The sequence below is a fragment of the Anabas testudineus genome, chromosome 24 (genome assembly GCF_900324465.2).
Source record: "Anabas testudineus chromosome 24, fAnaTes1.2, whole genome shotgun sequence".
Taxonomy (NCBI): domain Eukaryota; kingdom Metazoa; phylum Chordata; class Actinopteri; order Anabantiformes; family Anabantidae; genus Anabas; species Anabas testudineus.
In genome coordinates this window covers 16,191,624-16,335,802 of record NC_046632.1, presented here as the reverse complement: position 1 = coordinate 16,335,802, position 144,179 = coordinate 16,191,624, and the positions used below count along the sequence as shown (strand labels likewise).

The window sequence follows — 144,179 nt, the reverse complement described above, 5'->3', positions numbered from 1 at the left end:
CTGAAACAAATTCACACACACGCCTCAGAGCTTCTGAGAACCAGGACACATGGTTGAAAGTGAGAGTCTTGTTTGGCTGATTTTTTTTTAGGTTTATCTTTTCATTCTGGGGCTCGACTGAAATACTGTGGATGATTTACAGTTTCCTCATTATGAGCCTTTGTGCAGTGCCCTTATGTGTTTAACACATTTTATTTCTATCTAGTTAAATTTCACCAAATGACATTTATGAACACCATTGTAAACAGAACTCGTGTATGAATGCAGCTCTGTGCATCACCCCGAGTCTGCCCGGTGTGCATCTGCAATTTGATATACATATACAGCGCTGGCACACTTGATGCTTGGAGTGGTGCTCGTTAATGCTGAGTGCCATTTACTCCACCTATGTATTTAAAGGCCTCATTGGCTTACATTTAAACTTTCACACAACTCAAATGGAACCTTTTTTATGTGATGTCTTCTACAGCAGTGTTGTTTCTATGTAAGTGATGATGGACAAAATCCACAGTTCTCAAGTTATCTACGTAAATGAGGATTCAACCATTCAAGTTAGACAAGTGGAACAATGAATTGTTCTCTTTTTCTCTTTTGTAAAGCGTCTTGAGGTGTTTTATGTTGCAATTTGGCAGAGGTGGGAAGGAAAACACCGTCTCAGTAATACTGTCTTTGTGAGTATTTAGTATGCATTTAATGAAAAGGGAATTCTCACTGCAGCAACATAAATATAGGACTCCAATTAAAGTTAACATCTCTGTTTAAAGCATTTCACCTGGTCCAGTGAGTGCAAAGTTTTATGCATGCTTTCAATTTAAAGAAAGCATTGCTCCCAGCTCAGGGGTTTCCAAACTTGGTCTTAGGTGGAAAATGAGCAGGAAAATGGGCCTTGAGGACCAGGTTAGGCAACCGCTGTCCTGCATGTAGCTAAAGATGTCCTCATTATAGTTTCAGCACCTTCTGTTGGTAACTTAAAATATGTTTTTTTCAGTCAAACGTCGTAAATGATCAAATTTTATTTACTGCTGCAAAAAAGGTTTTTTTTATAATCAACTATTGTTTAAAGCTTTTAACCTCAAACCCTCAAAGTAATAACCAAAGTGTCATGACCGAGTAGCAGAGAGCTGAAGAGTAACAAGAGTTTCATGAAGAAACAAAAGTATCTGGGACCTCAGTTCTCGCTGAATGGTTTTTATCAATGAGGTCAAGAGTTGTCAAATTTTCTGATTCTGATGCTTCTGCCATTCAACATATGTAATGTTAGCTTTCTCCTTAAAGTCCTCACACACAGTCACAGGTGTTTTTGAGTTAGTCCTTTGTTCCGGTGGAGTTCAGGAGTTTGGGCACTAAACTCAATAAAGCAATTTAAGTTGTGTCACTGTATAAACTCTGCAAATGTCTAGAAAGAATGTTAATCAGTCAAAATAAGTGAAAACACATCTATAACTTTTTACCAAGTCTGTGAAGTCTGCATATCTTTGTTCTGACATTCATGGTCCCCAGAAGATGAATCTGAAGTGATCCCCTGACTTTTCCATTTAGTACCACCATGAGGATTTTATAATTTTATAGATTGTTACTACAAATGCTTCTGTAGCTACAGGCTCCCAGATTACTGGTCTTACTGCATTAAAAAAACCTTAGCATGTAGCACTAAACAGGCCTTTTAAACAGACATTTGTTTAACTACATATGGTTTTAATTGCACGTTAAAAGGTATTTTGGATAAAACCTATGTCTTTTGTAGCATTTTAGCGTCATGAAGTTAGCATTTAGTCCCTTCACAACATGAGCATAAAAAACAACTTTCTAAAGTGCTAATATGACATCACATTATACAATTTGAATTTTTTTTCAATCTTGGTTTGTGTAAATCCATCAGTATGAGCCCACTAAGGTAAATATTTGGGAAACTTAACGCATGCTATATATTTAGATGAGCTGTAACAGTGCAGCTAGATTTTAAAATGTGAATACATAGTATTTTGTGGAAAATTCGTCCAGGTGAGGTTGTCAAGTTAAGTCATGACAGCTGGTCATGTTTCCTCCGCTCTAACACACCTGGGTGAGTAATGAAATGCTTCAAACTAACAAGAAACAAGTTCAGCTGCTATGACTCCACTTCCATGCTAACATCCCACAGTGTTTTACTTACTCAATAAAGTCCTTTTTGGCATTTCATGCACTCGGACTTCCATCTTTGCAGCCGCTGCTTCCAGAAAATGGCACAACAACCAGTGAGGAGAGAGTCAAGTCACCTTCTGAGCGCGACAGTGCTGTTCCTTTATATTTACTGGCATAAAGCAAATACAAACAAAGACTTTACACTGAAGCGAGGTCAACAGAAACAATACTTTAGACAATATATTAATATATTCACAGAGAACACCGCCGCATGCTGTGACTGATTTACAGTATGTGCTGTAGCTGGAAGAAATGAAATGACAAAATAGTTCAAGTCCTGTTCACAAGGCTGCAGCATGAGTCAGGTGGAGAGCTGGTTAACATTCACATGATTATATTACTATACTTAAAACAACCTGCACTGCCTAGATTCATTTCCTTATTCCCCTTATTTGTCTAGAGCTCATCACAGCATGAGCCACATTGTTCTACAGTTATGTTTGAGGAAAAGGCTCTTTGAAGGGGCCCTTAGGAGGTGTTGTAACTTGTTTTACTTGGATGCACAAATCGGTGCCACTGACTGATTTGGCAATCAGTTTTGGCATTGACTGGATGGTATGTAATCCATTTCGACAGTGCTAAACAGAGCACTGAGGTTGCGTTTCTATTTTGCTAACTGGCATCAGGTGTTTGCAATTACAACTGTGGAGCCACCATCATTCAATCATATTCACACAGGTGTACAATACTGACATTATAACCTAATCTTATGTGGTATAGCAGCATCCTCTTTGCTGCTCAGATCCACTCACAGAGCCTCTTCTACTAAGTTGTGAAGTAGTGCATCATACTGTGTAGCCCATTTAGCTTCAGAAAACTAAATCAGGATGTAGTTTTTACCTAAGTGCTATAAAATTACCACTTTAAGTACAATAAAATGATCTGTGCTGGTTGGACTTTGGTCTTTGTAAGTATAGTAATAACCACATGGCTGCACACATATGTTCACAAATTACTATTTGACGTGTGCTCGTCCTCTGCTCACTTCACTTATATCACACCAGTTGTCCCAGCAGAGCAGGATCCGGCTCACACTAAAAGCTCCCTTTATTAAGTCCGTAGGCCTGGTGCGAACACTGCACAGTGGGTCTGTGTGAGTATTTCTGTGGGTGTTCACCGAGTTGAAGAGCAGTTGTCGTTGACAGCTGCATGGGAGCAGGGGAGCGAGTCAAGTGGCTTCAAATAGCCGTCGTTCTCCTCACGGATCAGAGGAAGCTTCTCCTCTCTCTCCGGTTCTCAGCAGCCACTGGGTTGAAGTTTTCAGAGTTTCTCAGTCTCTGCTTTCACCATCAAATGTTTCATAAAGTGTTCGACACCCAGCGGCTGCTCAGCTGGGTGCTCTCATCCAAATATCCCAACTCATAGTCTCAGCTGCAGGTTAGACGTTGAAGCACGGACACGACACTGTTCCTTTAATGTTCTGCAGCTTTGATGGGCTGGTTTTAATTCAAACCAAAGCGTGATGTATCTGTATTGCATGAGAAGTTGTCTTCATATCCTGGTTGTTTGCAGTGTGAAACAGGTGATGGAACAGTATTTCACACCAATCCTTCAATCTGGAGTTTTACAGTTATAAAAATATCTGGTGGTCTCCGTCCCCTTGCTGTTGGTTGAATTAAGACCAGCACTGATGGTTGTGTTCAGTATTGATTTCCACTTTTTTCACTCATTCATTTTTTTTTTATCCTAATTTTTTTAGATGGCAAAACACAGTGAAAACGCACTTGTCCCTAAACTCCAAGGCAACATGTTCATGCAACAATGACAGTCCAAACCCCCAATGTGCTCACACTTAAGAAGAAATTCGTAAATTCATCTTTAAACTCCAAAAATTATTTTGAATTTCTATCATTTTAATTTCTGATAGGTTTTGTATTGATCAACAAATTTTTTTCTGTAATAATGTCAGTGACTATTACAACATGCCATCCTGTTGAAAGTTTTTTTATTTTAAATGAAATTAAATTTATCAAGTTTTCAGCCAAGCTACTAGTCCCGTAATGAAAAAATGTTAAAGTGTGTTCTACGTCTTACTACACGACTGTATGAAGTCTGTTCTCTACACCAACTACTAGAGTACGTTACAGTCTAGTAGTTGGTATAGAACATATTAATGCACTTTTCTGTTATACATCAACAGAAATTATTGTAATATGACCTCAAATTAATTATGATATTGCAGCATAATTTCCACAAACATGGCACTAACTGTTTTCAACAAAAGGTTTTTCCACAGTCCCCCTGTAGCTGTGTCACATCATGTATTAATTTTACAGCTGTCAGTAGCTTCTTTGTTCCCTTTGTGCAATATATTGTCGGACAAAAGTGTAAAATTGTACACTTAAAAGTAAAGAGGGCTTAGTGGCATGCACTTAAAGCTACAATATGCAACTTAACTAGTCGCTCTCTCCGTTCTGCTACACTCGGCCACGCTGAGCCCAGTGCTTCAGGTAGTTATCAAGTTAAAATCTAACGTGAACCCACTAAACTTAATAATCAAGTAGAAATAACTGACGCTTTCTGATTGATTAGAAGAACAAGCCCCATTCAAGAACCTTTACAAGTGAGCATCTTTGCACGGCTGCCACAAGTCACATACTATAGCTTTAATGTTGTTTCGCCCCGGCGTTGTCAAACACTGCTTACAATGAGTATGAAGTGTAAAAATAGGACACATACGATTTGGATCTGTTTACTGAAGCTGTTACACTATGTGAAATTAGTGAAATTCTTTCATAATCAGTTGAAAACCAAACCAAAGTGGTTATTTAAATCTCTTACATCGAGTTTGTACTGTGTACGTTTTGTTTCCAGTTGTCACTGAACCAGTACTCCATGTAAACCAAAGTATTTGGACTCCTCCTGCCTTCGCCGTCTGCCAAACTCCTTAACACCAACACAGCCTTTCCTCCAGCCATAACACACTCCCAGTGTTTGCAGCCCAGTTGTCCCAGTGAGGCAAGTCCTGCCAAGTCCTTCAAGCGCGTGTCTTTGGAGTTTGACACACACATGTGTCTCTGTCCGTCTGTCCCCAGACTTTTTCCAGTTTAGGAATGTTGTCCCTGCCTGTTGCAGAAGCACAAAGAGTCTTCTCTTTGTTCACATCCGTCAAGATCAGATTCTCTCCTCTCTCTGCGAGTCCACTTTTGTTTCCACGCTTGCCTTGAATCTGCACCGTCGGCGTTCAGCTCAGCTCAGCAGGGCTGCGCTGCTGCTGCTGCACAGTCCGCCATAACACAGGGCTGCAAGTAGACCAGAAGCCGTTACAGCACAAAACTGACATCAGTTTTTTTTGTTGTTGTTGTTGTTGTTTTGTTTTTGCTTTTTTATGCCAGTTATCCCAGAACAGCAGCAGAGCAAAATAGTAGAGCAGTAGCAGAGGAAAGAGCCAACAGCCGAAGTAGTAGAGAAGGGGAGGAAGAGCCTCAGCAGTCTCTAAAACCAATACAAATCCTTGCTCTTATCCTGCGTCTGCAGACCTGAGGGGAAAGAGTGAAAAGAAAGGAAAAGGCAGAGAAAGAAGGGAGATTAGAAAAAAGAGGTGCAAATGTCCTGTTGATAAAAGCAGGAACTGCCCGAGGCAGAGGAGGGATGAAAGCAAGACGGCAACAGAAAAGGAAGCTGACAGCTGGCGTTAAGGTGCTGATTGACAGACAGTTTGTTGGTTCAAACCACTTGTGGTAAGTTGAGCTGAGGCAGGAAAATCAATCTCCCTTCAATTCTGCTTTTCACACTGAAGTTACTTCTGTTACGTGGCCACGCTAAATGAATAAAAGCGTTTTTATTTCATCTGGAACTTACAGAAAGAAGAAGAAACGCAGCGGCAGCAGCTCATTTATTAATTAGCTCTCCGAATGGCTGTGCTTTTTTAAGGTAGTGGCCAAGTTCAATGTCAACACAAACAAGAGAGTTTCGCTGTGACAACATGGAACAAAGAAAATCCATCAAAACCCACCAATTTAACAGCCCCGCTGGTGACAAATGTTAACTTGATTTTAATTTTGGTATTTGCAATCCTTTTGACCATTGTCACAGGTGCTTTTCATCTATTCAAATCCAATTGTATGATCACATCTGTCACTGAAATTGCATTTTCAAATAACACAGCCCTATTTCTAGTTACACTTGTACCTTGTTGACCTTGTAAACATAGGAAATCAAACATTTTCATGATTTTCATCCTACTTGATCACAATGTTTTTCAGCTGATAGCTGAAGTAAATTCAGCTCCAGCTCCTAAGACTTAGCAGCTAGGATCATTTCTATGTGTTTTAATTTATCACCGTCAGTAGCCAGCATTGACCAGTCCCGATGAGAAACAACTAAATAAATACAGACTGTTATTTCAAGGTGAATAAAACTGCCACATATCAAAAACTGGGACTTGATTTTAGAGATTTTCTTTTTATAAAATCGACTGCACCTGAAAAACTGTCAATACCTGTGTCCATGTTGAGTCCGATCTCTGTTCCTGCTCCAGCGAAGGCACCACTCCAGGCCGACCCTGTCCCCGACTCCCCCTTACCGCCGAGGTCACAGGGTGAGGCGCTGGGCCCTGGTACCGAGCTCCCAGACGTAAGACGGTGATGAGACCTCACTGACGGCACTAACAGAGAACCGTAACGCGGGTCAAACGCCGTGCCGTACATCTCATGAACCCCTGGACGTGGATATGCTGAGCTCTGACTGCCTATAGCGCCGCCTAGCGAGTAAGGGTGATGGTGGTGATGATGGTGGTGGTGGGAAGGGTGCCACGGATCTGGACTAGGCTGGTGGAGGTGGCTGTGCAGGGAGGCAGAGGAGTAGGGATCCCCAGAGAAGGCGAGCTCTGTGTGGGGAGCGGACAGAGTGCCGCCCAGCGTGGAGGAGACCGATGGCTGGTAGGAGCTGTTCCAGAAAGACGGAGGGAAACTTCTCTGGCTCATGGGAAATGATCCGTCTGCAAAGACAGAAATCTGCAGTGCTGCTTTATCTTGGTAAAGAAAATGAACTTTCTACAGCCTCTCTCGTTATCTAGTTAACCCAAAGTGCCTCATCATTAGAGCACAATTTAAGATGCAATCATGAGGCCGAAGGTCCATTCTAGAAACAGCAGTCTGACATTCAAGGTTCTCTTATTTCCAGCCGTTAATTCCACCCACAATACTTTATTTTAAAGCAGTTTTAATGTCATCCTTAGGTTTTATTCATTGCTTTTTTGGTACAACTGAGAAAAGCTGATTGGATCAAATTGAACAAAAATATTCTGCATACTAGCTGCAACATTTTGACAATAAGCTCATTGTCACTTTCAAGCACAAACACCAAATATTTGCTTTTAACTGCTTCCTGGACTATTTGCAGTATCTCGTTCCATTGTAAATTTTGTATCTTTGAGTTTTGGGCTGCGAATTAAAAAAAAAAAAAAAATCAATTTAAAGATGTCACCTTGAGGATTTTGGAAATGACAAGGAGCACTTCTCACAATTTTATGTTGCCAAAAAGAAAATGAAAATCAGATAAATTCCTGACAAATACTTTTTTCACTGTGCTTTAAAAAAATATGCTGCACTCCAAATAATGACAAATAAAATTAACCAAAATAACCCAAAAAATTCTGACACCATATAACATAAGGAACATTAAAGTAATTGTAGTTGTAGTAATAAGTTGTGTGTGTTATTTGCACGTACTTCTCTATCTACATATTAACATGATGGATCTTCTAATGTGATCTAATTCTGATATTTGAACATTTTGCAGTTTGACTTAATAGTTTCTCCAAATGATCTAAACGCCGTTTCAAATGTGTTTCTTTCCTTCATCGTTACTGATATGAAAATGTTCAAAGACACTGAAAATAAGCAGCTTCAGCTCCAACATGCACTTGACACCAAAAACTGACAATGAAAAGCTCCAAAAAAAACAAACAAGAAACCATTACAGGCTACTGAAATGTAAAAGTTAACCTATTATGTTATGTCTCAGTTCCACAATATCAAGCCACACACATAACGACAGGATGCAGACGACAGCACACCAACATACAGACCTCTTCCAGTCTTGTGGATGCTTGATCCAGGATACGCAGTCGTCTGGCTGAGAGCTCGGCTGAAGTGTTCGTCCACCACAGCGCTGATGTCGCCCTGGAAGTAGGTGAAGAGGACGCAGCGGGAGCTCAGGTACTCGGCTCCCGGTGGCAGCTCCTTGTCCTCCTCTTTGATCGTCGGGGGACCTGGGGGGCCGAGCCGGCTACCGCTGTCTTGGGGGTCTTGCATTTTAGAATACAAAGCCAGTTTCTATGAAAGAGGACACAAAAGCTTTTACTGCATATAAATATTAGTTGTTTAGACTTTTCAGGGTGCTGCAGGTTTCTAGTGGGGAGTGAATGAACCTAAACTGCTTCTGTTTGTTACTTTACACACATGATAAAATGAAAAGCTCAATAAACATGAGCTTCATTTAATACTGGATCGATTCGATTTGCTCACATTCATTCTAATAATCACTGACGTAGTGTCATTAAATGATCAGGAACTATATGTAACAGCAATAAAGACATATTCAAATATCGTACTGTGGTTTTCTGCACACAGTGTGGAGCTGCTTTTGTTTTAATCACTTTTGTACTATAAACTGTTTATAAATTAAGTTTTTAAAATCTATCATATATTGCAAGTATATTAATTAAGTCATTTATGATAAAAAGCTAATAAGCTATAAAGTGCTACAGAGTTATATTATATATATTCTACCTTTTTATTATGAAGAGTACACTCATGTTTGGGGGACACAGTGAGTTTTGGCACTATGTGAAATATGCCTGGATGTTGACTGAGAGGTTTTAAGAGAGTGAAAAAAGCCTTTTAACAAGTCTCAGAGCAGAGGCCTCAGGAACCTGCTGCACTCACACACATCACACCACTGCTGTCTTAATTACTGAGAAAAGATTATGTTGTATAACTCCAATTTAAAATCACAAACTTTAGGTTTAGTTGTAAATTTGATTGAATTAAATAGATGTTGAACTAAAAATAGTCAGAATACATAGAAATCAGCTACAAAACCTTAACACAAATCTTAACTTAGTGAACTTCAGGGGTTTTGACTTGAATAAAGCTGAAACACGAAGGGTGTAAAAATAAACATTTCCCCTTCTCTGACTGACTAAAATTAGACATGAGACAAACAGCCTGTTGACACTAAATCCGGGGAAAATAGATTTTTTTTTATCGCTATAAGAAGAAACAAAATGAACCAGTCACCCTGAAGAAAGCTGAACAGTCGCTTTGGATGCGAAGGTTTACGCACAGAATACGTAAATCTCTGTCATTAGTGCACAAACAATCCATGCTTTGCGTTTTTTGGAGTCTTAACTAATGATTAACTGGAGGTGTTGCGGTGTTTTATTTATTTTTTATATTATTAAGAGGTGTTAAATTTAAGTGAGCTTTGTAAACATTTTATCCACAGCTGCTCCTAAAGTTGCAGCGGCCTGATCTTCTATATTTGCATGTAATTAAGTTTTACTGGTCGGTCCCACAAACTTTACAACCCACACACTGAAGTTTTCTGTTCATTCAAATGTCTCCAGTGTAGACAGAAGTGTCCTATAACTGCGTAAAACTGTTCCTGCTTACCTGGTGGTGATAGGGGCTGTAGGAGCTGAAATAAGGCTGAGGACCAAACACTTGGTACATCACATCCAAGCAGCTCATGGCGAAGAAATCACGAAGAAGAACCAAGCTTCATTGAGAGGGGAGGTCTGTTGAGACGGAGAGGAAGCTGTAATCCTGACCGTGGAGGACGTCTCTGCTGCGCTCTGCGCTCTTTACGCACTGGACTGCGGCGGGGCGCACGGACGGGAACCCCCTCCAACCTCCACCCTCGTCCCTTCACGCCCCCCCTACACACCCAGCCTGACGCCTGGCTCCCACCAATCAGAGGCTGAGCTCCACCTCTACCTTAATGGGCTTTTGAATTACTGGAAATGTTGTAATAACAGAAGCTATAAAGTCTCATATCTGCTCCGGTTCGTTTTAACTAATGATACGTCACATTTTTACAGCTATTTTTGGTGAATTTGATGAGTTCATATTTCACATTTCTTGTTTTATTCTGCACCCTAGCAAAGCTGTAACCCATTAAATTGTCATTATCTTCATATTCCTATGATTTTCAGCCAAATAGGTTCTGTATGAAACATATTTTTTATTTAAGATGTTAATGTGCTTCTGCACTGACTGACTCTCACCGAGCTTCAGGCTTTATCTAGAATATTCTTGACCTTGCAGCAGTGTGGAAAAATCATTTTAACTTAAAGGTCCATTTATCGTCTTTTCATGTGGCTCCAACTGTGATTTTGAAAAAGTTGATTAAGTAAATCAGACACGCTCATTACATTTCATGATGTCTTCTTTCTTTTTAAAGATCGTTTTAAGATTTTACAGCAGTAAATGTTTTTACTTTTGCTTTTAAACGTGACAGTATCAACGACCTGATGCACTTTATACCAGTGAGCATCAGGAGTTTGAACTATTAGTGCTTAAACCCAATCTTAACGACAAAGCAGCAGCCGCTTGCTGTTAATTGAGTAAATAAACAAACCAAACTGACCAATGAGTGGAATGCAACGCTACGGACCTCCACAAGCCTTCAGAGGTCAAAGGTCAAATAGTTTGCAGCCTGTTTGGTGCTATTATAGGTCAGGAGCCGCTTCCAATTTACCCAACATCAGATTTCAAGACCAGAACAAATTAAGGAGAAACTAATTAAAAGATTTACTTTTACTTTTATTAATATTCTCACACACTACTGCTTTAAAATGAATTTTAATTTAACATTTATATTACAAAATCTATGACCTCCTACATGAGTTTTTCAAATACACTGCTGATGTATAGTTGTTTTCAGTGACTTCCTCACAAAACTATTTCTATAACTAGTTTGTCATGGAAATAATATTAGGTTTTTAATAAAAGGTTCAAATGAAACTGAACAGTATAAGACGTTAGCAGAGTCTTCTGACTTTGGGGAGTCCCAGCTCTAACGACATGTTTGATTACATGCTGTATGACATTTTTAGGAAACACTGCTGGGGAAGTTTGTGTTTGTGGTTAGTTTCACCAATTTATCTCAGTGGAGCTGTTTACATGAACCTCTGCTCCCTTATGTTCAAGTCTCCAGCTGACAGATCATTATAACGTTTGACTGCGATGGAGCAGAAGCAGCTTATTCCTCACACAAAACGATCCTTCCAATGATCTATGGCTCATCTTCATTACATCAGAAAAGTCCTATTTTAAAGAAAAACTTGAAAACGTTAAATTTTCAATGCCACCCTGATCCTTTTGTGGTGATGGTCTCTCTCTTTTTGCAGCCTTATGAGCTCATACATGTTACTTTAATTAACTCAAATACACCGTTTGCCTGCACTGACCCAAATGTAGGCAACATTAAAAACTTTTAATGAGCAATAAGTTTAGTAACCGCTTGAGTAGCTCCTGTAAAAGAGCATGCACGCGTAGTCAACCTGTGCTATAACTAAGTATAAAACCTGAAAGGCGTGTTTAAACGTTACAGTATTAAAACCATCCCCTTCTACAAACAACCTGCTGCACTGATTCTTGTCATTCTGACACTCTGGTGTCCTTTAGGCTGACCTGCACAACAACCAGCACACCTGTTCCCACACCACAAGTGGAGCAGAGACGCTATTAAAACTCAAAATATCTCCGAGTGAAGTGCAGCTCAGCTCACATCACAAGCACTACTCAACAATCGGACTGTGCGTATTTTGCAACTGTGACCGCCAAGTTTTAAAGACACATTTTCAATCAGGAATGTTTGGCATCCCGTCCGCCGTCACTCACAGGTTTGATAAATTTTTTAGAAGCTTAAAATAAAAATGATTTTCTGACAACAGAAAAAAAAAATACAGAAAAAAAATACAGAAAAGACAAGTGCTGCTCCTGGAACAGGAAATCATGTCACAAGGCTTGAAGCAAATAGCAAAGTAATTTTTAGGTATTTCGTTTGCAATTTCTTACTATTAACATGAACAGGAGTGTAGCCATTTGCTCTCTAAGCCAAATTAACAGTACTTCTATAAAGCTCAGGCTAAGTAGGCGGCTATGAAACACTCAGTTACAAAATGTGCTGTTAGCTTCCCTGTTTACTGTTGTAGTAATCGTCTCTACATACATAACAAACCCTGGTGTTAGGTCTTTAAATAAAAGGGGGCAGGAGGATGTGGCTGAAGGAAACTTTGAAATCTGAACAGACAAAAACTGATCAGTTTGACCACAAACAACAACAGTAAGAATTTAGTTGGATGAATCACCTGCACGGATGTCACACATTACATACAATTTTACTATTTGGCTGGTATTGCTGTGTTAATTTGTGAAGTGAAGTGATTAACACCTGTACTTTAAGAACACATACTGCTTTAGAGGGTTATAAATCAAAAAAAGATTCTATAAGACAAAATGATTTTGCTTGATAAACGTGCATGTAGCTCAGCAGGTGTGTGTGTGTGTGTGTGTGTGTGTGTGTGTGTTCAACATGACTCATCCTTCACCACTTGCTTTTCCTTGATGGTGGAGGAGCGTACTGGTTTTGTTCAGCCCCACATGATGAGGGGGACCTGACCATGACCCTCCATTACCACTAGGCTACCAGAGCCCCACCAAGGACGGCGCTTGTGTGTTTGCGAGCGAGAGAGATCGGGTCCAATTAAAGTGCAGCTTGAATCGAAGTACAGCGGATGTACATGTGGCGTGTACAAAAACACAGCAGCACAATGTAAACTCAGTACTGTTACGTTGAGGGAGGCGAACACAAAACTGAACCGTCTTAGACTGTGTATTTAAATGCATCTAGGAGCTGTGTGGCCACTAAATAAGTTTCAGTAGTCTGAAGTTGTGCACATATGTAATGTTGACTCAAGCGCTGGGTTAATAACATAATATACTGTACTTATCTCTGTCTAAACCTAACCAAGTGCTTCTTGTGCACCTTTAACAGTGACAGAGAGAAGTAGTCTTCAGAGCAGTAGCCTGCAGATCACATCCAGCCTGTGGAAGGATGCTTTATGCTGCTATCTTTACCTCTTCTACATCACAAAGCATTATTTTAACCCAAAGCAGGATCTGTAACTCTGACCATCACGGTTTCAGAATTAAAAATGGATATTTACAGTGTTTCATGAGGGGAAAAATACAACAGCAATTTTAAGAGACGTCTATTTGAGGGTTGTATGAGATAGAAACAAAGAAGTGATATGAGTGTTTAGATTGAAGACTGTATAATCAGTAAACTCCACATTAACAGTCCTGTAAACAGTCTTTTATGCAGATGTTATTTGGAATCAACAGAAACAGATAATTACACCTACAATTCTAAATACAGTAGAAAATAACTTCATTTTTAAACAATCCTGTTTTATCTGTGGATTCAGTTGCTGCCTTTGCCTCAAATATATATTCAGCTCGACGATTTTTAATCCCCATAGACGTCTGATCCCGCCAACAGGCAGTCCCTGAACCTTCAAGGTTTTCTGCTGGAAAGCCATCGCAGAAGTTATTCTATTAAAACCACCCCATAATGAATGAAAAATAAAATAAATGGATATTCAGACACTCTTTCAAAACACTGCCCTTGCTATATCTGGTCTAATAATACATTTTAATAAATTCAAAATTAAATGCTTATGAAATTGTGAAAAGGTGAGAATAAAAAAAAAAAAAAAAACATTGATTTTGGAGAGTCTTTTGTGTGCTCCTAAAATTAAAAATAGACTCTTCGTAGGATGTTTTAAGTCAACGTTTTGTTTCCGTGTCGAAATAAAGGAAATCAGCCATTTTAATCAGCGTAACATTTGATTTTGTTTTCATGACTTAAATGTGAATTTCTTTGTGAGTATATTAAAAGGTTTCTGGATCTTTGTGTGCAGACTTTCTTTGAAATAGAGTGAAATGACATTTTCCACAGATTAAATACCAGAAGTGGAAAAAGAGAAACAGAGGAGCAGTAGGAATAAAGCAAAACTATCGTTTATTAAAAAGGACTTGATTCATATTCCTCAGTCATTTTTTTTTTTGATTGTTTGTTCATCTTTGCTCTTTTCTGCTCCGTTCTTGTTCCTATGCTAATTTTACTCAAGTAAGGAACCTAAACACTGCCTGTTAAGAAGCTAGTACCTGCAGCTTGAGTGTTGTTGTTTTAACTCACTGAATACGCTGAAGGGATGAAACAAGTTGCAAACATTTGCAAGTAAAAAAATAGATTCAACACATAAACTATAAGCAAATGAAAAATGAGTGAATTAAAGGTGATGTTGCTAATATAATGCACATTAAAACAGAGTCTCATCTGAATATGTGTAAGAAAATAATTGAAACATGTGCCATCACACTTACTATATAGACTATATTCTTTGCAAAGCCAGAAACTGACATATCCCAGTGGTCTGAAGAGCATCTTTCTTTCCTTCTCTGCCTAATTCTCCCCAATTCTTCCTTCTGTCTTTGTTCCTACTTGTCCTTTTAGCATTCACACCGGCTCCTCACTCTCCTCTTTATGTCTTTACAAATCAGTGCAGTTAACATTCAGTAAAACCTTTCAAAAACACTTACTGTGCCATAAGGAGGAAAACAGTTTTTCTGTGCGAATGCCTTCATGGAAACCATTACCGCCCCATGAAAAAGAGCGCTCTCTGACACAAGGCTATGAGGACAATCGCATGAAAGTACATGAGTTTTAGATGATTGCACATGGCTGCACTGCAAACAGGGATGGTTCAGGTGCAGGATGCAGCATGGCAGACAAAATGCATACAAGTCTTCTTTAATCTAAATATGTAAATCATGGAGGTTTTATGTCAGAGAGGCGTGCGAATGTTGAGCAAACACAGCTTTGATTCTTCTGCTTTTCCTGTTTGAACGATGAACACAGACTAACGCCACCTGCTGGTACGAAGAGTCATCACAGTTATTAGCACGCTGCTGGTTGTCGTCTTTACGATGCGTTTGAGTGCCACTTTTTAGCCAAGAATATTCTCCAATTTCTAAGCAATGTACTCTTCTACTGTCCCACTTTTCTAGCACCACAGAGTTTTAGGTTCATTTTGAGACGTGCAGCATCTTTGAGATTCCAACCCACAAGTTAAGAGGTGAACAGAACTAAATCACATTTGGTAAATGTGTCTGGTTGTATTTTGGGAGAACCAACCGAATTTAGTTTTCTACGTTTTCAGGTGTTAATATTGCAGTAGCTGGTGCACTTCACAGCATGTCAATATTCGTCATAGTTCACCTTAAGCTAAACTGATTCCCCACTTACCTCATGCTGAGGGTCCTCTCTCCTCACACTCTGCTCCCTTGCCTCCTTGGCGGGCTCCTGGGTGCTGTAGCTCCTGTTCTGGGTGCTGACAGGCCCAGCTGTCTCCTTTTTTTTCCTTTGCCCTTGGCTGTCACTCATTAATTTCCACCAAAGGCCCCTAAGCGACAGCTCTGCCTCATAGTGACCATACTTGGAGAAGAGGGAACACACACAATCAGGGTATATGTAAGACTGTAGGCAAGAATAGACACAATGTGCTTGTACATGAAAATAGTTAGTTAATAATAAAAAATTAAATAATACCAGTAAAGTGTAAATTTAAAATGGTTAAACTATGAATAGGGTTCTGTGCTTGCAATCATAACCTTGAACAAACTTAACAATTCTACATCGTCTCAAACTAATGTGCACTTGTATTATTCATGTTGTGAGGACTCACCTTCCTTTTGGAGAATAGGTGAAGATTTAAGTTAATGTTAGGGTAAATCTCCAGCACATTAAAGTAAGTTAGTGTCCTCTAAAGTGACAGAAACACGACTGTGTGTGTGTGTGTGTTGGTGTTAATCACAACCACCCTCCACGCGCTGCCTCTCCGAGCAATGTAAATTAGATCTGTTAATGAATATTTTCTTTCATCACATACAAGTGCAAAGTAACTATGCCATCTATGCCCACCTTGCCTCTCTGTTTACCGCCACTGTGTGCCAGGCCTTCGTACTAAATGAAAATATACACGGGCTGAACCATGCCTGGCATCCTCTCTTAACAAGCTGCAGAAACACTGTGAAGCACGGCTGCTATGCCGCAGGGAATCTTGAGAATCTTCATGCTTAGACTGACGAGCTCTTCCAGCTTTCACTGTTATGAGACAGATAACAGGGTTGGAGAGTCGTGTTTCTATCCAAGAGCAATTTAACTAAAATGTCATAAAAAATAAATCTGAAAAATGAGGTGCATTTCTTATTCTATTAGCTTCATAAACATAAAACAACTCGTAAAGTGTAAAACTGAAAAAAAATGCAAATTCATTAATGAATAAGACTAATTTTCAACTAGTGGTGACTGTAAGTCATCTTTCCTGAAACTAAAAAGGTAGTGTTGGTCGTACAAAGGCCACGGAAATGTTCCAGACCTGTTGGATGGTCAGTGTGGTAAAGACCGGCTTGAGGGTTCTTGAAGTTTGAGTGGATTTCCAGGTAAGTAGAGCCAATGACGGAGACCCACAGGTGAGTGTGGGAATACTTCATAGTCCACATCAAATCCACCACTCATGATCCTAAAGTCGATAATAAACAAATGAGAATTAAGAAGAGTGGAGCAAAACAAGTGACAAATCAATCAGCAAGTCAGGAGTGGGATCATGACCCTGTGCAATCGGAGGTGAAAGACCAAACTCTGATTAAGACTTTAAAAATTAGACTAGATCGTTACAATAAAACTCCAGATGGACGAACTAAATGAGTAAAAAGCTCGTTAAGGTGCCATGTTCTGTATGACAGACCCAATAAAACACAGTGTAGTGAATTACTCACTGGTGTGTTACTGTACAGATCCATATAACTGACAGGAGCTTAACGTTGACTTAACAGCAGTTGGTGTAAACTGTATGTACCAGGATGCAGACAGGCGTGGAGACGGCTGGACGTTTACCCCAGAAACCTTAGCAGCAGCTCCTGTATGAGGTTACCGGTGTTAAAACTGTGCCACATTCATTGGATTGCGTCCTGCGTGACACAGATTCCTGACACAAATCCTCCATTGGTGTCTCAATAAAAAGTGAACAGGACCGTAAATGAGGAATCCTGGTCAAGTAGCAAGAGGAGGAATTCACAGCTTGTCACAGTTCATTTCAGCATGAGAATATGAGACAGTGAAGCCTCAAAACTCAGTCGTTCCAGATCATGTCGAAATATTCCCGTTATAAATCTTTTCAGTTCCTGCAGATACCGATACTCAGCGTGCATTAAAGATTCCCATATCCTCACGGTAGGTAGGATATTCGTATTTTATCTGATAATGGATCATGGTTATTTTAGTAACTACATTTATCCTCATTCCTTTTTTGTTGACGCTACAGTCAGATTGTATAACAGCAAAGTCTTAGCAGTCATATCCTTTATCAGCTTCTTTATTTGGACTTCATTCAAGTCCAAAGTTTGTTCTGCAGTTAGACCTGTGCGATCATCAACTAAGGTACTGGGAAGGAGTGGACTAACTGCTATTTACCATCGAAAGAGTTGCTAATCAGCACAAAGTACAGCTGAGGGAGACGTCTTTAATTTTACTAGTGCATAAAATTAATGGACAAATTGTGTGGAACAATCCAGAGATGAATGCCAGTAGGACGCATCTTCTGGGGATCAACATTTAACATTTCTTTTATAATTATCCAGACATTTCAATGGGAGTTGCCACTCAACATAAGACAACTTTATGGTATATTATTATAGTAAACTGATCTATTAACTATTAACATGTCTTGTTTTTTCCCCCCTTACGATCATTTGTTTCCTGATTAAGAACTGCAGGATCTCCACTTCATCTATTCTTACCAGCAGCCTTGCTTCTTTATGCCCCCCCACCTCCAGTGCTTCAACTCCAACAGCTTATAAATCTCCTCAACCGCATAACGGTCTTAACTGAATAGAAACATGACCCGTCTGATGCTAAACTACTTGCAGAAAAACAATGAAATTAACATTTTAGGTTTGTCCATGTACTTTATTGCTGTTGATGTTTGAGGAGTGATTTTCCCTCAGGTCTTTTGCTTGTTTCATCTTGTTGACATACAACTGGTGCACGTGCCAGCAGAAAACAGTTTGCCACTAAACTGTGAAAGAGTGTTCTTGCATGTAATGAAGCTCAAATCACTATTATTTTATCTGGAAGTTGGCTAACAGTGATGTAAGATAACACACTTATGGGTGGTACAAAGGTACCAGTGAGGAAACTGCAGCAAATGAGGAGAATGGGCCAGCAGAGAGGAACCATCTATCAGGACAAGCCATGACTTCGCCAACTTGATCAGGTTTCAGCTCACTATTTAGAGTTTTATGCATGTGTGTACGCTTAGGTCCTGTGACTGGCAACAAGACTCCTCTGCCAGCCATCTTGCAGTGTTTAGGGATGAGGTCAGACTCCCATTTTCTCTGCTGACTGTGTGTGTGTGAGGGTGAGAGAGACCTGCCTGCAGTGTAACAGCTCTACGAGTGTCCTCATGAATCACGAGTCATGTGGCTTCCTCTCATCTTGTGTACCCAAGTTAGAAATGGCCCTGAAATCCGTCCCCGTGTGTGAGAGCGAGAATAACGAGCACCAAGTTAGATGCAGGACTGAAACCTTAGTAGGGCAGCAAAGGAACAGTGTGGAACAAGGAAGTGGAAGAGAGCTTGTGTGCATTTGTGTGTCTTCATATTCTGAGGTCATGCAAAGGTTCACTCGTGGTTTTCTTGCTTCCCCAATGAAGAACATGATGTTGCATGAGTGATGAAAATATATATATTAACAATGTACGTTTTTGCAAAGCTTATGACTTTACAGTGGCCACATTAGGCTTAATTTAGGGTTTTAATGTTAGTCTGGGGCTCCACCGATACAAGATATGATTGAAATGAAGTTAAAGCCAGATACAGCTGGAAAAGTACTGAGCTGCAGCAACCTGTACAGGGTGAGAGAAAATACCAAACCCATAGATAAAACTTAACAGAACTGGCAAACATGGAACAGGCAAGAACTAAACTTAATAACCAGAGATGTGAGACTGAGAGAATGACCAAAGAGGACAGGGAACGAAACAGGAGGCAAAAGAAAATCCAGAATCCAAAAGCTAATAGAAGTTGTGATGACGTGACAGGATTCGATTGGCTGTCGAAGGGGTGTGACAAGAGAAGTGGAAACAACAATCTGGCAGGGAAATGTTGTCCCTGGTGGGATAAATATAGTCAGAGAACAGGTGAGAGCAATGAACCTGATTAGACAGAGACAGGCCTGAGCTTTCCAGAAAACAGGAAGTGAGAGAGGGAAACACCGAGGTGGTTGATGAGCGGCAGCAGCTCACAGCAGCGTGGTCAGGTGGATGTCAGAAAGAATAGGTGGGGGAGAGGACAGGACAAACAATTTAACAAAACAGAGCTTCAGCATGAAGCAAAACAAAAGAGTCTGTCTGCAAAATATCCTGCAACACGTTCTCGTCTGTTTGACACGTGTACTCACCTAAATCACGTTTCTCATCAAGACACAAAACAAAACACAACAGGTTCACAGAGAGAGTCCAAGGAGCTTCGCCTTTTGTAGAGGTGATTGGTTTCTTGCATTCAAGGCGACCAACCAGTGTGGACCAATTTGAATTGACCAATCGCTGGAGGGTCAGCACCTGGAGGAGAAAACAAGGGGCAGAGGAACAACAGTGCCAAATGTCCTGGGACGTAACAAACGCCTTGATTTTGACGCTGATTTTTAAAATAAGATAAAGCTTTATTGTCATTGCACTTAGTCACACTTAGTACAACAGTACAGTGACATTGCGATGTATTAGTAGGCAACCACCAAATCACTGTGAACCAACATCTGGTCCAGAGGTTTCACCTGAGTTATTGTTGCTTCAAGGCTTCAATCTGCTGTTAATCTCAGTTCATCTAATTGAACTGAAAATACAAATGACAAACCTGCACCTTTTGTCATATTAAAGATAAAGGTTGTGAAAGCTGAATATGAGTTTGTTCAAATGAAGGTGGACAATAAATCTGTTTACTTTATGAATTAAAACACACATTTTGTTACTATAATGAGGATATCTCAATTGGCAATATGACAATTAACATATAAATAAAATGAACCCAGACACTATTTTATTTTTTACACCAAAATTTCCAATTTTGCAGTACAACAGCAATTTTTATGGTTGGGTTTAACTACTCACAGAAAGTAGTTATGGCTCAGGGAAAGATAACCCAAGCCAGTTGAGGCAGATGGCCACCCAACCTGAGTTTGGTTCTTCTGGAGGTTTCTTCCATTGTTGTTATAATTGTATTGTATTAAAAACGTAAATTCTAAGAAGTACAGTTGGAGACAAAAACAACCGCAAGAGATTAAAATAAAAGCCAATACGGGCTAAATGGACGTTAAATTTAAAAACACTTGAAGATGAACATAAAAACACTAATGTAAAGTGCTTCCTTCATTTTTTTTTAAGTATTGTTGTGATTCTTGTATGTTAATTTTACTGTTTCAGCTTCCTTTTAATACTTTGTTTTCACCTGTTGTGAACTGAAACACTTTATATTAACTGTTGGAACTATCTAATTAGGCCGTCCAATAAGAATACATTAACCACACTGGCTAATTAAGATGCTCTTTTGTAGATTTCTGATTACAGTACACATATTTTTAATTACCCGCTCTGCTCTACATCTACTGAGTTGGCCCCTATGTTTTCCTGCTTTCATACCTCTCCATCTGACCCGTCGTTGATTAGCTGAATGAGTCTCGAGGATAAAAGCAGAAGGGGCACTACCTACATACTTGTTACCAGGTGTCATGTTCTGGGGCTAGGCCAGAAAAGAATCAGCTCAACACTTGTTGGGGAAATATATTCCATCACCTGGGAGTTCGGCTCTGGAAGCCGGAGCTAAGAAGTCATCCAGCCCATTCAGACAACACAAAACCGATAATTACGCGAGGCAAAAGCAACGCATTTGATGAACATTTCTTGCATTGCAGCTTTGCTCCTTTTTGTACTTGGGGATGCTAAACTGACCACATTTTTGTTCTGTATCCCTCCTGAGTTTCGCTTCTTAGCATCACCTTGTCACCTTGCAGGATGCTCTTAATTAAAACCGTGTTGTTTGCTGTATCTTCCCTTCTCATTAATTAAGAAGAATCATTTCCAGTCTTTTAATTGTCCAGCTCTGAAGAAAAGGAGTGCTGCCTTTTTATCCTTTATACCGTTTTTTCTTTGTGATAAGGTTTTTTTTTTAGTTTTTCTGTTGAAGGTTTTCTTTGAATTAAGAGAGGAAGGGAAATGAAGGAGAGGCCGTGTAATGAAAAGACCCACATTCACCAAGGACCTAGGAGCCACCTGATAAATTGGCTTGTTAAGAGGAGAAAGATCACTATGTGACATATTCCTCCTATTCATTCCCCGCAACGCAGGTGCAAAACACAAATAGGAATCAATCAAATCACAGTATAGCTGGTGTTTGTATTGGTATCCAAATGCTGATGGCCACTCAGCGACCGGGTTGATCAATTCAACTTTTAGTTTCACAAATTCAACGTGAGCAATTATTGCTGTATATACATAAACATGTTGTCCCACATGGCACAAGGGCAGACAGAAATCAAATGTTTTACACAGCAAGGAGGGTTGAACACACGTCTGTCCCAAGGACAGTGTCTCATAGCGTGTGAATGAGAGCGTGAGGACAAAAAAGAGCTGTGAATAAAGGGTGTGTGTGCACGTGTCTGTGTGCACCCTATTACCCAGACACCACCGTCATTGTATAGGAGGATGACTTGATGCTGTGAATACTACAAGACGGCGTGAGAGTGTTTGATATCTGAAGAGAGACAGAAACAAAGACAGGCAGACGTGAGGGGGGAAAGGGGCTGAGAAATGGAGGGAGACATAGAGATGGATAGATGCATGGAGGAGGGGAGAGAGGGAAATACATAAAGGGTTGGACAGTGCTTCTTTTCTGTCAGTCTCCAAGCAACTCACAATAGAAGGTCATAGAAGGAGAGGAGAGAGACGACAATACTGAAATACAGAATACTCCTTTATACAGCCACGGACAGACAGGTGAGCAGGAAGACGCACAGGCATCCACAACACACACAGTGAACAGGCAGAACAGGCCTGGTATTAAACAAAATATTGAAGTACAGTAGGTGTACACGTTCAGGATGTGTAATTAGAGACTAGTTTTAGCATCGCGACTGGAAAAATACAAAATCATTTTAGTGGTCGAAGAAAAACTGTGTCAAATAATACGAAACACAAATGTGTCAACATTTATCTAATCACTTTTGATGATGTAGGCCTTGGTTAGATCAATCTATCTTTACTAACAGGCTAAGAGGTCCCAATTTAATAATAAAAGAAATTAAGGTTTTAGTAATAAAATAGTAATTGTGAGTGTTGGTACTCCATCAAAGATAGAAAAACCCACAATGATCACTAAGATAACTTGAAACTGACAAAAGTAATAATAAATAAAAATGTACTAAATATTACCTTTATGAAAATCCGACATTGCTTTTGAGTTGTGGTTTAGCAGAAGTTTAAAAAAACAAACTAACTAATGAAACTGGACAAAAATGATGGAACAGCTAAAAAAGATGAATGCCAGCCCTTATTTAACCACCACCCTGTTCACTCTGCTTGCCGTGTTACCTTGTATGTCTTCCCTGACTTTGTCTTATCCTGGACCCTGCCCTTCCATGAATTCTGCCTGCCCTGTGTTTTGGACCTATGGCTCCCTCTCTGCCCAGCCCTTGGATAACGGACCATGTAAATTTTGCATTTTGTGTTCCCCCCTCTTGGTTCTTGTTCTTTTGTGTCTTGATCTTGTTTATTCCCTTTTGTATTTGCTCCGTTGTTGTTACTTTAGACAGTAAACTCCTTTCCCTTTTAATTGGTGGGGCTCTTATAATTGGATCCTCAAAAACTGAATCCTTTCAATAAGACCCTCTCCAAGCAGCTCTATGTTCCTGTGACTACAGCGGCACATATTCAGAAATTTAAGGTCCACGTAACAGTTGCCAACCTCCCTGGATGTCCCTGCAAGAGAAACATTGATGACAAATTGAAGAGGCAGATAATCCGAATGGTAAGGTCTTAAACCTTACACTGTAAACTGCCTTAACATGACTCATGTTGTGATTTGGCGCTATATGGATAAAGCTGAAGGAGCCTTAACAACTTCCGAAGAGGTTAAAGGTGAACTCCAAGATCAAGATTCTACCGTTGAAAGTAAGTTAAAGAAAAACGAGAAAATACATATTGACAAGCCACAAAGCTCCTGGGAGAATGTCCTTTGGACATAAGACAAAACGGGAACTAATTAGTCACATTAGCTGTGTGTGTATCATTGAAACAACAATAATCCTGAGATTGATCCTTGGGGAACACCACCATACCTTTGTGAAGGGGTGGAGGTGCCCAAACCTAACTTTAATCTATATTTATCTTTACATCAAAACATGATTTTAAAAAAATGTAAAGGTTTTTACAAATCTATCTTCGCTCCAACTGTGCTCCATCGCTGAAGCTGTGGTCAGTGGTGACAAGGAGCATGATGGTTTTACATAAATAAAGATGAAGCCGTCCCATCAGTGAACTGCAATCAGGACATCATTAGTCACCTCGAGTGAACCAGTCTCAGTACTGTGGTGAGCTTTGATTTATTTTAATCCCCCCCCCCCCACTGTAACTTTCATTAAAATGTAAAACTGAACTCTCAGAACTCGGACAAGAAGAGCAATTTGTTAAAATGGGACGAAATTGTGCAGATTAAGGAAACCTAATCTAGGTAACTATGGTAGTTGTAGGAATCTGGACGTTTAAGGAGTGAGTATATTGCACTGTGTGATAAAAATATACTTTAATGTATTTGAAATGGGTTATGTACTAACACGGATGGACTATTTATTACAATTATGAATGCAAGTAAACAAACAACATAAGTGATTTTTAAAAACATTAACTCTTCCAAATGCTGATTGGACCATATTTCCTTTAATTAATTATGAATTTTTGTAAATGGTAAAAGGTCTGCACTTACAACAAATAGTCCTCAACGTTCAACAAGCTGGTGGCTGTTAAATGTCCTCTACTCCCCTGAGAGACTGGGAAAACACGGTTATCTGCTCAAGGACGAATAATAATTCAAACATTATTTTTCCTTTTGATGACCAAGTTGTGCAAAAGAGAATCATTTCTATGGGGTAAAGATTTGTGTACATGACGACTTCTGGTTCAATGTCCATTATCAGGAAAGGTGTTTGTGATGCATTAAGTTGCATTAAGAAATAGACACAATTTGCTCAAGGCTAAATCGAGAAGGTTTCACAAAAAAGATTGTCTGCCATTCATGTGAAAGCCCAGGAAACAACAGGACTCTCTCTGCCCTTGGACTGAATATTCACTTAAGCGAATACTCGCACTCTTCAATTCATATGATCATAACACTGTTCAGACGTGTCACACCAATCCTGCAGTTACTTGTAACTTTTATGATGCATCACCTTTAAAGGAATACTGAGTATTTTCAGAGACGCTTGGTCAACGCACCTGTTAGGTTATGAACAAAAACGACCCCAGTGTTATCCACATAGCTCTACAGCATAATGCATAGTTTTGTATACCAGTCACTCTACTTGACTCACTTTTGGTAACAGTGCTTTGTTTTCCACGTCACCTCCCTCAATGTAGCCGGTTGTCACAGCAATGCTGCATGATGCTGCAGACACACAGCTATAGAGGATATCGACAGAATGCTGTTCCTGCTCCACACTTTGTGGCTTTTTGTCACAGCAAGGAGGGAAATTTGATTTCAGAAGAGGCTGAAGGCAGCAAGACAAAAGACTGCTGAAAAAAAAAAATGCGGTGCTAACGCTGCTCTCTGACCAGATCAGTAGTTTTCAAATGATTTTTGGTTTTGCTTGGACTGCAAAAAAGTACCAGGTACCACATATTAGCAAAAAAGCTGAGAAGAGAGCTGGTACCATCACCACCACCAAAAAATAAATAAAATAAAAAATCAGAAAAAAAAAATCATTCATTGTAGGACGGAAGAGCAGGAAGTTTATAAGGAGTTTCAAACAAATTTAAACTGCAAAAATAAACAAATGCATGTACATGTACCCATTTTACAGAATCCCAAAATTTATACTGTGATTGTACATAACATAGCTTTTACGAAACAATATCACGCATGATAAAGTAAAGTGACCGTATAGGAAACAAGCTCAGAGGATCTACAGACCAATCATCAGATAAAATTCAGTGCATGCTACACCTGCAAGATGCTGTAACAGTGTTTCTGTAGGTTGTTGTTTGGTGGTTATTTTTGCACTACAGACATTTTTTGACCAATAACTAAACAAAGCTATGACACATATGTGAAAGACGTCTCCGTGTCATTCATGTGACCAAATAAAAGATGCAATTAAGTAAAAAAACGAATGGGCAGAATTTTTACCTTGGGTATTTTAATGGCTGTATACACAGTGTGTGAATGCAACATTGAATAAAGACAGAATAGTTCTTTTTTCTTTAACTTTTATTTCTTGACTTGTTTACCTCAAAGTGGCATTCATGTCCTTCTATTCACATGAGAAGCTGCATTATTGTATTGCCAGTTTTCCTTTACTGTCTGGCATGATGCCTACACTATTTTGAGTTTACAAGACCACTTATAAATGAAAAAGACAAAGCACCTCTCTTTAATTCACTATCGCACGTCTTATTCAGTATTTATATGCACAGTTTCATTCGCAGCAGTTCAGGTTCATGTCTTAAAGACTTCATTCATACACACTTGAGAATATTGAAGATGCTTTCTTAAAAGAAAAAGAATAATAATTACAAGGTCACAAAATGTAAAAAGAGGACTGAGAGTGGGCCGTTAAAGAGCAGAAAGCTTTGATTGATGATTTGAGTTTAACCCAGAAATTAAACATCACAGTGCTAGTTCAAGAGGTGCAACAAAAAGAAATCGCAAGTAAATATTATAAATGGTGTCAAAATTATAGAGCACAAAACAAAAAACATTAAAAATGACTTAACAGGGGATACAGAAAATATATATTCTACAGTGCATATATACTTTTTAATTTGTCTTAAATAACAGAAATACATATTTAACTCAAAAACAACAACAAAAAAAAAAACAGATTAGAATTTAGCTTCGTGTATATGAACTTTGATCATCAAAAGTACAAAGAACACTCACTGATTGGTTGTTTACCGTTTGATTTGTTGATTGTTGTACTCATTTTAACCTTGATTCGGACATGTTCAGTTTGATTTGAAATAAAACTCTCTACATCTTTACTAAAAAAACAAAAGCAGTACAGAGTCTGGCTCAGTTAAGCAAAACATACACTTCTCATCTAAGTCCATGATACCCTTGCATTAAATGGGTAAATGTAATATAAGATCTAAGGTGCAATTCTCCTACCTCAAATTTAATGCATCACATTTAAACTGAGTCATCAAATAAGACAAAACAAAACACCTGCTTATCACTGTATAACAGTAGAAAAAAGAAAGATACGTATAACAGTGAATCTCAACTGTATGTACCATATTGTACATTCACTGTTGGACCTGATAAGACTCACTTTGAACACCACTGTGTGAGCTCGATGAGAGCTCAAAGTCTGGTTACCGTTTTTTATGAATGATATCCTGCACCCTTTCCTTCTGCTTCCACCATTGGCCAAAGCTTTTTTCTTTTCATCTTGTCCAAGTGCGTCTTCTTTTATGTGCATCTTCTTCTCTTTCAGAAAGCTGCTGTGTGGAGATAATTTGAGATAATTTCTAGATCTTGTAAACTGCATGATGACAGGTCGATCACGGGGTGTACCTGCTCTGTGGACCGTATCCACAAGCATCCATCTTTTCCTTGTCTTCAGGTGACGACTCATTCATACAAACATAGGTTCCATCTTCTACTGTAACGTATCATTTGTTCCATCTTATCATTGATTTCCACAGTTTTCAGTTGTTCACATCCACAGCGGCGAGCGACAGGCCAAACTATGCTGAATAGTTTTAATACTGAATGTTTATCAGTAAGTGTGTGTGCGCGCGTGTGTGTGAATAATACTTCTGCACATAAGCTAATTGAACGTACATGTTACGTTCTGTGTCCACCAGACGCTGCATCATGCTAACAAACCACAATTTACTGACTAATAAATCCAGAAAGTGAAATCAGCATGATTGCAAAGTTTCTTTTTCTCTTTATCGTCTTTTCCATTTTGTTTCAAACTCATCTTCTGACTTAATAACATGACTCAACCAGCTGCATTTGACCACAAAGGTTTTCTGGTGTAAATGCTAAAACTTGATTTATGCTTTTCCAGAAAAGATAACTATAGCTCACACTGGTAATTATTTTTTACTTTCTCTAAGTTGGCATGGTTTATCTTCCATAGAATTTTAAATTCTCCTGTTTATCCCGTGTCTTAAATGAGGATTTCAGTAGAGGTTCACCCGGGTCGTATTTTAATGGCTGAGTACTTTATTAAGTATTGTAGAATGACTAATACAAGTGCCATCTTCTGAGTGGCTCTCAAACAACATTCATTCATGTTGTCTAGTGCTGACAACTATGAAACAATTACAGGAACAAGTGCTGCACTCCATTAAAATACAGTGTGAGCTGCAGTTTGTCTAATAATCCTCAATCAATGCTCATTTCTAGGAGATTATTCCATTGTGCCAAACTGCTGTGGCTCGTTTTAGGAAATTGAAAAGCTGTGTTGAATATAACATTGATCTCTGGCCTAAAATTCCAGTTGCCTGATTGTGAAATCAGCAGCTTGATGAACGGGACAAACGTAAGGAAAACTCGCTAACGTACACATGGAGGCTGTGGTGACGAGTTTAGCAGCACTTTAGTAAACAGTACTGCAACTAATGGGAGTGACTGCAAAGAAACCAGAGCACTGTCACAAAAATGATGCAAATAAACATGAATTTGCAGTATTTTAGTTAAAACAAACCAACTTGTCTTAGAAGAAAGATCACCAGTGGGTATTTACAGTGCATCACCTTTAAATGCATTAAACAAAGTGTCCTAATGTATTTGACTTGTCAGTAAAAACCAGTGTCCCTGTGTAAAATTGTCTAAAACTAAAGTGTCAACATGGGTAAAGACGTGAGTATCATAACTCTTGGTGTAGTATTATATTGAAGTGACTTCTGGTGACGTCCATATAATTAATCTATATCAATTTATCCGACTTCACTTGCCTTTGCAGTGAAAAACTCAATGTGATAAAAACCAATAAAGCAGTAAATCATTAAATTTCAGTTCATGTTTTGAGTGGAGACCTTGGCTCTGCTGCACTAGACGACATTTTCTGAGACTTTTCTTAAAGCCAAACCATTCAACTTTTGTTTGAATGTGCGCTCTCTCTCCTTCCTGAGCACATAGACACGTTCAGCACTGGGAAAAAGGTAACATACAAGTTTGTTGCCCTCTGATGGGCATTTGAAGTACTGTACCGTCTTTCTAGTACTTCTAGTATTCAGATCCTTTACTTAAGTAAAGATAAGATACATAATTATGCATTTAAAATATAAGTGAATGCATAAGAGTTTAAATATGTGAGTAACTAAGGAAATGCACTTGAAATATTTTGTAATAAAATACTATTTCTCTAAAATGAGCACTCTCACTATGCTAAATGATCCCTCCAGGATTCCTACTAGTATATATTATTTAATTGGCCTAGTTGAATTTCTAATAAAGCATCATATTTTATAACTAATTATTGCAAAATTATCTTATTTGTACAGGTGTCAAAAACAACATTTCTATCTCAATCAGGTGCAGTAGTAAAGCAAAGAATTTAAATACTGGGGGAAAAAAAATACAGTACAAGTACCTCATGTTGTTATTTAAGTACAGTACTTGAGTAGATGTACTTCGATTCCAGCACTGGCAGGGTCTAAACCCTCTCACTGGGACTCTAAACTACCACAACTGGATCTGCTTCTACTGTTTCCTGTTTTATTATCCTTCATTTAACCGATTCAGAGATTCAAGTTAATGCAAATTAGACAAAAAAGCCACAGAGATATTTACCAACACAGCACAGTAGGAAAAACCTGAGTAGTAAATAGTAAAATGATTCAGGTTCTATGCACGTTGGCTCAGTGTCACTTCTTACTGGGCCACTTTTAGTGAATCCTGCTCATTTTCCACTATGACATGTCAACATCAAAGCATCTGAGCGATTGTCCTGCATGAACAAACAGTCCGTGACTGAAAACAGGTGAAACGACTCCACTGAACAGTTGAATTAGTTCATGAATAGTAGAATGTGTCAAAGCTTTAGTGACACCTCGTGGTGAAATAGATGGAGTGAGGTGGTTTGTTGTAACGTGGACGTCTGTGAGAGGAGAGCAGTTTTAAATGTATATTAACGGAAGCAAAACAATAAATATATCCTCCAATATTATTAATAAATAGTTATAAACATGAAAGACACTGCAGAGTTTGGTAAACCCACCGGTTTCTTTTCCTTTCAGTCTTCTTCCACGGAACCCTTTTGTTATGACGTTTTCTGCTTGCAGCTACATCCAGAGAGGTCGACTATAAACTCTTAGCACCTTTAATTTTAACTCAACAAGTCTATAAACTATATTTTCGATTACAGTCACAGGAACATCAAGGTGAACGGAGACGCTCTCGTCTTCACGCTGCCTGTTTTCAACTCAAACAACTCTTTTCTTCTTTCTCTCGTGATTCACGCAGCGATTTCAAGCGGCTCATTGAAGACTCGTCTCCATTCAAACAGACTGAATCACTGATTGATGAAGATTGATGACACCTGTCACACTGCAGACAACAGCCTGCTTGAAAGGTCACTGGTAAAACTATTCACCACTGCTTCAAAAAGGGAACCAAGCATTTTTCAGTAATTTTTAAGTTATAGTATCTTTATTCTCTAGAGGCTGAGCTGTGCATAACAAAAGAGCTTTTAACTAACTAGTGTCTGATTCAAGGTAAAACATCTTGTTTGTTTTCATCATTCTTTCCTCTTTAAAGACAAACTCGATATAAAATCTAATAAACATAACTTAATTTCTCGCAGCAGATACAATTTTACCTGCTGCACAGTCTGTGAGACACTAAATCTACCTGCACACACACACACACACACACACACACACACACACACACACACACACACACACGGTGGCTGTCCTGATCTGCTCTAATGCAAAGTTCTGGTTAAACATTGGCCCAAAGTTTGCCTTCCGCCTTCTGTTGTTTTTACACTAAAGGTCCAGCAATTGTTGCAGGCATTATTGACTTAGTAATTAAAGTATTTTAACGTGGGGATTCTGTAATCATTACATATGCCACCATCTGTCACTGCGCTGCTGCTTGAGCACCTGAAATGGATTTTTCCCCCTGAGTAGACAACGTATAAAAACCAATAAAGGAGCGGAGAAGGGGGGCGGCCACGTCACCGCCATTCATCCACAACAGGGTGGCTGTGTTTGTACTTATGGAGGTTTGATTTTAATATTCACAGCAGTCTGTCAATTTTAACCATTCGATATATATTAGCGTTAAAACTTAACTAATTTCCAAAGGTACAGTAATATAAAGGGATTCGTGAACAGAAGTGTGTCAGTTTTGGCATCGAGCAACTGAGGATGAATTTAATTTGCTATTTCATCGTCTCCTACATAAGACTACATGGAATAAACTAATTTTAAAGAGGCATGGTGTCCTTGCATCTTTGCTTGACGAACATTTGTGTTGTGTTAATTGAATACTTTGGGATTATCTGTTTTCTATTTTTGTCAATTGTACTTTGTCGTTATCGTTTACCCCTAAAAAAATAAGCTGTTCGATAAAATATATATAATATAAATTTAAACAGAAATATATTTTTACTATAAAAAAAAGTGTCACAACAGTGACAGAGTTTGGTAAAATAAGCATTAAAAAGACTGAAATCCCTTTTCAGGACCGATAACTTCGAGAAGAGGAGTTTTATCATTTCCTCACAGATATCATCCCCCCTCCCTGCAGCTCTCCTTGTTGATTACATGTTGGTAAAACCCGTTTATCTCCATCCTATCTCGCTCCATTGTTCCACAAAGAAAACCAAATAATTACAAATGGAAAAACAAAACTCCCAACTTTGATCAGTGGAGCTTCCGCCGTGTAATCGCCGAGTTCAGCTATTAAACAGTCGTGTGTTGAGCGGTTTGACACAGGGTGTCTGAATCAGAGCAGATAAGGATTCTATTGGGTTCAGTTATTGAATGAAAGTCAATCTGCTGCAGAGGCAGACAAAAGCAAGAACACAAACTGCATCCGCTGCAACTACACTTAATGTTTAGAGCCAATTGGAAAATGATAACACGGTAAACATTAGACCGTACCCGCTGCACACCAGCATGTTAGCATTGTCATTGTGAGAATGTTAGTGCGCTGATTTTTACATGTTGACTGACATTAGTGCAGCCATTCGTGGTTATTTTCATTATCAGTTAACGTGTAGTGAATATGTCGTTTGGTTAATAGGTTATTTTATGAAAAGAAAATGTCAGAGCAGTAACTACAGCAAAACAACAGTGTTAACCAAAACAAAAAGGAGTCAAGCTACTTTATCTCCATTGACTCCTATTTAATTTAAATGCCCGCATGTTGCTCCAGCTGATTGTGCATCTGCAGCTGTAAGTTGTTGTGCAGTCAGTGAGCAGCTGTAGCAGCTTTATAGAATTTGCAAACAGAAGAAATGGAAGTCTTCAGACATGATTTAGGAACAAAAGCATTTATCTCCAAATTGGGAAAAAACAGTAGTGAATTTGAAATAAATATCTGTATCAGAGGGCATTTTTTAAATAATAATCCACATTTCCATACAAGTAAATACCTTTATTTTAGCTCTTTATCTATAATATTACATTAGCTATTAAACTGTGGCCTTGACATAAACATTTTTTCTGTCTCATTAAAACAGTCTTGCATTAATCTGGTGTTACACAGGAGCGTCCTCCTGGTGGTTTAGCTGAAGCTCTTATAGTATTTGAATTCAGCCAAGTGGCTCTGTGAGATTTTCCTCCCCTCACTCGCTCCACTGTGCCGGTTTTAACCCAAACTATTCAGTCGTATTGCTGCATACATACATTCAGAATCCGAGTTGTTCTGGAGGAAACTGGGCTGCAAAGGTCACAGCAGAACATCCTGCAGGAGAAGTTTGTGCTTCAGCGTCACTGTACACCTCCGGTGCCCATGAAGACGGTGTTAATAGGAGGCAGCGAGGACACCAGGTCCTGCACGTCTGAAGACGACGCCACTCTCTGCTGAGGCAACAGCGTTTCCTGAGAGGCGAAAGGAGAAGGAACTCCGAACATGCAGGGAGCAGATCCTGACGAGGGGAGGGAATGATCTGAGGAGGAAAACGTATCTGTAACTATATGAACATGCTGACAGAGCTCCATTTTCTAAAATGGTATTTTACAGTAAAACTTTATTGTAGCGTTTATACAGTACAGAGCATCTGTACACACCTTTCAAACCGTTCAGATCAGACAGAACTTCATTTGAAAAGTTGCATTTATATATAAATATTTCCTGGTTTAACACCATTTTATTTAGTTTGCACTTGTTTTGTATAATGTCCTAATGTCCCATTCTTTTTATGCCAAACAGGTGAAATGTGTGGCTGAATTGAAAACAGCTTTCCTGAGTGTTTTGTGTTGAAAACCACAGAATCCTGCATGTATAGAAATTAAAGCATGTAGCTGCCTTGTAAAAAAAAAACAACAAACAAAAAAAAAACAGCATCTGCACAATTTGCAGCTGAGAAAATCACTAGAGTAATAAAACAACTTTAAAGTGTTATTTCATTCACTCCGCTTCTCACTTCTGGTTTATGTTTTACTCACCTGCTCCAGTTTCCTCCGTGAAATAGGCTCCTGTTGTTTTCCTCCCTGGTTCGTCCAGGATGTTGAGCGGGTCGTGGACTTCAGAGTATGCTGAGGTGAAGGGGCGCAGGCTGCCGACGCTGCTGATGACGGACACGTGCTGGTCGACCAACGATGTCATCCGCTGGCCGTCCAGGTAACTGCTGTTGCTGTAGTAACCTGCAACAGGAAGGAAAGTTTTTCAAGAACTATGTTAATAATCTGGTGCAATTCAGTTTGTGCACATACGAGGGGTCAACAGAGGATTAAAGGAAAATATACATATATACATTTATATTTGAAGGATATATTTTATGTTTGCGTTTTCCTTATAAGGCTTTTTGACCTCACCAGGTTTCCAAAGATCCCTCATATTAAATAATCAGAGCAAAAACATAAAATACATTTTTGGCTGAACTGTTCTCAACTCATATCTCTTGTTTATCAGTGTTGTTTGGCTCCTGTTTAAAGACAGTTTACAGTAAATCTGAGTTTTGCTTCAAGACAAACAACATTATTGAGTAGTCCATCATGAAATATAATAAAATATATTAAACTGTTACCAGGTTAAGTAGTCACAGAATGTGATGTTTTAAATGAAACATGCCAGCTAAAATTTAAAATTCACGTTTTAAATAAAAAGTACAGTTAATATAATATAAGTAACTTCTAGAAAAGTCAGTTTGTGTCAGCTGTTTGATAGTTTGTAGGGGAAATGCCTCAGAAAACTGTCTACATGCAGAGAAAAGCATTAAATAAAAATATTCAAGACGCTGTTCATCATTTTAAATTATTGTTCTGTAATTGATGTTTAAGTTCTGTGGATCTGAAACAGGTAATATCCACAGTGCCTCACCGGTGTTTGCTGTGGCAGAGTACGTCTGCCCCTGACATCCACCACCTGTAGGGTTCAGCCCAGCCCCCACAAAGCCAAACCCCTCTGCCGAGTCCAGAATCTGAGCAGTCGTCTGAGCGTCCAGCCCCTGTTCAGGCTGAACTGGATCTGAACTGGAGCTGTAGTTGGTTGTGGGTCGGACTGCAGAACCGTAAGGTGTCAGGGGGCAGTTGGTGCTGCTGGATGAGTGGTGGACTGAGGGAGGGTGGTGATTGTAGAACACGTCTTTAGTGAGGTGCTGCTCATTATAGGAGGGGTACCGAGCGAGGTGATAGGCCAACGATGAGGTCTGACACTGAACTGAAGCCAGACACTGACTCTGAGACTGAGGCCTGAAACGCAGAATTAAATATATTTAATAACAACAAGAAAATATGTCGATAAAACAATGAAGAATGAATAGAATTAAAAACAAAGGCTCCTAAAAGCTTTTAGCAGTAAAATAAAATCATTTATGAAATAAACCATTTTAATCACAATGATTTTAATAATAAAATATTTTAAATGGATATGTTTTTTTAATTTTAGGGTTTTTTAAATTGTGTACTGTAATTAAATAATTACAGATTAAAAAATGGAACTGATTTAATAGGAGTCACAATCACCTTCTAGTTATTTAACATAAAATCAAATCAAATTGTCATTAGAATTAAAGCTGCTTCATCGGTTTATTAATCAATAATTATATTTAACAACATTTCACAGAGAGTTTGTTCCCTCATATTCATCGTATCACAGGTAGATGGCACCAACAGCATCTGTTCGAAAATATTATTAAAACAGTGGAGCTCATCCCTGACGGTGACCTGACCTGAGCGGAGGCTGGTAGCTCGGGGTCGAGGAGCTGCTGGCTGCAGGAAAGTAACTAGAACTGGTCTGAGGTAAGCAGTGGTACAAGGTGTCCGGGTAGGAAGAGCAGGGGCTGGGCTGGGTCATTGCACTGAGAGAGGAGAGGCAGGAGGACGAGGAGGAGGAGCAGGTGGACGAAGAAGAGGAAGACATCAGGGGTCTTCCTGCCATGGGTCCCTGATTGATGACGGAGCCTCTGTGCACCAACGCTGCTGGAGAGATAGGGGGCGTCATGAGGGGGGCGCTGACTTGAGAAAAGTCCATCTGACCCCCTGAGTGTGAAGAAGAAAAAGAGGGAATAAACACACAGAGCTACAGTCACTGCAGGGACTTAACCTATAGTACAGGACCAAGTTAAGACTCAAACGTGCTAAAGACAGAATCATCCACTATTTGACAACAGCTAAGTTCTTAACTTAACATTTTAAATGTATTGAGCTGCATTTATCTCCCTCAGGAGGCAGCATAATAATCACTGTAATGTTGTTCTAGTGCCACAAGGAGGTTGGATCATCAGTTTTTTAACAATAGTTAGCAATGGGTTCCTAAAACCATTTTCACAATTATCAACTTTTTTTGCCCAAACCTAACCCGACCTCGACAAGGTGGTAGAACATTTCAGTTCAGTAGCTCTGAAGAGCAGATCAGAAAATGCTTATATGGGAAATTTTTAATTGCAAAATCAAATACTTTAGAAATATCGAGCTGGATTTTTATGCATTTTGTACAGAAGAAGAAATAAAATGTGACGTAAGATGTGCTAGTAGCCTTTATAGGAAATGGATGAATAAGATATTAGAGACTCTAAGTGTTTACATGGATTATCAGTGCTACGTCTTCTTCATCAAACTAAATGCTGCTGTGTTCCTGTCACGTTCTTGTACCTGAGACTGTGAACCCAGAGGAATCCGGCCCCAGGTGAACGACCGTGTTGGTTTCCAGACTGTGCTGCTGATGGATGGACAGAGACATGTAGGCGTGTTCTCCCAGAGATTCGTTCTTCACCGACTGGTCACCCGCAGCTGCGGCCTTGTTGCGATTGGCAAGGAAGCAGGAACTAGGTGAGGCCATGAACGTAGCTTTACTGGCATCTGAAAGTGACACAGTCACATCTGTTTCCACTCACTCACTAACCAGGGGCTGTTTGAGGCAGGTTGGAAGTGTTGCAGTAGGGACTTCTACATGGTGCTTGGGTGCTACAGTTCCTTATTATGATAATACATTTATAGGCCTCCTGTACAGGTGTTAACCCTTTCTGTGTCACTCTGTCTTATCTGATTTAAATAGTAGCTTAATCAACCACTAACTGGATAATACCTGCATTTTTCATGTATTTGTCCAGCAGGTTCTGCAGGTCCTGCTCCTTGTCGTTGTTAAACTGAGTCTCCAGAGCCAACAGGATGTATTCATCTAACAGCATCCTGATCAGGTGGAAGGAACCTGGAGACACAAAAACACAGAAGGTCGTCAATCAAACTGCAGAAGCTCGGATGTCAGCCGAGCTCTCACCTGACATTTTCTCTGTCTCTACCGTTTGACCTTTAGGATTCAGCTGCTCTTTGTTTGACCTGCAGGGTCACAGGTTTGCACTAGCCTCGGTGCGACTTCACAGCAAGGGACGCACCAAATGGTCCGTGTTTATTCACGTACATGTCGCTTGTGTGCGTGTGTTTGAACAGAGAGCACGCGACCCGCAGATAACACTGTTTGATCAAGGCGAGTCTGGCCATTACAATTTATGGTGCTATCAGAGCAATCTGCTCTGAGCTGGCTTGTATTAGCTCTGTGTGTGTGAGCTGAATCAGTTCTTCTTCTACCCCTGACTTACAGATTTACAGAAGATCTATTGGACTTTGTAGAAATGATTCACATCTGAAGAAAAAAGTAACTGTTCGTGCTTTGTGCTGTAAAGTAACAGCAGATTCCATCAAATCTTAGTTTGCACTGCTTTTATTTGACTGTAGATAATGTGATTATACCAAATATCTTCTTATGCAAAGTTTTGCATGAGCTTTCGTTTTTTGCACATTTTACAGTTTTGTAAATACGATTTTAAAATTGAAGGACTGCACTCTTTTGTGTGGAAGGATATTATTTATTCATGTTTATTTATCCCAGTTTCAGTCACCTGGATTTGAAAAGTACAATATTACCACCTTCAGTACAACTAAGTACAGTATTTATCAAAGTAGCTGCTGATTCTGTTGACGAATTAATTGATTGATCAACTAAAGGCTTCAGTAACTGCTTTATCGGGGCAGAGAAATGAGTTCACTGTTGTCTGAGAAACAGCTGTAAGATCATATTGGTGCAGATTTTCCTACCGAAGCTGGAGGCGTTGTTGAGCGTGAGGTTGTGCATCACTCTGGCACCAAAGAAACTCCACCTGAGCAGGAAGTCCTGCGCTCGCTTCTTCAGCGACCGACTGCTCTGCTTCCCGGGCTTAGCAGAGACAGAAAAGACAACTGCTTGGTTCCATCCATGTAACAGGGAGTTTATAAGGCCATTCACACAAGAAGACACAGATGAACTGCTGTTACCTTGATGACTTTATGCTCCACGACAGAGTCCAACCACTCAATGAAGGACTCCACTGTGGCATTCTTCCTGAGCAGCTCCTTCAGCTCCCGAAAAACAGTGATGGAGTCATCTGGAAAAAGGAAAGTAGCTCCAGTATTATGATTAGAGATTCTGAGTATATAAACAATAGGGACAGTAGTTATCTTACACTCAGAGTAGATGTCTGGGTCCTGGTCTCCAGTAGTGCTCACACTAAGCAGAGGTTGTGAGCTGATGCTGCTGAGCTCCACGTTATCGATATCCAACACCATGCTGGTCACTACAGCCTGGTCAAACAGTGCTGGACGAGCTATCTACAGTCGTGTTAGGGCAAAAGGAGAGGAGAGGAAAGGAAATAGGAAAGGAGATTAGTCCATCTCTTTCTTATTCCGTATGATTCTGCTCTACAGTCTATGTTGTACCTGAGCCAGGTGTAAGAATGAGGTCTGTCTTTTCAGGGAGGACACAAAGCGGCGTGCAATGGGGAGCTTCTTCTCTGCAAGACCTTCGGGGAGGTTCTCCAAGGAGGAGGCCAGCCAGTGCTCCCAGTGTTTGGCAAAGTTTCGTATATCTGCCAACAGACTGATGAAACAATCACAAACATCAGACGTTTCCTAAAATCATACTGTTGCAGGTACAAATAACTAATCTCAGATTAATTTGACAGTAAACATTGATGTGAATCTGAAGTAAAGTTTTAGTTACAAACCTTTCAGGCATCTCCTGCATCGTAGCAGGAATCAAAACATCTGTTAAAACCTAAGAAAATACAGTAGTCATTAGAAAAAGAGAGCAACATACTGCTAACTCACATTGGATTATGATACAACTCAAAAAGTATGTGCAAATACATTTACACTGTGGCATTTTAATTCTGCAGGGTGCAAGGTTTCCAGTCTATTGCATCTGAATGTACGTGTGTTGAATGTGTTGCATTCTGGAAGATACAGTGGCATTGAGCACACAAACTTTCTCATGCTAATAAGGCACAATACTGGCCAACAATTTCTTGTGTTTTTTGAATGAAGTTTGGTTAGAAGCATGGATGAATATGATGTACAGTATGCTGATTCAGACTCTTTGTTCTGTTTTCTTTTGACTCTTCACTGCTGCAGTAGAAATACAAACAAAGAAGCTGTAATTCCTGACAACCTTATAGAGAATGGAGTCACAGACACAGAAGATGTCGACTATAACAGGGTTCTCCAGCAGCGGCAGCAGGTGGTCGGGCATTCCCTGCCAGAAGTGGAGCAGAAAGTTTTGGATCTGAAACAAAATATTTGAAGAGTTGTATCAGTTTGAGTGGATGGTAAACCTTTCACTTCATTATGATTTGAGACTCCGTTGTAATAAAATGCTCCCATGTGACACTAATCATCACCTCCTGAAAGTTGACATTAATGGCGTTGTCCAGGACGCACTGGCAGTGTGTTTTATACATCATGATCAGAGTGTCCACCTGAGAAAGGACAAAGAAAATCTGATGTGAAATTAATTCAAAAACTAAACGTCATGTGAGGTTAGGTCTGTTTTCTGCTGTACAACAGTGTGAAAGTGTGTTTCCGGTTGTGTAATTATACAATATATCAGTCAAAATTAACATTACTGTGATTCCTAACCAACCTTTTCTCTGGAGATGTTTCCCTGCAGCAGAAGATGTTGAGCACTGGGAAAGTCTGGGAGTAAAGTTCCAGTTTTAGAGCTTAGAGAATATTTTCTGGTGAAACCTCCCTGGAAAGAAAAATAAATGTAATTTTTGTTTAGCGGATTTTATTTTTTTTTTTTTGTTCGAGTTAAACTTGTATTTTACCTCATTCTTCAGCTTGCTCCCTGAGAATCTGTAATGAAGTGAAAACAGGTTTGATATTAGATTTAAAATCATATTTGTTTTTAAAATATAATATGTCTATGTCATATTTGAACATTTCAATCTTAAAATGATAAACATATTATTATAGTACATGTTAAATGTGAAGATACCAATGTAATGTTAATTATCTTTAAGAAATATTAGTTAGACATGGACTGGGTATTATTTAGCATATGTAGTTAAACCTTAAAATTTATGGCCTTAAACATCACTATCATCTGCAAACATGCAGAAGAAAAATATAAAATACATAATGATCAACAAGAAAACCAGATGGAGACAGTATGTTTTGCAAAGAAGACGATGAACATGAGGAGAAGGACGAGGAAACTGGACAAAATGAAGATGTTACCTTGTCAAACCTTTTCCAGAATACACAGAGTGATAGTAAGCGCTGCTCTCTTTGATTCCAATTCCATAGTAATGATATCTGTGACATGTCAAAACAATAGCGTGAGCAGAAAATACACTGATTAGAAATTAAGCCTTTCATTCACATTAAACTACGCCACATTTACTCTGTGCGTTGAATTTTTGCATTTACTTGGAGTGACCTCTGGTGCCCAGTCTTCTTGTTGTTAGAAGAGGAAACTTCTGTCGGATCGTCTGATGAGAACAGATGATGTAAGGTTTAACACAAGCTGCTAATGTCACAAAGGAGAATATTATATTAATGCCAGATGTTAATGTTTTGAGTTATCAGCTTTTAGGCACTGAATCAATATTAGGATAGCACAGTACCTTCATGTACAGTGTGCAGTGTTTGCTTATATACTGGGATTTGTTTTAAGGGTATAGGTTCTAGAAAGTTTAGAGCTTTCTGGAACATTACCTGGAAGAAACCTTCTCTTATACAACTACTAAAAGCACTTTGGGCCTTTCAGATCAGATCAGATCACATCAGATAGCGGTTGGTTTTCTGATTTTGTAGAAAACATTTTGTATGCAGAAACACACACCTTTCCAAAAGTCGCAGCACAGGCTGGCTCTAGTTTCTCCTTCCTGCAGAAGTCCAGATAGTGGGCATAGAGGATGCATCGAGGCAGACACACTCCTTCACACACTATGTAATTATCCTCGAGCCTGTTGAGACACCGTGAGAAAATCCATGACGACGACTGACAGGTTATAAAACAAAAACAAGCACCAACTACTATAAAGGGGAGGCCTGCGAGATGTTTAGTGTGGTGTGATTTTGTAAAATCTGTTTCGTTTTTGTTTTCCATGTTCCAGCAACTCACTGACAGACAGTTCTGGATTACTGCGATTACTTTAGATCCCCGTGTTTGTGTGGGAACTTCCAGTGACCGTGTGCGGAAGTCACACATTACCATGGATCCAGCATTGTTTACACACGCCACCGGCCATTAGCCCTGCAAAACACAGCCCTGCTATGAGGAGAGAGAGCTGAAATCCTCCAGGAGGTGCAGAGCCGAGAAAAGCTCTGAGAAAACCAGACGTTATAAACCCTGTCTGCCTTCCATCATTATGATTCATCATCGAGCAGGTTATCGTGCTGACGGAGGACCGGAGAGTGTACCAAGACATGGTTGAATGAATTGTTCTTGACAAATCAAAAGAACAAATTGTCCTTAGCTGTACTGAACAGATACATTTAGCTTTACAGGGAAAGCTTTATAACTACAGCAACCCACAGCACTTTTTTGTGATGTGTAGAAAGACAAATGGGACGTGGAAATGTCTTAGAACGGCGTGTTAACACATGACCTGCATGTTATTTTTAAGTTGATTCATGAATACAGAAGTGATTTCACAAGTTGCTCTAGCAGTCAGTAACTAGCTGCAGTAATTTTACCATTGCAAAGTGAGCTGTGTCTGTTTCTTCTTGTCTTTGATGATCTGACTGATCGTCTTCCTAGAGGAGGAGAGGCTCTGTTTGATCGGCAGGTCTGGGTTGAAGTCCACCACGTCCTGGTCTTCTTCAGAGGACGGCGTCTCGTTGCTGTCCTCTGCTTCTATGGGAAACATACAAATAGATACTGTAGTTCATAGATTTGGGTGCAAAAATATTTACAATATAAAATATGGAGTTGAATCAAGATGTAGTGTAAATATTTGTCACTGTTTCCTGTGAATGCTTCTTAGTTTTTGTCAAATTAGTAAGATTACATCGTTAAAATACTTAAAATCTGTGTGTATACATGTATCTGTCTGTCTTCACTGATGCCTCAAATGCTTCAAGCTCATGCTTTTTTAAATCCAAACATTTGCTCTAATGGGAATAAAGAAGAAACTAGTTGGACGTCTTTGTTTTCTCCACTCTAAGACACTCTGCAAAATAGTTGTTTTTATGCTTTTCTGACCTTGAGAAAGTGATTTGTGCTTTCATAGATCGCTTCACTTAAATTGCTACTGGTGTGCCTGCACAGTTAACAATGAGTTGTGTGAGAAAAGTTAAAAAGAATCAAATAAAGGGCCATTATTTTGTAAAGAGCGCAGAACAGCTATTCAATGACATGCAGTGTAACTCAATTTTGACTTGTTATTGTGCTCTGTAAAAATGTTTTAATTGCTTTTTAGTCACAAAGAGTTTGCGTTTTTCTACAGAATGTCTCTCTGTGCAACAAAGAACCGTCCATATAACTACACTATACTGATGATAAAAAGAAAATTGGTTGGTAGCACAGTAAATACACCGACAGTAGATAAACTGATTCAATTAGAATTAAAAACCAATTTAGGAATGGCACAAAAAAATAAAGGTTATTCTTGATATAGTACAAAAATATCCAAATGGTATTTAAGTATAATATCACTAATGATTAAATGGTGTAAAAACACCATTACACTGCGCTACTTTAATGACAGTTTGTTAATAATTAACACACCTACAAGCAGACATGAGAGAAGCGTTTGGAACAAATGAGGTGTCGATTGAAAGAGTTTCTCATCTCACAGTTGTAACATTTCAGTAAAATGCTGCCTGATATTGACATTAAACTGCTGCTCATTTGTTATCATCTATTATTTATTCTTTTGAGTTCAACCTAAATAAAGAATATGTGAGATATTCCACAGCTCCAATAGAAATATGGTGCGTGCAATGCAAGGGAATTGTTTTGTGCACAATTAAAATAGGTGAAAACTGATTAAATTAAACAGCAAATCAACATCTGCAAAAGATTTAAGTTGAGAAAAACGGTGTGTGGCTGCTGATTTATCGTCTTTGGCTGACCGATCTTACTTTAACAAGATGCTTAAACCCTTTACATCCATCATCATCATCCTGTCCAAATGTTTAATCCATAAAGTCAAGATAATAAATCTCTGGTCATGTTATTAAAGTCCGTTGTTGTTGCACCACCATGTGGCCAATGAGTGTCACATCTTTATCTGACAATACTTGAAACTGAACCCATTCACAGAAAAATGTACATGTTTACAGGCTTTAACTGAAAACACTGAGAGAAAACAGGTAAAGACAAAGTAGAGAATACATTCCAGATCTTACTGTTACAAAACAATCTCTACAAAATCTTAATGTTAATGATACAAGATTTACTGAGCGTGGTGGCTGCATTACCTGATTTAACCCCAGAATCATCTTCCTGATGAAAATGTGTCTGTCCGTTAAAATCTGTGTGTATTTCCTCTGGAGAGCTGCACAAAGTCTTGGTTAAAGAGTGAATAAGAAACACACCATCTCCGCCTGAACTCTCAATGCTGCGTTTCATCGGCATAGTGTCGTGATGGGTGCTCAATTTTAAATACATAAAAAAATAAAGAAAACTGAAGAAGACAGTCCACTGCTGATCATCTGTCCTTAAAGAAATCAAATCTGCACACAAACAAATCGTTAAACACCGTTTGTCAATCCCTCCTTCACACAAGTCCAGGAAAAAATGAAAATCACCATCAGGTCCAGCATTTTGCTCAGTTTTTACCACCCAGAAACAAAAGTCAAATATGTCCTGGTGCTGTTGAGAGACCTGGCACAGCCACCTCAGACTAATAAAGGTGCACTGGGAAGGCAGAGCTAATGAAGCCATGGATGTGTTCATCATATTTACAGAAGACCGGGGTCAATCCAGGTTATTAATGATTAACAGAAAAACCCTCATCCATCCATCTGTCCATCCATCCATCCCGGCTCTCTCAGTCAGCTGGGCCTTTATACAAACGTATGCACACAAAAAGGGTGAAGGCAGCAGTCTTCACTTTATTTAGATAGATTTAAAGACGGTACCTGTGTACACACCTTGGATATTTCACTATAAGACTTTTCTTTATTTAAGCCACTAAACGTGTTAATTTTCAGCTGCATGTGACATTTATTTCCTATTTTTCCACCAATACTTGATAATTGTTTGGTCTAAAATGCATGTTAAAGTTATATCTGTTTATATATATATACACATATACAGTCATTCATTTACAAATGTTTCCATCCAAAACATTTTCTGATACCGAGAAGGTGATTTGTGCTTTAATTGATAACTCAGTTTACACAAATCACTTGCAAACAAAACAACAACATTAATATGCAAAATCTAAAACTTCTGTTTAAATATGTAGAATTAAACGCTGTAGATCAGTGTGATGCAGCATCGTTTTCATATTTTTATAATCATAAATAAAACCTGTATTTTGTTTATTAGACTGTTCAAATATCATGTAAATTAAAATGTGCTGTAAATGTAATGTTTCACTCATTTTTTTTTAATGACTGCACAGAATCATTTGTGCATTTTGAATTACTTTAATGTAGATAAAGAAAGATTTTACCTGGAGCTCACCTGAACCCAGACTGTGCAGGTGAGGAGCTCGGACACGTGGTGCACACAGCAGCTGACCTGAGGTAGAACAGGTAGGAAACAGGTAGGAAACAGGTAGGAAACAGGTAGAACAGGTAGGAAACAGGTAGGAAACAGGTCGGAAACAGGTAGGAAACAGGTAGGAAACAGGTAGAACAGGTAGGAAACAGGTAGAACAGGTAGGAAACAGGTAGAACAGGTAGGAAACAGGTCGGAAAGCCGTCGTTAGTGTGGGTCAGGGAGCTGTGCTTAGAAACATGTCAGGTAGCAGGTGTTTCCACTTACTGAGGGAAATCCGACGGTGATGGAGGCTCAGTTACAAAGTGTTAGCATAGATAAGCTAACGGTAGCTTAGCTTGTTGCTACTTTCTACTTTCAAATAACACCACGATAGAAACGTCTGCTGATCACCATTAATTCTTCCGTGGATTTTATTGTTATCCGTGGATTAAAAGCAACGATAATTTGCCAAATTTCTACATTTAATTACTTTAGCGAAGTTAAAGAGTTCAACCTAGCCTAGCCAACGTTAGCTTGATAGCTAAAAGTGAAAACGTTAGCGGTAGTTAGCTTCGGTTCGTTCTGTGTTTAGTTAAATTTAGATAAAAAAACATCAGTTTACTTTTGTTAAACATTTACATTTTTATGAGAAATAATTAACCTAGTGGAGACTTGACCATGTATAAGTATGATGCTGCATTAAATTACATTAAAGAGTAAAACTGACACATGTTCACCTTCTAAAAACCCAAAACACATTTGTGCAAATGATTAAGTCAAAAACACAGATGTTTAAAGTTATTAGTAAGTTTGTTGCAGTAAATATATAAGTTTTAAAATGCTGATTTCCTTGATTTTATAATTATTTAGCTGCTACATTGATGGATTACAGATTAGTTATTGACATAAAACTTAGTTATTGGAAGTTTTGTGATTTCTGTATCTCAACTCTGATCAAAATGATTAAAAATGGTTGTTTTTTTGGTCTAATTTTTTATTTAATCACTGTTCAAAACCACAAATTTGTATAAGAAACACATTTTCTAGTCTTTTCATGTCTTTTATTTGCAGGAACTGTGGGTGTGTGTTTCCACTGAACTTTTACCTTTGGTCCGAGGTAAATTGTGTTTTGACCTGAATAAACCAATATTAATCTTTATATTGTCCTAGCCTGTCTCTGATCATGTTTTAATGCAGCTTCAGTTGCACCGGTAAATGTATTTATTATTAATACACCGGTCAAATTGTTTAACTTTGACTCTATTTAGTGATGTGTAATTGTGTCTGATTCTGTCTGTGATTTTATTATGTCAGGTATAGGGATGTCAGTGACTAGTAATTAAATAAGTTAAAATATAGCCGATGATGCAGAGGATGTAGTCGTGTTTGCAAACCACCCATGAGGGATGCACAAATTATAAAATGCATCCGTAACACTAAGATATTCATATTTATTTGATAATGTTACACCCCTGCAGTAAATACAGCCCATTTAGTCTGAGCTAATGTTTGTTTTCCCGTGAGACTTGAGGCTTGTTATGTACTGAAAATGTTTGATTTTGACTAGACAGTCACTAATTTGCGACAGATGGGAGCAGAAACTCTGTCACTTCAAATAACATTAGTTTATGTTGTAAAGGTTTAAGGCTTGAGTGTGTGTGTTTGGTACGTTATGCTAACTTGACCATCCTTTTCTCAGGTTCATTTTGGGATAGGATAGTTACTGATGCTGCCACCATGCAGTCAGTGCTGGACTCTGCACATCAAAAGTAAGTGAAACAATATGATAATGACATGTTTTTTTACTGTTTCATAATAGCCATTTAGCCATTTTATATAGTGACTAGTATAGCCATACTCTTAATACTTTTTGAAGGTTAATAATATAAGGCTCTTTGATTTAGCAGGTCTCAGAATTCAGGTCCATCAGCAGCTTGTGCCCTTTGGCCAGTGGACCTCAAATTAACCCACTTGGACTGGAACCCAGAGGCAACACTGATCCACTTCCAGGGCCAGTACCTTACTATATGTGAACTGGACTATAATATCTTGCAGGGAGAAATACAGAACATACAAAAGACCAAATCTGCAGTGGATATCGGAGAGTTTTGCCTTGTAGAAGATTTGAGTTCAGCCCGCTGGTACAGAGGAAGAGTCCAGAACAGAAAGGAGGACTTGTTTGATGTTTTTCTGATAGATCATGGTAATGTCTTGAGTGTTGGCATCGACCACATATCTTCCTGTTCAAATGACCTGTTCATCCTGCCTCCAAAAATAGTTTGTGGCTTTCTTGCAAACATGCTGGTGTTTCCAGATTCTTCTCATTCTGTCGTGGAGAACTACTTCTCAAGCCTGATTGGCAAGAATTTCACAGGTTACATTCAAGCCCTCCTTCCCCACAAAATCCTCTTACTGGAAGCCCCCGACATTAACAATGATTTTGTTAGACATGGGTTTGGGAGGTATGTGGACACAGATACCTTCCTCTTCCTGGTTGAGATGCTCACAGAGGTACCACTTAAACAAAACATAGAACCAGCTCCTGACTTACTCATTGATAAGCCAAGGAGTCAATGGTTTTGTTTCCAGCCTTCTGGTTTGCGGGGATATGAAGACATTCTGTCATTTTCTGGGCCTAGATTGACTTGTGGGATGCATGTTAAGGTGCGAGTAACTGCTGCTGTCAATTCTGGGCTGTTTTACTGTCAGATGGCCAGTGCAGAAACAGATCTTTTGGAGATGTCAAGGAAGCTTGGCGCAGTTTGTGAGTACAGAACCAAAGAACACAGTCAGAAAGAAACAGAAAACCTGGGTTTACTGTGCTCGGTTCAAGGCAAAGATGGGAAATGGTACAGAGGCTTTGTACAGTTTCTCCCAGTCAACTCTCAAGTTAGAGTTTTGTTCATTGACTATGGGTACTTTGAATCTGTCAGTGTTGACAATGTCCACAGGTTGCCACCAGATTTCTATTCAGCACCCATCATGGCATTCCCATGCTCCCTTTCCTGCCTGAGTGGTCAGGATGAGGCTGTCAGAACTCAGCAGTTGAGTTTCTTAAAGTCAGGATTGCTTGGAGGAGTGTTAGTTGTGGAGATCAGTAGTTTTGATGAAGCACAACATCTGTACTCCGTCACAGTATTTGGTGCTGAAGATAATCCTATAAAAGAAACTGAACCAATTGAGGAACATCCCAGAATGAAGCTTGGGTCCATTATTGAGACAGAAGTGTCACCTCAAGGTGGCTATTCATGCTATGAGACAATCATGGGCAAAGAACTGAATAAAACATTGGAAGTAGAAGAGGTGCAGGCAGGCTCTGTCTTTGTCGGGTACGTTGAGTATGTCCAGAATCCCAACCATTTCTGGATCAGGACACAAAAACGCAATGATGAATTTGAAGAAATGATGACAAAGATAGCAGATCACTTTAGTCAAGTGAAGCCGGATGAAGATGTACTGTTGAATCCTGAGCTCGGGACACTGTGTTGTGCAGTCTACGAGGAAGACATGCATTTCTACAGGGGTGTTATAACCGACATTCTTACTCACGGAGCTGAAGTTCTTTTTATCGATTTTGGAAACATTGAGAAAGTGCCACACATGGTGATTAAGAAGATACCAGAGGAATTTGCCAGCAAATCAGCGTTTGCCTTTTGTTGTTCCCTTGTTAATGTTTTTCCTTCAGATGAGGACTGGACCAGCACCGCCGCAGACTTTTTTAGGCAAGCTGTGTCTAATAAAGCCTTCCTAGTCCGTGTCGTCCAAAAAAGAAAAAAAACATTTGTTGTTGATCTCTATGAGATGGAAAGTGAGAACAGTCAGAGTATCAGTGAACTCCTCATCTCTTCCAAACAAGCAGAATACTGGAACAGTCCCATTGGGTCTGTGGTGCAAAGTAACACACATATGTCAGAAAGAACAAGCATTTGTGTGACATCAGACATCAGTGGGAATGCAGAGCAATTGGAAGAAGAGAATGTGTGCAAAAATGAAACTGAGAAGGCTCAAGCGTCTAGCTTAAAAGCTTTAAGCATCAGACCTGGCTGTGAGTTTGCAGTGCGCTGCTCATATATCAGTTCTCCATCAGATTTCTGGTGCCAGCCACTAGATAAGGGTCCAGCTTTGGAGGAACTGATGAATAAAGTTCAACAGTATTACTCAACTCACACAGTCCCACTCAAATCAGGAGATTTGTGCTGCATCACCAAGTCACCTGTAGATGGGAAATGGTATAGGGCCTTCATTATAGAACAACAGAAGGATCATGCCAGAGTGGTCTTAGTAGACTATGGCTTCACCATTCAAATCAGAAAGCAGAGTCTTCAGGCAATCATGCCTGAATATGTTGATTTGGAAGCACAAGCTTTCAGGTGCAGTCTTTCCAAGACCTGTCGGGAGTGGAGTTTGAAAGCATGTAACATACTGAAGGATTTTGTCGTCAAAAGCACCTGTGGTCTGAAATGTAAAGTTATTTCACAGTTGAGTGTGAAAAACAAAGGACTGTGCAATGTTGTGGACCTCTACGACACCCAAACCCAGCAGAGAATAACAGATATGCTTGTGGAACATGGTTTGGCAAGAAAAGCAACAGCCCCAACAACGCTGTCAACAGTGTTTCCTGAGTCTTTTGTCTACTCTTCATATGATCTAAGTCCTGGAAAAGAAGAAATCGTCTACGTCACTCATGTCAGCAGCCAATGGGAGGTCTACTGCCACCTCGACAGAAACACTGAAATCATTGAAGAGCTCGAGAAGAAAATCTCAGAGGAAAGTGAAAAAATTATGCAAGCCAGTACGAGAGCTGTTGTGAGGAAACTGTGCCTGGCAAAATATTTTGATGGCAGATGGTACAGGGGCTTGGCCCACCCTGTTCAGTCACCTCTACATCTAAGTGTGTTTTTTGTGGATTATGGAAACACAAACATATCTGAGAAAACCCATGTCATGTTCATTCCCAGAGACTCAGTAGATTTATTGTATACACCCATGCAGGCTGTGAGATGCAGCCTCGCTTCAGTTTCTAAAGAAGAGCTCTATGCGGATGCCAAGGAATGTCTTGATGGAGCAGTCCTCAACAAGCAAGTGAGAGTCGTCATAGTTGGAAAGAACAAAGATGGTTCATTTGATGTTCAGTTGTTTGATGGAGATGTTAACATCAATGAGAAGGTGAATGACTTCATCCTCAGTCTTTCACCAAAGCCAAACACAGGTATGAGTTGTAGCACAAGCGGCACAGAAGCAAAACATAGAAACACTTCAGTCAAGTGCAAGAGCCAGCCTAAAGGGCGGCCTTCAAATCCCCTGTATGTTAGGGGAACACCCCCAAGGATGAGAGAAAACGAGAGAAATACAAATGTTCATGGAAACAGAAATGTACGAGTAACACAACAAAACAGGAATAGAACAAAGAGCTGTGTCTCTGCAACACTACAGAAAAGCTGTGATGTAAAAGAACAAAGAGAAACTCAACACCCCAAAGAACCGGGGACCCCTCAGCTCACCTGTTTGCCTGACAGGAAGTTGAAAGCAGGTTTCAGAGCCAAGTGTTTCACCTCCCACATTGACTCAATCAAAAGCTTTTTCCTTCAGCTTTCAGAGGATGAACCCTCCATCTTGAAAATGGGAGAAGACCTCAACTCAGATGTCGTCATAGATAGCTTGAAGACTCCCACACTTTTAAGAATGGGTGACCTTGTTCTGGCTGAGTATGAGGAGGACGGTGCTCTGTATCGTTCTGCCATGAAGGACTACCACGATAGATCCAGTTTAAGAGTTGAGTTCATTGACTATGGAAACTGTGCAGCTGTGGGGAAGAAGAAGATCTACTCCATACCAAAGGATTATCTCTCTCAGCCAAGACTCAGCATATCATGCTCCTTGTTGGAGAGCGCCTATGAAAATGATGCTGCTTTCACTGATGCTGTAATGGAGAAGCCTCTCATGGTTGAATTTGTCCATCAAAATGGAAATCATTGGGAAGTCAAGGTTGAGATTCAGGATGAAGTTGTTCTTCCAGCAGCACTTGAAGAATCAGTTGAAAGTAGCCCTGTAAATGAAAATAAAGAGGAGTGTCTTCCAAGTTCCACTGAAATAGAAAAGAAAGTGAAGTCCTGCGACCAGAGAATAGAAGTGTGTGAGAACGAGGCAGCTAAATGTGGAAGAATGATGCCTGCTGCTGAAGGTGAAAACATAAAGCTGGAACCACAACACACTGTAACACTGTCGACTACAATGAAAGCAAAAACCTGTAGGTACCGTAAAAGAACATCCATGAGGAACAAGATTCATTTAAAGAATCAGAAGAAAACTTCAGTCAGAGTGAGAAGAGACCTTACTGACACATTTCTAGCTGCGCTTATTCATGCTAAAGACTCGGAGAATGCTACAGTTCTGTCAGTCGAGACGAACGGCAGGTTTTACATCAGACTTACTAAGACCAGTGATTTCTTAGCTGCTTTGCAAAGCCGCATAGCTGACAACTTATACAGGTGCGAGACGGTGGGTAAACAGGATGTCAAACAAGGCCTCAGGTGCTTAGCTGAGGTGGACAACAAGTGGCACAGGGCCGTCATTCAGAAGGTGGGCCGGGACAAATGTCACGTCTTCCTTGTGGATCATGGGATAACAATAGAAACCTCAAGCAGCTCTGTGCGAAGACAGTGTTGCAGCACGAAGGAAATTCCCAACCTTGCAGTGTTGTGCAAGGTGACATTCAGCGAGGGAGAGGATGCTCAGAGGTTATGGGATGAAACCCTCAAACTAATGATAGGCAAAGAAGTCAAACTGGTGTTTGTGCGTTACTCAGAAACTAAAAACCTTTGGATGGTTGAAATAGTCATGAATGGACGGTTCCTTGTTCATCAGATCTCAGACTCGCTACAGCAGAATCAAGAGATAATCCAACACTCAGCTGAAACTCAAAGTGAAGCTGCAGAAGAAGATACAAGTCCTCCTCAGCAACTTGTCTGTGCTCCTGTTGACATAGACAAATCTTATTTTGGCTTTGCTGCTGCTGTGACGACTCCCTTTGAGTTTTGTGTTGTTCTTGAGGATTTGCTTCTAATCATGAACAAAGTGTCAGTGATGCTGGACGACCTTCCTGTGTTGATGCCTCCTCTTCCTGAAGCTCATCTCACCCCTGGCTCCTGCTGTCTGTTGGAGTCAGACACTCAGGAGAAGTGGTGCCGGGCTGAAGTCGTAGGCGCTGATGCCTCTCTGGTCCTAAACCTGGTGGATTACGGCCATTGCGAGTATCTGCCGTACAAAGACCACTCCAAGTTAAAGAGGCTTCCAGAGGCGCTAATCAACCTCCCAAAAGTGACGTACCCCTGCACCCTGAGAGGGGTGAAGCCGGTGGGAGTGGACGGACAGTGGACTGATGAGGCAGTGATTTTCTTCCAGCAGCGTTTGTGCCAGAAAAACCTTCAGATATTCTTCAGAGAGTTTGAGTCAGACTCGCGTTGGAAGGTGGACGTTCTGGCAGATGGAGGCCATGTCGCCAAGGATCTGGTGGATGCTGGACATGCCAGTTATGCAGATGTAATGCTGGAACTACGGTACGCTCTTATCTGTTACATTTTCACCTACGTGATTTCCTGTTTAGGAAATGAAAAAATATTTTTATGGGAAAAGAGGTTAAAATCACAATTAACAAAGTTCAGTGGAAAAAATGAATCCTGCTAAACTGAGCAAGTAGTTCTTATATATAGTTCTTGTGCATCTTTGTTTTTTTCTGTATTATGAGCAGAATGTAACCTACTTCTAGTGTGTAGATAAGGGGAAAAGGTCAGAGGTCAAAAGTGCATTTCAGACATGGAAATGTGTTGTATGTACATTTTGAGGCTAAATGCATAAAATCTTACCTTATTTCTGGAAACAGGTTCAAGGAGGAGAGCCCCCAGAAACCCTGTTCTCAAGACCCTGAGAGGGGTGAGGAAGAGTTTGACCAGGAAGATGAAGACTCTGGTTGGAAGTCGGATCTTGCACCTGAGGTGACCGAGGAAGCTGAAGGGAAGCTGCTGCTGAGTTCTATGTCTGGATCTAGTTCTTGTAAGAAGAGTTTATCTTTAAATAAGCATCTATCGAATCAGTAGGTATCGACAAATGTGCATGAAATTACTGTGCCTGAAGGAAATACCTTGTCCAGTGATGTCTTTTGACTTATTTCTGTGGCAGGTCTCCTGATGTGAAGACGGTCTGGGCTCTTAAATGAGCAGTGAGTCTTGGATGCAGCGTTTCAGTTGGCGTCACATTACTGTGGTCGTTTCGGGTGTTAAGTCTCAACCGGAAATGACCCAAACTAACTTTAATTAGCCCTCAAATGTTCTGTAAGTGTATTTACCTGAGCTGAAAGTGGTGTTTCGTTTGTTAGGTTTGGTTAATTAGATGTTTTCCTCCTGTAGGATTATGCTGTTAGGTATTTGATGGACATTTAAGTTTAGACATTTCAAACTGTGATTTGTGTTGAAGAGTATTACGTTGGATGATGAGAACTGCTGTTAATCACAGACAGGGTGAAATACTTATATATTAGTAGCCGGCAGATAATTTGCTTAAAGTTTCACATTTGTAAATATATAAAAAAAAAACAAAAGGCTGACAGTTTTGTTTTCTTTAATTATTGCGTTGTGTTTTCAGAGCAGAATCAAATCCTTATTGTCACGTTGTCTCAGCTAGTGGTGGTACAGATGTGTTTATCTACATTTATTCCTATTATTATTATTATTAATTATTATAAAGATTGTAGGATTGACTGAAGCAACATAAGTCACAGCTGATGTTACACCGTCAGATGGCGCCATTGAGCCAGAGAATGACTTAAACTAATGTCTGGGACCGAGTTTGAACATGAACACATGAAGTGAAGAACAGTTCAGAGCAGAACCCTCTTACACCACAGGTAGAACAGCTGATCAGACCACAGTGTGTTTACTGCGTGGGTCTGGACGCTAAAACGAATACGGCCCAACAAAGATGTAAACGTGTTTGTTTGTCAATGAAGGATTGAAGTTATTGTTCATCAAGTGTCAGAATAAAAAGAAGAAATGACTTAAAAAGTGAAAGACTTTAATAAAATGTTGTTGTCAGAAGTGGGATTCGAACCCACGCCTCCAGAGGAGACTGCGACCTGAACGCAGCGCCTTAGACCGCTCGGCCATCCTGACACCTGCCGGCAGCGTCCTCCACGGTCCTCGGGGGTTCGTTGTCGTGTTTCTAGTTATGACGTGTTTATTTTATTTGATTCTATTTTTAACCTTATTCTGAGTAAGACGCCAGGACCGCTGACGTAATGATCGCTACGTGACGTTCTACGCTTCGAGGAGGACGTTACGTAACGATACGTAGCGCAAGCGCACTTTAACATCAAGAATAATTAATAACAAACAAATGAACCTTAGAATTAAGTTTAATTTAGCTTTAATGTTATTAATTCATCTTTTTTAATTTTCTTAAACAGCATTTAAACTTACTGGTAACTAACAGTTTCAGTTCGATGACATTAAAAAGCAACATTGAAGAAGCTAAAACAGAAAAAATGATGAATTAACTATTGTAGCTCTATTTTCAGTCACAGTAAAATGTTAAAATACTTCAGTAGAAGCGTTTGAAGTTTTTAAATCCATGAGCACTATGAATAAAATAAGTACAAATGCCATCTGTGTGTTTTTAAAAAGATTATAATTATACCTTTATACAAAGTGGCACCGGTGATTAAAGTTGTGTTTACTAAATTTAATACTTGACTCTTGTATTGAAATCATGAATACGCCACCAACAAAAGAGCACACGTGCAGCCTGCACTGTTGAAAAATCTGTATTTATTAATGATTTACAAAAGGCTAAACATGAAACCATTTAAATGATTCAGTTCATTTGGAAACCTAAAAAGGAGGGTAGCTGCGGGGCATTGGAGAGAGGAGACACGGCTGTAGTGTTTTTACAGGTCAGTAATTAGAACAGCGTCTTATCTCATCTTGTAGAATCTGTTTTTAGTGGAGGCTCCTGGAGAGAGAAATAAAATGAATCCACACACGAGTCGGAGTCACTCAAAATACAGCTGAAATATCACTATTTCGTTTTTTTTGTTGGTTTTTTCTTAACTGGGAGACACACTGAGGGATTGAAGTGCGTTCCTTTTCTACATCAGCAGAGCAGCAGTGGTGGAGAATGAGATTAAGTAAATTGTGTGTGTATATATATTTGTACAATCACACGTTTGTCACCTTAACTCCAGTCCTTTAAACTACACCTGGTGCAAAAAAACTAAACTTCTCTTCTTTTGAACGCAGAAAAACAGATTACCACAGTACGAGAGGTCCCAAATAGTATCCACTTCTCAAAACAGTTTGTTTGATACATATTTAATATTAAAACACATGTTTTTTGTGCAAGTATGTTTTTTTTTTCCACAAGGTTTGAAATAAATATTTGTAAAGAACAGGACTTAAAGAGTAGTGTTTAGTTTTTTAAATCATGAAAACCATCAATCACATCGAGTGAATGGAGTTCCTTATTCTGGTTTGAATTTAGGTTTTAATAACTGTGAAAACTGACTATTTGATTTAAAAGAGAGTAAAATTAAAGTTTCCTCAGGTTGGGGTGAAACCTTAAACAAACAAACAAAAAAAGTCCCGTTAAGTCACATTAGTTCTGCAGTTTTTCGAAGCCTGACATGTTTCTACAGTAGTAAATAAGTGAGACAGTTGTGGACCTGAATATTTACAGTAACGTTGTGCACTTGAAGATCCTTTTCTGGACTGTTCGATCCCCCTCCGGAGAATCTTTCAGAGTTAATCTAAAACAAAACAAAAAAAAATGTTTTCTTGCTATGGAATGAAATAACAGTGTTTCCACTCACTGAGAATTTAATTTAAAAATAAACAAAAAATAAAAATAAAAACTGGTCTGGAGCTCAACTCAGAGCAAGAAGATGTGAAAAGAACATGATGCAGAGAAGTAGCATAAAATAACACCTTAAAATCCATGTTCACGTTTCAGCGAGCTATTAAAAAAAACATAACATGAAAATAAACCTCTCTCCATCCCTCGGCCCCCCAAGAACCATTTTACAAACAAAAATATACCCCCCTTCATTGTGTGATTCTCAAATTCTCACTAGATATAATTAAACGTTTTTACAGTGCTTTATCATTATATATCTTTGACAGACTTTAATGAGGGGAACAGATTTTTAAATGTCTCTCCTACGTCCAAAAGGTGAATGGTCCAGTTATCTGAGGATTAAAATAAAAAAATAAAAGAGGGGGAAAGAAAAACAAAAACACACAAACAGGAGGACAGTCAGTGGCAGGGAAAGCGAGCGCCAGCTCTCTTGACCCATTTTCTTCCCTGGGACACCTTAACGTCGCCGTGGCGGCGCTGACGTTAAGGTGGCGCTGGGAGGTGAGAAGGCTCGGGTCTACTGCTTGGTGTTGAGTTCGTTCTCCAGCTCCATGAGTTTGCGTGAAGCTTTGACCTTGTTGGAAACCTCCTTCCCCTGAGAGAAGAGACGCTGGCGCTCCTTGAAGGTCAGACTCTCTGGAGCGCCGGGGATCGAGTTCTCCTGCTCCTGACTGCAAAACACAGACACACAGCATCAGACCTGAACCGGCAGCGTCTGCGGACCTGGTCCAGTCTGGGATCATTCGCAGTGAACGAGCATCTGCATGTTTCAATACGACAGTTTTTGTTTTGGGTACATGATTTATAATAAAAGTTAGCATTTTTAGCTTTAAACTAGAACTCAGCTCTTAACAAATTACAATTATTAGTAACTCATAATAGGACACATTGCAGTGAGCACATGTACAGTTGAATGGCTGTTTATCAGGTAAACCCGCTTAGTCCTGCTATAAATCCATGTTAATGAAGGTAATGATGTTCAGTCAGCTCAGCAGTTTAAAGATGTAGTTGCTGCTGCATCATGTATGTGATTACCTGTGTATCTAGTAAGTGCTGCTTTTATACTGTGGTGGAATTTGATTCAAAATTATTTTAATTTTAGGATAAAAAGTCGTTTTTAAAGATTAGAAGTATCGGAAGAATAGCAAACTATGTCAAAGAGACATATGCTAAAGGAGACTACTGGGATTTCTCTTCTAGATGCTGATTGGATCAACTTATTACCAACTTACTTCTTTGTCCATTTGTCTCGTGGGTCCTTGTAGAGTTCTCCTGATCCTACAACTCCTGCTGAGTTTCCAGTGTACGAATTAAATCCTGTCCGGGGTTCAGGGAGTCACACGGCAGACAGACAGAGCAGCAAAACACAGTCAGCATCGGTCAGACACAGTTTGTAACATATGAGAACATCGGAGACTGAAGCTGCTGGGAGACGGCGGACGAGGCCTCTGGTCCTGTGACTAAATCAGAAGAGCTACTTCTACAGAATCCACTGTTACTGCACTTTAAAGACTAAAAGAAAAGTTACACAATAGTCTCTCAAACGGTATCGACTTTTGTACAGAGACCATGTCGCCAGCACACAGCAGCTTCTTAAGTCACTTCATTTCCCACAGACCAGCAGAAGGAAGAAAAGGGAACGAGTTCCGAAGGAGCGTTAGGCAGAAACAATCAGAGTCATTAAACTAGAGCGACGAGCCCAGAAAAGAGAGAGAGAGCGATATAAAAGCTGGTAAATGGCCATTCAGAAGCAGCAAGATGGTCTGTGGAAGTGTGGGTGGGTCCGAGGCCGAGTTCATCATCAAACATGTCGGATCGTCACTGCTGATGACCTGTGGCGTTAAGACCGAGTTTAAAGTATAGAGGTGTATCGTCGGTAAAGAAAAACACACTGAGTTTAAACTGGGCTCAATCAGTCAGTGGTACCAACATGCAGAGGGTGATCCCGACCTTTGACCCCAAATAAGTTGTTAATCAGTTGGCTCATTTGTCCCTGTGTCTTTCCAAACGACAGCAACATCCAGGTTTAATACGAGACACCGTCTGAACCTAAACTTGTCACATGAGACCAGATTTGTCAAAGTGGTTTTTAAAAACTGGACCCAAGAGTCTGCAGGTTTTTATCTCTGAATAAATATCACAGCAACAAAAGATATAGGAGTTCCTTTATGCTGGCCGAAAACATGTTAATCAGTAAAATAGGAATACAAACCCCTGAATCCACAGTCAAGATTTATTCAAATGTGTTTCTGCACATTATATCTTAGGTGTCAAGCCGAATGTGAGGCGACTAGAAATTGTCACCCTCCATACCAGCAGGGGGCGGTAGTCTGTACTCTTCATTCTCACATTATAGCTACTTCTAATTCTACTTCTAAGGAATATGTCTGATAAGAGGTAAATGGTAACTTCGATAAGCTGAACAACCAATCAGAGAATAAAACCCTGCAGACTGAGTGGAAACACTTCTCTTATTTTTCTAATGATTAAAAACAACACAAGTCGTAGAGATTCAACATCCTATGTCTTAACTCTACTTGGTTGTCTTTAACAGAAACACAACTGTGGTCCAAATGCATGTTGCTGCTGTGTTTCAGATTAAATGAAAGCGGGTGTTGGTGGAGTTCAGATGAAGACACAGCGACAGGGTGTGAACCCAGATGGATTCATCCAGCTGGCAGCTCCGTGGCTTTTCTCTCAGGGTTTTATAGAACGAGATCTGAAGCGTCGTCCCACTTCAGCTCTAAAACCACGAACACAAACTGGCAGAGAACAAAGTAACCACAGAGAAACAACCCTCATCCGAGGCCACTTACATTCCTCTGTGGAGCCAAGAAAAATGGAAAATGATACTTCTGGCAATGCGACTGAAAATTCTTCAGATTCACAAAAAACTCTCCAGATTCTCCGATTGCTAAAGTTTTCTTTTACTCTGGCTCAGTTATCTCAGAGGCTTTAGTTTGTCTATCAATACAGATCCACCCATCTCTGGATGTAAATGACTGTTGTTCCTTTGTAGCTTCCTCCAGTTTGTGCACCTTCTAAATCAAACCTGTGGTTTTACAATAACAAAACACATCTGTGTCGAGAAGAGGTCACATTTCGATTAAAGTCCGACTTCAGGTGCTTGTGGAGCTGCCAGCTGATCAAATCATACTCATTGAACACATTTCAAGATCCATAATGTCAGGGAAGCCAGAGACTCAGGCACCCTTTGGTCACCTGAACCTGCCGCAACGCCCTGTGGGAGTTGTAAGGTTTAGTAAAGCCGCAGTGTTAAACAGCATCACGGCAACAGCAGAGACACAGACTGACAGGCGGAAATGTTTCAGACTAGAAACAGCAGACAGGGAGTTAAATTAGGCACTCGGGGGAAAGCGAATTAACAGACAGAACAACGGAGACGAGCAAAGTGGGGAAGGAAGCGAAAAAGTGAGCAAAGACGTAAATAAAAATAAAAGACAGCAGGATGCAGCGTGGTGGAAGCTCTGCACAGGCAGTAAAAAGCAATAGACATCAAGCCGGTTACTGGGGTGAGCTGCTGACAGCCAGAGTGCATTGTTTTGGGTTTATAATGTGTGTGTGTATGTGTGTGTGTGTGTGTGTGTGTGTGTGTGTGTGTGTGTGTGTGTGTGAAACATGCAGATTTAATTCTGAAGGAGGTGGGGTAGGTGGGGTGGGGAGGGGCAGGTAGTTGGGACGTTAGTACAACGTGGTTCCTCTTTTTCATGAGGTCCTGGTTTGTTTTAATGTTTTATAAGCAGCGGGAGGTGGAGGAGGTTGATGGTGAAGGTTCAGCAGCTGGTTCCTGGACCTCGGGTAGCGTTTGCATTCAGACTGTGCTGCATTCAAAGCTCCGTTTGTCTGTGGATGTTCAAACTGCATCGATGTAAATGTCATTATGACCCAATGAGTCGGATCAAACTCATGACCGTGTGACACTGAAGCTCTATACTCACATTAGATTTAGACTTTTTCAAGTCGTATTCACCTAATTTCACAGAAAATAATAATTTTAAAAGAAAAGTCGTGGTAGTTTTTTAATGTTTTTACTGATTTCTTCATCTGTTAATCATCTTGAGACAAACCTTATCTTCTATTTGACGTGGTAAATAAACCACAGTTACGGTTTTGTGTAAAATTACATCCCAGAGAGGAATTTTGCACTTAAATGATTTTAGTATTTAATTATCTCACGCTGCTGAAACAGACTGAATTTGGAGCCTCAATCACTTTTATACATTAAAAATTAAGCATCTAAAATGAATCATTTAATTCCAGTATGATCAAGAGGAATGACAAGAACCCGACTCTTGTTTGAAAACTGCGGACTGCTCCTTTATGAAGGGATCTGTCTAAACTTCTACACAGCTGCCAACTGACTGCAGCTTGACCTCTCTAGTGTTAGATATCGCTCTCCAACAACGAAGCCTTCTCCCTGAGAGTGAAGATACACATCTTAACATGAAAAATATTTGATTTATGTTTGTCAAACTACTTTCTTGACAGCTTTTGTGTTTAGTTAGAAGGAACTATAAAGTGAGCACGACCTTTAAAAACTTGAATAAAAGATGCTATAACAAATAAATGCCATTAGAAGTCACTGTGGTCTGAGCAGACAGAGTATTCGAGGCTGCTGACAGGTAGATTTAAAGGATAAAAAGCGTTTTCAACAGACACAGACAAAGAGGAACCTTCAGTCAACGCACTGCTGCCGTGTGTATTTGTGCATGTTGATGTTTATGAAATGGGAGCTGAGTGTTTTTAATCAAGCGATTGATGGGCGTGTGAAGCCAAATGTCTCCTTCCCTTTAAAGCCAACACCGCTAAGCAGAGCCACGGGGCAGGAAGGGGGCAGGCGGGCAGGCAGACTGACGGCTGGCCTCGCCCCCCCCCCGATCCCAAGCAGCAACCAACCAGACACAAAGGAGGCGGCGAGCGACAACACCAACAGTACTATGATTGGCTCTGATGGGTCTCAATCTGCAGCAAAAAGTGGAGGCGTGATTATCGATTGCTTTTTCTGTTCGCTAGTGCTGATCGAAGAGGGGGGGTACGGGAGGGGAGGGGGGTGATTGGAGGAAGATGAGGAGGGGAAAAAATTACTGGGGGACAGGAGGTGACCAAACAAATCAACAAGAAAAAATACAAAACAAATACAGTCTGATTTACTCGAGGAGAGGGAGGGAAATTTCCACACGTAGAATAACGAATGTGAAGTGATGAATGAACGGGACTGATTGACAAAAAAATTAAAAATAAAAATCTGGACAAACATGTAAAAAGGAGGAAAAAGTAGAGACGGTGGGAACGAGACAGCAGAAACCTCTCTACTGAAAAACAACAAGGTGGAAAGAAACACGGAAGAAAGAGCACTAAACCACGAAGGAGTGGGTGGTGAATGAAGAGATGAGTGAATGAGAGGGAGGAATGGGAGCTGTGGAGGGCGCTGCTGCGAGCCTGACTCCTCTCTCCTCTCTCCGGTTCTACCTTTAAAGCCTCCTGGGGGCACGGAGCTGGGTTTGGCAGGAAGGGGGGGGGCCTGTACTGTTGGAGTTGTTGAGTGGCGGCTGGAACGAGCCAGACAGGAAGATGCCGTCAGAAAGAGGACGGGGCTTGCGTGCAGTGGGCGGCGGCTGGCGCCTGCTGTGGTCAGGCGAGGCGGAGGCCGGGAGGTCGCCGTACGACTTCCGGGTCGCCGACAGCTTCACCTGACCCGACTGGCCGCCGCCGCCACTCCCTGCTTTGGGGGCATCCTTGCCTTCCTCCTCGTCTTCGTCATCGCCCGCGTAGGAGACAAACTTGGCGGTGTAGAGCGTGTCGGGTGAGGCGACCTGGGTTTTGAGGTAGGAGGTGTTTCTCTGTGGTGGGGGCGGGGGGGTGTTAGTAGGGTTGTAGGGGGTGGGGGGTTGGTAGTCCCTGGGCAGCGGGGGCCGATACAGACCGGCCGGGTCGTCAGGCGTCAGCAGCTTTCTCTCGGCCTCGTCGTGCTGCCGGCGCCGCTCGGCCTCCAGGCGAGTGTAGTACTCCTCCTCCTGTCTCCTCTGGTGGGGGGGGGACAACCTGTTAGTACGCTCCACTCTCATTGGCTAACAACTCAGAAACGGACACTATCTGGACAATCAGCTACAAACTACAGCTAGGGCACACGGTTTCTACCAAACCTAAAACCTCGGGACACCTTCCTAGTCTGATGAGACTCCCCTGGGCCTGACTAGACCTGCTCCAACCGGGCTGCCTTAAAAACAGTATCTGATCCAGTTCAGAGTCCAAAGTTCAATCTGACAGAACAGAAGCACCTCATGATAGTGATATATCTAAATATCTAACAAATCAAATTTAAAACATCTGCATCATTAATGTCCTGGATTAAAAATACTGAGGTTTGGATTTTTCTCACAGTTCACAAACAAAACCTAAAGATTGAGATTTTATTTTAAATATCTAAATATTTATATAGTTTTCTTTCAGGGTTGAAGTCAAACATAAACCAGATTATATACATTTAACAGAAAACACAGACTTTTTTTACAATACTGGGAATTTACATTTACGCAGCAACTAATAATTATGATTCTGAATGAGGAGTTGACTCTTTATTAAAATTAATTAAATTATTTTAATAACTAATTATCAAAACATCTTTATCCTTTGATCAACAGCAAAATAAAATTTAAAGTACAGAATAATTCTCTTTCAGCACTGTTATTAAAAGGCATCGAGTCACTTTATTTATTTTCTTCTGACGTGATTTGTTTGCTCTGGTTCGTTAAAGCAGGAAAAACCCTAACCACAGATGATTAAACATTTCTGTAGCACATTCATTTCATGCTACATTTTATCTCCAGTCCATTACATTTCTGTTTTTAACAATTTCTAAGTTTATAAACTGAATTATTTAAGACTAAACCAGTGGTTTTCAAACTATTTGGCTTTGACTACTAACAAATAAAAAGCTGTTTGTGCTCCTTCCATTAAATCTTAACACATGGTTTAAGTTCAACAACTATTGTTCTGTGTGGTAAAACTGCACAGATTAAAAAAATAGACCAAATATACAACAGTATTTGTGCACTGGAATTAAAGTTTTTGTTGCAGTACATATTTCTGAAAATATATCCATACTTTAGCTTCCATTTTAGCCTATGTAGAGAATTTTAGGTTTGCTGTATTGATACTTTCACTTAAATGATCTAAGATCTTTCTCCACCATTACCAAGCTCAATTGTATGAATGACATCCCTGAATTTCACTGGATCTAACCGTTTTACCACTTCCACCAAACCAGTCCTAACTGGAGCCTGACGTTGTGTAAACACCAAGAACGACACCACAGATAATCCGGGCTAAGAGTATTAAAATATATTAGAGTGCTGTCAAACGACCAAATCAAAAATCTACTCGCTGACTCTCCACCAACTAGAAGACGACCACGTTCTGGTTGCTAGACCACCCTGTCGCCTACCACGTCTCCTTCCCTCAACACTGGGCGCACGCAAACCATGTGTCCATATGTCTCGGTTTTCTGTGTTTGCTCAGTTTAAACTTTATGGTTTGTGGGTACGATTTTGACTGCAGCCCACCCTGTCTCCAGTGGCTGAGCTCCAGCATCTACACTTCGGGGGACGATCTGTGATGTTACACACACAAATCTACATCTACTGGAGGAATGTGTTTAGATATCGGGGTTTGGAGCTCGACCAGCTGCGCCGGGTCACTTGAGATGAATGTCGACGCTTCTTATGTGAGGTTCTGGGTCCGTTTTGAAGGTCTGTTGCGGGCTCAGTATGGTCACGATATCATATGTCCTCATCCTGATCAACTCAGGACGCACAGCCCAGTAAAGCTCTAGAGCTGATGATGTATCCTAGCTGTTTGATGTCGGAATCGGCCCAGTTGGAATCTGAAGAAACTGGGAGGATTAGTGGGTGTGTGGGCTTGAATGAGTGGGTGGTTGGGTTTTGAATATGTGCAGTATGGATGGCTGAGAGTGGGTATGAGATGAGTGGGTGGGTGTAGATTTCTGTCTGTGTGCGTGTGCATGACGTGAATATAAAGCATGTGGTTCTCGGGAAAAGTGGGAGGGTGGGCGACATTCCCTAAACATAGTTTCTGAAGCGATGCTGGATGGAAATGGTAACAAAAAATAAAAAATAAATACAAAAACTGAACTGAAAAACCTCATAAATCATAACTGCTTCCCCAGAACTGAAATAACTCAACTTCCTGACACACACCGACAACAACGACCAACAACGACATGATGGGAGTCCCATGCTCAAGGTGGGTGGGAGCACATAACATAACACGGCTTATACACATCACAAACAGTAGGGTGGGGGGGGGGGGGGTGCACAGGATGAGAACATGCAATTGGACATTTAACAATAAAAATTATACAGTTATAACATCCTTAAAACATTGTCTTCTTAAATACAGTCATAAAATATGTCGGCATCATATATAATATAAATTATTTGTCTGTTTGTGCTCAGTTTCAAGTTTAGTGACTGATTTTTAAACAACCAGTGGTCTGATCCTGCAGGACAAACACACCAAATGAATGCATCGTGGTGAGTTCAGTGGACACAACGCAATGATGAAAACACAGTATGTCTGATTTTACACATACAGTAAAACAGATGAGTCGGTGGAGACGAGATCAGACCACTGGTCATTTAAAATATCAGTTTTAAGTTGAGTCAAATCTAAACATTTCTACTTTTATAGGACAGAATAAAACAGTGGTATTTATATGTTTTGCACTGGGCACTCCTGGTGTACGCGCTATTTTGTAAAGAACTACGTACATGATTTTGTTTTGCTAATTTGCAAAAAAAAAGTCATTTTAATCTATTTTAATTAAATAAGATTATGAATAGCAACAAGAATACTGTCTAAAGCCACTGTATAGCAGAGAGCTACACTGATAAGTTTGTGCAATATTACTGGGTTTACTATGTTGTAGTGTAAAATCCACTGCGCTTCAATACCTGTAGCCAAATCAAAGCCTGCTTTTGATATCTGCTTTTCAATTAATTGAATCTGCCTAAGAGTACATTTTAATACATTTTACCATAAACATTTCAGTTTGGTCTCACTTTAATTTATAAAAAGGTCTTTCTAAAACTCAGTGTCCTGGTTATTTCCACTTCAAACTAGTAGTAAAACTATTGCAGGTAAATAATTATGCTGAAAGTTTCTGCTTCACAGGGTGTTCATCCAGGTGGCAATGGCAAAAACAGATCAATGCAGAACATCATCATGTATCTGGAACCAGTACTTGATCTGTTTTTACTTTGTCCACCGTGTTTTTATTGTTCTTTAAAACTGGATAAAGACACTTCATATAACGTTTCGGTTCCTGATCACACTTTCAGGTCTAACCCTGACTGATTTCATCCGTCTTGTTCTCATACGGTTGGTTTAAACAAATACAGCTATAAATCTACATTCACTGTTTCATTAAACCTAATTAAAGCTGCTGTAGTTTTAAGTCTGACAGAAACAAAGACAGACAAACCGACCTTCTCCTCGGCCTCTCGTTTGGCTCTCTCCTCCTCTCTCCACCTCCGCTCCTCCTCCTGCTTCGCTCGCTCCTCTGCCTCCCGTTTACGAATCTCCTCAAGCTGCTGCTTACGCCGTCGCTCCTCATCCTGCAACTGATCTCACACAACCACACACACACACACACACACACACACACACACACAAACAACGACATGCCAAAAAAAGGCATGACAAGACAGGCACACATGCAGACAATGGAACAATTAGTGCCTCATTAACCATACGTCGTTCACACAAACCCTGAGAACATCTCCACATCAAGTCTTTGTTCTGTGTAACTGCTAGGATGCTAATGTACGCTAACATGTTGTGTGTATGGTGAGCTAGTTTGATTTGTCTCACAGGACTGCTCCAGAGGGGAGGAGCAGTGTGCACTGCAAACACAGCACAAGCAAGGCGCACACACAGACCCCCCCACACACACACACACACACTCACACACACTGCTGAACATGCAGCAACAACATGCAACAAACTAAGGCAACCAGAACAAGGCAGAAACAAGAACAGCCCTTCTCTTAGCTACTTAAGGTGTACTTGATTTGGCTTCATCATAAGCGTAGAAAACATTAAAAGGTGTCACTGAGCAAAGGAAGATGGATAAATCAAGCGTACCTGAAGTAACTGCAAGCTGAATGGCTGCAGCAAAACTATTCTGATAACATCCCAGCACAAACCCAGTGAAATATGGTGACACAAAACAAACAGTTTAGCAAGTTAAAGGGTCAGTTCAACCAAATGACAAAAAATATATTGATGTTTTCTGCGTCCAGTGGGCATTTGGGGTGAAAAATATCCAGTGTAGTGTTCATTTTTCTTTTTAATGTTTTAGTTTATTTAATGTGTGATGTTATTCATTTTTATTAATTATTTTTATGTATTTATTTTTTATTTCATTTAATATTTTATTTATTTTTATTTGTATTTTAACTTTTTAAAATTATTTTTACTTTATTGTATCTAGATTTTTTATATTTTATATATTATTTCATGACATCAAGTTATTTTATATTTACATATGTTTTTTGTTTTAATTTTTTATTACTATAAGTTGTTCTTAGTACTATGATTTATTCACTTTGGTTTTTTAAATACACTAATAAAAAAAAATTTCTTAGTTTTTCTTTATTTATCTTCTTATCATTAATAATCACTGATTAATGCTTAACACACTCATTCAGAAAGGCAGTGCAAAGTGTGTGTGTGTGTGTGTATTTAAAGAATGTGAAAGTCTAATTTAAACATTTGTGAGTACTCAGGGGTGAACTGTTAGAATATAATTTTTTATTTGCATGTGATCCCTAAGACCTGAGAAAATAAAATAAGGGAGCAAGAGAGAAAACAATTTTCTTGTAATTTAGTTTCACAGACCCTTTAATAAGAGAACATAAGGAGGCTCAGCTGGTCACGCACAAATGGATGGATGGACTCACTGACAGCATAACATCATGATGTCACCCTGCACAAGCAGCGCTGGGGGCTCACAGGACTGTCATGCATGCATGGATGTCGACCTGGATGCCCCCCGTGATGCATTCAGCCATGCAGGCTTCACCTCGGTATTCACTCAAAACATCACTGCTGACCAGAATAAAACCAGCGTCAGCTCTGCGACTCTATAAGCATCAGCAGATTTGGTTTTCTGTCACTTTTATAATTTTGGAAACAGCTGTATTTTAACGGCACTAAGCAGCAGCTTCACCTCGTCCCCCCCCCAGCAGCTGTTTTGAGTGGACAAAGAGATGGACAAGCTTCCCCAGCCAAAAAAAAACATCAAGCATCCCAGGAAGGCTTCTCCATGACCGGCTGCTCTGTAGCTTATCATGGCCCAGCCCTGCCTCCAACCCAAACCACCACCCTGAATGAAGCGACGACAGTTGTCCAGATGGGTGGGGAGAGACAGATAGGAAACACGGGCAGGTGGGCAGCCCAGACAAGAAAACAGAAAGTGATGTAAGGGCTGTGTGTGGGGAGGGGGGATACTCGTCATTAACAGGAAGAACATACCAAGTCTAGAACAGAGATAGCTGGGACAGCAGTCTGCTGCTGAAGAGGAAGAAGAAGAGAATAGAGAGTGAGAGGAGGAGGGGAGACAGGGAGCAGGGAAGGAAGGAGGAGGAAAATACTTGAGAAGGAAGGTGAGGGGGAGATAAAATAAATTAGCAGAAAGGAGGGGAGGGAAAAGGAAGAAGAGACTGAGGGGTAAAACAGAAATAAGAGAAGGGAGGGAGGAGGTAAACAGTAAAGTGAAAACACTGCTGTTTGTAAGTTGTTTTTTCTCCACAGCGCTGATTAGTGACTGTTCATGAGCTCAAATCCACCCACTGCCCCCCCCCCCCCACCACATCTTTTACCTCACTATTCTCAGTTTCCACCTCAGAACGGCGATTTAATACAAAAAAAGTGAGTGGAAAAAATCTTTAGTTCTATCTTCATGTGTCACATTTTACATCTTAATTTAGGTTTTCTTTCTTCAAATCAGGTGTCTAACGAACAGTTACAGTTACCTTTTGATTGAAAACTGAGCCAACTGAGCCCTAAACATAAGTATTTATGGTCTTAATTCACTGTTACCGTGTGGCTTTTGCGTTTTTTAATCAAGTCTCTTTAAGGACTGGGCATGGGATAAATTTAGGAATTCAAACTATATAAATAAACTCGATCTTCTCTGTGATTACCCTGTTTACGTTAAACTATGCCGCATGTCCACTTGCACACAAGAGTTTAATGCATTAGAACATTAGTTTACATTATAACATGCTGGTATCTGTTGGTGTAAACGTGTTATAAAGATTTAATTTATTCCAAACCACTGAATCACTGATTCTACATCTGCCATTCATCCCCCAAACACAGCCCACATCCAGCCACACTCACACAGAAAAATATAGGAATTAAAAGACATTTGGCTGATGATGCCACGGTTAATGTTCCACATTGGCTTCTAACGATGCCTCTGTAGGAATAATCATCCAACTCCACAGTGGAAACAACAATTAGCTCGTTAATATCCTGTATTGGGGATATTGAGAACCTTACTGAACTTGGACATTACAGCCACAGCTGACCCGAACCCCTTTTCCTTCCCCCACCATCCACCCCCTCCCAGCCAATCAGGTTTAAGCAGCTCAGCATGGCAAAGCGATGACAGAAGCATGTTGCAGATGCACATTGCAGGACATTCATAGAGGGAGCGCTGCCACAGACGAATCCATTTCCTCTTCTAGCATTTGAGAGGCGGTTTTGTTTTTACTCCATCAGCCTGATTTCCTGCGGCTCGCCTTTCCTCGTGTACTCGACTACAGATGCTAAAACTGTGAGCTGATGGTGAAAAACAGCTTTTCATATGATTTGTTGATGTTTAATTTACTTTCTCCCACACTTTCCTCTCATCGTTCCATCTCCTGTGCTTCTACTCATCCACTCTCATTATCCATTCCCCACCCTCCACCACCACTACCACCCGTCTCACCCTGGCTCTCTTCTCCGCCTCCAGCCTCTGCATCATGATCATGGTGTCCATGTCTTCGTCATCTTCCTCCTCCTCGTCTTCATCGCTCTGCTTGGACTCCTGCAGCCGTTTCTGGAACTGCCACTCCAGCATTAGCTTCCTGAGGCGGTCGCTCTCCTCCGCAGTCCGCTCCGGCTTCGCCTGGAAAATAAAGCAGATAAACAGATTTACTCCGACTCTAAAATGCTTCCAGATTATCACCACAGCAGCAAATGAATAACATACTATAATTTCTGTCTCCAACAGCTAGGCCTGTAAAATCTGATTTTAAAAGCTGGAAGTAGAGAGATAATCAATAGTAACAGTGCCACTGGGGTGATGCTATTTTGTAGACACTTGAAAAAGGCAAATTTTTCCATTTGGTTTTGGAATAATGTAGAAAATAAGATCTGTGGGAAACTAGTGTAGGATAATTAGCATGATAATCTGTAGAAATTACTGTTAGCAAAGTATTTTGTGCCCACCTGCAGTTCCTGGATCTCCTTGTCCAGCAGGTCCACGATGTGAAGCTGCTGCTGCTTCTCGGCCTTCTCACGAGCGTCCCTCTTCCAGGGGTCTGGAGACAGACTGTCGCTGGTCGACAGCTCCTCCTTGCTGATGGTGATGTACTGCAGGTCTCGCCTCTCGATGGTGCGCGGCTGCTGCTGCGGTAGTAGCTCCCGGATCACCGTGTCCATTCCTAAGATTACATTACATGTTATTAATTAATAACAAACCACATTTAGAGGTTTTATATTAAATAAATATATGTGAACACATTTGACTGGTTTAAGTTACCGGCAACATTGGAGGCACTGGCAGGGGGAGGAACAGCTGACCGCGGGAGGCTGGCCAGTTTCTCCGGTCTGGATGGGGGAGGCTGGGGTTGAGGCTGTGGGGGGAGGTAAGGCTGGGGTGGAGCCACAGATGGCAGAGGGGGCTGGTGGTGAGGTGGAGGCATGGCTCCTCCGTTGTTGTGAGGTTGGACGGGCATGACGGGGTTAGCCCGGATCTGTCCCAGCTTCCTCTCCTGCTCTCTCCTCTTTCTCTCCCTGAGAAATCATCATCATCACATTAAAGGATGAAACGTATCAGTAAAAAAAACGAAATGCGTACGGTGAAAAGACAAACCCACCTCTCCTCCTCCAGCCGAGCTTTCTCCTTCTCATACCAGCGCTGCTGCTCCTCACGCTTCTTGCGGTCAGCAGCCTGCTGGGCTGAGATCGGGTTGACAGCAGTGGGAGGTGGCGGGAGCGGCAGGTCAACCTGTGGGTCGTAGACGTCAGGGTAAGAGGCTGGTGGCGGTGGTGGAGGAGGGGGCAGGTCAGAGCGAGATGGTTGAACTGAATGTGGTGGCACAGCATGTGGAGCATTGGGTGTCTTCCATCGGCCCGGTCCAGTCTTCTGGTTCTGGGTCTTGTTGGAGGAGGAGGAAGAGGCTGAGAAGTTGAGGTGCTCCTGGCTGGACGTGGACGACTCCAACGAGGAGGACACCTGGGGCTGAGGGGCCCAGTGATCGAGACCTCCCATAACTGCAGACACAAAAAAACATTTAGCAGCAAAGAAATACAAGAGAGAGACTCGTGTGTTTCTGTTTTTATGCGTTTGATGATGAAAATCTGGTCAAATAATAGTTTAAAGAAAACACACAATGTATTACAACCCCAACTTCTATTATTATTAGTATTGCTTGAGCTGTATTTGTTTGATATTTTTCAGTATTTTCAGTAGAAACACTTTAAGTTGGAGCTTTATAGACCTGAAGCAACTATAAAAACATGCTTCAGTTGGCACATGAGTTAGCACACAGGCAGTGAAGATAGCTAGAATCACTAAAATAGAAGATTATAAGGTGTTAGTTTCAAAAACATGAGTGATTTTTGGTGTGGACTCAGCTTTACTGCAGTGATTCAGTTACACAGTGTTCTCTAAGCAAACATCAGGGAAGAGTCAAATGCTATTTTCAAGATATCATAAGCAGCAAACTGTGAAGGTACTTTGTGAACTCTTAGTCTTAAACTTTTCACAAGCTTCACTAAGCTGGCCTCAGAATTCAAGGTTTTATTTAGAGCAACTCAGCCCAACAGAGTTTAAAAAACAAAACAAAAATAAAAACAAGAAGATTTTGATGTGCTGAGGAGGTTGAATTTTAAATTTCCTTCTATGAAATTCTTATTGTTTTATAAGATGAAGTGACTACATGTGGCTGACGGTGTCCAGGAGCTATGGGACAAAATATCCAAATCCTTTGCTTTGTAGTATTTTCATTAATACGTGTTATATAATCAGAAACAAATATAAAAAATATTTAATCTGATTTATTTTAGAACATTTACTACTATTATATAATTGGAAAAGTCATCCACTTGTCTCTGCCTCTGATCCATTATTTATACTCCTCAGTTTTTCTGCATCATGCTCCTTTCAGTTCCTCTTACCTCCTGGTGGACCTCTCTGGTAGTCAAGATCTCTGTGTTGGTAGTCCAGGTCCCGGTGCTGGTAGTCCTGCTGGTAGTGAGGCTGCATACGATCCTCTGGCCTTAGACCTCCTGGTGGGGGATACAACTCTTCCTGGGAATGATTAATCCGCTAAAAAGAGACGGAGACAAACAATTTAAATAATAGGACACGTGAGGCGGATAAAGCAGAAAATGTTCAATAATAACTGAGAGTTAAGTCCAAATATTTCCCAATAATGTAAAATATTTGCTAAGGAAAGTACCTGCATGCTGTTGCTGTGAATGTTGTCGATCACAGGGAGGCGTTCTCTATCCTCCATGCCCTGCCAGTGAGGTGGAGGCCCCTGTCCAGGCCCCAGCACCCGATCCTGGCTCTTGGATGCAGGAATGGTGAAGTACTCCCTGGGGTAGGTTTGGGTGGGAATTGGATAGGCTTCTGGGCGGGGTGGGGAGGGTTCATCCTGAAAAATAAACCCAGAAATTATTTATTGCTATATAAAAAAATGACCTGAACTGTCAGGAGCTGGTTTAACTAAACACCTAAATGAAAAATGATTTCTCATGTCTGGTATAAATACTGTGTGTCCTTGAGTTACTGTCACTCTACTGCCATCCAGTCAGCTGAAACATTCCTCATTCAGGTGCCACCGGCTCCACAGTTACTTACGTCTGCACACAGGTTGCCAGTGGACACAGAGGTGATCTTAGTGCCAGGTCCTCCGGGGTAAACTGCTTTACCTGCAGGACTCTGGCCCTGATCTGAAGAGGTGGGAGAGGAGACGATCATTTTAGTACAGTTCCATGCACAATAAATAAAACCCCCATTAGACCGCAGTTATTGCAGTGTTTCCACATCGGGGTGGAGCTAAAGAATGACAAGTGTAGTTTTATTATTTTCCTATTTCTATTACTGTCCATGCAGAGCATAACACCGACTTGTTTACCAAAGATGTGTTTTTTTTTTTTTTTTTTTTTTTTAAATAAATAAAGTCAGCCGTGTAATTTAACCTACATGGAGATATGTAGTTTAACTCACCTCCACATGATCATCGCACAAAAGTAAATAAATTTCACTACAGTGGTTCTGATGATAGAAGCTGGATTTAAAGCTATTTCAAGCTGATGTAGTGCTCATGCATATAATGAAAATTGGGCAGCATAGACTTAATCAGAGGATGGTGTGGGGCTTACTGGCTACGTTGGGACTTGAGCGATGGTCGGCTCGGTTCTTGAGAAGTCGATCTTCGCCGCCCATCTTCTTTGGTTCGGGGTAGGAGTCCCATCCTGCTTGTGGTATCTCCGGAGAGCCGTTCTGCACCGAGTTGTTGTACAACTCAAAGCCTTCACTCTTTGGTCGCATCTTCCCGTTCTTCTCTCGCCCTCGGTCTGATGCTGTGTTGTAGAGAGGAAGAGATGAGGAAGAGACGATAACAGAGAGAGATGATATTTAAAACTTGGAAAGGGAATATATATGGAATAAAATCCTTAAACACTGACAAAGCCATGATGGCCTTCAGTTCTACCTGCTTCTGTGGTGTCATGGTTTAAATACCTATACTTACAGCAGAGAAATCTTTGACTAGTAGGCTGATTGGTGAGTCACAACCTAACCCAGACTCACTGTAAACACGGACTGGAAACCTGAGCTCTTGTACTACATTGTCGTTTTGTTTGTATCTGTCTATTACAGTGTTTGTAAAGATGACTCTCTTTTTGCTGTGAGACAAATCTGCCTACGGTTACAAATAAAGTAACTCGACCTGAGATCATTTTCACGAGGTGAATCTAAGTTTTTCATAAAATACATATTTAGTGCTGTCATTTCACTAAAGAATGACCAGCGTCTGTCTGCACTGGAAAGCACACTGTGGTCATGGGAATTTAGGAGAAACACCCCTTTAGCGTCATCCTGGACCACAGGCCGGCTCAGCCAGAAGACTTCCTTAATGAATCTGGGGTCACATTCCAGCAGACAAAGACCAGCACACAGCCAGACAGCCCTGTAAACCCCAGCCCTGTGCGCTGTGTTCTTGTGCGTGTGCCTGCAGCTTCACATGCACAGACATACACATGGAGACAGAGCTGGCCCTGGCCACAAACACTCATTATATCCTTTAGTCTGCAAGCTGGCTTTTTTACTGTGCTCCAGAGAAGAGAAGACAACAAGGAGACACTGTCTGGACAAGTCTGCTTCTCATCCATCATCCATAAAAGCAGATTAGTGACATTAACTAATAGTGCAACAAACAATACGTCCATTGATTACAACAAACAGAAAATCTGTTTAAAACAACAAAGTGCAGATTTTAAGAAGCCAATTTTATGATCATGTATTAACTTTTTAAATGGTTTTGCACTTTACTTTTAAAGTTTTTGACCTGTAAAAAACAAGTGCATTTAATAAATCTGCCTTAAACTGGACATGCACGAACTAATATTATTATTAATGATAGAATTTCTTAATTAGCTGTATTTCCATCTGTTATTTGCAGCACTAACATTTCAAAGCCACATTTATAATGATATAAGAGAGAAACATTATCATCTGCAAATTATCATTAGAGAATTAATACGGTCACACCATATCAATTATTAGGGATAACTAATAACTCAAGAGACCCCTTTAAATGTAAAACCTTACACCAATAGTGAATTTAGAGTATAAAAGACCTCACCTCTTGGCATCATGGGGCTCGGCTGGTTGAGGAGCGTAGCCAGACCGTGGTAAATGGCTCCTTGCTTGGCGACCTCCAGAGTCACAACTGAACCCGTCCTTGTCATCAGCTCTGCTGCCCTGAACACAGAGGGAGACGGAGAGACCAGGGGGAGAGCATGAAAAATCAAGGAATCTGTCAGAGCAATTGCAGTGAGCTTCTGTCTTTTATGTGATCAAAATATAATGATGAATTAATCAATGTTTTGAGACATTGTTTATCACAATGAGTCCAGGGTGATATCTTCGAATCAATAATAAAAGCTAAAACACGTTTTATTCAGATAAAGAGCTGTGCTGAGGTTTCTGGATGTTTTAGCAAGTCAAATTATTAAGGCCCCACAGAAACCCAACACAGACAGGAATTACTACTTTCAGTCATTATATGAAAACACTGGTAACATTTTTGTCTATTTGCATCCCAACAGGCAGAAAAATAAAGTACAAGACATTTAATACAAACCAGGAGACGAAGGGATTATATTTGTCTCTGCCAGGAACTCGCTTCACTCTAATTTCGGTACAATCCTGCTGTGCCACACATACAAAAACTGTACCCATGTTATTTTCTGTAACAGCCACATGTGCATGTGTGCACAGGGCTTTAACCAAATCCTATAAATAGCTGAAGTGCAGATTGCACTAATGAGCCATGTGTGTTTGATTGGTTGGAGTTCTGGGAATGTAACGCTCACTGAGTAAATCCACATTTGTATACCAGACCTGCACATTGTGGGTTGAATAAAAAGGGGAATCCTGTGGCTAGAAGCTCAAATGAGAAGTGTTGATGATCCCAACACTGTATGATAAACACCTCCATCCTGCTACTTGCACACTAAAGCAATTAGACCAATCATTTTTAAATCCGGTTCGACTCTGAGCTGACACACAGCGAGCAAGAACACAGAACAACAAGCCTGTACACGCTGAGCAGGAGGAATAACTGGATTAATCTGAGTGGGGCGTTAGCCACTAAGCGCTGCACTGCTGTTTCCAAAACACACACACCCTTCTTCTGCTAGTTTGTTCCAAACACGTTGGAAGTTCAGCTTTTACGAGGACAAGTGGGATGCAACTGCTGCTTCAACGCAAGAACCTCAAGATGTCTCAACCCTGTGGTTTTCAAGATGTGGTCGACCCGATGTCACATCACAATAGTTAACTTTTCAAATGTCAAAACAGAAATAGAAAGTCGAGTTTCATCATCACGACCACGTCAATACTGTGCGGTCGGTGATTGAGGATATAAAGACATTTGAGAAACAGATCAGAAGAGGATCACTTGATGCTGTGATGGTTTACTTATCATCTAAAAGTGACAGCTGGGGAATTTAACACTTTAATTTTCTAATGGAAACTAGTTTAAAAGTCAAGAAAGGTCAGTAAAGGTAACTAGAAGTGCTGCTGTTACCTCTCCTGTGATAAGCCAACCAGACTGCGCCCATCCACACTCAGCAACTGGTCACCTGCAGCCAATCGACCGTCCTGTATAAACACATATATACAACACATTAACTCTCCTCTTCTTAATTTTCAGTCAAAGTTCCTGTTTTAGTGCATACGAACCATGTCGGCTGCTCCTCCTTTAACGACAGACTTGATGTAGATGCCAAGCTTCTCCTGACCGGCACCCTGCAGAAAGGAAGGAGAAAAAAGACACAGATGTTTAGCTATTGTAGGTGAAGCACTGCATAAACCTACGATCACCGTTTTTAATTATTAAATCACATTTTCATTTCAGTTCAGTAACATTCGTCCACAGCAAAACATTAGATGCAATAATTGATCATCATTGACAACAACCAGCGCAGCATGTGCGACGTCTCACAGCGTCCAAACACAAACACAGATCTTTCCTCAGTACTCAACTGTACTGAAAACATGATGAATTGACGCAGGAATAGTGATTATCTTCCTGCTAAGAGGTGGAGCTGTGGCAACAACACTATGTACCCTTCAGATACTACGATGACAAACATCTGTCACAGTATAAATGTACGACTCTAATCGTCTAATTCAACAAAGTGAGCATCTTCTCAGACACAGAACAAACAGGTTACTTCAGTGCAAGTCAGCATGCATAACCTGTTTTCTATCTCTGGTGGGGAGTGGAGCTTGTTTTGTTTATTTTCTTATCCTCAAACCATCCAGTGAGTAAGGTGTCTATGTTAATGATTCCAATTTACAGAGAACTGCTGTAAAACAGAGCTCTAAATGTTTTTAACACTAATAAATACAGAAATATGTTGGGAGGTAACAGCAGGAGTATTCAAAAGGCTTCAGCAGGCACCAGAAGAATTTGAATATCATTTGAATGGTGATATTCCTGAACACAGAAGATCTGTGGATCCAGGCAAGATGCACATTATAGTGTGACATGCACCATGATAGTCTGACATAGTGATCATTCATAATGATATAAATATTGTGTTGTCTCATTGGGCATCAGTCTGCGCTGCCTGGAAAAGGCACTATGGGGAATTTTACACACAGAAACACACAAGAGCTGACACATGATGTGAGGTACCAAGTTTATCCACATGTCAAATTCAACCAGTTCAGGATATTTACAGAGCAGCAGCAGCCAAATATATCTATTTATGTTGTTTCACTGCCTCCATCACAGTTTGCTGCAGAGTCAAATCAAATGGTGAGAGATTTGCTTCAGGTCCTATTATTGTCTTTAAACCAAATCCTTATTTTACTAAGTAGCAGCAGCATCACAGCAAAGAACAAAAGTATAGATGAAAACAGGGAGAACAAACACTGTAATTCTAATAAGCATACACACAAGCTTTAGTTTGTGTGTGTGTGTGTGTGTGTGTGTGTGTGTGTGTGGTTTTCCTCTGAAGTGGAAGGATGGTTTAGTGCAACGTGTTGGCATGTTATCAGACCAATCACACGCTTTTTTTACTATCTCAACATGTTTAGCCTCAGATTGTGCAACAGCAGAGCCAGAAACATGAAAAGTATTTCAGAATTATTTCACTGCAGACAGACTCTGCTGAGCTAAATATGAAACTTAAACCCTGAATCACGCTATTCTGTTTACTTTGAGCCCAGATAAATTCTTCTTTTTGCTGTTTGGATGGCTACAAAGAGAGAACCAAAACACTACCCACAATGCTGCTGACAGAAAACTGAAGACACCTTTTAATTACTTTCAGAGTTGCTTCTACTTTTAAAGCAGGTTTAAGTAAACACAGCTGAAACAGGTTCAAATGGCAGACATTAAGAATCACAGCATGTCACCAAACTCACTCGTAAACCTGTGGAGTGGATTAAAAAGATGCCTAATTGCATGTGAGTGAAGTCACATCTTGTAAAACAGAAGCAGAGGTTAGACTCAGTTCAACAGCTCCCACTGTTTGCAGGTCACATTTTTACTGTTTCCTTAGCTGTGAGCTAGAAGATGAAGAGACAAGTGCAAATGGAGAGACTTGGAAAATTGGGGAAGTGTGGGAAACTAACGATAACACTATAGATCATAAATCAACCTTTTGTGTGCCACATCTCAGAAATCTTCAGAAAACACCCCATGGTGGTCTGTGTAAGACTGGGTATCAGCATGTTGTCATATAAATATTATTGTAAGGAAGGAAACATGGGATCACTTTTAAAAATATAAAGTGGAATCGTTCATGTTGTGGATACACGGAGCTCACATTTTTTAAAATAGACATAAAGAAGGGGTGCGTTCAACCAAACTATTAGGAAAAAAAAAGGTAAATAGTCTCACACCCAAATCCACTGAACTGTTCTTTAGAAGTAGTACATAGTACAATTTAAATTATATTATTGCACAGTGAAGGAGACATAGCTGCAAAACATGTGCTTCTTACCCCTGTTATCGCATTTAATTTTGAAATAAATACAAGAAAGTTCCTGGGGAGTGAGGTGTATGCCCTTTTCCAAGTACATCAATTACTTCCCTCCACCCAGTACTGAAGCATTCCCAGGTCAGCAGCCCAAAATTCAAACATCTGCAACCATGTGATGTGATCAAAAGCTTCAGAGCAACTACTAAATAAAACTGTTTTCTAAGACCAATAGTAAGAAGCATTTTTAATAATCCCCTGCACTGTCTATTAATGGCTCTTTATTCGAGGGTCTTGCTCACCGTAAATAGTCGTATACATACACATCTTCCTGCAGCAGGAAACAACTTCTGAATGAGTGGAAACACCTACATTTGGGTTTAAATTACAAAAAGGCTGCAGACACATCAGGCCTTGAACTTATTTTACCCACACTGTTTCAGCCGTGTGTGTGTGTGTGTGTGTGTGTGTGTAATGAGGCTGAATTCATGCAGGCACGAATTTCCTGTGAGTGACATTAAGATGACAGAGGAACATTGAATCATTCTGACTGTTTTATGTCTGTTGTACATTACTGAACACATTAAAGGGCCTCTGTTTCAGATGGAGCCACAGCTTCATGGACTTGTACAGAGTGGGGACTGGGGCGCCAACACAGGCTCCAGACAGAGACACTTGTGGGAATTCCCCGAATCCCCTAAGGATGTTCAGATGGACTTTGTGCAAGTTAAAGGGGTCCCAGAGGGGGTTCAGAAGGGCCATCATCTAACATTAATTCAAAACTGCACTGCAGAGATGTATATAAGCATTACTGCTGAATGGTTGAGCTAGTGAATTCAGTGAGTGTTTTACCATGTTTTTTACCAAATGTATTATATATGTCCAAGGAACTCTCTGTAGAGCCCCATAATTGTTGTAAGGGTATAAAATCATTTCTGAAGGACTGACTGATCCCAGGAGCACAGTGGCATCTACAATTGTGGTGGTATGGTTTTTGAAGTGGTGAGCCTGTTAGTAAACGGTTGCTTACTCATATATCCAGCAGTTAAAAAGCAACTTTAAAGATTTGAGATGTGAAACCAAAAATTTCAGACCAATTCAAAATGATTGACTCAGCAAAAAAAAAAAAAAAAAAAAAAAAAAACTGTGATTCGTGTGCACATCTGCATTCACACAAAACTAGTAGCTGAAGTTCAAAGTGAAAACAGATGTGTCGCTTGTCACAGGCAATCATCAACCTGACACACTGAACGACACACAACTAGTCGACCACAGCCCATTTTCTGTGAACGTGTACACTAGGCTGTTTATGGAGATACGTTAAAACCCCAAAGCAGCTGGAACACCTGAGAAGATTTACTGTGGTTTAATGGACAGCTGTGGTCCTGAACCCTGACACAACAAATCAACTGCACCTTAAAGCTGCCAGGTTTGTATTAGTGAAATGACCTCAATGAATTGTCTACTGTAGGAAACTGCTTGATGAGTCGTTACTGTGTCTGATCTTAAGTAATGTACGAGTAGGTAGGTAGATATTACGGTAGAGAAAGTCCTGTTTTATTTTAAATATAACATGTTGCACCATTTTATCAAAAGCCTAAATGGCCATTAGAGGCTTTATATTTCTTTTATACTACTACTACGCGTAGTGGAGCAGGCAGCAGCGTTCATAAACACCTGCAGAAGCTTTTGATGTTGTTTTGTCTGATCAACAAAAACCTAAATATGGTCAGTTTACATAGATATAAAAAAACAAAAATTAAAACCATCTAAACAAGTGGGAATAAACCTGAATTTGGAAGTTACACCACACATGCTTCAGTGTTTTGTTTTGTTTTTTATCTGGACATCAGAGTCAGAGTGACATGACATTTCTCTTGAGACTTTCTTCACCTGACTCACGCTGAGAAACTTGACACAAAACTTCTACTCACGCAGGCTGGCGGCAAACCAAGATTAGAGCTTACAATGTTAATGCATGTCAACCTGCTTTCTAGGCGCATTTCTGAGGTTATAAACCACTTATCCATAAGAGGTTATTTAGAAGCCAGAGGTGTTCGAAGTACCTGTAAACCCACACAGGAATTTTCCATCATTTTGGTGGATTAGGTATCTTCTCTGGATGCTCTGGGCACGTACAGGCTGCGATTGATTGACAGCTTTATTCTTGTATCAATCCAGGAATGACACCGTATGTGTGGGAAAAACTGTCATCATCCTCAAAAACTGACATCTAAAACCAAGCACTTAATTTAACTTAAGACAACAAATGGCGTGATATGTCGCTATGCGTAAAAGCTGCAGTTTAAAAGGCAGAAATTGCACACTGTGTATAAACCTGCACATCTCTTTTTCCATGCAGACCTCTTTACGCCGTTGACGTGGTGCATTCTTTAGAATGAGCGCCAAGATATTCCGATGTTCCCTTCCACACACCTTGTAAACACCTCCTGCTCGCAGCTTTACAGGAAGGCAAGAAAATGTGTTTGTGCGCTATATCCTCCCATTGTTCCAGCCCTCACAGGGGGTAACCCTCTCACACCATTGTTCCAGCTCTGGTACAATTTTTCAATATCAGCCAAAACACACAAACACTATGAATACTTCAAAAACACTGCAAACAAATTTATATTTTAAGCTGATTCTTTCATGCAGGTTGAGAACTTTCCCAAATCGAGTACTTCATATTTTGGTACTTCACTTTAACACTGATCTCCACTCTGTTTATGACTACATAAAATCGCACCAAACTACCTTTAAAATTTCATTAATTTAACACTGTTTTGCCTTTCTGCAAATGCACACAAGAGAAAGAATATTAAATCCAGACTTTGCACAGTAATAAATCAGAAATGAATTTTAATAAAAGGGAACCTCTTCAAAACACTAATCTCCACGGTGTATTTTGGTAAAAGGTATTACTGCAACATTAATTTGACAGTAGTAAGTACTACCTGGATGTACTGCAAATATCATAATTGCTGCAAAACAATCAAAGCAGAAAAAATTCCAGATTTTTTAAATGGAGTTTGGTAAGACGTACTCTCTTGCATAAAACACTGTTAACCACATCTGGAACTCGCCGATTGCAACATTCTGCAAACAAGAGTAGCTGTTTTAAATCAGATTTTCTGGTCGTTACTTCGACTTATAAATGAGTAGGAGGAGAGAGTTTCCTCAACTCCAGCTGGAAGCTGTCCGGAGGAAAGACAAACACAATACCATGAAACACACACATGTGGGTTTGACTGACATAGTATATTTAGAGATGCACATGTGCCTCAACACAACTCATTTATTCCATACAGACAAAGAGCATCAACACATGAATAAGATATATGGAGGCTGTCATGGTCAATATGGTGCTACAGCTCAACTAGAAACGCTGCTTTACCAAACTGGTTTTACTTGTAAGGCATAATTAAAAACAGCTATTTTCAAATGGAGGTTTCTATTGTTTCACTTCTTAGCTGTGATAAAAAGACAAAATTAACCACATATAATAAAGTGATTTAACTTTACTGAGCACATTTCCCCAGAATGAGTTAAAGTTTTTAGCATAGGTGCCCCTTGTGTACCTTAGTTTAACCATTAACTGTGCTGAAAGCTAACAGTGAAACATGACAAACAACAAGGCCACCACACTGGAGGGTACATGGTAAAACCACATAGGACTTGTACAGCTACTTTGTTATGCATCCTCAGCAGGTGGTTTCAAATAAAGCCAGCATGTTTACAGAGACAACAGGTGAACTAAAGCAGACAAAGAGGAGTATGATGAAGGCACTGGGGAATCTCGCCAATCAAGAAATGAGTAAACAAAACGCACACCTATGTGCACAAGCTTGAACACACCTTTCAAATCACTTTTTATATTCAGCGTATCAAAAAAACAAACAAAAAAAAACCACTGCAGATGACTGACTGTTAGAAACACATACAACCATAAAAGTGGTGTTACCTCATCTTTCCTGCCCACCACAGAAAACCACATGTTGCAGCTGCTCGTCAGCGTTGTCCAGACCAGTTCTCACTGGGACGTCCAGACTGGAACGCACACACGTACACTAACATGCACAAACTGCACACGCCTCCCAGAGAGCGTTTCAACCTGCTAACAAGCACTGACACGTCCAAACCAAAAAAAAAATCTGTATGTCTCTGTTTAAAATCACCATTTACAGGTGAAAATGTTTGATGACAAAGTCATGTGAATTCCTACATGTAGTAGAAATTCTGTGCAGGACATTGTAGAATGTTAGGAGAAACTACTTTAAATGATCAAAAAAGGATTAAAACTCCTATAAGAACAAGCAATGTGAAGGCTAAAAAACATGTAAATGCCAGATTATGGGGTTAAGAAGAGTAATAAATTCCTTAGATGTTCCAAAGAGCAGAAAATTCCTCCAAGACTTCCTAACTACAGTGATTCCAGGCAGAGATCCAGAGGTAAAGTGTTGGCTGGGACACCGGCTGGTCAGACTGAGGTGGAGCGCTGCTGCAGCTCCACCAGGCAAATAAAACGCACACACACACACACACACACACACACACACACACACACACACACTTATATAACAGGACAGAGCTCAGCCCAGTTTACTGAGAATTCAAGCAGCTGTTTGACAAAATTCACTACCTGCCTTTCCCACCCCACACACACACTTCTCTGCCTGTTCTCCTCCTCATACATCCACACAGCTTTGAAAATAAACAGAGCATGGAGGTTTCCTCAGTACGTCCTTCCTTCCCTCTCTTCCTCTCCACACACACACACACACACACACAGCCTCCAGCAGGAAACCCACTCTACTCTAAAGAAAGAGGGAAACTTTTACTCAGAACATATTAGTCTTGTCCTGCTTCATGCTCTTTATTCATTTTGTCTGATATTTTAGCAGAAACACTTGCACAACACAACATTCTCACACTTTGATTAGCAGTAACTGCAGTGATGCACAGTAGACGCCTTTTCTGTTGAGACCTGGATATAATACAATACAGTCCAAGCAGGAACTCACTTTAGAGCCTTTAACACAGAATTACGTAACTGCCTGGTCTCCCAATTTGTTAGTCAAAGTGGACGTCCAACTGAGCTACAGTCACTGGATTTTTAAAATTAAAATCTAAGCAATATGGGGCCTTTCAGAGGCCCTGTACCTGTTCTGGGCTTGTATTCAGTGTTTGTACTGAATCCACATAAAAAACAAACCAGGTAGAGTTTTATGATATTATTAATTGATGGACATTGTTTTATCTGAGCTCATGTTGCAAGTTTTACCATAAGTTTTGCATAATTTACCATGATGTTGTTTGTGCAAGACAAACATCCCCCTTGCTAAATTATAACTAGGGCTCCAACTAACACTTAACACTTCTAACCTAGAGTTATTGTGGATTAACCTCCCCTTTATTTAAACTTATACTAAACTTTTAAAGACTAGAAAAGCTGTAGTATTAAGTTAATTATAATACAAGGCAGCCACTGAGAAGCTGGAACCACATATTTGTGACCTAATTGGGTATTTTCCACACATTAGTTCTTCTTTTTAGTTCGACCTGAAAGTTACATGTTAGTCTTAAAGTGACATGACATTAAATTATTGTCTCAATAGCTTCTTTCAGTTTTTAATTTAAAAACAATTCAGCTTGGAAAATTTGATCCTACAATATCCATTTTACCCAGCAGATGCCACCACTGTGCACATCTGTCACCTTTTCTTTAAACAGCAATATGTAACGTGTTTAAAGCAATATTTAAAACATGTTTTAATTCTTAAATAATCTAAATGGCATCTTCTTGGGTCTCAGGAATGTAAGAAAGAGGATTTCATCCTAATCTAACCACACAATTCTCGTATTATTTCCCATTTCTTTTTGTGTGTTTGCCAACTTTGCACTTGACATGAGGAGAAATGCATGAATCTTAATTCATTTATCCTAACGTACTGCAGACAGTCTGATTCAGCACTGTATGAAACACAAGCCCATTCACATTAGCCCACTCTCCACACTCCCCTACAAAAGCAGAGGAAGAAGTTTTTGTCCAGGGCTCATCAAGAAGCTTCCTTGGAATACCGCTGTTTAGTCTCTGCTCTGCTGTCAGACTCAACAGTGAAAGCAGCCTATTTAAAACAGCACTGTGTGACACATACACACACTCAACACGCTCCATCTCGACAGCCAAGATGAAAACATTCAAGCTATTTTTGAACTTCTTGTCAAAAATACATGCCAATACTTTACTGCTTTGGAAAACTCCTAAAAAATATATGACATCTGATTTAAAAGAAAAGTTTTCTCACTAAAAAAGTTTCTCAAAAAGCTCAAACAAATCATAGATCTGCTGAATTACACACACACACACACACACACTTCCTGCAGGTGTTTCATACCTTGGCGGCCACGATGCTGAGGCCCATGCCGTTGTGCTTCTTCAGGGTTACCGTGACAACCTCCGGGTCTTTCCTCATTGGCTGAAACGAGAGATGGACAGGAAAAGACACTGTGAGTGAGGATGAAACCTCTTCGATGGGTCTGTAACAGCCTTTGGGAAACGAGTGTCCACTTGCGTGTTCCCTCCGTCTGCTTCAGAAACATTAAGGGGGAAAATGAGACTGAGTAAAAAGAGGGAGGGATGAGAAAAGGGAGGGAAGGAATGAAGGAGGGATAAAGGGGAAAGGGGAAGACCACAGAGGAACCTGTGGTCTCTGGAATCAAGTCAAGAATGAAAACCACATTGTGGATACCCATACACACTCATACACATCAGGGCTGAGCAGGGCTGGGTGACTGGGTGGGGAGAGAGGGAGAAACAAAGAAAAAAAAGAGAGCTACCGAGGTTTCCCACATCACAAATAAATACTCTGACAAAAGGATCCTCCTAAATAAATAGGCTCATGTCAGACTAGCACTGTCTATTTTTGTGTGCTGGCAATTTGAGAGAGTTGGAGTGAGTCAGGAACACCCACAAGCAAACAAAACGGCGACAACCACACAACTGAAAGGCAACTACAGCTACAGCAAGACTACTAGCCACGCTAAAAGATAAATGGACTACAGCGAGGCTGCACAACTGCTACTACACTGCAGTGACAGCTCAACCCAATCCAGCATGCTAAAACTGCCTAAAAGCCTTTTCAGTTCCAGTTTTAGAAAAACCCTCTCTTGTGCAGTAGAGGTTTGGATGCACAGAATCTAGTGTCTGCATTTGTTGTTCTGCTTGTAAACTTAGCGCAGGGAGTCGGCTGTAGCTAAGAAGATTTATGTGTTCCTCTTTTTAAAATGTTTATTTTATGCCTAGACTGTGACATGATGCAGACAATTCCAGCCTGTAGAGATATTGTCTTCACAGCAGCTCCAGCCGCATTAGAGATAGAGCATGCATGAACAATAGTTTGTCATTCTGGCAACCTTGAATTTGTGTGTCGAGGTGTAGTAGTCCAAATCCCAAATATGTAAACATACTACATCATATCCACTGTGTCGGAGCAGATGCAGAGCAGAGCTGTACTTGTGATGGTGGCACAAGAGCTCTAGATAAGCCAGGCCTCACCCTCTCCTGTCTAGCTGAACACATACCATTAATCAGGAGTGTGTGTGTGTGTGTGTGTGTGTTTGTGAGAGACGCCTGCATTATGTCGAGACTACAGTCATGTAATAGTAGAGCAGGGATAAACAGACCAATTACAGAGGAAGTGGCTGTGTGTGTTTGTTGCAATGAAAAAAAGTCTATCTACTGCTCCACACTCGCTAACTAACTTCTGTATTGTGATTTGTGTTGATTAAAGTGTGTGTGTGTGTGTGTGTGTGTGTGTGTGTTGGTTGTTTTGAAAACTAAATTGCCCCTTTTGAAGGCACTGTAATCACTGCCTTCCAACTGGGAGACCACGACCACACACACACACACACACACACACACACACACACACACACACACACACACACACACACACACACACACACACACACACACACACACACACACACACACACAGCTCTACACTCCAATCACAGAAGTTTCCAGGTTTAAACTTTTCTAAAAATAGTCAAACTATGTCAGTTATGCTGTCAAATCATCTACCACTCAGTTTCAGTTTAGGAATTTTACCTTTTTTAGTCTGAACTTCACCTGGAAACTGATCTCTCGTGTCTCATTTCAGTACAATCTCTCTTAAATCCCGTAAATCCAGTATAATTTATATGTGAATTATCCAGCAGAAAGGTTTAACAGCACAGTAAGTCTGCTGCTAATGGCATTCGTGTTACTTCACTATATATGGGACTACTTGATGCTGTAACTTACAGTTATTTACTGACTTTCTGCTGTTTTACTGCTAATTGAATCAAATTCTTACAGATTTGTAACGTGAACAATACAATTTAGGATGTTGGAGTGTAACATTTTCACCCAGGCAGGGTGTATCTTCAGTCTGAAGGATTCAAAGGTTGTTTAAAACCACCTCTCTCAACAACTAGATTTGGCACCATGAGCGTTTGTTTTGCCATATGTAGTTTTTCTTTTTTTGGCAGAGTGATATTCCACTAAGGTTTGAGGAATGTGTTTCTGGAATGGTTTAGGCCTGTCAACACTATCCTGTTTAATATGTGTTTTCTTATTTCCTTGTGATTTTAACTGTAAACAGGTTGTATAAATAAAAATTAAGTTAAAAAAGTCTCCTGGTAGTGTCTGCATGTCCCAACATATTCTCAGATGCACCAGTTAAAGCTAAAATAGTCTCAGCATTCGATAAATCACCTTTTTTGGGAATGTTTTTGAGTGTGCAGGCTCCACATGGACATATTCTGAAGCTGGAAGTTATCACAACAGATCCTCACTGATTTAACAAATTCTAAACAAACAAAGTCATCTCAGGGCAACACGGAGATGGAGGCTGAAGCAGAGTGCCGAAGTTCCTTTGTTATGATCAGACTCCTCACTCTGTGCAGTCTTAGCTGTCAGATCTACTGTGCACTTTGTTCTCTGTAGCTTCTGTGAGTCAGCATTATTAAACCTGCTCAAAGTCCTCTGTGGCACCAACTTCACCCGGGATGTTCCCAAAAAACACACACAAAGAACGGGAACAGAGCATGAGTGAGAGCATGACTGTGTGTTAATGTCCTACCATCTCAGAGTTGTCGGCAGCAGAGAAGTGGCTGTCGCAGTCAGCTCCTTCGAAGTGGACAGTCCAGGTACCAGGAGAACGAGGATGGGGAATTAATCGACAAAAACCTGGTTCAGAGAAAAAACAGTGTCATTTACATTATATTTATATATCTTTCTATTTGAATAGAAAAATAGAAAAAACTCTTTAGCGTTCTGTCTTTTCCTCTTTTGGCCTGAAATAAACACAAACCAAAACATAACCTGTTCAAGATCTTAATTTTTCTGATCTTAATTCATTAATATACCAAATCTTTTCTTGATATTGAAGCATTTGGTCTAAGAAACATCTACAAATATACATTGTAAGACCTTAAAACATGTGATGTATCTTTAATTTTGAAATACAGTACTTTATTGATCCCTGTGGCAAAATTGTTGTTTAATTACTACACAGGTTGATGGTGTCCACCACAACAACAGAATAGATTACTGCTCCACCAACTGGCTCACACTCACCACCACTGAGCCAAAAATTCAGCCACACAAATGATAGCTAATTAACCTACTGTAATCTACTGCAGTAAAACTGTTTCTGACCTACATACTAATAAGAATATACTCAAAAATATTACAAATATTTGCACAAGACCCATGCATGCTCCACTTTTTAAAACAAATCCTCACTCAAAATGTATTTATTTATATAAAACAAACATGTATAAGCTAAATAATGCTGCACAGAATTTATTTTACCTCTCTGCAGCAGTGGCTCCAGGAAGTCCTGCAGGCCATTAGGGAGGCTGCGCACCACATCACAGGAGTAACCGTCCTCAGGAAGGAGGAAGGGCAGCTGGAGGTCTGGGTCCTCCTCCAGCTGAACCTCTCTCCCATCACTCCTCGCCAGCTCATCTGCTGTGTTTTCCGCCACTGCCACCACGTGGTCTATCAGCTCCTACACACACATACACACACATACACATCATACAAACACACATCAGGGAACTCAAATAGGCTCAGAAGATGGTTCACTACACTTTCCTTCACTATTCTAATAAAGTTTAAAAACAAGTTGAAGGTTCTTGATTCTGTGCGTTTGTCTTACAGGCGGTACGGGGGGCTCTTCTGGAGCACAGTGGTAGTTGGTCATGAGGGCATGGAGCTGCAGGGAGTTGAGCTTGAAGCAGGTGTTATGGATGTTTTGCACATCCTGCATGGAGTATTTGTCCATGGTCAGCAGGGTGGTGGCCTGGAAGACACAAAAAACATCTTTACCACTTAAAATCTGACACCACCACAATCACAATCAAACGACGTTGGGTTGTTGCTGATGATTGTTTTTTACTTTGAATGTTGATTACGTAGTTACACAGGGTGAACCAAACAACACAGCCTTGTGAAATTCTGCTCCTATCCATGTGTCCTGTCCTTCTACCTGTACTATTCGGCTGAGGTGGCAGTCAGCAGCAAGCTCCAGACCCTGTTTCTCAGCCCAGGCCTCGATGTGGCTGAGCTGCTGCCGGAGGATGGCCCCCCAGTAGTGACAACACAGCCCCGACTCTGTGTCCGTCACCAGCTTGTTGAACAGCCACATGTTGATGAAGTGGAAGAGCTGCGAGAAGAGCTGGATGGTCAGAGCGGCGTTGACTCGACACCGACGCAGTAAAGACATCGCTCCCGTCAGCGTGTGCAGGACATCCTCTGGAAAAGACCCAGTGAGAAAAACTCTGTGTTTAAGATTGTGGTTACACTGTTGGGTTTTTTTTTTTGAGGTTCACCTTCAATTAAATTTTTTATTTAGTCAAAAATAAAATGATTGGGCTAGTAGATGTGTTTTTATATTACCTATCTTAGGCCTCTGTGGATTATGTTCCTCGGGATCGTCCAGGAAGGCGGGCATGTAGTTGTTCAGATCAGCCTGGAGACAGTGGACCAGGTACCTGCACCCAAGCATTACACCTCATTAAACTTCACCCAAAAATAATATATAATATTTTAGAGTCATTTATTCTACAGCAGCATACACCCAGTCTCACAGTCATACTCAGACTGACTTGAAAGCCATCTGGACAAGATGGGCGAGGATGTCTTGGGCGTCCAGTGTGATGCGACTCAGGTCTCTGTCCTGCTTGATGAAGTTGAGCAGCTCTGAGGCGTTGGCCATCCAGAAAGCCAGTGCTCCTGCAATGTTTTTCTGCTTCTGTAAAGTACCGATCACAGTCACACACAGGAAAAAAGAGACAGGGAGGGTGTTAGAGCAGCAGGACGATGTAGAGTTGAAGAGTTTGAGAGAAGGTCAGAGACAGAAATTACTGTTTGAGTGGCAGCCAGAAGAGCAGTAACTTCAGGGATAGACTCACGCCCTGCCCTGCCCACCCCTCCCTCTAAGCCAAATGGACTGGTCACCAGTGTCAGAAAAGTGAAGACTCATATTCCTGATTTGTGCACGTCTTCAAAATTTTAATACAAAGAGCAGAAGTTTTTGCTTCAGTCTGTGAGCATAGAGACATTAGTGACCAGTCCTTTCACTCCCAGACACAGCTGCATTTTCCAGGTCATCAGACACGAGTCCCCTCTACTAGTCAGCTTTTAATGTTCAGTTTCAAACTAAACAGAGTTTAGACAGTAGACTCACACCATAGACCACATGTGCTCACACTGACGCCTATTTGACACAAATAATCTATTCAGAATTGTGTATAATGAAAAAGCTGGATTAGAAACATTATACTACTTTGATTTAAATATTATGCAATTGTACATAAAACTACTAGTAGTTAATAATTATCTCTTAGACAGATTCAACTAAATAAACGTGAGACAGAGCCAGACAAGCTATTTCCACATTTCTGTTTTTTTAAGTAAAGCTGTGAAACCAGTACATTTCCTAAAATACCAAACTATTCATTTAACTTTTAAAGAAAAGAAAACCTATTTAAAAAACAGATACCTCTGCATTATTATTAATTATGAATGTCTAAAGCCTAACAATGAGTTTTAATGGCATGTGCTGCACGTGTCAGTCTACAGTCCAAAAGACAGTTCTTTGGTCTAGACATCGACAGAGAGGACAGAGCTCAGTGTCTGAAGAGCTGATTGTTAATATTCCCGCCACAGAGGGAGGACTGTGCGAAACTGGCTCCCCTGCACTCATCTATCCCCGCCTTGGAAAACATAAAACAAATCAAACAAAAAAAAAGACCCTTCATTCAGAACAGCCAGAGAATGAGAGATGGAGCCAAGTGCATCCAAAATTAAACATGACTTTTATAACATTTAACACACAGACGCATGGTTGAACATACTAAATGAACATCCAAACAGACAAATGAAGCAGAGGAGATGGAGGAGGTCTGAGGGACGCGACTTGTCTCTCATCGACACTGCTGAGTAGGAGAAGCAAGATGTGATGTCACACAATGGATGCCAGAATTTAAAATACGGAGCAACGGTGGGAGAGAGTGGTTGCTTTGGTTTCGCTCTGCAATTTTTGTTTGTTTGTGTTTTTAGTACCAGGCAGGTCCAGGAAGCTGAATGGAATTAGTTGGGTTGATGTTGCTGTTGTTGCTTAGTTTTCCAGCTGTGGGTAGGACGCATTAACACGGCTTTGTTTTTACATTTCTGTTAGAATGGAGGAAAAGAAGCAGCAGCAACAATGAAGGGCTGGTCAAAGAAGCAGACAGAGAGAAAGAGAAAAGTAGAAGGCAAAAGGAGATTAATAGAAGACAGCTGCGAGGCCTGATAAGGTTGGGCGACATGATTTTATATCATCGACCGTAAAAAAGTTATAAAATTAGAAGGTAAATCATATGTCAATCACAGAGATGGGCTGCAACTACTTTTGAGTAACTAGAAATATTGACAGCAGTTTATGGTTCAAATTATGTAAAAATAATATACAACATGTTTTAATAGCTGTTTTTTGTAACATATAAAAAGATATTGGACGAAATTTATTGCACATTTTTGTTGCATTTACGAGGTAAAAATCTGTGGGAACCAATATTATTAGTAGTGGTGGTTTTTAATGGGGAAACAGGGACTGAATCCTCAACAGGCAGTTCCATCTTCCAGGAGCTGCTACACATCGACTGTAAAGACATCCCACCTCTCTCCCAGTGGAGTCTCCTGCGTATTAATACTTCCTGATGCCCTGAATTTCAACACAGTATCATGGAAATCTGATATTTCTATCACTGGCCTTTGTGCACAGGCTCAATGCTAAGAAAGTAAAAGTTGCTGCTCCAGTGTTGTGGGACACTACAGAGCCTAATACGTTTCCTAAAGAAGCGAGCGGGTTCTAGAGTAAAATTTATATTAATATCTGTAACTATTTATTAATTTTTTTAGCTGCTATTTCTTAACATAGGCCTGAAATTATATTTTAGGTTAAGAAAGGAGTACCAATATGTCATAGTTGGGTTTTACCTTATTTACTAGCAACCAAGCTTTAGAAATAGTGGGTAGAAAGATATTTGCATGTATTGTGCACATTTTTTGGTGTTTTATCCATATCGCCCAAACCAAGAACAAAAGAGAGATATAGAGAAGAAGAGGAAGAGTGAGTGAGGGAGGTAGACGAGTCTGTAGCAGCCATATCATGGTGTGCCATTGTGCTATCCTACCTGATCCCCTTCAGGAATCTCCTGGATGGAAAGAAGAGGAGGAGGAAGAGGAGGAAGAGGAGGAGGACACATTCACAGGACAGAGAGAAAACACGTCAACAGCTACGGTATGGACACGGCCATGTAACACACACACACACAGATACACTTTGACACACATGGTCATGGTTTACAGTGTAAAGCCATAACTGATGGAGCTCTGCTGAAAACCACATCTGGTGGAAAAATAAAAACATTACATCATGAGAATTTAAAGCTTTTATAGGTTTCATGAAATCTGTCACCAAAACAGGCAAGAAACACCAGCGCTGTTCTACTGTGACCTTAAATTTACCTGCATTTATTATTAATTCATTAATTTATAGTTAATAAGATGTTGGAGTTTATCTGCCACATTTTAAATTAGATGTTTTCAGTGTAAACACAAAATAAACAAGTATGACAGTTGTAATTAAAAAAAAAGAAAAAGTCATTAAGATTTAAACAGTGCAATTTTCTAGACCGCTGCATGATTATCCCAAAACACAAGCAATAACAGAAGAATTTAGGCATTTGCTGAGAAATTGGCAGAGGTAACAAATGTTAAAATAGTAGAAGAACTGGAGTCAACAAAACGGTGTTGAAGCTCAAATAATGTTGACCTCACTCTCAATGAGCCTAAAAGCAGTTTGATAATTTGATAAATGTATACTGATGTTGCAGCTTTTTAACAAACATATACAACATAAATAAGTAAGTGCTTTGAGATTTTAGATTTTTAATTTTTTATCAATGTGCAATCTGAAATCTCTAATTTACAAAAGCATCCAGACCCCTCACTGTGGGCTTCCTAAGCGTGCCCAGGTGCTTCCTGTTTGCTTTAACTGTTCTTGAGACAGGTCTAGAACTTGACTGGAGTCCAGCTGTGGCAAACCAGACTGTGCTGGACCACAGAAAAAAAACCAAGAAATGAAGTCATGAAGAAACTCTGTAAATACAACTTTCTGAAGCCACTGCACATGATGCTGAAACTTATTTGTTATTAAAGTACAGTAATGTATTTAAAGTTGGGAACAGGTGCTTGGTCACATTCTTAGCCATAACTGAATATTGTTTGATGAGTTTTTCTTGATTTTGATCAAAATGTATTTAAGATATAAGCTGCATGTTACAAACTGTTACCTACTGCAAACCTTCCTATTAAAACCAGCATAAAAATGTTCCAGTGTAGTTTCTATGTTGTATCATAGCAGGTTTCTTGTGACAAACGTTTAAGACTCACAGCCAAACAAACAAAATCAAAAACTGGTACGTATGACATAACTGTGGAGAGAAAGCTGCAAAAAACAAATATGGAGGCCTTACAACAACTACAAAGAATGTAGTTTGTAAGAATACAGTTACTGAGGGAATTAAGCAAACATCAGATAATACCCACATTATGAAGGAGAACGACCAAACTAAAGTGAGCAGGAGACACTGAAATAATGTCAATGATCAGGGAGATTGTGTTCAATATGACAACACACAGCCAAAGATTTGAGAAGTAGTGTTACTAACCTGGATGACTCCCTCCATCATGCTCACCATCTTGTTGATGAGGGCGATGACCTTGTGCGTCCTCTCAGAGGGCGACATGTCGGGCCGGTAGGAAGGCGACAGGACGTAGCGGCAGGCCATGTAAAGGACATAAGTTGGCGAGAGTTTGAAGTGAACCGTGGAGCTGTTGGTGTAGTTGATGATGGCGGAGAGGAAGGTGTCTTCAGCTGGTTGGACACACAGAATCTGATTGTTAGTGACACTATGACTCAACCACAACAGGACTCGCTTGAGGTTCTTGCTGACTGACACGTCCCACTTTGAGCTACCAGTATTCTGTAGAAGTCACAGTGGTTGGTTGGTCACAGATCTTGGCTACACGTGTTGTGTGATACACCAATAAAACAACTTTGAGCCTGACTGTGATGTCATTTTCTTTCAGTTTAGCTTTGGTGGGAAGGTTTTTAATGCCACAGCTGCTCTTAAGCAGCACTACAACAGCCCCTGCCTATGAAAACCTGAAGACAAAAACAGAGCAAATGAACAGATTTAAACTGTGCTAGTGCGTCATTGTCTCAAACACATGTGCCTCTTAGAGCACATGGTTGTTCCCTTTGATTTTTGGGCTTCCCACCACTGCATCATAAAAACTTCAGCTAGAAAAACAGATGATCTCACACGATGCCAAATGTATCCTCAGACCCAGAGCACAATATATAAGTTTCAATGCAGTGCTTCTATCAGCGGCATGTCTTTGTTTCGTCAGAAAGAGACACACTGATACTTACAGTTGTCTCTGAACTCGATGCTGGCCGGCAGAGTCAACTCTGTTCTGTCTGCTGAAATATCCTGAGACCTGATCAGACGAAATAACATAGCATAAGAGAGACAGACAAAACTAAACACAGTAAAAATTAAGTGGACAAGATGAAGATGAAGTGTGTGTGTGTGTGTGTGTGTGAGACCTGGTGTCTTGCTGCTCTCCTCTGATCATGGGTTTGACCATCCCTCTCTCCATTTCCAGCTTTCCCGAGCTCTGCACACAGAGACAAAAAGGACATTTCACTGTAATCAATAAACTGATCAATCAATCAATAGCAACGTTATTGTCCCTGGTAGGAAATTATTTTTGTAGCAGCACAGTCTGCTGGTTCTGGTTCATGGCTGCTAAAGAGAGAACCAGGAGGCAGTACACTTAATTCAGAGTATAGGGGAGGGAGCTGTCAGACAGGATTGACTGTACTTTGTTCAGCAGCTGCTTCCTGTAGAGGTCAGACAGGCTGCTTAGTGGAATTCCAATGATTTTACTACTAACTACTAACTTTAACCATCTGAACTTCTCTGTTTAACACTGAGTGAACAAAACCAACAGATACAAGAAAATGTGATAAAATAAAATAAAATGTTATCAGAGTCCTGTCAACCTGCAGCCTTCGCAGATGTAATTACATAAAAACATAACCCGATTCAAAATGTACTAGTATTTCTATATGGGTGGTGCACATTGACTATCAGGATAAAAAATATTTTACTTTTGCATAAATGGGTGCAGTCCAGCCTCCTTGGCACAAAATAAATAACCAATTAAGATTTCTTCTTGCTTTCATTGTCTTTTCTCTGACCTAAGTATTTTTTGTTTAGCTTGCATTGTGCATTACGCAGAAGCTGCTTTAAATAAAAGTCTCTGCCAAATGACTGAATGTAAATTTTAAGTAAAGGAGCACTTTGATGGTTTCCTGCCTTTTATAATAAAGTCTGCGCTGCAGTACTTTTCTTGCCTGACGTCTTGTTGAGCACAGCTACATGACCAAACCAAAGAAAATTATGATGAAATTTATGAAAAAGCACCAAAACTAACTGGGTCAGTGAATTGCAGCAACAACTTAGCATTAAATCTGCGTTTGCGAGTAATAAAATTGTTTCTCCGTCATCGGCAGAATGTTCCAATGTTGAACAAAATGTAATGTAAACAGTAAAAATTAAAATGCTCTGTGTGTGAGTATGTGTGTTACCTTGCTGGTAGGAAGGGCAGCTCCACTGTGGACGTCTCCGTGAAGGTCGAAGGTGGTTTCAGGTACGCTGCTGCAGCAGAGACAGAGACATGCAGCAGTTTAGAAGAGGAACAGTGCTCTCCTCAGCTGACTTTTCATCACTGATAAGAGCTCCGACTTAATCCACACTCACACACACAAAACCCCCACACACTCATTTATCCATCTCATCGTCAGTGAGGAGAGAGCTGGATCAGAGATGACTCACTAATACATGCAGACTGATAGTTTGCTTTATACACATGCACACCGTTATGTAACAGTCTAATTAGATATAGGGAAGCCATGGCTGGAGTGCTGACAGACATCTATACACGGTAGAGTCTGTACACAGTGTGTGTTTGAGTGACAGTAATTGAGTGTGACAGCAGTCGGGTTTAAAAGGCAAGCTTCAGCCTTTCACACCCCATATGAGAGAAGGGCATCAATGTCAAATAAACAGTACAACACTAATGCAAACACACAAAGCATTTGTGCTCTCCATCATTGATGGGGAGGTCTTTGTCACGTACATAATAACCACCAGCAGCCAAAGAAGGTTAAACCATTAACAGCAGGACTGTTTACCAGTACATATACGGAGAAATGAGACAGATCGGAGATCTTACAAACAAGTTATTCGACCTATTTTTCTTTCTCTGGTTGCGAAACTACAAAATAAAAGAAGTTCAGATATGTTATTTTCTTCTTTTATGCTCTTCACTCATTGACTAATGCTAAATACTGCTGACAGATTAAAGTTCTGAACATTCATACACAACAAGATCATCTGTTCATCTGCCAAAACCTGTTGCCAAATTGCTCCCATCTTAAAAATCAGCTGCTGTGCCAAACAGCGGCTCTAACTGGCCTAAATATCCTTATGCGTCTCCAGCTTGACTGAACAAGGCATCCTTGAAAGTTTGTGCAGGGAAACATTGGAAAGCAGCCCAGAGGCTCATGTTCCAGAGTGAGGTGAGCCGCACCAAATGACAGCTGGTGTCAATGTTACCCGCCAGATGATGCAAAGACTTTTTAGAGAATTCTTCCAACTCAGTTTAAGAAATATTTAGCTCAGAAAATAAAAAAGCAGAACCAGCTGCAGTGGTTGCTTTCTATTTTCACACCACTCTCACCACTGGTAGTTCATAGCTACATCCAATTGAGAATATGTCTGATGAGAATTTGTAAATGGCATTTGGGTTCTTTTGTCTGTCGGCTTAGCTGAACTGCCAATCAGAGTAGACTTTCTCACTCATTTAACATGCTAACAGTGCGGGACATACTGCAAAAACCTGCCCGAAAAACACTCAGTCATTACACAAAGACTGTTAAAGGGAAACTTTAACCTGCTTCCTATGGTTCTAGTTTGGCGAGTTCTCAAAAAACTGATTACGTACACTCTGTACTGTCCCTGAATGCAGCAAACAGTCTTGTGTTGTGGTTCTGGGAGATGGAACCCCCGACACAAGACTGTGGAATGGTGTTCCCCAATTTTGTTTTTGTTTTCATCACCCATTACATGCATAGCTAAAATAAAAACTCTGTCCTTGGATTTTATTTTGAGCTAAACATTAAAAGGCATTTGATGGCACCAACAATAGCCAAGACAAATTATTACCAAGTAAAATATTATATATATTAAATATTAAAAATAAAAAACCCAAAAACGAGTAAAAAGGTTCCAAAGATGAGCTAATCCAAATGAGTTACTGCTATTTCTGGTGTTGAATCATTTGAATGAACTAATTCATGCAGTGATTCATAGTGTGGGTTACTTACGCACACTCCTGCCTCTTTTCTCTCAGAGCTGGTTATCCACTGAGTGAGAGATGCTCAATACAAATTCATCCTTAAGTTTCACACACACTCACTTCTCTTCTTATCTCGTGTTCTTTCTTTCTTATTGCTCTTAGTGTATGAAACGGCAGTGAGCAGGAGGCCACACCCAACACCATGTTGATTAGATTAGAGGGCCGCCTGCCTGCCATAACCCGAGACCTCCACTCGTCCTCTCATTTCCTAATTCACTCCATGCGTCCAACCACACTCTTCACTCCTCCCCGTTTAGCTTCTCTTCATCTCGTGCTCTGCCTGCCAACTCCAAACCTCATCCTCCATTCATCTACAATAACACCCTCGTCTTGAGTTCTGATCACAGAATTCAGAGAACAGCGGACACAGAGGATGACGAGAAAGAACAGCGATGATGGAAAAGCAGACAGAGGTAGGTAAACCTTCTCCTTTCCCTCACCCAGACTGGTGACGGCTCCTCATCATAGTCGTCTGTTCTCTCTTCCCTCCCTGGTCGAACATCGGGTCCACAAACTTAAAGACGTGTGCAGAACCAAATTGGAGGGTGGAGCCCGGACGCAGCACCGTTGTCTCATTAATGCGTTGTCCGTCAACAAAGGTGTCGGCGTCGGGCCCGTGCGGTGTCACAGTCACCATACCTTCACTGTGCATGAGGTTGCAGTGATGGGGAAGAATCCCTGGACCGAGGAGCTGGAGACAGAAAGTGAGTTCATCAGATCAAAGACACTGTACACGTACACACAGATTGAAGCTCTACGTTAAAGTCAGATTCTGCTGATAGGGTCCAATTATAAAAAACCAAAACAACCAACTAAGCTTGCTTTTTGTCTGTGTGTTATTTTGACTGGTGCAATATATTTTTTAGCGCTTCCTTTTTAATCTGTGACCTTAAGGTAGTCATTTTGAATCAGTTTGCAGTCATTATGAGCCCATTAGTAGTTATTAGGTCTATTTTTAAATGCTGTGAGCCTGTTTGTCATCATTTTAAGTCTTTTACTGATCGTTGTGAACAAAATATAACAGACATCTCACATGGCTGGTCTGGCTTACTGGCTTCCAATATCCAAGTTAAATACAACATCAAGTGACAGCTATCAGCGTCCCTGTGGTGCCTTTGATACACTGCTCCAGTGGAGCTGCTCATTGACCACAGGTCTAACTGTGGTTTTACTGGACAATGTCCTGTACAGTGGAGTAGATGTGTAACTGTAAATGGCCTCACATTGAAAAAAAGTTTTAAAGGGGGCATCCTTAAGTTCAACTTTAAACTGTGTGTTTCAGCGGCATAGTTACCTGGATTGCTCCGTCCTCTGTGCAGTCTGAGCCGACCTCAGTGATGCTGTGTTGAAGCCGGTACAGCTTTGGTTTGTCCCGCGAGTCAGACCCGTCTGGACACACACAAACGCACAGATGTTGCACCGGGCAGAGCAGGACAAACAGTATTCACTTTCAACTACACACACTCTTATCGACTGTCCACTCACAGCTGACCGAACACAATCAATCCCTCTTTTTAACAGGAGATCAATATAAACTGGTGAACACTGAGATATTTAGTGTTAATGTGAAAATATAGAGGTAGCTACAGAGCAATTATTGATTATTAGTATAAAAAAACAAAGAGGAGTTTAGTAAAAGCAAAGCAGTGCATTAGTTCACTGAAGAGAAAAAAGTAAACATTCAGGGGAAAAAAGAAAATCTGGGACAAAAATGAATGGGTGTCAGTAAAACCTCAGAGCAGCTTCTAAAAATAATAGTTAAATAAAAAGGAAGCTAATCTTACGAGGCTACATGGTTAGCCTTTTGCAGAAGTATAATGAGGTTCTGGGAAAAAAATATGCTGTGTATGTGAGAAAGCTCACTGTCGAATAAAGTTGAATTTAAACTTTATTCAAGCTTCCATTTAATTATTTGACTCCTCAGATTCTGAATTATCTTTGTTACTTTGAACTTTGTCCATGTTTGTTTTCAAGTGAGTCTACAAATTAATTCTATTAAAGAATCACAGCTACAACAAAGGGGAATGTGTTTGATCATTGTCGGCCAAAAAGGGGGAGTCACTGCACCTCCCCCAGCAAAGCCCTCAGCAACAAACACAGAGTAAGTGTGGTGGGTTTCTTTGTTTTACCTTCATGGTGCCGATAGGCGTAGTAGGCATAGTGATTCCCTCGCCCTAGGCAGACAGGCAGGCAGGTGCGGAGGTAGGAGGACACATGCACAAGGCCCCAAAACACACACACACACACACAAACACACACCATGCCATAAGAAGGTGGGAAAGAAAACAGACACATAGCAGAGGGTGAAAATGCAGCAAGGAGGAAAACTGCAGCAATACCTTGTTAACCATTTAACTACATGGAGACAGTCACACACCCACACACACCCACCCACACACACAGGTAAAACTATGTATTAGTGCACTAAGTTCTTGTTCCAAATGAAATAAAATTGCATTAAAACACTAATTTAGTCAATAAATACTGCGGGTAACTATAGCTGTTTACCATTGTGCTACCAGAAAATGACTCCTTGCGTACTGGCGCCTTGAATATCTTAAAACACTCGTAACCTTGTATTTTAAACCTCTCTACGTTCACTAAGGCAAGTTGACAATCTGATGATTTGTCTGCTGCAGCAATGCAGAGCAGGACTAATGTGGTAATGAGTATTTTGAGTATATCTTGTAGTAAAACTTGTAGTACTTTTGCACTTTGACAATATAAAGAACCAGGTCAGGGTTACATACACACAAGCACACACACATACACAGACCCAGCAACCACTGTTTAGGGGAGAAACCAAGTCAATTTTCCATTTTAGTTGTTTTCCGCAGGCAGAGAGTGGTCAACCTGACAGTGACAGTGAATGAAGCAGATGTGTTAGTATATTCCTGGTTTACCAAAACCATTTCAGTACTACAGCTGTGAGTGTGTGTTACCATTAGCCTGATAAGTTAATGGCACAAGGGGGTGACAGGCAAAGAAGGAAATGAAGGAGGGAGGGATCAGTAGCAAGAAACAAGCTGTTAGGGCTGAATAATAATAATAAACTGCTCTTAAAGGTTTGAGTGACTGCACACCAGGAGTGATTCTGTTATAAACTTACCTGTTGATGATCATTCTGCCCTTTGCACTACTTTAAATAAGTCATTTCCACAGGGAACCTTCTATCTCCCATCAACACGGTTGTGTGGGTAGATAAAGTGTAAATAATTAAGAGTTTCTGCTCTTTAAATTGGACCAAAATCAAAACCTCCACATACACCAAATGAGACGATGGTTTTTCACTTTGTTGAAGTGCGTAAAACAGGATGGTTTAAGTAGTGTTTGAAGGTCACTGAGGCCACTGAATTGCTGATGAAGTTATTTCAATACTTTAAAAAGTAAGTTAAAAGTTTAAAATCTTTTATTCTTATAAAAACCTGCCTCTAGCCTTGCTCATAACTTATTCTTCTGATGTTAGCTGAAACAAAAGGAAAACAGTCTAATACCCCTATTGAAAGAGACAGAAGACGCTCCCATAAATAGGCAAATCGACGTGTGTTTAAAGGTAAACAATACACTTTTGTGGTTTATAATAATCCTGCAATAATGTGTTCTGGAGTCCCAAGGTAGGTTCAAGCTAGAGATAGAGCCGTCTCAGCTATACACTTTAGAAATTCTTGACCTACTGCAGTTGTTCTTATATACAGAGGACATCAGGGGCTGGTATGATGAGAAATCATAGTGGATCCAAGATGCCTCATGGAACTGTAACTCACCTTCACATGCAAAGTAAAACAATGACCAATAATAACAGTAAATGTTATTTGTTGCTGCTGTACCACTCCCTGCTGGTCAGTGCCCATCATTACAGCAGCTTTTAGCAGCACAGCTGATGTTACTATTATGTCATTTTGCCTTTAAATATTAACAATTAAAAAATTAGCACAGACACTGCTGCTGTATCTGTATGAAGGTGGTGTGGTCCTACCTGGACTAAGCTCCACCAGATAAGGCAGTTTCTCAGGCGGCAGGGAGCTGCTGCCGTCCTTCCCTCTAAAGCCCTTGTCATCCACTTTCCTCCCCTTCCTTCCCTGGTAGTCAGGAGGTCTCTTCTTCAACTGGAAGACTAGTGCTCCTGACAAACACAATATTGTAAATATGTTTAGTTTAAATGACATATGTTCACTCACAGAATCAGATTCATCAACATCATCATTCATCTTCACATTGTAAAAACCCAATCCATACATTTCCAAAAGACAACAAATGAAGATGACAGTAAACCAAGCTGTAATGTCAGACAGACGGCAGAAGGGGGCAGCAGTGACAAAGAGTAGAGGAACAGAGCAGGACACACACATCCTGTAAGTGTTTTATTTTCAATTCTGTTGTTTAAAACTGTGTGTTTTTAGTACATATTAAATTGTTTATTTTCACAATAATTATAAGAATGCTTTTTATGGTATAGGTGAGGACGTGTGCCATATGGTCAGGTACGTTCTCTGTTTTTTTTTTGTGGCCAATAAAGTAATTACCATGATGTTACAAGTTACCTAGTTTTTTGGTTAAGTGCATGCATTTTATGTAAGTTTAAAAGTTATTAATAGACTCATGAGCAGTTTTCCAGTAAGTGGGTGTAAGATCAGAAAGGCAGAGTGTTAACTGGCGTTCTCTGTACAATTAGTTTCACCTTGTGTTAAAAACACATATGGTTTTAATGGGTGGTAAATTATAGGTTTTCTGCTTTTATTAGTGAAGTCAACAAATTCAAAGAGTATGAGGGAATTTGTAAGAGACTGAATAAAAGTGTCTTCTACCTCTGTCTGCAGGCCAGTCCCTGAAGATCTGCAATGGACACTCTGTATCATCCAGAATCACCTCTTTCTTTGACTTGTCATCTTGCTGAAAAAAAACAACAACAACAACAACACAACAAATCAGTCATTTCAGCAACTGAACAGTAAAATCTACTGCAGACCAAAGCACAGCTTCCTCAAATGATCTGCAGACACAATTTTGAGATTGCAAGAGACTTTTAAATATGACCAGAACATCACAAATGTTCCCAGAGTGGTTCTAATGTCTGAAGGGTCCAGTGTTGAGCTCATCTATCTATGAAGTGATGATGGTTTCATGCTGATTATTCTTAGGCCACCTTAATACCAGCTGAAAACAGAGTGAGCTATAAACTAGTAATAAACATTTAATAGAAAAAAGAACAGTGAACGTCTCTCCATACGAATATGCAGCTCTCAGCCTTTATAAATATTGCATTTTTATAGCATTTCTCTACAGAAGTGAGTGTAGCATAAAGCTGTCCTACATCTCTTCATCCTGTTCAGTCTTATCTCAGTTAACATCCCCTCCTCTTGAATCTAAACACAACAGCTGACACGCTACTAGCTGGTATACTGGTGCTTATTTCTCATGTTCACTAACCTAATTGACTTTTACTGTGTGTGTCAGTTATTTCCTATGATTGTTCATAGCAGGAGTCCATTTGAGAGGACAGATATGGCAGAAGCAGTGGGGTCAGCCAAGTTCACTGTCCACATGCACACACACACACACACAGTCAAACATGCACACAAACACCAAATACACAGACATAGAGCATCTGCTGCTGCTGCTATAGTGCTCAGACTGAAAGCAGTTCAACTGCATTCCTCCCAAAGGTTTTTGTGCCAAGCAGCATTCAGTTTCAGTATCTGCCAGTCCACTGAAGAGTGTGTGCATTTATGTGTGTGTGTTCTTGTGCATGTGACCGTGACCTTGGCTGTCCTCTCCACAGCCTCTCAGAAGGATGATGGAGCAGTTAAATGATTACAAAGGAGGATCAAGGTTGTGTTTAGTGGAGAAATGGGAGGATGCAGGCGATGCCTGGCAGTGTACAGACAAATAAAAACAATCTGTGATATTAAAAATCTTAAATTAAACAGAGATGCTGTGATCAAGTGAGAGCATATTTAGTCTGACTATCACTTTAATGGTGTCCACGCCTGCTAGAGATGTCACCAAAACAGAGGACATAATGTTCTTTGCAACAAGACGTAAACTAACTTTTGCAGGTTTTTTCATGGTTCCTGAGTTATAATGTGAAGGATTAGTAGTAAGATAAGTGTTATTACCCGAGCGATGCAGTATTCTCTGGGGTTCTCCTTCTCCAGTCCGTACTTCTCCAACGCCTCCACCACAGCAAAGTCGGCCGTGTCTCTTGTTGAGAGCAGGATGGTCTTATAGGGAATGTTGGGTTTCAGACTGTCAGCATATATCCGCAAAGTACCTCCTGTAGTGTGGGACAAACACGTTTGGTTAGCTACTGCACCCAGCTGACAAGTTAGATCGTTCCACCAGCACAAACTCTGAAACAGTGAGACAGACACTGATACCTTTCTAGTGCGACAATGATGGAAATTTCATTGTAATAAAGTTATAGTTGAATTAAACTATGACATGAGCAAAGTATCTTCCACAGCTCAAACTGACATGTTCCATTATCTTGAAATGCCAAAAAACGGACTTCTATTTGCATTATCCTGCAATATAAGATTATTTTTCCTGCACATCATAAATCAATCATTTTTTAAATAATTATAATTATAAATTATCTACTACATTTATACTGGTGATAGATTTAAGTTGTGTTTTGGGAAACTTAAGTGCTGAATTATATTTTCCTTGGGAAGTAGAAAAACCACTAAATTAAAGGAACTGACAGTAGTGCTCATAAAATTTATATAACTTCGTCGACTTTCATCCATGATGTGTCAACTGGAAATGATCACCTTAGTAAATCCCACAAGGGAGTCTTCTGCAAAGCAAACATGATTTTCAGAAACATTACATAAAATTATTTAAATTTAAAATAGCGTTTTCTGCTGGGAGAACGTCATTGTCTAACCACAAGCCATCTCGTCTCACCACGCGTGTGTGTGTATGTGTGTGTGTGCGGCTGTATGTGGACAGTGGTTAAAGCTGTTTTTAGAGTCAGTTCCCTGGTCCATCTGTTTGTCTGTCTGGAAGAGAGATTAGGTAATGCCTGAGTCACTCACACACACACACACAGACACACACACACACACACACACAAGCCAAACCGGTCAGCATGCTTCTTACATTCATTCAACGTGTACACTTTGTCTTTCCATGTGTGTAAACATGCCAGCGTGAGACTTTCTCCACAACATATGGTGTTCTGCAGACCAGCTGATGCAAACACGATACAGAAAGATCAGTGACAGTGAAAGTGCATGTTACATTTCACAGATGTGATTCAGATAACAAATGTAAATATATCATTTCTATATGTACTTAATGTACCCTTTAGTATCTTCTATATGTACTTATACCCTTTACTGCAGATCGCCTGCAGATCTACCAACTAAGTAAATCTTTTCCATTTTTTTGTCTGCAGTTCACGTCAGGTTTGCCTTAAGCCACTCAAGGACATCAAGACTTGTTCTAAAGTCAATGCAGGACTGCCTCTGGCTGTGTACGCTGGGAAGAAGCTCCACAGCATAATGTTATCAACACCATGACCCCCTGAAGTGTAGTTACTTCAGAAGCGAGGTGATGAGTGCTGCATTATTTTAGGTCATATCCAGCACTTAGCCATCAGTAGTTGCTTGATAGTCAGGGTGAACTGCCATTTCATTTGACTCCATTCAGTCTGACATTATGTTGGCACGGGTGTTGTGCTCTGTTTTTATTCTCCAAGTGAGTCTGTTTGGTTTTCTGTTAACACAAAAGCTGTAAATATCTCCAAAAATATCAGTTTAGATGGTATTCATGCATGTGGTTGTATATAAATCTGGCTTCTGTTTATCTCAGATTGCTTATGTGCACATCACTGAACTCCAACAAGGGTATCAAATGTCTTAAATTCACAAATGCTCTTTTACTCTACTATTATAAAAACGTTGGAAGATGCCTATGCAGCAGGCTCTCCAGTCTGTGTAGAGAGGCTCTGGAGCACTACGTTCTCACATACACATTCAAAAACCCTAAGTCAGCAAAGGCTGCTCTTCATAGCCTACGAGAGACGGCGTAGCATCCCTGTGCCCCCTGCAGAGTACGACAGATTCAGGCAAAAGTGAGAAAGGCTAGATAGGTCAGAAAACAGCTGCCCGGTCAGAGCAGAGGATGTAAATAATCTGATCAACACAACTAACCCTCAGCTACAGGTTTACTAGAGTCAAGGTAATAACTATTTATGTGTGAACACACTTTAAGGTCATTCTAGGCTCTCGGTTCCACATCTGTACAAACAGGCTGCTGCAGGAAAGTGAGTTTTTTTCAAAATATTTCAAAATAATGAATCCTATTAAGCTGTTGGGAACTTTTCAGTACTTCAGCAGTTCCTTTACTCCCTTATCTGAACCCTCGACACTATTCTATGACAGACAGTGAAGAAATTGGCTTAGGCTTTATCCTGACAACCACTAAACTATGCATGATTGGATGATCAGAGGTCAAGCTGAGTTCAGCACAAAAAGGTCAGATAACACAAGTAAACAAAATATTCATGTGCTGACAGTTAAAGTACCTGAGTCTGGCCTCCCGTCACTGCTCATGAACTCCTGCATGCGTTTCTCCAATTTCTGCTGGCGTCTTCTCTTCATCACCACCTCTGGGTTGGAGATTGTCCTGGTGAAGCTCGTCTCTGGCATGTCCTTGTAGACCTCTGCTGCCAGACAACTGTTTTCCCTAAACCACCAAAAGAGAGAAGCGAAAGAAAAGTGAGAGAACAGAATATATTCTCACTATTCTTTGTTTTTTTTTTTTTTAAACTTTCTGTGCTTTTCTTGGTAATAAAACAAACACGATCCTCTCTAAGGAGAGAGAGGACATAAGGGCAGCATAGTAAGATGGATGGCTGTGAGTGTGTGTGTTACCCGTCCTCCCGACTGAGCGCCTGCTCATCTCCGTCAGGAATTCGTGCAAACTCCTTCTCCCTCTTCTTTTCCTTCTTTTTCTCCTTCTTGGACAAAGTCCTCTTAAAGTTTTGAATCACTCCATCCTTCTCCTTCTCCGGCCCATTACTCTGACTCTTCTGGCAGAGATAAACAAGAGCAAGTGACACTTCAACGAAGATACGTAATGAAGCTTGCTACTGTGTGGGAGGGCATGCTCGTTTCTGTATTTGTGTTAGTAAACTAAAACTACACACTGGGGCAAAACACATGTTTTAATGGACACACTGCATTATGGACAACTGAATCTATGTTGGCTCATATGTAGTATATTGATCGGTTCTCTCAATTACGCTGTTGTGCAAAAGGTTGTCCTCTAGAAATGAGCAAACAGGTTAAAAGACAAAGCAGCTGACCTTGGGCAGGATGCTGTTCTCATTCTTTAGGACAAATCGTCCTTCTCTGTCGTCTTTGTTCCAGTTCAGCTGAACAACAAGAGGCTTCTCGTCCAGGTCCAGCTGACGCTCTTCTAACACACACACAAACACACAATTTCATCTGGGAGCCAACTATGCTTAAGTGTCACCATTCGTAACACAACATACGTTAAGTTTATTTTTGTCTAGTTGTGCAAATAATCCATGTCTGTCTCTCATCTTTGTACAGGACTCACCGCCACTGACGTGGACCTCATATAGGGAGTATTTTGGCGAGGAGAGCATCCTCATGTCTGGTCTGAACTTCTCGGCTAACGTCTCGATGACGTCCTGCGTTGTCGCTGTGCTGGATACTCTGATGCACTTGGTGGCGAAGTTACCAGCAACTCGGTCCTGGAAGTAGAACCGCATGACGCCATGGAACTCCAAGTCCTGTTCAAGCGACAAAGCGGAAAAGAGTCTATCATCTATTTACAAAAAATGTAAACTGCAGAAAAACAGTTTATGCTAAGTACGATAACGTTTACATGCAAAATATATCTTCAATTGTTTTGTATCCTGTGAATGTTAACATCAAGACGACTACTTAATACAAACATGCACACATGCAGGAGTCTATCCGACAAATGAAAGATCAATGTGGGAACTCTAAAATTATCATAGCCCATATATGTTTCACACCCCCAGGAATGTCCCCACAACATAGTGTGTACACACACACACAAGCTTAGGACAAATACTGGATGTAGAAACAGCAGGCTGAAACAGACACCTGGGGCTATCTACACTGCAAATTTGCCGCCTTCATGTTGACATTTTCCTCTGCACTGAGTCTACTATCGAAGAAGAATAGCTTAAACGTATACACACCCAGTGTTGATATAATCATACCTCTCACATGGTGCTGACGAAGCACCTCTAGCTTGCAGCCCAGAGTGTGCACATATGCATAAGTTGAGCGGTAAAACTGGGCTTATATTTCTTTCTAACTGCCACTGAAAAGGTCTTAGACAAATCAGATCTACCAGAAAGGCATCTAATATAAAAACTTTTGAGGACATCAGATTGCTCTCTGCAGCACAGACACCACTTAGTAATACGTAAATAATATAGAACCAGCTTTAACTTTAAGACAGTAGCAACACAAACTACAGTACAGCTGAAAAACGTAGAAACCTGAATTGCTTGAGTGGAGTTACAATAATGTTGTGTTGTGTTTTCAAGCACAGCTGCAGGAAAACCCTGAGCGGGGTATCTTGCTTGTCAGGATGCCAACAATGCAATTGTGAATTAGAATTTTAAAGGCAGGTCGTGCCAACATTAAATAGAAGTAGGCGAGTGTCCAAACAACTTTCTTAAGAGGACAGATCAGAGCTAAGGAGTGTTTGAACTGGATTTAATTAAATTCATTCTAAACATTCACACCCACACTTAATACAACATGTTAAGAAGATGTGGACTAATGGTGAGGTACCGACAGTAATGTTTAGATTTTTTTGGCATCTCTCTTCAGCTCTCTCTCACCCGTTACCTTCCCACGTTTGACAGAGAAACAGTCAAGCAGAATGGAAACACTGAGCATAGTTTCGATAGGCGAGGGTGGAGCTGGGAATGCGTGTGTTGTGATTTACTGCTGGAATGTGGGTCACCGAGGGCTGCTGTTGTCGAGCTTGTGTAACCATTGGTAACTGTTACTGTGGAGACACTCATCCACTTGGGTTCAAACAATACCCAGCTTAGCGCCAGCAGTGGATAATTAACCCACTGGCCAGTACAACCGCAGCCCAGTACACCAACAAAACTCTCCCCACACCAGCAGGAAATGGTAAAGTCCTACAGGTCACAGTCACTGAGGTTGGATTGAACAAGTTCTAAATTATAGTAGACATACTGTAGGTACTTCAGGTATTTGTCTACTGAAATTACAATAAATAAGAAGCCACAGCAACCCTCACTGAAAAACCTTTAGACAGGAGTAGCTCTGCACTGCTGCCAGGCTGTTAAGCGACTCTTCCTCACAGAAGTCTTAGACAGCACTTCTCCACATTACAATATGTTCAGGACTCCAAAAATAAAATTGAGAAAAAGTGACATACTGCCATTTCTTCACTCCCTGAAACTACAAGTTCTGGTTTCACTCCACACACATAAACCACCTATGTCAAAGCAATTATTTGTTTCTATAAAATACAAACTAATATACTGGAGCTCAAGTCCCGTACAGTCCACCCAATCCACTGCAACCTGTTTAATATCGACTTACAACATTCATGCAAATTTAATACAGTATTAAAAAACAGAGAGTTGTCAAAAAAAGATTTTGAGCACAGGTTTTACATTAAAAACGATCATGTTCGGCACAGTGATCCGTCTGTCAGCAGCTGCACTGGTGTGCTGCGTTCAGGAACAGTTTCCAGTGTGGGTCACCCATGTTTTAAAAGGCACCAGTTCTGGACTATGTCGGCTAAATGCTAAATTTAATGGAAATGTAAAAAGCGAATGCGAAACAAGAACATACTGTTCAGTTTATCCTTTTGCAGCTTTCAGTCTAATAATCCCTAACAGCTTTATTTATTTCGCAAACAGGCTGGCAGGAAATGCTAATGCAGCAGTATGTCACCAAACAACAGCCTGGGTAAGACCTGAATCACACTGCCTGTCAAACATAGTCACACACTTCCATTCAAATCAAGACACAGGGGAATCAGCTGATGTTGAGGACGATATTTGATGTTGGACTACTTCTGTTGGGCGTATGTACACAGCTCTAAGTCTCAGGCTAATTAACTGTGTATGTTAGTTTGTACATTAGACCTATATAGCAGGTAGTCTTGTTTGTCTGTGTGTGTGCACAAGTTAATCCTCATCCTCCTCTGCTGTGCCAGGCAAAAACATGAGCAAAGGAATTCACACACAACGCAAAGATGTGTGTGATACCTGTGACTAAACTTCTGAGACAGGGCAGGATATTTATGACACACACACACACACAAAGTAGGCCAACGCTGCAGATAGCTGTTATATCAGTTAGATAAACCTGATGGGGAAGGGAGAAAGAGTGAGTGAGTCTCGTGTGTGACTAGTAGCTAACACAGATTAACAATAGACTGTTTATTGGCTTCTGCCTTTGAACATTTTGTGTTTTAGTCTCCAACAACCCACAATGTGAATGCATTTAATCCAGGACACTAATGGATTTAAAGTCAATATCGACTGATATGTGGTAATAACAGAACCAGAAATTACAGTAAAGATAAGCAAGAGATACTGTATGATTAGGGTAGTTTCTATTAGATCGTTTATCCATCAGAGCAAACTTTTAAACAATAAAAAAAGGTCCTACTCAATATGTAGTGTTGATAACATACCCATTCTCTGTTCACTCTGTAAAACAACAAAATAAAACGTGTTCTCTTTTTGTGAAATGAAAATAAATGTTACATAAACAGAAACTAACAAATAGTAAATCCTGTATCGGTTCATTCTTGGTGTGTAATTCCCGCGTTCCTTTTTATGATGTCAAGAAGAAAGCCTTTCATCTCGCCCGCACCTTTTTCTGTATTACACAAAACCTGACACATACTCCCACACACTCGTATCTTCTTTGTGTCTCACTCGTATCACACAGCTCATGAGTGTTTAAGGTGAATCCATTTATATTACTACACACGTACAGCTCAGTAAAACATCCACGTGTGTTTGAGACTCTTATTAAAGTGAGACAGCTGAGAGAAAGCATGCCGCGAGAGAGATAACCCCGATTTCTAAATCCACCCATCCAGCTCTCTGACTAACACCTCAGGGTCAAAGGTTTTCCAGAGAAGAGGTCGCAGGTCACGTCTGTGTTCGTATGAGAAAGTGAGTTAACTTCAGTCTTTGGCTGTAGAAGCCATCTCCCACCCGGTGCCTGTCTCTGACTTAAGCATGTGTTTCAGGGAGATGGGAGCGGCGGATTAAACTTTAAACAGGCTTGTAAACCAGAAACCTCCTTTTGTGCTGGACTGAATTTTACTGTGGACTATGCTGCGATGTGACTGCAATATAATCAACAAATAATTATCATGAGTACATTTGCTTGGTTATTAATGTATGTGTATTTCTCAACTGAAACATAAACTCACGATACTAAAATGTGTGTGTGTTTTGTGAAACAAGTTTATCAAATATTGAGGGGGGAGATGATTTCTTTTGGCCAATTGGCAGCAGCAAGACATAGTGACTCACCTTAATGAAAGTAGTTAATGTCTGACTAAAAAGTCAAAGTGAAACTGTAAATTGTCAACACTGATGTGACCACACACTCCACTACCTAAACAGAGACATTATCAGGGTTTGAACCTTTCACTTCACACTTCTTGTAATTTAAACAGACACTGAAACAAGTCTGTAAGTAATTATACGTATTATAATGTACTGTACCACAGTATTAATTACATTTTTAACAGATAAATAAATCAAATTATATTTGGCTTGTGATGTGATGTCTGAAATACTTTAATTATCCCCCCAAATGTATGTAATTTTCTGGTTGCATGTATTAATTACTAGTCTGAAAGCCAAAGTAGAGTCCAAACACCAGATTGTAAACTGAATATACCCTAAATTTTCCAATTCACAATCATATAACACTGAGAAATTCAACAAATCTTGTTAAATTATTTCTGAATTACTATAGAATGTGTTTTTGTTGTCAAACTGAGGCACCTAGACCAAAGTATTCTGACAAACTGCTGCACATCATTGATTCAGTGACTGATTCAGTGACTACTGTTTGAGCTCTCATTCATAACACAAGACACTGATTATTTATTTTGAATGCTGTCATATCAAACACAGTAAGAAAACAGAGCCCTGGGAAACAACAACATCAAGGCCATTAGAAAGAGCTTCCCTTTAAAAGGAAAACACTTATTAAACAAACATAACGCTGTCTGAGAAGAACACAGAGCTAAACCCTACAGGAAACAGTCTACAGGCTTGTAAAGAAAGGCTATGTGACTGACCATAGCTCTTCTTCACCCACATTTATCACCTCTCAATTATCGGTCACCATCGGCACACTCTGCCACTCGCTCTTTATCATTCCTCCACATCTCTTCTCTCAAGTAAAAACAGCAAGACTTCCAAAGCTGGTTTTAAAGCGTCCTACATACACACAGCTTAAGTAAGTGTGTGTGAGAAAGTGGGGGGTGGAGGTAGTGGGTAGGGGGTTATCAGGTGTTAAGGAAACTAAGCAGAGCTCCATTTGCAAACACATAAACCACTTTGGGCTTCCAGAGTGACATCGCTGCATGTCTGAGTTGATTCTTGTGCAGCATAAAGAACTATATTTAGAATAGTTTGTACGCTGTTGCTTTGATTTGAAGTTCACAAAGTTTACTTTTTCATTTTGGATTAGGCAGAAGCTACACTAGCACGGTTTATTTTTAAAGGTGGTCACAAAGTTTGAGTTGGTCATAATACTCCCCATAATACTACCCCCAGCCCCTGACACACGTTCATAGGCAAAAACTGGCCATAAAACTCAACGTCATCCAATGAATTTAATACAAGATTTATCAATCTGTATTATCAGTTCTGAAACAACAACTGTATACACAACACAAATTAGCACTGTCTTGCTATTAAATTCTTGAAGACAGACCCGCATCATGACCACCCCCTCAACCAGCTGCCATCTTGCTGCAGTACACTACATACTTTCATACGCAGGAGCAGCAGATCACACCTTTACTTTCTAACTGGAGCCCAATTCCACCCTTTCTGTATTGATTTGCAAGATTGGGCTAGAAGACACTTTAAATACCTGTTTAAATCTATTCTTCATAATAAGATCACAGCATGAGCTGAACATATTTACATTATTACATATCTGCTGCAACAGTTAGCAGGAATTATGCTCACTGGGATGTAATAGAAACACAATAAATAAAAAATGCCCTACTAAATAGTCATGTTCCACTAATCCTGAGGTGGGGTCTAATCCAGTTCTGAGGAGCTGGTCTTGTTTCTGCTGGATATACTTATTTCTTTGCTAAAATGAGCCACTGCAGCCCCACATGCAATACAATACAACTTATTCTCTTTCATTAGTGTGAGTTAAGCTGCTGTTTTACCACAAAAGTTCTTTGTTTACCAAGACTCTGATTTCTCTAGCACCATAACTACAGCCCTGTGTTTAATTAAATGCAGACAAACTGACAAAAATGGCTTAATTTTAGTTCCCAACAAACCACTGAATATGTGAATTTAAACGTCTTCTTTCTTACAAAGATTAATTTAAAGAGAAGGGAGGAGAGGAACTCTCTGGGTGATAGCTATTTGAGAATGAGAATAGATTCCAGATGCTGTGCATCACATTAAGTCTCCACACAGACACACACACACCTGAAGCTAATAAAATGAACTGAGTTCCTGAGTCAATATTGTTGCAGCCCCACCTGCAGTAACATGTGGGGATTCCTCCCTAAGTCTGTGTCTAAGGTCAGCTGGACAGAGTTTTAAACTCATGGGGACATGGGGAGGGGAACCTCGTCCCACATCAGATCCCAGCAGAGACATTTCAAAGACATGAGACACACCAACGGACAGAGAGAAAGAAATGAGAGGAGGAGGAGGAGAAGGAGGAGGAGGAGGACAAAGAATCCCATTCCATGAAGCAGAAGAATTTCTTTCGTCTTGCTCTAAATAGCCCAAGAATGCAAGGCATATGTTTCATGATCCTTCATATCAAATATCCCACTGATATCTGCAATTGCAGACACATTATCAGAAATGTCCATGTTCTATTATAGTTTTTGTTTTAAATTTAAAAAATGCAATGACAGAGCCTAAAAGAAGAAACTGCAGGTAAGAATGGAACTGTTGTGTAAAGAAATCTGTCATTGCATGGTGAAGTTATGTGACCTTGTATGAACATTTTACACAAACAGTGAGCTTAAATTTGAATAAAGTCATTTTCAACTGCAGATACATTTAAGTAACACAAACATAAACACACTTCACTGTCAGTATAATAGATTATTCCTAGGACAGATACAGTAAAATGATGTGTCTGCTATTGCACTCAGTCCTCATTTTACTTCTATATATAAATCAGCCTGATTTATATACCACTAGTATTTAAATCAGTGAGAGAGAACAGGTCAGATCATTATTATCAGTAATTTTGTTATCAGCATTTTGGACAGGTTCACAGTTTTCATATGTTCATCTGCAAGCTGCAAACTATTTTTTGACAGTTTTGTCTATTTGTCCAAAATAAGGCTGACTGCTAAAAGAGTCCTTAGAGTCTAACATAACATTAGCAAAGTTCCTATATCTGACTAAAAAGCCCCAGATTATTCAGTGTGTGGTCATTTAAGACGGTTTCTACTTTAAACAATGATGATCATCACAGCACAGACACCAGAGAACCGAGCAGCACCTTCACATCAGCAGTCGGGGAAGAGCGAGTGGGAACCTTGAGCTCTTGAAGATTTATTGCTGACGTTTTAACTGCTTGAGGTGATACATGCTGTACAGAGCAAATGAAAGCTACTATGATACCGTAGCCAAGTTAAAGAAGACCAATACCGAGATATTACAAGAAACCAGACCTGTTCTGCAACCATCCTGAACCCTGTAAAGATAAATTCCACAATGGTGACACTACTAATGTGGAATGAATCCTTGAATTTCCTGCAGGGTGAAAACAACCTGAACCACCAGGAAAACAAAGGGAGGCGGCGAAGGCCAGTTTTCATGGATGAATGAAAAGACTAAATATACTCATTTCCTCTGTGGCTGCAAAGAAAAGCCTCTTTGTTTCAGGTGAGTTTCTGCTTCGGTATTGAGCCGTGCAGCCTCCACACCCTCCCATCCATCCAGCCCAGCCTGTCATCCTGACACTGTGAGGCATTGTGGGAAGATACGTTATAAATCGCCTGGACCCAGCGGTGACACACGGCCACAAATCAGACCTGCTCACTCCTGCCACAAGAATCAAGGCTGGCCACTGGAAGGAAATCAGTGTGTGTGTGAGGGGGTAATTACCCACCACAAGGCCATAAAGGGTTGATGAGTTTGTCTTACTCTTATTCATTTGTACACAAACACAGACAGTAAATCTCACAGGTGAAGTGAAACATGATGTATTGCTAACACAATTCTCAGCTTAACATTGTTCAAGATGTTTGATTGACTACAATAATCAGCTGTCTTTAAACCTTTAAACCTCGTCTCCTTGACATACATCACCGCTAAATTCAACCATTAAATTTACAAAATATAAAAAATATCCCAGAAAGCAGGCCAAAAAAATGAGAAGCTAAATTTACTCCAAACCTCTACACTGAAACTAAGTTATAAATAAATATGTCAGCTATATCCGTGTTTGACAGTAGTCCTTCTCATGTAATTTAATGCTTACTGCAAAGTACATTTTACGCTTCAAGTCTACTTTCCTGCATTTTCAAATTTAAGTTTTGGACTCTGAGCCCTTCTAAAATGCAGCTGAGGTCCACATTACTGTGCCTGAATGCCTCTCATGTGGACAAGGATAATATGGTCATCCTGTTAAATAAATCCAAATAAATGAACACTGAGGTTTGAACATAACTATGGAGGAAGGATGTCTTATACTGTATGAATTGCAAAGTGTACTGAGGCAAATTTAGGAAACTGGGCTGCGTAAATCACACTGTATATAGACATGCACAGCTCATTGAAGCAGCTGTCCACAAAAACAGTGCAGCATGGTTCTGGTATCCCACGCTGGATTTTAAAAAATACACAAATCTGTGTAGCTTACAGGTGTATTTAGAAGATCACAAACTTGCTGTTTGAAGCTGTTCCAAACTATTGCAATGGATGTAAAATAATTTAATTTATGAACCCAAACACTGTACAAAAACAGGACTGTTTGACATGAAATTAAATAGTGAATGTTGGCCACAAGCAGATGCATAAAGAAATATATCAGCATGGACATTTGCATCAGCTGTGAGAAAAGTCATATCAGTCTAACTCCAGTGGAGTCCTTCAAAGACAGAGTCAGATCTAGCTGGATAATGAGAGGAAGCATTCACTTCTGCTCCATTTACTGATATTTTCGCTCTCATTCTCAGTAACTACAAAGGAAGAGAGAGGGAGAGAAAATAGAGACTTTAGAAACAGCCAGAAAGGTCACACATGCTTCTAGGTGCGTTTGAGTGTGTGTGTACGTACATGAAAGATCAATAACAGCCTGCAGTGTTTTACAGGGAGCCTGGTTAAACATGGCACCTTGTAATCAGGGCGATGGCGTTACACGCACACATGAGGATGAGTGTGACCTTACCAGGCATCTTTGAAGGTCCCAATGTGCACAGAATAGAAAAATCACGATTACAGTGCAAGCACATACACACACAAACACACTTGGGATGAGGCGCTGAATTATGCAGGTCCGCCCACATCTCTTTTGAGGCTTAGAGTTACGTCAGCTGAACACAGAGGCAGAGTGGTGACAAACTCTCAGACTGACCAGACGACCAAAACAGTCTGTCTGCGCAGGCTCAGTTAAACAGTAAACCCACCTGATCAGCCAACCAAGACTGAAATCAGCACAATGATTAAACAGCGCTGGCCGAGCTCTGGATGCCTGCAGGTCCTGAAGAAGTCAGTCTCTCTCTTTTGACTGCATATCTAGGGCCTCCACAGTAATTAACTGCTGTTTAATGTAGGCTTTAAAGCCCTACCCAGATGGGACTGCCGTTATCTAGGGTCCTCTTAAGATTCTAATAACTACTGAGGTCGTATGAGTCCTAATTCCTGTATGAATTTGCCTTGTCACTAATCAGCAAAGTAAAAATTCCACCGCAAATTAGCCCCAATTCAGAGGTCATCTGATAATATTAGTCTAATGTGAGGTGGTTAAGGGTTTTCTTTTTTTTTTTTTTACAGGTTTTATTGGGTTTCGTTCCTTATTCATTGACACCAACGATTGTAAAGGTATCAGTGATGAGTAATTGGTTTTTTTTTATCTCATGGCATCATCAGCAGTTTGCTCAGTGCCAACACTAAACACTGTTTTAATAATCTCAGGAAATCTTTTCTTACATCAGTTTAAGCTAATAAACTCCTAACTTCAGATGTTAAACTAGCAACTGTTCCAAAACAACCAAGTTAACATCTGCTAAAAACAATGTGATGCAAGCAAAAGCCCAGGAATTTGAAAATAACTGGCTCTGATTGAAAACTGCAGACATAAAATAACATATAATTATTTTAATTGTCAATTAATCTGACAATTATTTTTAAATAGTGTAAGAAAACAATGAAAAATAGCTGTCACAATAACCCAAAACCCCAAATGAGATAATCAAATCAGTTATTTTCTCTGATAATCCTTCCAAAATGCAAATATATTGATGTTGTTGTCAAACTAGATTAATTATTAATAAAGATTAATATTTATATTTGATACCCAAATTTAAATCAAATCAACTATCCACAAAAATGCTGATTCATTTTCTGACTCATCAGTTAATTAATTAATAAGTTTTATGGATTTAGCTCGTCCATGCAAATTCAATAATCATTTTAGCCCTGTGGGAATATGCATTAAGCTTAAAATTAGCTGTAGAAGCCTGCTGTTATATTATCCTCCACGGGCTCCCGGTCCTACACTGGATTCAATTTAACATCTGTCTCCGGACTCACAAATCCCTATAACACCAGACCTAGTCCACCTCGACACTGGTCACAGCCGCAGCTCCTCTGACACGGACCCCATGTCTCCACCATCTGACCTGTTACAGTACCAATATAAAATTATTATTATTATTATTATTATTATTATTATTATTATTATTATTATTTCTGTGCACCTCCACACTGTGCTGCCTCTGAAGACAAACAGCTGACACTAATGTGAACAGTCGCTGCCAATGTTACCCAACACCGACAAGCTGCTGGACGCTGCTATGGCAACCACCTCAGCTGGGTGTCATGTTGCCATGGCGCCGGTAGGCAGGCCATGCCGGCTTCTCAGGTGTCAGGTGGACAAACAAAGAAAGCAGGGCGGCCAAATACGCTACTACAGCAAAACCGGTCCGACTGAAACAAATACCAAGAACCTCACTATAATCCTGCTGTTATTCCAAATGACCATCCACTAATTCTGGATAACGGCATCTCAGGGACAGAATAAAAAGCATGTGTGACTTCTTCCTCCTCCTCCTCCTGACTCTAGGTCCTTTTTCTCTGCCTCCTACTCTGAACTGATCTGGATCACACAGCCCTGTTCCTTAAAAATTTGATCTAAATTAGGATCTCAGACCCTTAAGTGTGAGGTTGTTAAAGGGTATTTAACCATTTCCTCCATTTGTAGAGACAGGCACATACATGTTTGACCTCAGGAGCTAACTACTAGTGCTGAAACATGCTACACGGCCTCCTCTGCAGCTCTGTTTGCACCGTCCACAGCAGACAACATGTATGTGTGCCCTTTCATCCACACATACATCTCCAATAGACATAAGTTATAAATCAGCTGAGAAAAAGGCTGCTAATACATGTAGCTCTGCATGTATGAACTCCTGTCAGTATGTCACTTGCACTAGAACTGGAAACTAAACCACTTTTTACAGCTAGGTGTCAATTTGTTAAGAACTTGTGCATTTTATAACAGATTCAGGAATTTCCAATGATGGTTGAATTCCTAACATGCACTAGTTTGGCTTTCAAACCAGACTCATTAAAATGCCCACTACAGAAGCCTCACATTTCAATGTGCCTTTAAATAAAAAAACATTCGATGAAGCTTGCAGATATTTCATCAGTTGAAACTGATGCAACTGATGCCACAAGTATCCAAATTAGTAGATGACATCATCTGGCCTTTAACAAAAACCCAGCTCAAAGAAGGAGCAGCTCTTCTCTGAGCCTAATTTCCACATGTGCAGCATTAACTGCACCAGGACATTCCAGTAACCAGTCACAAAAAAAAAGGTTTCAAATACTTTCCTCTGACATCGACAGCTTTATGTGGCGAACCTGGCCACTGGTGGATAGTGTAGCGCATTTGCATCAGGCGCTGCCTCCTTAGACAAACAAGAAACTGGGTACAGTAGCTGCAGCCTCTCCCCTTCTACACACACACACACACACACATAATATCTAAGGAAACTAAACAAAAAACTGTTTTACAACCAAACCCTGGACTCTGAGGTACACACAAACACAACACAGTGATGTCAGCCCCAGACACACATCTCCTGTCCTACTGCTGTGTGTTTGTGAGTGTAAATGTGTGTGTGTCAAATCCATTCTCATGAAATGGGGTGAACAGCTATGACCGGCTAAGATCAACAAATATGAGCGGGTGGAGCAGTGCACATGGAAGTCCCCGGCGAACTCAGGACACCCACACAGTATTCTTTCTCTATTTTTTTTTTGGTCAAATTCTCCACCCGACCGTACCAGGTGGGTGGGGTTGAACTAAGACAGGGTGAGGACAGGGTGCAACGCCACTGGGGGGCCTAATAACAACCAGTCGATGAGAGGAGTGGAGTTAGGACAAACACAGACCTCTGTGATCAGTTTCTAGCAACAGCTATGTAATTACATATGTGTATAGTTATAAAACAATTAGGGCTTAGTGTCCCTTTACTGTTGTTTCTGACCACCCAACTATTTTAAAGCTAATATTCACCCTTTTTTAGCTGCATTTTGCTAGGGATGGGCGATAAAGACTTACTGTATCACTTAACTACAATATTCTTGCAATTATAATATAAATCAAAACAGTACCAGTCAACAATATGTTTTGGCCACAAGTCGCCTCTACATTTTCAGCCTTTGTTAGCACTTGTTTCTGACACAATTGCTGATTTTCTGCCAAATGACAGAGAAAGCCTTTTCTTTAATTAACTCTTTATCCAACTTCAAATACACAAACCAGGCTAGACCACCATGCGCAGTGTGTTTGTAGATACAGCACGTCATCATTAGCAGTTAGCATAAACCTGGTTTATCATTGCTTTGTGGCCGGCAGTAGCAGGGGTGTAATGATTCTCCTTAGAGGTTGGGGGGCTTTCAAAACACAGATGACCTACACTCTGTACTGTACCTGAAAACCTCACAACATAGATGATGACATGAAACAATGAATGTGTGTGTTGTGTTTTCACAACCATTACACCTCTAGTGAAAAGGTGTCTGCTTTAGTTGGAAACTGAAACACTGATTCAAATAGTCAAACAACAAAATCAACAGCTGAAAGTTAAAATACTGCTGCACAAAGCTGAGAAACTGCATTTTGCATTACACATAATCATATGAACCATTATTAAACTCAGAAATAGGGTGGATAGTTCGGCTCCATCACATTCCTTTTTCTAAGAAATCATAAAAAAATTGAGTTCATCTGAACATCTGCTGTAAAATGTTAGTTACAGTTCAACAACACCAAACCAGCAACAATTTCAACACACAGAGACAGTGCCAAATATTTTGTGGTCCCTGTGTTGCATTGCAGAATGTCACTGGTGTTTTGTGTTGTTTATGACAGCAGCGTGTGTGTGTGTGTAAATAGCTTGTTATGTTGGTAATTAAGTTTAATCAATAAAAAAATAAATATATTTTTTAAAAAACATCACACCCTAAACCAGTTTCTCCAGCCAGAACTCTAACTGCCTCTAATTTCCCACACTGACTTCGACCATTAGACTTTATTTTGTAAAATGTTGAAAAATACAGACAGATACTGTTTATATGCAATAACTAAAATGTACAGGGCACAGTCTCATAATCTGACAGCAAGCACCTCCTACCCTAGTTCAAAACACAAAAATATTAATTTAACTATCATGTAAGATAAAACCAGCACATATTGGTATTTATGGCATATTGTTGCCATAAAACAACACTTTTATTTTTCTTTCAGCAGCTTCTGCTGTGTCTAGAGTGCAGAAACAGTAGAAAAGCATTTTTGGGTTTCATTCAGTCAGCATATTGTATAAGTATAAATGTGCTATAGCTAGGTATCCAGAAGGAACAGAGCATTTTCCACAGACCTTTCTTAAAACCTAACATGTCTTGGGGTGCCACTAAATCTACTGCCAACGTAGAAATTAGCCCCTGAGCATCTCCTGTGATGTATTCTTCCTGTTTGACTGTTGCACATGCTGCAGGATGTCTGGAAAGCAGCCCGTGCTGGAACTCTTAAGAGACTTCGACAAAAACCTAGCAATTCGGTGCTGTTATTTTAGATTTCAGAAACACAACACAAATGGACCAAGACATGCGGGCAGACCAATTCCCGCTTTTCAGAAATAAGTGGATTTTTATCTACTAACCATCCACATCCATTATTTTGGCTGTAGCTGTACTGACCACATGTAAACTGCCTGCATGTGGCAAACAATGGGTTTTACTCCCAGTCATTACACAAGCTGCTCCTTCTTGTTTTCCCTCCTTGTTGGTCACTACTTAGACATTGATCTTTTGCAAAGCACCATGGGATATTGTAGTGAGCGGTTCAAAACACTCATAGTCATTGGTCCCTGATTGCTGTCTGATCCTGCAAGGTCAACAGAGGGGTTTACCTCCCGTGCGATTGGCCCACAGGAGGCAAGCAGGTTGTGACTGACAAGTGGGAGAGCATATCATCTGGCTGAGAGGGCGACACAAGCCAATCGAAGCAAGTGGAGAAATAAAAAAAAGGGGGCACGTCGGGGAGGAGGTGAGCCTCTGAGGGGATTAACACAGTCTGACAAGCTGGCTGGGACAAACACACACATACATGCAGCTTTGAGGGCGGGCTGCTCTACTGAGCACGCACAATACACTGCTTGTTTTAGGACAAGAGGAAAAAGAGAAAGATAGATAAGAGAGAGGCCAAATCACAGAGAAGGAATGTGTGTTTGACAGTGGGAAAGAGAGTGAGAGAAAAGACAGCGAGACTATGAACTGCAGGTGCTTCCCAACTAATGCGCCTCCATGAAAAGAGAAACTCCCGCTGTGGCCTTAATGTAAATTCCATGACTTTCCCAAATGTCCTTTTCTGGTTTATTAAGGAGTGCAACATCTGCACTCGACTCAAGTTTCACTGAAAGTTGTCTACTGCAATAAATGATTAGAACTAGCAGTTATGACACTCAAAAGTACATTTATAACAGTTTGTAAAACTCACCATTGTTCACAGCGGCATTATCATGTTACCTGACCTTCTCTGTCTGGAACAAGCTTCTCAAAATTTCAAGTGCATTCCAGGAATTCCAGGATCGGTAGGAACCCTGAAAACTATGTCATGATACCCAAATAGATCCTCAAACTCACACACTCACATGGAGACACTGGAGTGCTTACGGAGGCTTCTTTAGGGAGCATTTTACATATATTGATCTGGTTTAAGGAGCCATTCTAAAGAAATGAACTGCCTCCAAGTAGAGCTGGGTTTGTGCAAGACTGACCAAGTTTAATTTAAGCCTTAAAGAAGCTGTAAATTAAATTAAGAATCAATTATCTTATACATGTCACAACTTAAACAAATGTGTAAATATAAACGGTGTAGCTCAGATGACTTCTCACTGGAAACTCTGCAGTGAGAAACCACAACGTTTCTAAGAATGTCCCTTTTTGCACAGCCTTAAGCCTCAATAATTTTGTTGGAAGGTTTTTTAGGAGTCTATAAAAATGTGCCTGGGACTGACTTCAGTTGTTGTTATGCTGTATCTTATGTCTGAGCTTGTGTTGTTTTCTTTGTTCTTTGTATCTAAAACAGTAGATATAGCAGCTTAATGTTGGGCTTGATGGTACATGCTAAAAACGAAACCCAACTCTAATTACTTATACATTTGACTTGTAAAAGTCAGTTCTTGCGGCTGCATCTTTCAAACTGAAACAAGTTTCTACTTTACTACAGAAAGCCTAACATAAAGCCTAAATCGCTCTACAGGCTGCTAAAATGGATTTCCCCAACATACTGTAAATAAATATCCTGGTTGTTCTTTCTATTTAACAGCCAGCAGCCAATAGATCTGCATTAGAGCTGCATTAATTACTGTTGTTACAGAGATGGGTGTGACAGAAAAACAGTAGCTCCTGACAGTAAAAACATGTTGTAAAAATTATGTTCAGTCTTTAGAGATTCTTCAGGGCAACTTAAGCAATAAGTTCCTTCCCAGGAGCTTCTTCCAAAGAGAGAGAAACACCTGCTGTAGCCTTAATGTAAATTCCTTCATCGCTCCATGATTTTTTCCATAGGTTTTTTTTAGTTTATTAGGGGTGTAACGCCTGGACTCTACACACACTTCTCTGGAAGTTGTCTAGTGCAATAAGAGAGTGTTGTTGTAGACTTTGATAGTGAAGAGATATCTTTAAAACTAACATCTGACTGAATATCCCAAAAACTAAAATAAACCTGACACTTCATTCAATAAATAAATATAGTAAATGTTCCATCTAATTGTATGGCATTTTTGAGTCTGATTTATATAGAAATAGAGAAAATTTTAAAGTATTCACAAACTTCTAAACGTTTAAATTGGGAAGTGCAACTTGAGCAATAATTTCTTCAAGAGATAAAATAATGCAGAACAATTAAGAATATTTGTTGCTGTAAAAGCCATTAAATTCTCAACTACATGCTGAGATCACTGACTTAAATGTATCAAGACATTAGCAGCAATACGTATGATTGATTTGCTTCATAAATGAAATTCACCGACTGGATAAAAGGTATCAGTGAGCTCACGAATGATCTGAGATGTCTGACTTAAGAAATAAATAATAGCCCGTATCAAACAGGTGCAAAGTGCATCCGGACTAAGTAAATCTGACAACTTACAAGCAGGAAAATACTTGATGTTTAATCCACACTGGATTCAGTATGACTGAGCAGTGGTTGGCTGGTGCAAGGTTACTTATCCAATATGTTGTGCGTTTGTGTAGAGATGGACCATAACTCTCCTGGACAGGCAGGGGTTGTGATCTGTTGCCCTACTTCGTGTTAAACCTATGTGGACCGATTTCCCTCAAGGACACACATGCACTGTTTGGCCATGAAATGTGACATGCAGCACATTTACAGCTTCATCAGATGTGGACAGCAACACAGACAACATGTCACTCTCAGACGCAAATTGTCAGGTCTGCAGGCGGGGGTAGATGGTAAAAACTAACATCTGTCTGCGAGGTTAAATTAGGAGAACTGAGCTGACTTATTATTGGAAAGAAGGAAAGCATTAAAACATCAGCAATTCTACAATACTCATGGACTTTCCACACAAGAGTTAACAATAGCAGACATCTGAAAGTCAAATCTTAAATGAAACTGGAAGCACTCATATCAGCCCCATTGATATGAGCTTTACACTCTTTATTCAGGGAGTTGATACGGCTCCATGCTCATTGCCACTAACATCCCAGGCCTTTGCCTGTTTTCACACAGTGAGTGGATTGTGCACCTTTTGTTATCAGTTAGTACACAGTTTCTTCTCCATGTGGCCTGTTCTATCAACAAACTTCACCAGCAAAGAGGAAAAAACAAAAAAGAGGGAGCAGACCAATATCAGGGATTGTAATCTCCACAAAGTCACATTTGTACAAGGTTCACGTTAGAATCTATTTGCACTATGAAGATCTGTACCCACACTACAGCGGCACACACATCTTTATTCATACTTGATTGGGGATACCTACATGGATGATGGTACTGGGACATGGCAACTCTGAATGGCAGCAATAAGCAAGACAAAGCGCTGCGTTGTTTCTTGCATAAAACTGAACAATATGAAGAAGTGAAAGAAATAGAACAGCATGAGTAACTGCCTCACACGAGCAGCGCTGGAAGAATCTTTTCATTCTTATGATGTATAGTAAATACATAAAGTAAACGTGTGAACTGTATGCTCAACCCTAATTAGCATGCAGGTCAGAAATATAAATTTGCAATCAGTGTTTTAAACTAGAGACAAAAACTCATCAATGTATCCAAGTAGAAATACAGTTGTCAAGAGTATATGGGGCCTTAGCTTTAGTAGGATCCTCTAAACACCTACATAATTATTACATTGCATTAATTTGGGAGATGCTTTTGTGCAAAGTGACTTACAATAAGTGGATTCCATCCATGCAGACAGCATTCAACACTGGGAGTGTATCCCCTTTAAACAAATGACTAAAAGCATGTTCAGTGCTACAGCAGAGATACTTAAAGTGTTTTTCCATTAAAGAGACATAACTAAGTGCAAGCAAGGGTTGTTGAGATGTAGTATGAGAGATTCAGCACATCTAGAAACTGCAAGGCACAGTTTAGGCTTTAGCAGTCAGCCCACCAGGCAAACTGAGGTCGAGAGCTGCATCATCCCGTCTCAAACTATCCATCCAATGATGACCTCTTTGACCTAATATTAAAAATACCTTCGATAACAACCATTGTTGTTATTACTGCAGACTAAAAGCTCACACACACTTCTTTTACAGCTACAGGGTTACCATGGTGACAAAGCCAGCTAGTGACCACATGACATGATGGAGGGAAGACAGAGAGATGGAGGACATGGCCAATGAATACACAGAAGGACAGTGGAAACAGAATAAATGCACAGAGCAGACAGCTACTTTTTGTGTGTGACCTCACAGTATTGTAGTTGTGGCTGAGGGCAGCAGATCTGTTAAACAGGCCTCCACTGTGCTGCTGCCAAACACGTTGCCACTATCACCAGCTGCTCCAAACAGGTACACACCAGGCCGACACTGACCTTTTAGTCAAAGTCTGATATAAGCCAGCTAACAGTCCTTTTCCCTTTTTAGCAAGTGTCATTCCTGTGTTAAGGTCTTGTTATTAATGCTACTTCACAGAAGAGAAAAACTCTCAAAGATACGCTGTCTCCTAAGTGTTTCCTTGTCTTACCTGGTACTAGATCCTGAAGTAAAGAATACAATATTCTCTACGGTCTTTGAACCCCTCACACACAAGGCTTCAAGTTTTCAAGGCTCCATTTAGTAACTGATGCAGTGTTCACACATATAGATTCATTCATTGTCAATGGAGAGCTGGCTCTGCAGCCAGCTACCTGCTGTGGAGCATGACAGATTCAAAAGGAGGAAGAAAGTTAAGAAAGGTGTCACCTTTGTAAAAAAAAGAAATTGCGATTAGAGATTATTGTTGTGCAGCGGTAGATACATGACTAAAACTGTCCAGTCAGAGCTAAAGATGTTGATAACATGATCAACACAACACACCAAAAGTACAGATACTCGAGTCCAAATACTGCCAGCTACTGTGCTTCTGTATGTGTGAACCCAATGGCTAGATTAACACAATCAGTCCACACAGTAACAGGTAACACTTCTTATCAAATGTTAAACACTCCACAGTTATTCACTTTAGAAAGATACACCACTAGCTAAAGTTTAAACACTAACATTAACCACAGCGTGACTAACTGTGTCAACATTAACCAAACCTTCTGCCCTGAAAGGCATGACACACGTTCAGGTAGCAGTTTACTAGGTATACCAAGCTACAACTGATACACTCTGATGTAGAGTCATGCAATAAATCCTCCTTCATGGAGGTGATAATGTTGAGTATTTGTTCAAATTGTTATAGAGAAGTGTTGATTCAGCTCTATAAGCACTGTGGAGGATGCAGTTCAACACATCTCTACAGCAATTCGTCTGAAATGATCATCATCCCCTTTATGAAAAGGAGCATTTGCTGCAGGCCTGCGTTAGTTTTTGGTACGTGTACCTGATCACCTGCTAACTGAGTGTACTTTACTACTTGTCACTGGTGCTAGGGGTGATTGTGTAGAACCTCAATCTGGAAATAGCCGCTGAAATCTGAAGAAAATCTGCTCACACATCAGACTGAACACCACATAATTCCGCCTAGACCACAGGAAACCCACTATCTCCACACAACACATACGTCCTGTCTAGTTTCCTGCTTCCTGCACAGAAGGGAAAAGGAGGGAGTGGTGGCTGATGTCACGGCGAGGCTGCTTACATGTAGCATTTGTGCCCTGTGGGAAAGACGGTGAATATGAGTTTCCTGCGACCAAATACCTTTCACCTAAAAGTCCAACAATTACTTCAATGGCAGCTACTGATGATTGCAATTTTCAAATCATCAGAATTGAACCAAGTCATTTTCTGACTGCTACTTGCAGTATCTTTGGTTTGTGCATCAAATTTGGAGTTAGAATCCTGATCAGGAGCAAAGAAAGCATATAAAAGGTTCTAAGTGGCATCATGCTAAATAAAAATGTTATATAATTGTTGTTTCCCAGTGTATTGTTTTTATTGTGTGCAGCAAAAACAACAATAATTCTACTGCACAGTGAATGTTTTTCCAATTCAGCTGTGAAAAAAATCACTGAGCAAATGTGTGGTCACTCCCGCTATAAAGCCCTAAGTCTCACATAAATGTTACACACCACTCCCATTTTTTATTTTTCTCCAGGGTCACAGTAAGAATGTGCTACATTTTCACCATTTTCTGTTGTGTTCTGCAAGAAACTGCACAGTTTTAAAGCTGAATTCAGTGTAGGAATTGTCACACTCTCACAGAAAAAGGTCTGCAGGATCATTCACCACACCCACTGACACTGCTGTGCAGCACAGTCTGGAGGTTACCCTTCACCCTCACATGTGACTCATGTCACTCTGTCACAGCAGACTGCAAATGCAGGCGAAGCTAAGTGGCTTTCTGACTTATTGCCATGTCATCAGGTGGTTTGAGAAAAGAAAAACTCCAAAAAGCTCTAACCATTAACATTTAAGGCGATTTCAACGATCAGAAACACCCGACAAGAGTAACAAAAGTTATAATATATAATAACAAATACGTTTCACTGAACAAAACTAAAGGAAATACAATGAACCTGTTCTGTCTTCCCAGCATGGAAGTGAAAGTATGCAACATGATGTAATATTTGCTTTCATTTCCAGCTCTGCATCAACATAAAAGCTCAGGAAGGTTTATTTAAAGCCTTTTTTTCTGCTAAATGTCTAAAGTTTGTATTCAATACAGTTTTCTGTCTTTTTAGGCTCCTGCACACACCCAGCTCTAAATCAAGAATCCTCTAAATCAGGCAGACACGCCATGAAGCCACAGTTTGGACGAAAGCAATGTTAAAAACTTTATGTATTACATTTGCAGTTTTCCTGTGGACGATGAGCATTAAAGCTGATGGTTTTCAGCGGGATGCAGAGATTTGGGAAGGTCATTGTCTGGCGGAGTTGATTTGGTGAGGCAGAAAGCATTGTTCCAGGCAGAATCAATCGGGAACTGGATAAACAGAAAAAGCTGCTGTTCCCATTTTTAACCATACTTTTTAACCATACAACTGTCTCGAGTTGTTCAGAAGAGGAGCTTTAAACACCTTGATCACAAAATTTAAAAAGTTCAGGAGCCTAACAGTAGACATAATCTGATTTATCTGATTAAGCCCCCTTCTGAGGAAAATCACATTTATACAGGTTACAGCTTCTGTCGTGGAATATGTTAACAAGTAAACATCAGACCTGCCTGATGAATAACAATGTTACATGTAATTACTGGCTTAAACAGAGCAACCTGACAATTACAAGGCTGTCATAGCCTTATACCAAATTGTACAGCGGGATACATACTGCCAGTAACTGGAAGCTATATTTGCAGTGAGCTTCCAGTGATATGAATCATCTACTATCTATCATTTATCTGGCATTATCCCTTGTACTGTATTCAAGGCCTACTTGTCCTGTAAGTGTGTCAGTATGTACTGTTAATGTTTGAGATATGATGCTCAAACACATCACAACGTGTCACTAAAAGTCCCACATGTGTAACAAGATAGTTCATTATGTGACTGATCCATCTAACCTCCAGTGCATGTATTGGGCTGCACCTTTCCAGCCCAGTGTTTTTTAATTCTGCAAAAAATGCCCCACATCTCTGCCTGCTGTGAGTCACCACGTGACACGAGTACCTGTTATGTTATAATGAGCCCCATCATAAGTCCCACAGCGGGACTTATTCAGTTTGGCTTGCAAGATTAAAAAGTTTGGGAACCTTTGCTCCAGACTAATCAGCCATCCATGGATAATCTAATCATACGAATGATCTCACTTCTCTCAGTGGCAGTTTAGTCTAAAATTAAGCATTTTTTCAATTATCAGATATAATAATTCTGTGTAGTGAATCTGATCTAAATCAGTATCAGTCGTACATCACACTGTAAATGATCATTTCAGAATAGCATATTTGATGCACAGCTACAGTCAGGAGCAGTCTAGACAGTGTGAAGGACACTTGTGCAGCTTGGGGGCTCCACCGGCTGACATATGGGGAGGGTGTGGTGTGGCAGGGAAGGCCATGCATCTGCTTACATTTAATCATGTGCTACTGGACTAAACTCTGAGCAGTCTAGAGCAACAACTGAGGCAATGCTGCTAAAGCAGAGAGGGAATTACAGCCTGAAGAACTTCTGGACTGGGTTAATCATTCCTCACAGAGTGTAGAGGCTGTGTGTGCAGTTCACAACCCTGGCCAACGGCTGGCCAGCTTCAATCCTGATAATTTAATCAGCTCAAGAAGAGGAGAGGGGGACCCTGTGGCCCCCTTCACCCTTATCCAAGAAGAGGTGGGGGTGGGCCACCCGCCTAAAAACGCTGCAGCTAACATAATCAAAGTCATAGCAGTAAATCACAACTACTTAGTCATGAGATGTGCCAATTAGAGGGCAAGGTCTGATGAATATTTACTAAATGCTTACAGACTAGAAACATCACAAAGCCATTGCTTTTCTCTGGTTGCTAGCTAGCTAAAGCCTGCAGGGAGGAGTTACTTATTTAGTCATGTTAATAGTAAACAGCTACAACTCTGAGAGTCCATGCAGGCGATTTAATTACAGCACTGCCCCTCAGTATGTTGCAGGGTCAAATTATTGCTGGTCAAACAAGCAGCTAGCTAGTGTGAGGACAATACAGGACGACATGACATGGTCTGACAGGGAGGTTGTGCTTTGGCTTGTAAGCTAGTAGCATCCCTGCTCTGTATGCCCTACCAGGTGTAAAAGCATTTTACATCCAGCTTGTTGCTAATAATTCAAGCTTTTCTCCATTTGCCCCTCATTACAAAGACCCTCACCGTTTTCTGGGTATGACAGCCATTGCAGACACTGCTGCAAGTCCGCTACAGCACCAGTACACACAGCTAACACTGATGTAGCCGGGGGAGCTAACGTTGGATTACAACTTCAGTTTCTCGTTTAAACGTGGATTATGGGTCTTCTACGGGAATGTCACCACACTGCCTTGTCAGTTTCTTCACTTTACCACAATATCGTGGTTCACGTTTGCTCCACAGGTAATGTGCTAGCTAACCAGCTAGCTAGTCCTGATACGTGCCGTTCCCTCTTGTATTGGAGACAACGCACCAAACTCCATTCAAAATCTGGCTATTCAGTGTTGTCTCCCTTATCACACGCCCGCACATTAAACGGAGCCATATTCCAATATGTTCAATAAAATCAATGCTATTCACTTCAAAATCGGCGTATTTATTACAAACACAGCACTAACTCGCACTGTAAAATGTTAACTTTGAGGATCATTCCTGTTGGTTCACAGATCCTCAGCTGTGGGTGGTTGATAACAATCGTAGCTAGCTGCGTTTTAATTTAAATAAAAGTTCTACGTGGTGCTGATCACTGGATAAATAATTCACCTGGTCAGTCGTCACGAAATCCATAATATTTACATAATATTACAGGCGTGATGTAGTGTAGTGGGTGAGCAAAACGACGAGCTAAATCGCCAGATTTTTGAATGGAGTTTGGCTTTCGTGCTCTCCATGCACGTACGGGGGACTTACCGCGGAGCAAACCGAGTAAACCACGCTGCCCACAACAGCTCGGCTTTCAACATGCCCGACCCAAGTGTCAGCCAGCGGCGGCTATAGGGTCAACATTCACCCAGGAGAGGCCCTGCGGGTCCGCGGCCTCTCCTGCCACTCAGGGCTGGTCTCCTACCTCTGTGGGCCGGCTGATCTCGAACAGGTCGAGCCGGTTGGCGTTCCAGTGGTTGATGATGTCGGCCAGTTTCCTCCTCTCCTCCTCCCTGCTCCCCGACATGGTGGACAGTGTTTCTGACCCTCTCCGTCCGTTAGTCCGCTCGAATGAAACTTCCCCGTCACGTTAGTCCACAGGAGACGAACACTCCGCCACCGACAGCACGGGTTCGGGTGTTTTACCGGGATCCGTCTCGCTCCGCTCCGCTCCGCTCCGCTCACCGAGCGACCTGCTGCTGCTGCCCGATCGGGTTCTCAGGCGCGTTCCCGGTGCCACTCTGCGCGCTCCCGACTCACGTCTGTGAACGTGCACAACTCTTTTAACCCTTTGAGGTCGAACGAGAACGAGCACATGATGCTGCTTTAATTAGTGAGGTGGTTAAGAGGGATTAGATCAGAATGCGTTAATTAAAGTCCAACAGCTTTATTTACATACATATAACACACATGCACATACACGAGGATGTTCACATACTTTATATTCAGTTCAATGTTATTTGTATAGGGCAGAAATGACCTCAAGGCAAATCAAAGTGTAAGATTTACAGAGTATAATTATATTAAAAAATTATATAGAAAACCCAAGAATCCCATTTGAGCAAGCATTAGGCAACAGAGGAGAGGAAAAACTCAATTTAGACAATTTTAGAGGAAGAAACCTCCACAGAACCAGGCTCAGGGTGGGCGGCCATCTGCCTCGACTGGTTGTGGTGAGTGGAAAGAGGAGAGAGAAAAGAACAAGAGGCAACAAAAAACAACAACAAGCAGCAAGTATATGCTAACTAACAATAATAACAATTGTAATAAATTTATATATTGTATTTGGACTAAAGCAAATAGTTGCCACATCCTTAATTTAAATAAAAGTAATAATACTAGTAGTACGATGTTTTAAGTCTGACAAAAACTCTGTAAGGTAAGATTACTGTATAAGATACAGTACCTTGTGTGTGTTTTACCATGTAAAATAGTGGTATCAAGCCCATTTACCCCATTACACAGCTACAAAGGGCTTTACTATGAAAAAACAAAAAAGTAATATAATTAAACATTAAACATTGCATTCTTTAAGGATAACACAGATGTTCTCACATTTGGATTGTGAAGTCTTGTATTAAGTCACTATCATGTTTTCAGATGCCTATAAATTGCTCGCACTGAAGAAATCTTTTGTTATTTTTTAAGATTTGAGAAACTTCTCGAGTATCTGCAGAAACACTGAAGAATCTTTATCAACTGTTTAATGTTATATTATCAGGTCACAGAGGCATTATACTGCAGAATGCATTTATTTTGTAGTAGTATTGTAGTAGTGTTTTTACATTGTTGCATAACTCCATTAAAAATAAACCTCATTATGACAAATACTTAAATAATGTTATGCTTTCATGTGTTTTTGACTTTCTAAAGCTATAACAAAACAATATCCTCTCTCTCAGATATACAAACATCAGGAATGTGTGTTCCTCAAACAGCAGGTCGAGCAGCACTATTTGTATTTGCTGTTGTCTTATTGTCTCCTAACTGTGCATGCAGCAGGTGCTAAATGCCTCACAACACTGCCAAGAGCCTCTGCTCCAAAACACAACACACACCGTACAATAGAGTGCACATAGCAGCCTATTTATCTACCTGCACATCCATTCATTCAATAAATTAAGCATCACTGTCGCAAGATAAGCTACTGTTTATTACTTTTTATTAAACACAGTTTTTCCTGACAAAAGTAAACACACACACACACACACACACACACACACACAGCTATTGTCTGCCGTCCAGACTGATAACACACTGCGCTCACTGCAGGATTTTTTCCTTCCTGTGGACACACACATCAGAGCATAATCAGCAAACTCTAGTTTCCACTCCGTGTGTGTGTTTGTGTGTTGACTGGGGGGTTTGGTGTCTTTATTTGGCTCCTCAACACCTTCGAGGAGCCATTGGATGTAATGACTTGGTTAGAATTAGGTTGATGATGCATTTACAGAGAGTCAGTGGTGATGATAAAGGGTAAGGGGAAGAGGCTGTGGGAGTGCATCATGTCAATGAGGTTCCTCACACACATTTGAAAACACCCATTTGTGTGTGTGTAAATGAGCAAGAGAGAGAAACACCCTTTTTTTAACACACGCCTGTGTGACTCCAAATATCACGCAGATCCATGTGAAATGTCAGGAATGCAGCAGTGATCACATGGACCAAAATAGCTGCGGCGTGGTTAGTCGTGTAGAACTCCCAGACAGGGTGAAGAACAGTAGCCTCAGCTTCTTGTAAACATTAGTCACTTCGCCTGAATTTGTGGGTGTTTAATGGATGAGTGCTGCACTGACATCACGTGTGAGTAATGACTGAAAATAGGATTTTATCAGAGCAGCTGATCTAGCACTACAGTAGCAGAATGGAGAAATGTTGAAATGATCCTAAATGTAGTAAAAAAATGTCTTTTATTACAGGTGTTTGTTGAAAAAATTAATTTCTTAATCAGTAATAACTACATGCTTACTGTACATTTACTCATGTACTGTACCTACTTTACTCCATTACTGTATGTCCATTTTCTACTACTTTATGCTAGATTTCAGAGGAAAATATTTGTACATTTTATTCCACTACATTTATTTGCAGGGTATAGTTGAGGTACTGAGACTACATAGACATAATATATATATATATATATATATATATATATATATATATATATATATATATATATATATATATATATACCCAACAATATTTAATAAAATCCCTGGTTTTCACTTCAAATTCTGTATATTGATAGCATACAAAGCACGTCCTGGTTGCCTACTTTCCAAATGCTCATTTGTGGGGTAGCTAACATCAGTTTGTTGTGTTTGTGTGGAAATGTTTCTGGAAACAAACATGGAAGATATTTTACAAATACAAATGCTCTGACTAGTTGTCACGAAAGCCCATGGATTAATTGAAAGTGAAATGTGCCAGTTTGTACAATGTGATATGATAGTATGATAAATCATTGTTTTTTTCAATGGGGTTTGGCATTCATTCTCAAATTAAACCACACTGACCACAGCAGCTTGGCTTTCAACATTTCTGAACCAAGAGTCATCCAGCGGGAGCTTTACGATCAACATCACATAATACATTTATAAAATAGATTGTTAAAGCCTGTTATTTTCAACATTTCTGTTGTCTGGTTTGGACCCTTCAGCACATTTCAGATGTGCTGTTAGCAGGTCCACAAAAAAGCAATTATGACTTTAAATTTCCTTCAAGGTTTCATCTAAATAACAGTTTGAATAAAAATATTTCACAAAAACAGATCAGAGACAAGTAGCAGAATTTATATTATAACTCTAGATGAATGGATCATGCTAAGATGGGCCCCTGTGCACTGAGATAAAACACTAATTTACACGCCCTCCAGGTTGAAAGAGACACCAAGCAACCACAAACAGGCTCCCACATCAGTAGCATTTTTTGGTCACTTTTATGATGTCATGTGTTTTTATTCTAATTTTTTTCAATTGTTTGTGTTTGTTGTGCTCTTTGGTTTTATATTTACACTGTTAGTTTTCATCTTTGGTCACAATTTGGGTGTTTTGTGTCTCTTTTTGGCCATTTTCCAATCATTTAGTTCATGTTTTTGTATATTTATGGTTGTCTTATTAGTGAATTATGTCTTTCAACTGCTAACTGTACATAATATATAATAATTATAATTAACTTTTAAACTTTAAGAACACTGCTGATAATAATATTTACTTATCTAAGTAGGAGTTTGAAAGATAGGATGTGAAATGTCGCTGAACTCGTGTGACATCAGTAGCAGAAGTGAGAAACCACAACAGGAAACCAACTTCACCAGATAGCCCTGCCACTTCCTGTATCTGCGATGTTATCACTGACACACACACACACACACACACACACACACACACACACACACACACACACACACACACACACACACAGAAACACACACAGAAACACACACAGTCCCAGCTCACAGAGACAGAACTCTCTAACGCCATAAACCAATACGGCTGCTTCCTCTATCTGTTCAGACAGTTTTATTCAGCTGCTTCAGTTCATCTATCAAGCTGAGATCATCTGTTTTGATCACACTGTGCTTTTCCTGTCACACACTCAAAGATGAGAATCACATACTGATTCGATGACCTTGTCCTCCCAAATACTTATCAGCTATTGTGTCTCCTACTCTCACCACAACATCCATCTGTCATCTGTTATTTTCTAAAATTATCTATGACAACATTTGCGCGTGTAATAAATGTTAATCGTTATCTCTTCTACGGGAACAGGTTTTAGCTGATTACTGAAGATTTCTGGTTGCTGAAAGCACAAATGTTTCACCAAGTTGAAGGAAGCAAAGACTAAAGGCAAAACAGAGTCACAGATGCAAGTGAACATGTGACAATGGGCACTGAAATAAGCAATTCAGCACTTAATGAAAACCTAATGTGCTCACGGCTTTTTTATTTTATTAAAAATTGAAGCAAAACAATACAAGTCAAAAAGAGGAACTTCAAAATGAGGAACCGACAAGCTGAGCCAGAGCATTTTGTTTGGCTGCAAATGTGTAGAGAGAAAAACTGTTTGTTAGAGTAAGGTCAACAACATGTCACAGACTGACAAGCAGCTTGAAACACATCATAAGACATACAGAAGAAAATACATCATGAAACCTAACTATGACTAAATCTGTATTTTACTGACGTTCATGGTCCCCAGAGGATGACTTTGATGAGCCATTTAGCCTCCATGTCTCCAGATGATCAGCCTGTGTTTCTATGCAGTTTAATGGCAGCTGCGACTATTATGTTGACAGGTGACAGATTTGTTGAATGAGCTTCACATTCGCCCTGAATGGGCTCATTAGGTGAAACAATGGAAGGGGCGGGTGTGCGCAGATGTAATAGTCACACCTCTGATGGCCCCTCCTACCCTGACACCATGACACCTGGGTGAAGGCCAAGATCCAGGAGGTACAGGTCTTTACAGACCACATAAACAAAGAGAACTTCAACATCTAATTGAGCTGGAAAGACGGCGAATACAATCACTGAGACCAGCAAACCCACCCACACTGACCAGAACCTGTTGTTTGGCTCCTGTCACTACAACACAAACTATCAGGCGTCCATCCCCACCTCCAATGAAGCCAACAAGACGAAGGACAGACATCTGACGACGGCCCTAAAGCCCTGTGGATACCTTCGACGAGGCAGCGCCCCGCTGTAGCAAAAAGAAGTCCAGTAGCCATGACTCCACTTCCAGTTAACCCTACGTTCAAAGAAAAACAGAGCAGCTTTCACATTTTAGACGACAATGTGGCAGCAGTTTGGGTTTGGCCTTTCCTGTCCGAGCATAACAATGCTCCTGTGAAAGAAAACCAGGGCAGTGAAGAAGCTGTTTTGGAAAAGCTTTACCAGAGTCCTGACCCCGGCCCAATGCAAGGCCAGGTGATGTTCAACGGCCACATGTGGGTGTAATAAAGGCTGTTAAACGTATTGCAGTCGTGGTAAATAATCACACCTTTAATAATCAAATTGAACACAATGTTTAATATGATAAAGAGATGGGGTCGGTGAATACTGAGCACATGGGGTGTATGATAAAAAAGGACGGATCAGGATGGAGATGGAGAAGCAAAGTAAAGCTATAAAAAGCTTTATCAGAAGAGATGGAAAAGGAGAGAATGAGGCGAAGGAGGTGGAGGAATGAAGATACATGGAGGGACAATATGTGTGATCTGACTCCGTCCTGAGTCACCAGCTGTTAATCTCCAACCTAAATTTCCCACTTATCAGACGACTGCATTAAGAACAATCCCACGGATTTCTGAGGGAAGTGAGAATATTTTCAACTACGGACGATTTAGCTGATGGTTGATGGATGGAGACTACGCCTCTTTAAAAGATAAGAAAGGAAAGCTGAACTTCGCTCAGACGGTGGCTGCACAAGAACAAGGGTTAGGAATTTTCTAGTATTGTAATATTTGTGTCTTTCTGGACAGATTTTTGTCTCTTTTCCATCATTTTCCATCTTTTTTTTATTACATTTTGTCACTTAGCAGATGCTTTTATCCAAAAGCAACATACAAGGGTACAAGTCAAAGGACTGGAGGACTGGATGTGGGCCACAGCCAGGATTTAAACTGTTAACACTGTAAAATGCCTTGAGATGACTTTGGCGCTTTCCAAATAAAATTCAGTTGAATTGATTAAATTCAACCTCATCATTCACACTCCAGTAACTCTTTGTTCCTCTTTGGTAATCTTTCATAATTTCCTGGTAAATTGTCCTCTCTTGGTTATGTTTTCATCTCTTTAGAGTTCATATATGGCTACTTTGCAATAAATCAGGAATGAAACCCAAAATAAATGAAGATGCTTAACTGTAATAATCTGACATTTTGGGGAATGGTTGAGAGTTAGATGGGAGGACCAGTTTCAATCTAGTGTTTCTACAGTAAATATGAATCTACAGACAGCAGCGGATTAGTTTATCTTTGCATAAATAATATAAACAACTAAGCTAAAGTAACTGTCTCCCGGCACTAGCATCTTATTTAATGAATACATTTCATACAAATATTCTCATCTGCTGCTAATCCAAAAAGCAAATGGATGGAAAATAAAAATAAAATCAACCTTTGACCCTTTGTGCAAAAGAAAAATCTTTGGTTTAGTGACGATCTGATTTCATTCATGTTTTCCTCTGTTAAGGAAAAATACATTTTCTTAAGCATCACAGTAAATCAAACCATTTAAGTTCTTATCGCTCCGCTCCTGCAACTCAAAAACTCATGCTTACACTCTGTCAAAGTGTGTGATGTCTTTGTATCTTAAGTAACAAAGAATGTGATCCGACAGGCAGCTGGTGGCATGATTCAGTGTCCTTATCTATCAACACACCTTTCTTTTTATTCCTGTTCGCGTTCTCAGAATCTGTTGCTCATATTCCAAAAGAAACATTCATTTCTCCCACACAGTGCGACAGGAAACATCTGCTGCAGTGTGAAATGTGACCGTACAGGATGCACACAGAGGTGGAGAGAGGACTGCATGAATTTAAAAGTGTGAACAAACGACTGTACGTACTTATATCAGCAGCAGTAACACAGCTGCTGAGTGTATGCAGTGTGGTGAACGGTGCCAAGACATACATTTCTCTCTGTGTGTGAATGTAAACTGAGCATCATGTGGGTCAACGCCACGTCTGCTTAAGATGCTGTCGTTTGTCATGTAACCTTCCTGTTTGATTAAAGACTTCTTACTCAGAGTATTTTGGTTGTTCTGGATCGTGCACATGTCTCTCAGAGATCAACGAGAAGCAACTTTTACTTTGCTTCAGTGCCTCACTTCACAAACTCAAACTGTTGATGTGTGACCTACATATCAAGCTGCAGGGATTAGCCACATTAAATGAGTGTTACACTAACAGGATTAACATGAAACAAGTACAGAAGAATGGCAACGCTGGAAAAGAGTGACAATCGGAAAACAGCTACATAACGTCTTTAACTAAATAAATCTACATGCAACCTTTGATTTCTATATTATTAATGTTTAGTCTTGGGTTCATTGGACCTGTTTTCATAATTCTTGCATGTCTGAGTCCTATAATCTGCAATTTCAGATTATATTTTTGCAATATTCACCTCTGTAGTGTTCATTTAAGAGTTGTTTTTCCCCCCTACGCCTAATAGGAAAGCAGAGCTGTGTTTTTACTTCCTGCCTACTCTTTGATTTTCCCACAGGAGGGAAAACATAGGTGTAACTAAGAACATTAAGGGCCTGGTCACACTAACATTTAAGACAGCTAAACTTCACAGCTAAATAAATGCTCACAAGGGCAAAGTAAATCTTTGGTGAACGCTGACATGCGATTTCACACCACTGGAAAACCTCTGAGGGAAAAGAGACATGCAGAGTCCAAAGCCGGAGACGCTACAACACATCACAGCCTTCAGTTCTAGCACCACTGAGACCGTGTTAGAAGAGGTATTAAACGGTATGTAGATTAAATAGGTTGCTTCAGCTTCACAATCCAATATTTGTACCATGCACAACGAATGTTTAAGCACAGTACAGCAATGTTAACATGCACTAGCACATGATATGTGTATAATAAATGGAAACTTAAAAAAATTAACATCTTTATAACGACTATCATTGATCTGCTGGTCACACAGAGATTTCATTAGTGTTCTTTCTGTCCTCTGAGTCAGCGTTTGTGATGCTGCTTCATCTGGAAACAAATCAATAAACGAAATGCACCAACATGCAACAACAACACAGTCATACGTAAAGAGGTTTATAACCAGGGCTGATCTTTAGCATTAGGAAAGCTGGTGCAGGTTATTGCATGGGGAACCCAAACAAGAGGGTCCATAAATGTTCTGCAATGCTATGATACCTTGATGTGTCTGCAGCAACATGAAAGAGGGAGATGCGTTCTCTGTCTAAATAACTTAAAAATGTATTGAGCCTCTTTTTATCTTCAGTCTTTGTTGCTCTTCTTTCTCTTTTCTTTCCTTCGTTTCAGATTTTGTTTTTCTCATGTGGCCGGAGCAAAACGTTCTTTAAGAATTAAAACCATTAAAACCTTTTTTTTAGAGCCTATAAAGAGGCGAGAGCGATAGAAATGTTCCCTGGCCACATTCACACTGGGGACTCTGCCATTTGTTGTTGGTGCCATAAACCACCAGGCCAACAGGACACCCATTCAATACTGTTTTATTCTATTCTACATCAGTGTGGGTGTTTAATGGTGACGTGTAACAAACAGATCCATTAGCTTGAACAGCGTCACTCAAGCAATTAAACAGAAACACAGTGAAACAGTGCGTCGACCATCTGCAATCCACCGAGACGTTCTGCTGGGCTCGATGCATTGATGCAAAGCAGCAAGAACATGTTAGAAACATGAGGAAAAAGGAAAAGGCAGAGGAGGTGAGAAACCCAGAGAGAGGAGCTGAGTTTCACAGATGTTTCAGGAACTTGTGCTGGTCTGACAAACATCTGGAAAAGGCATCAGTAGCTGTGGTTCAAGTATGAAGAATTCTTCTCTAAATGTGGTTTCTTAAAACAGCTGCAGGGCTGTTTCGGGTTGATGCATGTTAACTTCATAACTGGGCTGGAATAATCTGGTGAGCACACACTTGAAATGGGAAAAACAAACACGGTGAAGGAGGCAGGTTACAGCATTACAAAGTTCCTCACGTTGGCGTCTCCTTCCTCCTCCATCTAGATGACTTTGAGATGATTTCAGCTTCTCTACTTATTAAAGATCTATAATAAGTTCTGACATCATCTGTTTGTTGTATCTAGCCGGCTCAGCAGGAAACCTTTCACCTCATTTCCATATATCAGTCAAATGGTGCAGATAACATACAGATGACTCCCACAGCAGCTCACAGTGCTCTCTTTATGGCCGTACGGCAGCAGAGTTTTCTGGCATGACGTCAGTGGGAGGACGGCGGAAGAACTTCTTGGAAGCACTTTGTAAAGACGAAATGACTTGGCTGCATCTTCCACATGTAGTCAGAGTTAAAACAAAACAAATAGAGTCAGACTGAGGCTACAGCACATGATAAAGACTCATCCCCACTTATCTTTCTGCACTAAGAAGTACAAAAACAAAAGACCATGTGCAAACGCTAGACTCCCTCTGCTACACAGATGGAGAGACGGTCACAGTCTCACAGTTCTTGTGTTTTTCTTCCATGACCAGCACAAAATGAGGACAGTCCTCGCTGGAAGCAGGTGCAGCCGTCGTTCAGTGGTATCCTCTGGTCTCTGGCTGTTTCCCTGCAGGATTGAAGCCCGGCCAGACCAAAGTCAGATTAGTGTTGAAAACCAGTATAAGTTAATTATTGGGTGGTTATATGACAGGAAAAAGAAAATCAGCTGTTGTAAATCTGATGACATTTCTCTGTTGGAGCAATGAGCAGACCACATACGGTCCACAGCTCATGAATATTAAAGGAGGAAACAGGGATTACACAGGTCACATCACTCAGAGGGTCGTTTGGTTGTAAAGGTAATTTTAATGAATGCACCATGGTGACAGGGACAACAGAGCAATTCTTTTTCTGGTGTTAGTACACATCAGCCTCAGAAGATAACATAGAGTTTTTATTTGAATGAACTGGAACCACTTCTGTGGGATCAAACCTTCACGCCCTCTGTTCTTCCCTGTGAACGGTATTGACCACTGCACCCTGATGACACCTCCACAAGATCTCAGTGGTCTTGACACACATGATGATTTTTCTGCACTGTGTCTCCTGCCTATCTTAATAGAAAACTGTAAAGGATCCAGGACAGGAGAGGGGTCATGGGTTAGATGGCTACGACTTTCTATCTGGGAGGCAGGACCACTAACTAACAGCTCAGACGCTGAGAACAGACTCCACCACTCAGCACCACGGCATTAAGTCAGACGCTGTCACCAGCAGACTGTGACAGAGACACTGGAAACAAAAGGACCCTATAGAGCTAATTAAATTAAACCAGAGTCACAGGCACTGTACGGAGACGTCACGGTAACTCTCTGCCTCCGATATCAATCATCAGCTGAGAAAAACCTCAAATTATTCAGTCGATAACATGAAAATCACTCCAGTCTAGTGGTTAAATAAAAAAGGCACCAACACAGAGCTCTGCACTTCCAGTTGGACCAGTTTGAAATAGTCACTGGACTGATACACCTGACTGCATGTATGAGTGGGAGGAATCAGCTGAAACCAGTTTGTGCAGGATCAGCTGGCTGCTTCATTCCTGAGAACAATGACGAGAGTGACTGGCGTGCCGCTGTGGAGGTGATGGACGTTTTCTGAATTACAGTACAATAAAAGTGCTGCAGCTGCAAAGACACAGACGTTGTGTTAGTGTCGCTTTCACTTCAATTTCCAGTAAATAAACTATGCATCCGTGTGTTATTATGTCTAAAAGAGAGGTTTGAACCACGTGGACGGACTCCCAGGCAGAGGTCAAGAGGCCCAAGAGGTCAAAGGTCTCTGTTTGAAGTTATTCACATTTCTCAGCTGGACGTTAAAAGCAGAAATCCCATTTTATCACTGACAACCTGATTCTGAGCCACAAAGCACCTGTATCTGCTAATTCTGCTAATTCTAACTCAGATTCAGTGTTTGTGTTCACTGATTTTCCTACACTGTGATTTTAGCTCTGTTTGTGTCAACAGGACGTTAAAATCTTCTTTATTTTCAAAGACATTTGGTGGAAAAACAGGGAACAAACAGCAGCAGCGTATCTTATCCCATCACACATCAGTGTGAGGTGGGACACGGATGGGTTCTCAGCAAAGAATTGTATTGGTGAGGTTTTGGTTTTCTATGGATCATATTTCTGACACTAGAAGAGAAAATAAGAAGAGAAAATTTGTCATGATGGAGGAAGATAACAGTGGTGAGTAAAAAAAATGAAACTTCTATTAGATTTGTTTGTATGTAATGACCTTCATCTGATCGTTGTGGTAAATTTGGCAAATAGATTCAGTTATGTTTGTACAGACAACAACTAAAATGTGATAGTTTTCAAGCAGATTGTGCAGATAAACTTTTCTCCTATTATTTATGAGCACGTTTGTGGATGGACTGCAGCGACATTCATTTAAATGAACTTAATTTTTTTTTTTTGCAGAAGCTGATTCAGCAGATTAAAAATGTTTCATCTCAGTTTTATGGTAAAATAACACATGTACAGGATTTTACCTGAATGACTCTGTTGTCTTTCTCCCAGCACTCTTTCCCTCCTCTCCTATTGTGCATCAGTGTGATTTTATAGAAGCATTTAATCAGCCTGTACAACTTACACTTCTTTATTTCACTGTGACAAACTCTGAATCCAGCTTCCTCACTGATAATCACACCAACTCTGTCTCCTTTATTCTTCTGCATTTAGAAATCCAACAACACTCCTGGTCCTCTGCCATGTCTTCAATAAAGGAAACACTTAAGCTGCCTACGTTTCCCACAGTCCTCAGCTGCAGGCAGGCAGAAAAGACTGTAATTTGACTGTCTAATTAACAGGCTATTTAAAGTGGCGTGAGTGTGTGTGTGGGGGTGGGTGGACACAAGGCACTGCTGCACTATTATGCAGCACACACACACACACACACACACACACACACACACACACACACACACACATCACCGACGCCTTGAGCTTCACACGAACACAAGAATAGAAACACACTCACACACAGCGAGTGGCTCCCAGGAGCTACAATAAAGCTGTCAGAGTCTGTAGCAGCTCAGGGAAGAGGGGAGAAAAAGAGAGGATTGAGAGATAAATGGAAAACAGACAAAGAGAGAGTTGAATAATTCATGGAAGTTTTTTTTTCTGACGGAGCTTTTCCTTTGTCATCATCTCTCTTTTTCTGGATATCTCACTGAGCGAGGAGACGATGATCTTCTACTGTTTCTACTGACTTGATTTAGGGATAAAATGACTGTGACACTGTTGGTACTGAAGGTTCACCACATTTCTGAAGCACTTTACTCCACTAAATGTATTTATCTTGTCAGAATCAGCATAATAAAACAAAAGACAGTATAAGAATGAGTATTCAACAAAGTTAAACTGATGTAATTATGCTACTCAGCAGTACATAAAGATATGAAATATCATAACAAGGTGCTATAATAAGCTGCATCTTTACCAGCTGTGGCCTTAAATTTAAAATGGGAGCTAATACTTGTAGCCAGTGCTGCTGTCCTATACAAGACTGTTGTGCATTAAAGTATTTTAGCTGCACATCGTCGGCAGATTCACAGTCGTGCTTCAGTTCGTATAAATTCATGATAAGAGAGGTTTTCTTTGTGCTGATGAACAGCAGCTTCATCTAAACATGACATGTAAATTATGCACTTAGCTCTAGTTCATTGATGCATTTTAAAGATTTAACTTCGTCTGTGAATGATGACTGGTTGAACAGCTTCCGATGCTCACACACACACCACCCTCCACATTTAATTAGCTTCTTACTGTTCTTTTTTTTAACATCTTACAACTGCTGGATTATTTAACTTGGTTTTTATCTTGATGTAAGCTGCATTAATCTTATCTTGCATCTGCTTCTTGTCAGTTTCAGATGTCAACAATCAACAGTTCACATTCCAAACTCTTAGCTCACGAATGCCTAGAAACGCGTTGACTTCCCTGACTGTAAAACCTCTGAACTCGTGTCCTCTCAACGCTACCGAGATGCCAACGCACACATTTCGCCTTGTCTCTCCGCCCCCTGTGTTCTGTGTGTGTGTGTGTCATTCTGCTAAATAAAGCTGTGGAGTGTTGGGCTCAGCATCTCTGCATCGCTTGTTCATTGTGCACAGTAGCAGCCCCATGGATGTTGCACCATGTCAGCAAACACATGACAATAGCTCGCCTGGTGTCTCTCTCTCACACACACACACACACACACACACACACACACACACAGGAAAACAATGGATGTTTTGGAAGTGACTCCCGGCTGTCACTAGTGTAAAACACTAAGCCTGTGTGTGATATGTAGCTTGGTACAAACAATACACACAAACAAAAGCTGCCAGGCATAAAAAATAAACAAACCAACATTCTTCTGCAGCAGATTGATAAAATCAGTTTCCTGGAGTAAGGACGTCACAAAGAATTCAGAGTTTGAAGATCAACTATTGCAGGTTAATTGATTGTCCACAGAGAACCACAAGCAGGCGACAAAGCAAAGCAGAACTTAAATCAGACACTGAAAGCAAAGAGTCAGGAGAAGAAATGTTTCAGTGTCACAGGAGAAAAGTGAGAATCATCTGATCCAGATAGAATTAAAGAAACTGTGACATAACATTCAGGCCTGTGTTTAATTAGTAGGTCAAACCAATTATTTCATCAACTGTACCACAAAACAAGAAATCCTACACTTTAAAGTCGAACCAGAGAAACGTCCGGTTTCCTAACACGTCCTGATTAGAAACAGAGAAACACACTGAGACGTTTCTCGGCTCTGGTTAAGCTGCAGAAACTTCTGAAACCGCTAACTGCTGAAATACCCACACGTCACCGGCAGGCTGGCAGAGGCTGACACCGAAATGCAGCGTGCGAAGCTGAAAGCTGGAAGTGAATCTCCCCACAGACACCAGAAGCTAAAAGCCAGAAGCTGGAGTCACTGCCTCCTGTGGTTATTGAGCCTGAGGCAGCGGCCGTGAGCAGCTGCCGTGTGGTTTTGCAGAGATCTGAACCAGACCGGTACGTGATTGTCAACATGATGAGGTTTTTAATAGGCCAACTCTTACTGCTTGTTTCTTTAGATCAGCGTGACCTTTCAACTCGCTACTGACACTGAGGGTTGGCAACGTAAAGGAAACATGTATTTACTGGAGAACACACATGGATGGATTCTAAAACAGGTCTACTGGGCATGAAGTGAGTTAATGTTCCTCGTTTAAAGGCTCAGTGAAAACATTCATAATGATCAAAACAACACATGTAAAACTATCCTGAAGAAACACAAAATGACAAAGTGGAACAAAAGGAGACAACAAGAAATGTTTGAAAACAGACATGGAAACGTGAGCAACACTGACCAAACAGCACAAACATGGACATATAATAATAAAAAAGGACAAAACAGAAG

General features: G+C 40.3%; 4 protein-coding genes and 1 non-coding gene across 14 annotated transcripts; 1 reads left to right on the top strand and 4 right to left on the bottom strand.

The window, feature by feature from the left end:
• Positions 1 to 5,370: 5,370 nt before the first annotated feature.
• Positions 5,371 to 9,878, bottom strand: vgll2a (vestigial-like family member 2a). Its single transcript, XM_026341912.1, has 4 exons — positions 9,801 to 9,878; positions 8,213 to 8,459; positions 6,623 to 7,120; positions 5,371 to 5,423 (listed from the first exon to the last, which is right to left on the bottom strand). Exons 1-4 carry the CDS (start codon positions 9,876 to 9,878, stop codon positions 5,371 to 5,373), a joined length of 876 nt encoding a protein of 291 aa, XP_026197697.1.
• Positions 9,879 to 32,198: 22,320 nt separating this feature from the next.
• rfx6 (regulatory factor X, 6) lies at positions 32,199 to 41,337 on the bottom strand. The gene is made up of 19 exons (XM_026341577.1): positions 41,165 to 41,337; positions 40,308 to 40,431; positions 39,893 to 39,954; positions 39,701 to 39,778; positions 39,289 to 39,316; positions 39,102 to 39,209; positions 38,860 to 38,937; positions 38,631 to 38,744; positions 38,188 to 38,237; positions 37,901 to 38,060; positions 37,648 to 37,792; positions 37,460 to 37,569; positions 37,244 to 37,361; positions 36,237 to 36,359; positions 35,804 to 36,010; positions 34,882 to 35,191; positions 34,032 to 34,402; positions 33,158 to 33,355; positions 32,199 to 32,658 (listed from the first exon to the last, which is right to left on the bottom strand). The coding sequence occupies exons 1-19, from the start codon at positions 41,335 to 41,337 to the stop codon at positions 32,480 to 32,482; spliced, it is 2,736 nt and encodes a 911-aa protein (XP_026197362.1). The 3' UTR covers positions 32,199 to 32,479.
• A 4,489-nt stretch (positions 41,338 to 45,826) lies between these two features.
• On the top strand, positions 45,827 to 53,117 carry tdrd15 (tudor domain containing 15). Of its 2 annotated transcripts, none has more exons than XM_026340837.1 (4): positions 45,827 to 45,892; positions 46,031 to 51,679; positions 52,003 to 52,172; positions 52,299 to 53,117. In XM_026340837.1, exons 1-4 carry the CDS (start codon positions 45,861 to 45,863, stop codon positions 52,310 to 52,312), a joined length of 5,865 nt encoding a protein of 1,954 aa, XP_026196622.1. In that variant the 5' UTR covers positions 45,827 to 45,860; the 3' UTR covers positions 52,313 to 53,117. The 2 variants fall into 2 exon arrangements, with proteins under 2 accessions (XP_026196622.1, XP_026196620.1); XM_026340835.1 differs by having other exon boundaries at positions 46,028 to 51,679.
• An 87-nt stretch (positions 53,118 to 53,204) lies between these two features.
• On the bottom strand, positions 53,205 to 53,287 carry trnal-cag. Its single transcript has one exon. It is a non-coding gene; the product is annotated as a tRNA-Leu (tRNA).
• A 634-nt stretch (positions 53,288 to 53,921) lies between these two features.
• On the bottom strand, positions 53,922 to 129,791 carry afdna (afadin, adherens junction formation factor a). 9 transcript variants are annotated; one of them, XM_026341278.1, is made up of 38 exons: positions 129,493 to 129,790; positions 105,739 to 105,934; positions 105,482 to 105,594; positions 105,048 to 105,205; positions 104,699 to 104,859; positions 102,282 to 102,439; positions 100,971 to 101,055; positions 100,142 to 100,288; positions 98,295 to 98,339; positions 97,460 to 97,554; positions 96,606 to 96,856; positions 94,334 to 94,403; positions 93,287 to 93,357; positions 93,110 to 93,177; positions 92,343 to 92,548; positions 90,804 to 90,824; positions 88,233 to 88,378; positions 88,024 to 88,118; positions 87,614 to 87,879; positions 87,284 to 87,427; positions 86,935 to 87,133; positions 86,201 to 86,307; positions 83,471 to 83,551; positions 74,824 to 74,889; positions 74,669 to 74,742; positions 73,220 to 73,338; positions 71,736 to 71,936; positions 71,212 to 71,303; positions 70,808 to 71,005; positions 70,524 to 70,674; positions 69,221 to 69,617; positions 68,884 to 69,137; positions 68,571 to 68,785; positions 68,068 to 68,247; positions 64,553 to 64,687; positions 60,787 to 61,069; positions 56,258 to 56,342; positions 53,922 to 55,696 (listed from the first exon to the last, which is right to left on the bottom strand). In XM_026341278.1, the coding sequence occupies exons 1-38, from the start codon at positions 129,592 to 129,594 to the stop codon at positions 55,543 to 55,545; spliced, it is 5,589 nt and encodes a 1,862-aa protein (XP_026197063.1). In that variant the 5' UTR covers positions 129,595 to 129,790; the 3' UTR covers positions 53,922 to 55,542. The 9 variants fall into 9 exon arrangements, with proteins under 9 accessions (XP_026197063.1, XP_026197065.1, XP_026197068.1 ...); XM_026341280.1 differs by having other exon boundaries at positions 60,970 to 61,069; XM_026341283.1 differs by lacking the exon at positions 90,804 to 90,824.
• Positions 129,792 to 144,179: the final 14,388 nt, after the last annotated feature.

Bases quoted from the DNA above. Each gene is read 5' to 3' on its own strand.
- afdna (XM_026341275.1), bottom strand. From the start codon at position 129,594: ATGTCGGGGAGCAGGGAGGAGGAGAGGAGGAAACTGGCCGACATCATC. The intron at 105,206-105,481 runs GTCAGCTGCTTT...TATCTCTGCCAG, and splicing joins AGAACAGCATCCTGCCCAAG to AAGAGTCAGAGTAATGGGCC. The intron at 93,358-94,333 runs GTAACACACATA...CTCTGTGTGCAG, and splicing joins CTGCCCTTCCTACCAGCAAG to AGCTCGGGAAAGCTGGAAAT.
- rfx6 (XM_026341577.1), bottom strand. From the start codon at position 41,337: ATGTTTCCCATAGAAGCAGAGGACAGCAACGAGACGCCGTCCTCTGAA. The intron at 37,362-37,459 runs GTAACAGCAGTT...GTCTCTGCTAAG, and splicing joins TGGAGCATAAAGTCATCAAG to CCCGGGAAGCAGAGCAGTCG. The intron at 32,659-33,157 runs GTGAGTAAAACA...TTTCCTCCTCAG, and splicing joins CACGGAGGAAACTGGAGCAG to ATCATTCCCTCCCCTCGTCA.
- tdrd15 (XM_026340835.1), top strand. From the start codon at position 45,861: ATGCAGTCAGTGCTGGACTCTGCACATCAAAA. The intron at 45,893-46,027 runs GTAAGTGAAACA...TCTTTGATTTAG, and splicing joins CTGGACTCTGCACATCAAAA to CAGGTCTCAGAATTCAGGTC. The intron at 51,680-52,002 runs GTACGCTCTTAT...TTCTGGAAACAG, and splicing joins GATGTAATGCTGGAACTACG to GTTCAAGGAGGAGAGCCCCC.
- vgll2a (XM_026341912.1), bottom strand. From the start codon at position 9,878: ATGAGCTGCTTGGATGTGATGTACCAAGTGTTTGGTCCTCAGCCTTAT. The intron at 8,460-9,800 runs GTAAGCAGGAAC...CCTCTTTCATAG, and splicing joins ACAGCCCCTATCACCACCAG to AAACTGGCTTTGTATTCTAA. The intron at 7,121-8,212 runs GTCTGTATGTTG...CTGTCTTTGCAG, and splicing joins CATCCACAAGACTGGAAGAG to ACGGATCATTTCCCATGAGC.